General features: G+C 38.7%; 4 protein-coding genes across 5 annotated transcripts; 2 read left to right on the top strand and 2 right to left on the bottom strand.

The window, feature by feature from the left end:
• Positions 1 to 3,910: 3,910 nt before the first annotated feature.
• LOC308666551 (guanylyl cyclase-activating protein 1-like) lies at positions 3,911 to 9,273 on the bottom strand (the record flags this gene model as incomplete). Its single annotated transcript, XM_081325443.1, has 4 exons — positions 3,911 to 4,068; positions 5,090 to 5,180; positions 6,463 to 6,612; positions 9,076 to 9,273. 4 exons carry the CDS (start codon positions 9,271 to 9,273, stop codon positions 3,911 to 3,913), a joined length of 597 nt encoding a protein of 198 aa, XP_081181569.1.
• Positions 9,274 to 37,044: 27,771 nt separating this feature from the next.
• LOC308666323 (uncharacterized protein C6orf132 homolog) lies at positions 37,045 to 83,942 on the top strand. The gene is made up of 5 exons (XM_081325050.1): positions 37,045 to 37,381; positions 52,395 to 52,510; positions 71,134 to 71,209; positions 76,278 to 79,110; positions 79,878 to 83,942. The coding sequence occupies exons 1-5, from the start codon at positions 37,234 to 37,236 to the stop codon at positions 79,975 to 79,977; spliced, it is 3,273 nt and encodes a 1,090-aa protein (XP_081181176.1). The 5' UTR covers positions 37,045 to 37,233; the 3' UTR covers positions 79,978 to 83,942.
• WDR77 (WD repeat domain 77) lies at positions 71,755 to 98,506 on the bottom strand. Its single transcript, XM_081325051.1, has 11 exons — positions 98,297 to 98,506; positions 96,200 to 96,385; positions 95,900 to 96,041; positions 95,769 to 95,818; positions 93,635 to 93,705; positions 93,360 to 93,414; positions 92,078 to 92,149; positions 91,870 to 91,978; positions 90,655 to 90,723; positions 89,000 to 89,136; positions 71,755 to 72,775 (listed from the first exon to the last, which is right to left on the bottom strand). Exons 1-11 carry the CDS (start codon positions 98,418 to 98,420, stop codon positions 72,747 to 72,749), a joined length of 1,044 nt encoding a protein of 347 aa, XP_081181177.1. The 5' UTR covers positions 98,421 to 98,506; the 3' UTR covers positions 71,755 to 72,746.
• A 1,018-nt stretch (positions 98,507 to 99,524) lies between these two features.
• On the top strand, positions 99,525 to 113,399 carry ATP5PB (ATP synthase peripheral stalk-membrane subunit b). 2 transcript variants are annotated; one of them, XM_081324573.1, is made up of 7 exons: positions 99,525 to 99,631; positions 99,727 to 99,775; positions 100,545 to 100,690; positions 101,906 to 102,069; positions 108,414 to 108,539; positions 110,803 to 110,982; positions 113,260 to 113,399. In XM_081324573.1, the coding sequence occupies exons 1-7, from the start codon at positions 99,601 to 99,603 to the stop codon at positions 113,329 to 113,331; spliced, it is 768 nt and encodes a 255-aa protein (XP_081180699.1). In that variant the 5' UTR covers positions 99,525 to 99,600; the 3' UTR covers positions 113,332 to 113,399. The 2 variants fall into 2 exon arrangements, with proteins under 2 accessions (XP_081180699.1, XP_081180700.1); XM_081324574.1 differs by lacking the exons at positions 99,525 to 99,631; positions 99,727 to 99,775 and adding an exon at positions 100,149 to 100,339.
• The last annotated feature ends 30,780 nt before the right edge of the window (positions 113,400 to 144,179 follow it).

The raw sequence follows: 144,179 nt of genomic DNA, 5'->3' as shown, positions 1-144,179 counted from the left end.
TCAAAAAGATTCTAGCCCATTCTATTGCTTGGATGGGAGAAAGGCAGACATTTTTTAAATTTTATTTTACTATAAATATGGCTTCACACACAGCAGTCACTGGAATTCTTCTGTAATAGCTTTATAGATTTTCAACTAGAAATTCTACTTCTCCAAGCATTTGTGTTCCTGGAAATCTATCAAACCTTTGCTTTGCTACTCAAGGGAAACGTAAAAAGAGCCTTGCTGAGGAAAGCAGTATAGCATCATTTGTTTTACTGTGCAATTCACTATTATCATCTCTTAGATCAGACAATGCAACTCTTATATGTGGGAAGGATAGAATCTGTCTAGTAAGTCTCCCCTCTCCGGCCCATGGATTAGCTACAGTAGCTTAAGTACAGTTTTGACAAATGGTCTAGGTTTCCTCCTCCCATAAAAAGTGATTTGCAGTTTTTTCCTACCAACTGGTGACACCAATCATTTTGCTAATGCCCCACATTAAATCTTGGATAAACAGTGCCAGTCACTGGCCTCGCTGAAGCCAAATAAAGCAGTGCAAACCTGCCTGTAGACATTTGTTCTGTCTATCAACTCTATGAAAGTTCATCACAGTGGCAGGTAGAAAGAGATTTTGAAGAGCCAGTAAAAAAGTAGCATAGTGTCCACAATTCAGTATCAAAGTTTCTTTCTTTAATTTCATTGACTACAGTGATTTTGCAGCCATAAAGTTATCAGAACTGGATAACTGAACAGAGAATACTGTACATGATAACTCTAAATTCTGACAAAACTTGAGTATGAAAGATATGTTGGTATCAGAAATGCACATTTTTGTGACATATATGTAAGTTAAAGGAGTGTAATTATAGAAATGGCCAGTTGGTGGTATTCTAGGCTATGGAAGAAACCACAAAAGACGATTAAAAAATGGACAAAGATGTCATGAAAATCCTTGAAAGTTGAATTCTTCACAAACTTTAATTCCTTCCTTCTTTCCTTCCTTCCTTCCTCCCTTCTTCCCTCCCTCCCTCCCTCCCTCCCTCCCTCCCTTCCTTCCTTCCTCTGCAAATGCAGTATGGAAAAGCAGCTCAAATAGAATCTCAGTTACATAAATACATATAGAAGATATTTTGATGAATAAGTAATAAGATATATTAAGAAAGCTAAAAGAATGCAAACTATGAATAAGATCCTTTATCATGATGGCAGATGATAAAGGGATACAAGTGGGAATAGCATTCTGGCTGTAAAGGCTGGAGATAATACACATTTTAAGGAACATTTGTTTAAAACTAAAGATCTCTGTTGATGTTTTGTGGAGTAATCTAATGAGTAAACAGGCAAAAGGACTGAAATGTAGATGATGAAAGGTAGTGTGTTAGCAATACGTCCTGCAGGTGGTATAAATAATTCCAAGTAAATAAATTGATAGCCAAATAGTTTTCAGCATTTTATGATTTTAGACATGTTTTTATCTGTCAAGATTATGGAATAAATTGTTTAACCACCAACAAGTAAATAGCTTGGTGAGCAAATACAAATGAAATTGATATGAATATATTGTATGTCAATAAGACTTGTTCATTATTTCCTATCTCAGCCACTAATACCCAGGCTGACACTGTTTTACCCTCTCCTCTCTTCAAAAGAGGTGAGGCTTTGACTATGTTACCACCATGAGCACCTTAATTTTTTGGCCAGCCCCACAAACACCACTGACTCCCATGCTCAAATTTGTTGCAGTTTCCAGCAGCTATAATTCTTCTTTATACTAAGCATTTTAGAAAATTGAAAAAAATATACAGTATTGATTTCAGAATTTAAGTTCCAAACTGATTTTATAAAATGTAAATTTTAATGAGTCATTTCATTATACTATAAGTATAAAAAAATAAAATCAGAAATGTAAACTGAAATATATACAGAAAATCAGAGAGAGGTCTACATAACCAAATCTAATATAAAATAGCTAAAACTCAAGGAAATTATTAATTCCAGTATCAGCTGAATCATTCTCACACCTACCCTGTTGCGATATCAAGTACCTTAGAATATTGCAGTTTCCATAAAGTACTGTAGCACAGCACTTATGATGAAGCTAAAATATAACAAAAATAAAGCTTGCTTTCCTCTTGTTTGATTTTAATGCAAGCATTACTCCCCAAAAATTTAACTTATGGATTTAGACCTTGATTTTTTTTCTTCCCTTCAGGATAATCTGACTTAATCTGCTTATTCTCTCAGTTTTCTCAAGAAACGGCAACATAATTTTATTCATTTTGTGTGACAATTTTCAGCTCTACTGTTCATGTCAAAGATGACAATTGCAACTCAAACAGATCTTTATTCATGCCACCACTGATTGGTAAAAACAACACACCTTACAATAAAAAATTGATTGAGCCATTGAGAGTTCTTCATGTAGCGTTTGTAATTCATACTACAAAGTACTTTCTAGTACTTTCAGGTACTTTAGGATTCCTTAGCCTCTATTATAAATTTAATATTTATTTTATTTTATTTATTTTTTATTTATGTTATTTATATCCCACCTTTATTATTTTTAAAAATAATTCAAGGTGGCAAGCACATGCAACACATCCTCCTCCTATTTTCCACACAACAACCCTGAGAGGTGAGATGGGCTGAGACAAAATGACTGGCCCTGAGGTCACCCAGCTGGTTTTCATGGCTAAGGCAGGAGTAGAACTCACAATCTCTAGCTTTCAAGCCTGGGGTCTTAACCATTAGACGAGACCAAAGCTAGAAGAGAATTTTTTTTTCCTAGTCAAGGGTAATATTGGTGTTTTCACACCAATTATTCTTTGTTAAAAATGTAGTCAAAAATGTTCAGAATTGCTCTTACAAAAGCCAACTATTTTCCTTTTTTTTTAAGAATGAATTTTTTCATTGTAGTCATTGTAATGCTTAGGCTACAAAATCTCTAATAAATGAATACAATTAAAAGCTTAATCAATTTAGAAAATATTTTAGCATCTGGGGCTTTCCTCTATGTACCTGAATTTGAGTGTCAATCTGATACCAACTAAACCTAAACTATGCTTCATTTCCTGTAAAAATGTACTTAGAGAAATAATAAGTCTCATTTTTTAAAAAAATAAATAAATACAGAATTGTTTTAGGGAAACAAAATACTGTATGCACATATGAAGAACTCAGATCAAAGGACGGATTATTTTGTGAAAAAAAATATCATATTCTTATATGAGCAACATTTGCTACAGTAAAATATAGCACTTAATCTTTAAACGGCATGTGCTAAATCTATATAAAGCCAAAATATTGTTCTTTGGGCAATATTAAAAAGAACTTCTGAATATGCAAAAAGGCTTATATGAAAGGAATTGTAATAGACTTACAAACTTGAGATCAATTTGAGTAAATGTGATTTGCACCCCTGATTTTAAAGAACCATTTTTAGATATTCAAGAAGTTGAAGGTAATCTTGGATGCCATTTGGTCTCCCTATTGCTTAGGATGATCAAAAAATAGACATTCTGTCCAAAGCTGAATTTTTCAACTTTCCTTAATTTGATTATCTTCTAGCTTACTTGTATCCTCACCATAAGAAGCAACCACAAGAAGCAGTCAAAATGGTACAAGGCATCTTGTGGATCACAATATTCTCTTATACTTACTTTCCTCACTGACACTTTAAAGACCAAATAAACTAAGGATCTTCTTTCATTTTTATGTGTTCATCTGACCCAGAAGCATTGATAATTGCCTTAATTTTCTAGGCCAATCTGATGTCTTCATCAGTCATTGATAAGAGTTATTCAATGTGTTCATAACAGACAGTGCCTCTTTTACATACAACACAAATATTCTAAGTTGTCACAATTTTTAGTGTTGAGTTTTTGTTCTCATAATATTACATTTATTATTTAAAAGAACAATAATTTGCCTATTCATCTTTTGTGGATATTCCAGATGTTTCAGGGTTCTTTCCATCGTTCTGGATCATTAGAAAGATATGTTTGAGATCCAAGCTACGGGTGAGAATGTCAAGTAGAACTTCATCTTTCTGTACTCCATCTATGAATTCTTCAAGAGACAAATCACCTATAGAAACAAACAGGAGAATTTGGTTCGTGTATGGCCTGCAGAAATGAATGGGAGCTGATTCTGTAAACCATACAAAGCATGGATATTCAATTAGCACTAACTGCATCATCCCCTTATGCTTAAGTCTGGTCACCTTTTAACAACAAAAAAAGTTGTAGGCTTTTCCTAGGCTTTTGAAGAAGACAAAATTCTCATTTCTGTGAGGACATTAAAAAGTTTGATGGATTAATCAACCAAAATCAATTCCATCAACATTTGCATCTGTAAAGGAATTTAGAGTTGACCTTGGAGGTAAAAAAATACGAACAAACCATTAAGTTTATTCAGTCCTGAGAAAAAAGAGAACATGAGAAAGAAACTCACAGGAAACCTACCTTGATTTTATATGGCATAAGATGGGACAGGGAGAAACCTGGACAGCTTTCAAGATTCTGTTATCCTACCTTACTACAAAGCAAGCATTCCTGGAATCCCTGCCATACCCATTTCTTGATCTAGCCTGCATCAAAGGCTGACATCAAAGTCTGTCCAAGTTTCTCTCTCTGGATAGATGCAAGACTAAAAACTGAAGCAGATGGGTGAATGGATGAGATGGCCATATGGGTTTCATTCCACTTACCATTTTCTTACTTTTGCATAAGAAAATGCAGGCTTCAGCTTGCAAGTAACTTCTCTGCTTCTCATCTTAAGTAGCTGGAAGACTGATTTCTGGACCTCAATATTTAGCTGGTTTTAACTCTAACTTTCTTGATGTGCACTTTGGGCATTTCTCATTGATAATTATTCCTTCATTTTTGAGACTAATTTGAATTGGTGGTCGGTGGAATAAAATAGACTTCAAGGAGGTAGAATTGTTAACAGTTTAACTAGATTTTAGCCAAAAAGAAGTGGGATAGTATCCAGTCCATTCTGAACATTGCTAAATTGTCAATTTTAACTTTCCTACACAGATATCATGATATGCTGTTGGATTGCATCCAACCAGTAATATCTCAGCATAGGTAGAGAAGTTTCTTACCATCTCCGTTTATATCAATTTTATTGAACACCATATCTGTGAATTCCTCAGCTGACATGATTTCTTGACATGGATTAATGGTGCGAATTGCCTGAAAAGAAAAATAAATATATAATATCTGAAAAGGTCTACATTCAGTTTCCCTACCTGTGAACAGTTTGAATATGAATGGGTTTTTTTAAAAAAAGAAAACTAACAAATTCTCATATAGATGCACCATTTTCCAATGGAAATTACAAATTAATTTGTGATTTTAAAATGTGAAAATCAGATTATATTTTTATATATTTGTTATTCTAATCTACTCAGTTTTTTGTCTATATATCCATTCACCCAGTCTTCTTGCTCTGTACTTTTGTGTTGGTCTTGGAGAGGCTGTGTAATCTCTTTAAGTTCTTTGCCCACACCAAATGAGAAATAGGAGCTAGTCTGCCTGTTGCCATAGTCATTTGACCACTTGACCTATTGATTTAATGATTTAATGACTTTGAAGTGATTCATTTGTCCCCTGCTCCAGCAGAGAGTGGTTCTCCTCTAACAGACATTGATCTGGTGGTAAATTTATTTCTTTATTTTATGTAGCAAATGTACATAGCTGCCCTTCTCAAATGGCATGAGTCTGGGCAATGCATAACCACAGTGACAATTAAAACAGTATAACCATCATCAAAACCCTAAACTACAAGTAAAAGTAAAACATAGAAAAGCCAGGAGTGCAGGAGAATACTAATCAACTTACATAATACATTCTACCCAGTCGCTTTGGCAGCAAATATATTTAATAAATAATAATCACTTTGCAGGATTCCCATGGGTTCCCCAAGATTGCTGGAAAAAGTATGTTTTAAGGGAAGGCTAAGTGGTATGGGGCTAACCTCACCTCAGGGAGAATCTTCATTACCTTAGGAAATTCTAGCAGCTACTGTTTAGACTCTTGTTTTTTAGAGGGTGGGAATCTCTCAAGTCTTCCTGCTTCATTAGTGATCAAAGAAGATTGAAAGTTAGGTTTATCATTACAAGTTTCAAGTATTGTTGATGCTACTAATTTCTCTTGAAGTATCATAGTTATGACAATTATATGTTGTCAATCATCAGTGTTTAATAATGTTGCTAGACTAGCTAGCTTGACCAAGTGATATTATGCAGAGTTTAAACCCATCCCTATTATAAATACAATGTCCTCTACATTGAATATATTACAATTTCCCCCCTCATTTTCCCGTACATAAGTAATAGAGACATATGGCACATATAGTGTGATTGAAACTTAAAATTTTTAGCATCTTACTAGTCAAGGGCGATGTCTGGGTATATCAGCCATATATAGTCAAAAGAGCAATTGACTGAAGAAAAGATTGAAGAAAATAATTTACCTTAATGATGTTTAACAACTCATCTCTGTCAATACAGCCATTCCCATCGACATCATAAAGCTTGAAGTACCACTTCAACTTTTGTTCCACTTTCCCTTTCAGAACCAAGCTTAGAGCTGCCACATACTCCATAAAATCAATGTAGCCATCCTATTGAAGAGCAAAAAATGACGGCCTTTAATCCAGGTAAGCTAGAGTTATACTTATAACCACAGCTTTTATAAATATATTTTTGTAACTTAATACTTTATGATTATGATTATTGCTGATGTTGCAGTTATCATCTAATGTTATAGTTATCCTCTTGAGCTTGAAAGCTCTTATTCAGAAATTCTGTTTTCCTTTTCTACTGATTATTTTGCTTCAGGTCAAAAGGTTAAGATCCTACTCACATTCTTGTTTTAGAGTGAAAGTTAAAAGATCAAGCCAGTGTATTTTGTGAAAGGTAAAAATTGTGATTCTTCCTATGATAGCATAGCGAGAAAGGAACTTCTCTGCTAAAAATTGTCCCATGCAATTGGGTATTAAAATAAAAGCAAACAGTACTGCATGGGAAAATGTTCCAACTGAAAACGTTTTAGTATTAATTTCAGCTGATAAAATTCAGTCACGATGAGCACAGAAAATAAATATAGGCCTTTTTCAATCTTTCTTATTAGTCTTCAACTGTTTGCACATTGTTTCTTAAAATAATGGTATAATATTAACTAGGAATAATTTGACAGTCATTGATGTTCAATGGCTTTATGAGGTCAAACAAGGGTTTCAGGAAAGGGATAGGGCATTGTACTCACTGAATTTAGGACAAATTAAGACCACAAACTAAAAAGTCTTCATGGATATTCCCTAAATGGGCAGATACAAATTATTCAGCCCCATAAATTAATTTAAGAAAGAACAGTTTTGGAAAGGAGAAACAAAGTTACATTCATCTGTAATGGTGTCCAAAGAAGGTGAAAAAGCTATCACAATCTTGGCTTTTCTCTCTCTCCTCTCTCTCTCTCTCTCTCTCTCTCTCTCTCTCTCTCTCTCTCTCTCTCTCTCTCTCTCTCTCTCTCACACACACACACACACACACACACACACACAGAGAGAGAGAGAGAGAGAGACCATGGACAACTCTGTTTGTACAGATGAATTTATCTATACAATATCACAGTCTGTAATTAAGGCAGCTTTACTAAACAATTTATAAAAAATACATCTTGCTGAATTATATAGGACTCATTTTTACATGAATATTTCTATAGGATACATTTGCCCATTTGCTACTTGTGTCAAAGTAACATTGTGTTAAAAGGTAAAGGTAAAGGTTCCCCCGCACATGCGTGCTAGTCGTTTCCGACTCTAGGGGCCGGTGCTCATCTCTGTTTCAAAGCCGAAGAGCCTGTGCTTGTCCGAGGACATCTCCGTGGTCATGTGGCCGGCATGACTAGATGCCAAAGGCGCACGGAACGCTGTTACCTTCCCACTGTAGTGGTCCCTATTTTTCTACTTGCATTTTTACGTGCTTTCGAACTGCTAGGTTGGCAGAAGCTGGGACGAGGAACAGGCGCTCACTCTGTTACGCGGCACTCGGGATTCAACCCGCCAAACTGCTGACCTTCCGATCGACAAGCTCAGCGTCCTAACCCACTGAGCCACCGCGTCCCTTCTAACATTGTGTTACTCCATTGTAATTGTAATTTTCTCTATCCAGTATTACTATATTTTGGGATTATATCAGAGCATTGCTTGTATAATAGCATTTAATAAAAGCACCAACAAAAGCTGTGATTTAGGCTTGAAAGTCTTGTTCAGCACATAAACAAATACTTGAATATAGACACATAGTGAATGAATGATGATGATGTTACTTAGTTCAGTACTGTAATGAAACATCTGCAAGCAAACAACCAAGATCAGAAAGCAAAGGAAATTACATTAAGTCATTCTGTTCCATTTCTACTTATGAGCCTTTTAATGAGACAATTCTAGGCTTCTGAAGACTAGCTTATTCTTTTAAATTACCATTTAATCCTAAAATAATTAATGTAGCCATTGTAACAAATATTTTTTTAAAAAAAGATACCCCATGATTTATTTATATAACACAACATGAAACATGACATAGGAATTGTAGGCAGAATTAATGCCGACATAATGCTATTGTGCTTGAGTGAAAACTAGTTAATAGTTAATTTTCACAGAAACAAATGCTATCACCCAAAGTAGAAAATGAATCAACGCACATAAATTACTTCATTGATCATTGCATTATAAATCTGTATACGTGCCACTTGCTTTTGTCAGCACAATCAAAAATCTTGAAGCACATTAAAAATTAATAAATCATTCTGGTATCACCTTTCATATATTATACTTACCCACAAATATATCATGTAATAAAATTGTTGCTTTTTAAAGAACCACATTACTCCATATGGTTATCTTGATCAGATCAACGTGTCTAAATCTTCTGCAACTTAAATGTTTTCTCTCTCCTTGCACACACACACACACATATGTGCAAATACAGAATATTGTATGCAATAATAATAATTTATTAAACTTGTATGCCAACAAACTCTCAACAACACTGGGAAACTATAACTATTATATCAAATCACTTACCTTATTAAAATCAAATGTATCAAACATTTGTTCAATGTATTCATTTGATGGTGGACTCAGATTTTTCAATCCAAAAAACTGTTTAAACTCATGCAGAGTCAATTGTCCAGAGGGACACTCTGTCATAAATTTCTTGTACCACTGGTGGCACTCTGTGGCACTCAATTCTTCAACAGATTTGCCATCCATATTCCCCATATTTAAAGCAAAACAGAGATGCACGTCTTTCAGGAACAGTGCGGTATTCTACGTTTTTCCCCCTCTTTATTAAATATTCATATAGAACGAATAGCTCAGAGGAAAACTAATGAAGTAGAAAGAAGGACAGAAGCTGTTAAAAATAAACTTCTTTAATGAGGAAGGTGAAGAAGCTCTTGAGAGTTTTAAAATAGCTTCTTCAAAGCAGCTTTTGATGTTTAAGTAGGCACTAAAGACTTAACACTAAATAGCCAATGAAAGAAAAATCCTGTGATGGGTTACTAGTGTCATAAAAAATGGAGACCAAAAATAGAACAATGTAAAATGAGAGACTAGTTGATTATAAGGCCCAGAAAAAAGATTAAAATGGCCATAACCATAGCTCTGAAGATAGCTTAGTAAAATATAGTCCACTTTTGATTATGTCAGCCATGAGAAAACTAGAAAGTTTGTGAAAACAATTATGTTGTCTTTCACAGTTCCTATTACTTTCCTTGTGCAATCATAAAAATTTGAAAAGGCCATTCAATTGGAAAGCAGGCCCATTCAAATAATCTTAAGCAATGCTCTCAACTGAATTCTAAAGCTCATTGCACAATAGACACATTGCACGATAGACACAGTGCAAGAAACAATCCACTGGGTTTTATTGAATAACTATACAATGAAGATGAAATAAGTACAACAAACTAAGTAGCATGTTATACATAACCATCTCTTCTGCTGAGGTATGCAGATAGCATCACATAGTAATGATAAGGCTAAGAAAAGAAACTGTTAATGATTTTCCTCATGTACAAAGTACATAATAATAAGCATGCTGTATGTATCTGCCCTTGTGGTCGCTTTCCTCTTTTGTTATCTTTTACTAAAAGCCATAAAATTCTGTGCAAACATTGGCTGCTCAGGGATATAAGTAAATTGAACCAGGAGATGTGGGTATATGTTTAAGCTCCTTTCTACAGATTTTTTGGCATTGCCAAAGATTCTCTAGCACATTCAGCTAACTTTTGGGAGCTCTGATGATCCAGAAATTCAGAAGGGGTAGGCCTGCCCATCATAGGACTGTGAATAGAGCAAATATAGAGTTCTTAACAGAATTTCAAATGCTTACTAGACAAGCAGACAAGTGAAGACACAGATACGGTACATTTATATCTTTTGTGTGTGTCTTTGAGCCAGTTTTGACTCCTGGAAACCGCCTGGATTAGTGCCTGCAGTTTTCTTGGCAAGGTCTTTCACAAGTGGTTTGCCTTGCCTCTTTTCTAGGGCTGAGAGAGAGCAACTGGGCAAGTAATTCAACTTGTCTTCATGCCTAAAATGGGACTACAACTCATAGCCTCCCGGTTTCTAGACTGATGCCTTAATCCCTACCACATACTGGCATTCTACATCTGTGTCTACCAAGCCAATTTAGTTCTACTTATAGAGAGATCAGCTGCAGGTGTTTATGGTTTTTAGCATGTCTGCACACTCTTTGCTTCCTCAACAAATTATCAGTGTTGTTTGTTTTAGATTCCTTTTCCAATTTCTCTTCTTTGTTATATAGTAATTAACTTTGAATGTGAATTAACTGTATAAGCTATTATCAAGATATCATCCTGAGTAGGAAATTATATTTTTGTCAGACTATGTTTTATGCTTCTTGGTCTAAAAAGACACAAGAAAATTTCCAATACATATCTGTGAATGAAAATAAAATGAAAATAATCTGTGAAAGTATCCTGTTCTATCTTGCACACACGTTCGTCAGCCTTGCATATATTGCTTCACATTTCATTGTTTTCATTTATAACTCTCTCTCTCTTTCTCTGAGTGTGTGTGTGTGTGTGTTATGTGTGTACTCACAGACTAGAATGGGGAGTATTGGGGGGGAGGTTCTTTCATTGTAATATCTGGAACTATGCTTGGCTGGACAAAGCAAATCTTAAATTGCTTTAGCTTTAGTTTTCCCTGTTTCTCTGGGATTAATAAATATATGTAGTAAACAAAACAACAGAGAGAAAAGTATCTGCTCATTTGATCTTCATTTTGGTGCTTTTCTGACTGGTAGGAGATCTACAGCTGTAGATGTTTCAAAGCCAAAGTAAGGTGGCTCTGATACCTCTCTTGTAGGACTTGAATTATTCCATTGTTATTAGTTCCAGAAGGTCTTGCTATAAGGCAGAACTCTTTCTTTTGAAGCTCCCACAGTATTTCCTTTAGACATGCTTGGAGGATGACAAAGTTCAGATTTTGAATCAGAATGCTGTTAGTCTCATGAGAAATGCATGACTGTTTCAGACTTTTGAGCCTTCCGAAACCACACCTGGTTTTTTCCCCACAATAGTTCTCCATTTCGGAATATTTACTCTCTCAATATCCATGACCTTCCTTCGGTGGTCAGTGTCTCGACAATACCGGTAGCCACAGGTTGGTTTTTGTAAAGTGTAAAATGGATTGTATGAATTGGAGTAATTAGGGTTATAGAAGGCAAAGCTAAGATACTCAGGCTTAATTCCTCCTGGATGTAAGACCATAGGAACATATTCAGAAATTAAAGCCTGATCCATCTTGTAGCCCAGAGCTACAGGAAATTGCTTTTGGGGTTTGCATGCAGGAGCTGATGACTTGAGCAAAACTGCAGCCCCTTTCTTCTGTGCCATCTTGCAAGGGTTGACTTAAGACCTTGTTTTCACGTATAACTTGGTCTGTAAAGAGAAAAGCCGGGGTGGGGGAGTGGACAGATTTAGTCTCCCTTTTATACAACAAGCAACATGATTAGCATTTGGCTAGATAATTGTCCCCAAACTTAGGGCCACATTAAAAATGTGCAGCAGAATCCTGTGAATATTTGTGTTAGCCTGAATTCATAGCAAGGCGGATTTTAACAATAACAAGCCGCCACCCCTTTCCCCAAAGATTTTTAAAACCTATTTCTCCCCTAATGGAGGGGTATTTTAAATCTGAAACAAACTGATTAAAAGTAACCACTACTAGGGAGAAAAAAGAAATGGCATGGAGAAAAAAGCCACTTTGAGAGGTAAAATAAAGATGAAATTCCCATCCTCATCTTTACTCATGCTGTACTTTAACTTAGTGGTTCTTGGCTTTTCATGTTTTATGCCCCCATAAAGACACTATCCAGTAGCCTGTATTCTGCCAGGACAGAAATAAAAAAGCCCATATTTTTCTACAGATTATAAATCTACAAACACTATGGTTGTTGTTTTTTTAAAAAAAATAAAAATAAAAAATATTTCCTCCTCTCCTACCTTTCCAATTAATTTTGAAAATGGTTTTCCGTTTTAGAAGAGGCCATGCAGTCATGCTCCCCTACTGGAAAAATAACAACAGTGAATCAAACCCTTTCCACTACAACAATAAACCATCTATCCACCATCTATCCCCCAAGCTCGCCTCTAGCTTCTGACTTTTATTGCAAAGTAACAGGTAGGGGAAAAGATGCAGGGCAGCTCAGCAGTTCCAGGCAGAAAGTAAAAGATTGAAAGTATGAATCAATGTTCACAGTGTATGGTCAAAAAAAGTCAAGATGGCAGCCATGTGTCTGTCACTGAATTTCTGCTAGTTTTTATATGTGTTGCATATATAATGTCCACAAAACTGTGCAGAGCTTCAATCACACTGTCACAGCTGCATTTTGACATATTTTATTTGCCAACCTGTCCCTCTTTGTGATGTTTACATTCCTAGAGACTGTTGAATGAAAAATGATTTATTCAGTAGTTAATGAAACTGTTTATTTGTGCATTCTAAACATGGATGGTCCTTGATGTTATTATAAAATCTTATTAATGGTTTTTTTACATTCCATGATGCTCTGAGCTCGTTAGGCTGCACTAATTCAGCTCTCTAAATCTTGATCTGTCCACTAAGTTATAAAGCCATTAATCCTCTAACAAGGAAAATTACAGCAATAAAACCTAATAGAACAAGATAACCGGGTTTTGTTTGGGTGTTTTCGGTTTAGAGAAAAGACACCTTTCATCGGCTACCCTTCACAGGAAAAGGTTGTTATTGTTGGTGTTAAATAACAATTTTAAAGAATACAGATCTTCTTTTTAATGAAGCAGCTCAGTTTTAATAGCATTAACAAACTAAATGCAGATTACAGTGCCGGTCACTGCTCCTCAACCTCAGCAACTGTGAACTTCAACTTCCAGAATCTTCCCATTTCTGAGAGGTGAAGTCTACACATCATTAAGTTGCTGAGATTGAGAAACACTGGTCTACACTATATTGTAAGACCACTATACACTGGTCTATAGTACATTATACTGTAATACAGTACCTGATACATTTCCAAGTGAAATCAATCTGTGGAGTCAAGAAGTCGCCAAACCCTTCTCATAGCCTGCAGAATCTACTCCAAATGGGTACTAACTACAACACTTGGCAGTTGGTGGTCTGATTCCCCAACTTCTTGAGATGGGAAATAAAAAACTACAGACTATATCCTAAGAGAACTTGTCACTTCAGTTTGATAAAATATTTTTCTCTGATGAGCTGTTGAGTATTTCTTTGAAGAGGTTTTCAGAGCCAAGGTCATACTACTCTGCCTCAATTAGCCAACATGCCTTGCAAAGACTGGCCCAAAGTCATTGTTACTGAGCAATAAAGATGGGAGCTGCTTTGGTTCCCAGAGGAACATTGAAGACATGCTTCTCTCAAATTTTTAACACGTTGTTAAGTGTTAAAAAGTGTTGGCCACCTAATGAGAAGGAAGGATTCACTGGAGAAGAGCCTAATGCTGGGAAAGATTGAGGGCACTAGAAGAAGGGGACGACAGAGAATGAGGTGGCTGGATGGAGTCACTGAAGCAGTAGACGTGAGCTTAAATGGACTCCAGAAGATGGTAGAGGACAGGAAGGCCTGGAGGAACGTTGTCCATAGGGTCGCGATGGGTCAGACGCAACTTCGCAGCTAACAACAACAACAAAGTGAATCTGGCTTCCCCACTGAGTTTCTTTGTTAGAAGGTTGCAAAAGGTGATCGCATGGCCGTAGGACACTGTAACCATCATAAATATGAGTCAGTTGCCAAGCATCTGAATTTTGATCACATGGCCATGGGGATGCTACAATGATAATAAGTGTGAAAAACAGTCACAAGTCACTTTTTTAATGCCGTTGTAACTTTGAATGTTCATTAAACAAACTGTTGTAAATCAAGGACTATCTCTATGCTGTTTTTTTTAGGATCCTTTAGCATGAAGCAACCTGGTTCTAGTACTCTGCTATTATACTTTTGTGCTAGTTAGCCAACTTTCCACAATCTGATACCCTGGGTCCCAGCATATGGAGGACATTAGGAAAAGTGATTTTTAACTGGATAAGTGGATGAAGGAGATAGCTTTTGACACAGCCACCCTGTAAACTAGCTTTCAGGTTCTCTGCTTCTCATTTTGAATATCAGGCCGTTTTTTTATTATTATTATTCAGTCCAGACCAGGGGTCGGCAACCTCGGCTCTTTTATGACTCGTGGACTTCAACTCCCAGAATTCCTGAGCCAGCCAAGCTGGCTCAGGAATTCTGGGAGTTGAAGTCCACGAGTCATAAAAGAGCCGAGGTTGCCGACCCCTGGTCCAGACAGTTTGTTCTCCCAGTCACATCGCCAAAATCTGCAGTGGCTGCAATTTTGCAGCCTATTCAGGGGTTAGGCAGACTGGATCCCTTGGATCCTGAACAGATGGATTATGATGAAATGGGGGATTCCCTTCCTCGCGCCCCGCCCCGCCCTCTGAAGCCCAGCCGGCTCCTACCTCTGAGGGAATCCCTCCCGGCGGGTTCCCCTTTGGCGTTACGCTGCAATTCTTCTCCACGTGAGTACCGCGCCCCTCCTCCTCCTCCTCCTCCTCCTCCAGTCCTTCCTAAGCTCCTGGGAAAATGCAGCCGGCAGAGAGGAGGGAATAGGTGGGCGTTGCTGCCGGACACATGATGACCTGAACCGTCCAGTGCCACTTCTTGACTGCAGCTGCCGATGGCGCCGCTCCGCACCTCCCGGTCCATATCTGGATCATTGTGACTGGGGAAAGGCGTCAGCCGGCGAGGCAGAGCTGGATTGTTCCTGCAAAGGGAAGCTAGCGGCTGGACTTTGCTGGGCTCCCGCGGCAGTCGCGGGAAAGTCAAGAAGCGATTGAGACCTCAGCGGGGGGAAAAAACGCCTTTCCTGTTTAGGAGCAGCCCATTCTCTGCTGTCCCAGAAGCGAAGGCCGCGCCAGGCAGAATCAGAAAGCAGTTAACCAATTAACCCTCCCGCATTTGCTCAGCGGTATTGTTTAAATCCGAATTCTAAAGCCGAGCCCTGGTTTCAAGAGCCAAGGAATCGGGGGCTCGGGTGGCTGGGGGGGGGAGGGCCAGGCACGCTCCTTGTAGCTCCCCCGTGCCCTCCCTTCCCCGCTATTTTGGCCCTAAATGGTGTCGGGAAAGCGGTAGCAATGGTCTTGTACGACAAGCGAGGCCGTACTGACATTATAATATTAAGATTTACTATTTTGGAATACCATTTTGTAAATGATGCTGTCTTGTGTGCGTATGTGTGTGGGCGCCCTTCTAGAGTCTTTGTGGTGAGATGATTGGCAACAGAAATAGCTTACATAAAATAAACATGTCAATATTCTCCTCCAGCAAAAGGCAAGCGAAAGCTAACCTGGGGTCCGTCTTTGCATGCCTTGCAGTTATTCACACCTTTCTTCCCCTGTCTTATCGATCACTATTTCTTAGACTATATTTCAAAGAATCATTTTGAAGGAAATGGGCAGCAAATAAATCTTATAAATTTTAGAGAAGTCATGATGTCATGACTGAATTAACCACATTTATCTATTTGAAGCTTCCTGCACTGCTCTTCCAGTCATTATTTTTGGGGTGATTAAGCTAACTGAGAGACAGAGAACAGACCAGAACAACAATATACACTCTTCTAAGCACTTGTCGTGCTTAGTAAATTTTATCAGCAGATGAGGGGTGAGAGGTTTTGTTGCTCTGCAAGTTACTGAGTGCAGACCTTGACCCTAATTAGGACACAGAAGACATGGCTGGCCAAAGTCCCCCAGCTGGATTCCATGCCTAGAATCTAGGCCTCCCCATTCCTGGTCCAGCACCTTGAGACATTGTTTCTTAATCTTAGCAGCTTTTAAGATTTGTGGAGTTCAACTCAGAATTCCATGCTGGCTGGGGGGATTCTGGGAACTGAACTCCATGTGTCTTAAAGTTGCCAAAGTTGAGAATCCCTGCCTTTCTCAGAGCAACAGTCCATAAGCTTTGAGAAAGTTTCAGTTAAGAAACTGCTGGTGCCCTGGGAGATGAATTGATGGGCAATATAGCTTATGACAACTGTATTAAACTGCTGCAAATAGATATAGGGCAACCATATAAAACATGAACTTAGCCTGTGAAAACAAAGCATGAAAAAGAAACTCAAGATCACCCATCTTGCCTGTCTTTGTTACAGAAAGGAGAGAGAGAAGAGAAAATTGTCTCGGGCTTTCAAGATTCTGTTACTAAAGCCTGTATCAATAAAATATTTTCAGGTATTTCTTGTGATATCTCTTTCCTGACCTGGCCTACTTCAAAGGGCTGACACCTGAATTCTCCAGACACAGGAAGACTGCAGCTGTTAGCAGCCATATCGGCAAGAATCCTAGGAACTGATCTATTGGGCGAAAATATATTCTTATAGTTTGCATACCCTTATAATTATTTATCATAACTAATATGCAATTATTAATTAATCTGGCTGCCAAAAAGTTTGAATAAACTTAAGAAGGGTAGAACTACAAGCTTGCCTCTGAGTTTGTCTCCCCACAATTAAAAACCCCTGTGTATAATTGTGTGATTGTGGAAGGAATGCCATATCAATCAGTTTGTTCCTGCTTAGTTGTCTGTGACAGCTTATCATCCTTTAAAAATCTTTTCAAAGAGACTACACCCTTCTCAAACATGCATCAATTAATGTTTATGCATAGCTGAGTTTCATGTGAGTTAGCGGCATGAATAACTTGCGTCATGTCATAACAGATACTTACAGGAAAGGGAGTGCTGTGATTTTATTATATAAGTTTCCTGCTGTATTTTTTATCCAATAAGTACATAATTGTCATCACCGGGCATATTCATCGCTGAACATATTCAGATTTGTGAATATGTACAACTGTGTGTGCATAATTTGAAGTATTGTGTTTCATAAATCAATGGGCTCTCTGATTTCCACAGTAATTAGATCCCAATCCAGAGATAACATGTCATAATGACTTTGCTTTAATCTCCTTCCTACCCCACCCCTTTAAAAAATGTATTTTTCTCTAGCTGTGTTCCACTACTAAAACACTGAGCATGGTGCAGGACTACCTCCAAGCTCATCTTGTGTTCTTCCCTTCCCATAATGACATTACACTTAACATTTATCACATAATGTCATCACAATATCACTCTTTAATTTCTTTCCTACCAATTGTTACAGATGAAATGAGTTCTAATGTGGCAGCTAATAGGGAAAATTCTCAGACATTGCAGGCTGTTCAACCTTTTCTAGTGAAGTAATAATGATACTATTTATTTCAGGTGTTTTCATTTCAAGGAATCATGAAACGTACATATGAAGCTTCCTTTTTTCAACGTGTTAAAGCAGCTTTTTACATGCCATTCCTGCTGGTATCCACTGACATTTGCATGCAGATCAGCTTCACTTGGCTGAGAATGCAAAGCAAAGTGACTGGGTATACTCAAAGTGCCTCTACTATAGTATCTCCAATTGTATTGTGTTATGGCAAAACATTTCTAAAGATGTTATCTATTATTCAGGTTTTACGTGCCACTTCTAAAATGGTTGAAAGTTCACTAAGATGAACCTGATTCCCCCATATATTTACTTCTTAGATGGCATGGAATACACACAATTCAAATGGAGAGATCAGACAATATTAATGTTAAGCATCTCTCTTGGTTTTTACAGCACTGCCCTCTTGTGGAAAAATAAACTGTCACATTATTCAAAATTACTAATCAATTTTTTTATTTATTTTTTTACTTTTGACTGGGTAGTCATCATCATCAAAATCATCATTACCATGACAACTGCTAATTCTACTATGACATTTATGTCCTTCGCTATAATCCGACAAATATAACTTCTATTCTGGGAAAATCATCTAAGTTTCTGTTTCAAATGTTCTGATTTTTGATTTCCCATAAAGTTTTGTTGAAAATAAGGTAAAGGTAAAGGTTCCCCTGCACATGCGTGCTAGTCATTTCCGACTCTAGGGGCCGGTGCTCATCTCCGTTTCAAAGCCGAAGAGCCAGCGCTTGTCCGAGGACATCTCCGTGGTCATGTGGCCAGCATGACTAGACGCCAAAGGCGCACGGAACGCTGTTACCTTCCCACCGTAGTGGTCCCTATTTTTCTACTTGCATTTTGACGTGCTTTCGAACTGCTAGGTTGGCAGAAGCTGGGACGAGTAACAGGCGCTCACTCTGCTACGTGGCACTCGGGATTCAACCCGCCAAACTGCCGACCTTCTCATCGACAAGCTCAGCGTCCTAACCCACTGAGCCACCACGTCCCTTTGTTGAAAATACATAAGGAAAATAAGAAGCAGATTTCAAGAGTGCCCATGTGACTATAAAGCATATAGAAATTAGATGTGTTTGAATATAGAAATTATCCTGTCTTCATTCCTCTACAACAGCAAGAAATCCCTGCATTAGATTCTACCTTTATGCAGGTTGTTAATGTACTAGAAATTGGTTTACTGCAAAATGAAAATTGGGGAATAATCTCCCTTTCTTAATATAAAAAGCTGAGAAAAATATAAAAATACAGTGAAATTTTTTTTCTAACTTGGAAAACCAACTGAAATATTGTCTTCAAACAGCAACCAATCATTGACACAAACTGGATCACCCATGACTTGTTTAGCACCAAATGCTACTTGGCACAGATCAAATGCAAAATTTATTTCCTAGAGTTTCAGGGAAACATCCTGTAGCAAACTGTAGTTAAATATCAACAAAAAGCAACTCCTGCTATTGGGCAAAAGAGCTGTAAGTCAGCCAAATGTCATCAGAAAACACCTCTCTAGAATTACTGTGTCAGAGACAGCATTCCTATTACTGTTTGAGGGTGGCAAACATAAATGTCAGATTACTAACATTTGTTTATCATCAGTGTGTGAATCACTTGACTACATTTTTTTCTCACATTTTCTAGCTTAGGCTCCTTACCTTTCAGTGCTTTCCAGTTATTTGTTTTTGTCCTGTACTGCACCATTTTGAAACCGGCTGTTGGTATAAAACAAACATGTTTATTTTCACACTATGATGTTATATTTTTGTCTTGTGTTGTATTAAAGTTTTCAACAAAACAAGGCGGAAAGATGCAGGAACTGAATATTGCCGCATTAAAGAAATAATCAGGGCTTCTGATACAGCAGAACTCGATAGGTTGTTTCATTCCTGTTTGCTGCAAGTGCTTTTGGCAGAAAACTGATTTGTCAAGCAGAATAGAAACGTGGTTTGTATTTAGCTCTTACAAGATTTCTAACAAAAGTTAATGTACATTCTAAATTAGGTAGCAGGTTCCTAATCTGTGCTGGTAGAGTTTTCTGTAGGATAGTCATGAAACAAAATTCCCTCTCTCATTTTATTGGCATTTTATGGGCATTTTTATATCAGTTCTTTGTTTGATTTATTAATACTACATCTTTATTTTTCTGAGAGACTCAAGGCAATGAACGTGCTTCCTCCCCAACCACCATTTTACCTGCAAAACAATCCTATGAAATAGATTAGGCCTAAGACTAAGATGAGACAAATATGTCTCAAGCAAAATATTAAAGGGCAAAGATATCATACAGACATCAAAGATATATACCATCAAAGTTATTGTTTGCCCAATTCTAACATATGGTGTTAAAGAAGCAGTTACTGATCAACAGTCCTGGGAAAATGATGTCCAAAGTCAGAAATTGCCGAACAAATAGTTTGCTTCAGGCACAGGAAGAGGAAGGTTGGTTTTAGGGAAGAGTGTGCTGGCAGGAGAGGTCAGTTTCATCAAACGTCTATACCAGAATTTCTCAACCTTTAGCATATTAAGATTTCCAGAATTTCCAGAATTCCCCAGAGAGGATGCTGGCTAAGAGATTCTAGAAACTGAAATCCACACATCTTAACATAGCCAAGTTTAAGTTCTATTCACATAAAATGAGAACTGGAATTAGATAGAGAAATTTGGAAAGAAAAAAGTTTTATTATTTGTTTTGGACAGAACAAGCATTTGGTGCAGCCCCTTCCATGGAGAGCAAATCGGTCCAATTTCAGTCTTCTAAAGGCAAGACAGTTGTGCAAAGGTACAGAACTGTAAGACAAAGAAATCAACTGCCCTCTTTTTAGTGAACAGTACTGGGAAAATTGCAGATGTTTCATCTTAATAATAATAATAAAGTTGGAAGATAACTTAGAGGTCATCTAGTCCAACCCCTGCTCAGGCAGGAAACCCTATACTTTTTCAGAAAAATGGCTGTCCAATTTCTTCTTAAAAACTTCCAGTGTTGGAGCATTCACAGCTTCTGGAGGCAGGTTGTTCCACTGATTAATTGTTCTAACTGTCAGAAAGTTTCTCCTTAGTTCTAGGTTGCTTCTCTCTTTGGTCAGTTTCCATCCATTGCTTCTTGTCCTGCCTTCAGGTGCTTTGGAGAATAGCTTGACTCCCTCTTCTTTATGGCAACCCCTGAGATATTGGAACACTGCTATCATGCCACCCCTTGTCTTTCTCTTCATTAAACTAGACATACCCAATTCCAGCAACCGTTCCCTATATGTTTTATCCTCCAGTCCCCTAATCATCTTTGTTGCTCTTATCTGTACTCTTTCTAGAGTCTCGACATCTTTTTTACATCGTGATGACCAAACCTGGATGCAGTAATTACAAGTGTCTCTTCCAGGAAATATGAAAATTTATAGAAATAGGTACAGGGAATGGGAGTTGGGTTACTTTACATTTACATTTTTATATAAAAAGGAGGCACCTCTTTAGAGGTCATAATTATATTTGTGGATAAAGAGTCCAGAGCAGCCTGATTTTCCTCAAGGTTCCGTCAACACCAATGTAGATTAAAAGGTGAAGTTTTTGAGTTCAGCTTGACTCCCGGTAATTTTATAGACACATCATGACAGGGTTTTATTTTATTTTATTTTATTTTTGCAACAATATGGAAGAGGCTTGTTGGTGTCTTCTTTCAGGATATCTTTTCAACTTCCCAGTCTAGCCTTTTACCTTATAATTTCCTGAAAGTCTCTCACCTAAATGCTAACCAGGTATGACAAATCATCTATAATAATATTTTGGTGATTTCCATGAGATAATTGAAATCTTGTGATTTTCACACCAGGGGTTTGGAATCATGGGAACTCTTACAAATGGAATTGAAGCTTTGAAAAGGTTACTGTTCTCTAACATATGACTTGATGATTGAATGGAGATATACACCAATCCTAGTCCTAAAGGAGCCTGCAAATACAATATTATATGCAATTGTCAATGTCTAATACCTATCTGAAAAGGGCTTCCTCTGACAGGAAACCCTTTTATTCAGTTCTCAGAGAAAAATGCTTCCTGCATATGCTCAGATGTCTTAACATCACTGCTACATATATTCTGAGGCTCTGCTTTAGCATTACAAACACTTCCTGATGACAGGCAAGTCTTAACTTGTCCAACCACATCTTGACTGAAAGAGCTGACTATGGGTGTTTTTCTAACTTCTTGTCTCTGGGTTATTTATGATATGCCATGGTTTAAAGGTTTGTACCAGTAGGGCAAAGGAACGAACAATTTCTTTCCCACTAATGATTTATAATATCTAATACTGTCATTCTACAGTTGTGTGGAAAAGCAGCACTAGCGAATATAGGTTTTACTTTGCCACAGTGATGACTAGTTGACCTCATAAAACGTTATGAGTGTGGAAATGCAATGTGATTGCACAGACTTCTTAGATGGGGAGCAAAGAAAGCCTAAAACAGTTGGGTATTTTAAAATATCCAAAAGTTTCCTTCTAAATGGCTGCTTCTGCAAATTTCACCACCTATTCTCGAAATCAAGTCAAAATAAATAAGGAAGAGCATAGTAGAAGAGCAACTACATCAGACTTTTCTATTTTTAGAGTTAATCCAGTGCCTTACATAACTGAAGGCATGGGAATATAGGATTACCTTAAAGAACAAGTTACAAAACAGATGACCTTGTACTAAACTGAGTTTGTTAAATCAAGACGTGGAAATGTCCCTTTGTATATTCATGTTGCTTCCTTCCTACCTCCTGCATTGCACCACAAAGAGATGAAAGAATTGTACATTCTATATGACAATTGAAAACTGAAATGGGACTATAATGGGTGGAATGACTAATGTATCCATGTTTTCTAGCCTGAGATGAGGTTGGGGATAATTTCATAAATAAGTACCATCCCTTTTATCAGTACCTTAACAACATCCCAAACGTGGAAAAGGCTAGCTGGAGCATTATTGTTTATTTGCTTCCTTTATTTGGTTTATATGGGAACCAAGGACTCTGAATGATGAACCAAACATTAAAAACAACCAAAACTAAAACCAAAATTACAGTTGTCAAAGCCTTGTACAGTTTATGTACTAGTGTGTTCCATATGCCACAAACTAAAATAATGATAGATTGGAACCTGGATAAGCCATTTGAATATGAGCGGTGAAAACTAGCCTACAATTGTCTATTATTTCCACTTTCATTTTAACCATGCATAGATATGGTTAAGAGACTATATAGCTATTTTCTGAAAAGGAAATATATTCAGAGTATAGCAAAATTACTATATGATATCTTCATATAATAAAAGGTTTAGAAAAGTGCCCTATCTTTTACAGCCCATCTAGCTAAACAACATGCAATCAAAACAAATTTTGCAGCTATTTTTATATTTTTTTCTCTTTCACACTAAGGGAAATGGTAGCTTAAGCAATGAGAAAATGCCATATATGAATCAGAAGACTACATAAAAGAAACATCCTCATAGTATAAGAGTTCCTGGAGAGGTGTAGGAACACAATACAACTCGTTGCCAGCTTGAAAGTTCTTGATGGAGAGAGTATTAATAATGATAATAATACATAATAGCTTTCTTCTAAAATCATGAGTAGTAGACCTCCCTCTTGGTTCAATAGAAATAAATCCTCAAATAGCAGTATTATACCATTTTTGTGACAAAATAAAGTATCTTAGCAGTAAGCAAGCCCTAAAGCTCACCAGCAGTGTGAAAAATCAAAAGCTTTCTCAATTTTCTCTAAGCCATTCCTGCCCTAGTACATGTCTCTACCAACTCCTCAAGATAGTACTCTTTTAGAAGGCACCTCCCATTTCTGTTCCTTTCTTTCTCCTGTGTGTATAATATAGCTTGCTAAACAGGTTTGATGAAACAGTGCAAATACCAGGCAATATGTCTTGCATATTTTTCATAGCTATTTATCTTGCACATTGGCATGCACATATCTTCTCTACTATATAAGAAAATTACTGGGCCTGCTTTTCCCGCATTAAATTCTGTTTCCCCTTCTTCAGGTTAAACATATTCAATGCCTCCAATCAGTTCTCATAATGTTTTTCTCCCAGTCATCCTGTCATATTTGATTGCCATCCTCCGGATAGGCTCTACTTTGTTTGCCAAGGAAAAAAGCCAATGCCAAAACTGAAATGCGGTCTGACCAACATAGAGGAATGATAGCTTTCCTTGATCTTCGCATTAGATTACCTCTGCAATATCATAGCATTTTCTCAGTTGCATCACACTGTTGGTTCAAATTCAACCTGTAAACCATTAAGATGAGCCTTGGTGGAGCAGTGGGCTAATGCCTCCTTAAGTAACACCAGCTGTTTGCAATTAGTGCAGGTTCGAGTCCCACCAGGCTCAAGGTTGACTCAGCCTTCCATCCTTCCGAGGTAGGTAAAATGAGGATCCAGATTGTTGGGGGCAATAAGCTGACTTTGTAAAAAAAAAATGCAAAACCTCTTGGAGCCAGGTTTTTAGTCCAAAAGAAATCTTTACTATGACATGCTCGGTTGTAGGAAATGAGACAGGGCTTAATGGTTCCACGATGTAAATCCTTATAAAGAGTTCCCGGTTTAACCCCCCTTAATCCCCATTTGGTCAGTCCCCCCATCCTTCCTCTCATATCATCCATCTCGTGGGAAAAAGGAAGTTAGGACCCTTTTGTTTATTGCTGTCTACCGTGACAAAAGCCAGATGCTAGCCCCCCCTTTTGTTTCCCCAGTTCAAAAGGCTTCTCCTTTCCTTTGAAATGCCTATTGCCGGTTCAATACACATCTATCCTCTTCTCTTCGGGAGATGGCAGAATCCATGCGATATGTTTGAAACATTCCATTTATGAATATGATATAAATGGATTCTGACAGTCCGCTCTCCTTAGAAGAAAGATGTGTCCATCTGTAGGGGGAGAAAAGAAAAGAGAAGAAAAAAAAACATGTGTAAATGTTAACTCGGTTTGTTTGGATATTCTGTATGAAATCTCTTAAGCAGCTTTGGTGCTTTAACGTGGTGTTTGCTGACCCATTCATTTTCTGAGGAGGGGAGGTGTTTCCAAGCCACTAGATATTGAGTTGTTCCATGACGTCTCCTGGAATCCAGAATTTCCTTCACCTCGAAATGTTGTTCTCCTTCCACCATGATGGGAGGTGGTGGTGGTGGAATTTTTGTTCGTAGGGGAGATTGTTGTTCTCTCTTTATTAGACTGCAGTGAAAGATTGGGTGTATTCGTCTAAGATTTTTAGGTAGTTCTAATTCAACTGTTACTGGGTTTATGATTCTTTTAATTGGAAAAGGTCCAATGTATTTTGGTCCTAGTTTTTTACAGGGTTGGAGAGACTTAAGGTATTTTGTAGACAGATATACCATCTCTCCCACCTTGAACGGTGTGGGATCAGATCTTTTCTTGTCTGCCTGTGTCTTGTGTGCTAATCTAGCCTCTGTTAATGCTTTTCTGACAATAGGCCAGGTGTATTGTAACTGAGCAATCCATTCCTTTAGTTCTGGAATTACCGGTTCTTTTGGAGTTAGATCAGGTATGGGGTTGAAGCTCTGGCCTGTGGCTACTTGAAAAGGAGTGTAACCTGTGCTGGAGTGAATTGCGTTGTTATATGCCACTTCTGCGAAAGGCAGCAGGTCTGTCCAATTGTTCTGCTGAAAATGTACATAACATCTTAAATATTGTTCAAGTACAGAGTTAGCCCTTTCCGATTGCCCATTACCCTGAGGGTGATGACTAGATGTCAGTCCTTGGGTGGTTCCTAACAGAGATAAAAATTCCTTCCAGAATGCTGAGGTAAATTGCACCCCCCTGTCAGATATGATGCGTTGTGGTGCCCCATGCAATCTGTAAATATGTTGTACAAAAAGTTTTGCTAATGCTTTTGCAGTAGGAATTTTTGGGCAAGGTATGAAATGGACTTGCTTAGAGAACAGATCAGTAACAGTCCAGATAACGGTGTTTCCGTTGCTTTCTGGTAGTTCCACAATAAAATCCATGGCTATTTCTTTCCATGGGGCTGAGGGATTCGCCACCGGTTGTAACAGACCTGGCGGTTTCCCTTGCAATCTTTTGGCCATTGCGCAAATTTGACAGCTACCCACATAGCTTTCTATGTCCTTTTTCATAGATGGCCACCAAAATTGCCTTTTAGTTAAGTGTAAGGTTTTTACAAAGCCAAAGTGTCCTGCTGATTTTGTATCATGGCACAGTTGCATGAAATTGATTCTCTGAGTGGCCGGTATATATAGCTTCTCCCCCACCCACGGCAGTCCATCTTTAATTGTGCACACATGTTTATTTTTCTGGAACCATTCATCACTTTCCAAAGATTTCCTGAATTCTATTCCAGTTTGGCTATCTACCTTCGGCTTCATTTTTTCTTGTGCCCTGGTGGTGACTGGTGCTGCCAGTTGTTGTTCCGGTACAAGTGGTTTAAAGTCAGTAACTCTTGTGCTGTTATATTGGGGCATGCGGGATAATGCATCTGCCAGGAAGTTCTTTCCCCCCGGTAAGTGTTTGAGAGTGAAATTGAATCGGTGAAAGTGTTGGGACCAGCGGGCTTGCTTAGGAGTGAGCTTCCTGGGCGTTTTTAGTGCTTCTAAATTTTTGTGGTCAGTCCAGACTTGGAAAGGTATTTTATTTCCTTCCAAAAATTGACGCCAAGTTAATAATGACCACCTTAATGAGAATGCTTCCTTCTCCCATATTGGCCATCGTTGTTCAGTTTCTGTAAGTTTCCTGGATGTATATGCGCAAGGTTGCAACGCCCCCTCATCATTTTCTTGTAGTAATACGGCTCCGACTGCTACGTCGCTCGCATCTGCCTGTATTACAAAAGGTTTGTTGGGATCTGGGTGTTTAAGTACAGGTTCCGCAGAAAAGAGTCTCTTTAGCCTCTCAAATGCTGCTTGACATTCCACTGACCATTTCAGAGGCTGGCTGGGTTTCACGGGTGACCCCCCCCTTCGTTTTCAACAAATTTGTGAGGGGCATGGCTATTTGGCCAAATGCCGGGATGAATTGGCGGTAGAAATTTGCAAACCCCAGGAAACTTTGCAATTGCTTCCGTGTGCGGGGGGGTGCCCACTCTAGTACTGCCCTGACCTTCTCTGGGTCCATTTCAATGCCCTCTGGGGATATGCGATATCCCAGGTAGTCGATTTTTTCCTGATGAAATTCACACTTCGATAATTTAGCATATAAATGGGCAGCTCGCAATTTCTTCAGGACTGCTCTGACTAGTTTGATATGTTCCTCTTTGGTTTCTGTGAAGATAAGGATGTCATCGAGGTAAACCAGGACCCCCTTATATAGGTGCTTTCTCAGTACGTCATTAATTAATTGCATAAAGACTGCGGGGGCCCCTTGCAGTCCAAATGGCAATACTTTGAATTGATAGCACCCCATTGGGCAGTTGAATGCAGTTTTCCATTCGTCTCCTTCCTTAATCCTAATACGGTAGTATGCTTCCCTCAGGTCTAGTTTGGTAAAAATCTTTCCTTTCGATAGGTGGGATAGCATATCCTTCATTAGGGGAAGGGGGTATAGATTACATTCACTAATTGTATTTAGGTTCCGGTAATCCACAACCAAACGAAAGGAACCATCCTTCTTCTCCCTGAACAGAACCGGGGGCGGCTACTTTGGGTTTGGCGGGCTCAATAAATCCTCTTTCTAAGTTTTTCTTTATGAATCTTTCCATTTCTGCCATTTCCCTTGGGCTCATGGCATACATCCTGGGTTTTGGGAGTTTTGCCCCAGGTTTGAATTCTATGGTGCAGTCTGTGGGGCGGTGGGGGGGGGAGTTCATCTGCTCTTTCCTCACTAAAAACCTCAGCCAGGTCCCTGTATTCCTCCGGTATCTCTGTTAGCCCCTTCTCTTCCCCCACTGCTGCTTTTTCCTCCCTCTGGGTTGGGGGGGTGTTTGGGGGTTTTACATTTTCCTGTTCCCCTTTTGGGAAGTTGAGTTCTGCAGTCCTCCAGTTTATCCCGGGGTTCCATTTCTTCAGCCATTCCAGTCCTAAAATCATTGGGCATGCCATGCCTGGGGCCACTATAAATGTTATGTCTTCCTCATGGGACCCCAGGGACATGTGGAGTGGTAGAGTGGCTAGGGTGGCTGGTCCCCCCCCTGCTATAGACCCGTCTAATTGACTGAAGGAGATTGGTTGTTTTAGCCTCCTCACCGGGATGCTCAGTTCCTCCACCAGCATTGGGCTGATGAGGCAGCGGATGCAGCCAGAGTCTATCAAAGCTTTTATTTCATTGGCTTTTGGTGCAGAGGAAGCTAATATAGTTACTGTCTTAAGTATGGGTGGAAGAGGTCCACTTACCAAAGGTTCTCCCTCTGAGCTGTCTTCTGAGGTGTCCACTGCCCCTGCAGTGTAGGCCGGAGTCCAATCCCAGGTTTTGGCAGAAATTGTGGACTCTACAACCTCTGTCCCCTTCATGGAAGATTCTTTTGGGTTGCCTTGAGACTTCCCCAGCTTTTTGGAAGATGGTGCCTCTGTTTTGCGTGGAGGGGCTTTCGAACGACATTCTGCAGCACGGTGGCCCTCTCTCCCGCAATTGAAACATCCCTTTGATTTTTTAGCCGTGGCTGGTGGGTTTTCCCCCTCACGTGTTTGCTAGAGTGGCGGGCGGCCACATGGTTTTCCTCTGCGTTGTCTTTTCAATAGGTCTATTTCCACTTCCTCTGCCAGGACATACCAGTCATCGAGATGGTAGGGGTCTCCCCGAGGCAGGCAAGCGTCATACAGGTCGTAGTTTAGACCGTCTTTGAAATGGCTGAGGAGGATGTCTTCTGGCCAGTTCAGCTTGCTGGCGATGGCTCGGAATTCTTGGGTATATTCGGCCACTGTTCTCCTGCCCTGCCTCACCGTCTTGATTCTCTCCCGGGCCTTCTGGTCAGCCAAAGGGTCCTCGAATCGTCGCCTCAAGGATGACATGAATCGGTTGAAGTCGTTGAGTTCTGGGGCGTTGGAGTCATGCAGGTTCACCACCCAGTCTGCGGCCGTCCCGTCCAGGGCAGATTGCACAATTCGGATGCGTGTTTTGTCACTGGGGATGTCCCGTCCGTACTCTTCCATGTAGCTGAGGACTTGGGTTAGGAAAAATCCCAGTCGTGATGGCTCCCCCTTGAATTTTGCTTCCAGGGGTGGGAATCTTTGGCTGGATCGTTGTCTGCGCCGCAGAGTGTATCGCTCCTCATCTCGATCCCCATCTGTGGGTCTGGGGGGGGGTGGGTACCGCTGAGTCAGCGGCTCCTGTTCCATTAGACAGCCCTGGGGTTTCAGGTGTTGGATTCCTTCCGTTACCCCTCCAGTTGCGACCCCAGGTGTTGTGGTTTCCAGCTCTCTCCTCCCTTAGTGAGCTCAGGGTTGTTTTCATCAAGTCAATAGCTTTTTCCAGAATCCGCTCTTCCTCACTGGCGTGCAGGGAGTTCTCCATCTCTTGTTTCCATTCCGGTTGGTGGTCGCTCCGTCTCAGGGTCACTTCTCTCGAAGCCTTTTCCCACTCACTTTTCCTTCCAACGCCCATCGACCACCGGGGTTTTTGTTCGTGCTGCTCCGCCGTTTCCTCCCAGGAGGAATATGATGCTTCAGTTTCCCAATGTTTCTGGGAGTTCGGCTGGGAGGAAGGCTCCTTCTCCGTGGGGCTTCCTTCCCTTCTTGCTTCATCGTCAGACATCATATTTATTTGCAAAGTCCCCCGGTAAGGTTCTTCTTCCCGGGTTGACTTTCGTTGCAAGCCCTGTCTAATGTCAGGACCCACCCCAAACCACGTCTTAGGAAGACAAAACCTCTTGGAGCCAGGTTTTTAGTCCAAAAGAAATCTTTACTATGACATGCTCGGTTGTAGGAAATGAGACAGGGCTTAATGGTTCCACGATGTAAATCCTTATAAAGAGTTCCCGGTTTAACCCCCCTTAATCCCCATTTGGTCAGTCCCCCCATCCTTCCTCTCATATCATCCATCTCGTGGGAAAAAGGAAGTTAGGACCCTTTTGTTTATTGCTGTCTACCGTGACAAAAGCCAGATGCTAGCCCCCCCTTTTGTTTCCCCAGTTCAAAAGGCTTCTCCTTTCCTTTGAAATGCCTATTGCCGGTTCAATACACATCTATCCTCTTCTCTTCGGGAGATGGCAGAATCCATGCGATATGTTTGAAACATTCCATTTATGAATATGATATAAATGGATTCTGACAGCCGCTTGGGGGGGCCGAAAGCCCTAATAAGCAGGCATATACATAGAATGAAGGCTATTGCTAAGCACATTGTGTTTTAGATTGTAAGCCGCCCTGAGTCTTCGGAGAAGGGCGGGATATAAATGGGATTAAAAAAAAAGATGCTGAAATCCATCTTGCTAGTTTCTGCCCATTGTTTCAGCTTCTCAGGAACCTGTATTATAAATGTATTGGAAAGATAAATATTTAGAAGGAAGGGGCCAGAATGTTTGTACTCACAAAAACAATTCCATTCTTCACACCTCGGATGGGTTTTTATCATACTACAGAAGCAATGCATAACAAAAACATTGTGATTCCCTGCATTTCTGGAGAATTCAGGACAAGGAAGCTGATCCACAGAATGGCTGCAATATGGGTATGAGAAGGTTTGGTGCAATTCAAGTTGTGCACTGCAGCCTCACATGCATCTGCAGTAAATTTCCTGCATGGTTGCATCTTGTATCTAAATATATATGTGCCTGAAAAGTTTGCAATTAAACCTGAGCTGTGCAAATCAATCAGAATCCTCTTGATCTGCCATCTAATCATAATTAATCAAATAGGCAAACCAGTAACAGGGTAACACATAGCCATGATGCAAAAATCACTCCCCAAATATTGCCAACTCCTCAGATAAGTTCCTAATTCCTCTTTTACTTCCTATTTTGGTGTCACAGATCCAAATAAAGCCATAGTTTAATTTGCGAAGCCAATTTGTCAGAAAGCTGAGATTCATCCAGGAACAGTGCAGCTGCTGAGGAAAGGATAGTCACAAGAGTTTCTTCTCATTAGCTATGACTTGTAGAATACTACCACCTGGCACTTTGGCACCAGTGCTGGATCACCTGTGCTCCTGTCAACCAGAACTTTATCACAAATGAGCAACCAAATCAATTTACTTCCAGCTTGATTGCTGGATAATGTGATTGCAATAATATGATTGCAACTCCAGAGGAATTGCAAAATCCAGCTTTAAAACTCACAGTGGAATTGGATAGAGGTCTGTTTTCCCATTGGTAGCAGTGACTGCCTCATCCTGCTTTCCTGGCTTCCCTTTCTTGCAATTGCCAAATTGCTATCATACTAAGGTGAAGAAATAGTTCTGGCATTTTCTTTTCTCACTCACCATTTTGCTGCACTCCTTGAAAATAAGTGCATTGAGGCGGAAAAACTTTATATGTCACAAAATGCTGTAGATATAGTGGACATAGCAGATCTTAGCAAAGTCTTTGATAGAATTTTGGGTTATATTTCCTTCATAAAATGGCAACACACCAATAAGATGCTACTTCTTTTAGATGAAGTCAGTTGGCTGAATGATCACATCTCAAGAGGGGAGAGAAACACCAAGTGGAGTTATCAGGAACTTGGATGAAGGAGTTGGGGTAACAGTTATAAAATTTACAGATGACATAAAGCTGGATGACTTTAGAGAAAAAAATGAGAAGGTTCTACGCAGATCTAGATAGGTTTTAGCAGTGAGCTGACATCAATAGGATGCAATTTTGAAGAAAGAAATATAAAGCTCTGGACCTGGGAGGGAAAAAATGCAAGTATAATTCTGGGTGTCCTTGTTGTACCACAAATTAAACAAGAGCTTGCAGTGTGATGCAATTGTAAAAAAACAAAATTTATCTTGAGACATATTAACAGAAGCACAGAGTTCAGATCCAGTCAGAGACACCAGTTTAAAAAAGTGACTAATTGGAACAAGAAGGAACCAAGAGGGTAAACAAGTCTGCAAACCAAGTGCTATGAGAATTGATTAAAAATTTTTATTTCTGTTTAGCCTGCAGAAATAATAAAAATAATAATAATAATAGCCATCTTAAGGCTATAGCGAAAGAGAAATCTCTCTATGATATGATAGCTTATTCTATTGACTATCAACTTGTACAGGGAGTGCTTGACATCACCACAATTGAGCCCCAAATTTCCATTGCTAAGCAAGACAGTTATTAAGTGAAATTTGTCCCATTTTATGATCTTTCTTTCATGCTGAAGGGTTGTCACACAGAAGAGGATTTGAACCTATTACCTATTGCTTCAAAAAAGAAAAACAGAAATATCAGGTTAAAACTATAAGGAAGAAAGTTTGTGTTAAACATTAAGAGGTATTCCCTGACTATACAGGTAGTCCTTGATTTATAACCATTAGTTTAGTGACCATTTGAAATTACAATGGCACTTTAAAAAAATGACTTATGACCATTTTTCACATGACCATTGCAGCATCCTGATGGTCACATGGTCAAAATTCAGATGCTCGGCAACTGACACATATTTATGATGGTTGCAGCCTTCTGACAAGCAAAGTCAGATTCACCAAACAACCGTGCAATAAAAGAAAGATCATAAAATGGGACAAAACTCAATAACTGTCTTGCTTAGCAATGGAAATTTTGGGCTAAATTGTGGTGATGTCAAGCACTACCTGTACAAGTTGATAGCCAATAGAATAGACTATCACATCATATAGAGCAAGGGTGTCAAACTTGCCGTGTCACATGATGTGTCGTGATAAATTGTGATATTTTTTTTTGCATTGCCGGAGTTGTGGTGGGCATGGCCTCTGTATGATGCAACCGGCCCATGGGCCGGCAATCTGACACCCCTGATATAGAGTTCTCTTTTACCATAGAGAGGTCTTTAAACAACAGCCAAATGGTCATCTCTCAGAGATACTCAGTGCCTCCTGCTCTAGCAGGGACTGGACTAGATAATTTCTAAAGTCACTCTCAATTCTACAATTCTCTGATTCTAAAAAGAAAAGGGCAAATAAAAAGAGTGACTAAATGCTGATTTTTGTACTCCTATTGTGCTGCTTGGTCATCTGGAGTTCTTCTCAGTATCTACAGTGAGACAAGTCTAGGCTATCCTGAAATTGCTTCATAGAGCTTGGGAAGGATTTAATGAATGACAACCAGGCTGTGAAATATGTCCTTAGGGTTTTTAAATTGTTTGTTTTTACTTTGCTTTTTTAATTATAGTTATTCTGTAAACTGCCAGCAGTTGTAATAGATTGAGGCAGCCTGCAAATCCCTAAATAAACACATGTAAATTTGTTTGATCTTTAATCATAAAGCATTATTAAGTGAAATTTTCTGTTCCCTATACTACTTAGACGTTTCTGAAGATTGGCCCAGTTGCAGAAATAGCACCTTTCAAAGATGGACTATTGGTTTCTGAATTCACAAATCTGAACAATGCAGAAATCAATGTATAATGTTTAGTTCTCAGACTATTTTGCTGGAACATGTATAGATGATCTCTTTCCTTTCCCTGATTTCAGGATTGCTGCAGTGTGTTTGTGTTTGTCTAAATAATGTTCTTACACAGATTCTCTTGTGGGAGGTTAGGTTGTTATTTTGGTAATGGAGTACTTGATTAGTGTGGATGATTTTATGATAAACTTACGTTTCCAATTTGCCATCATTACCTCTGCTAATGTAAATATCCAAGAAGGATAATGTATTGTTGTTTTATTCTTCCCTTGTGAGTATTATTCCTCTGAAGATGTTGTTGGTTGATTCATGTGTCTTCCCTTGTTTCTTTTTTATTACAGTATGACAAAGATGTCACCCACATACCAGATCCATACTTTGGGTTGTATGCGTGGGAGTTATAGCTTCTAGACATTGCATTAGAATCTCTGCTATGAGTCCTGAAAGTGGTGATCCCATGGGTGTTCCCTCTGATTTGTTGATATATTTGTCCATCAAAGTTAAATATACTTGCAAGATACTTCTTGCAATTGGAACAATGCTTAAAATGAAATTTACACTCTGATTGACAGTTTAGTCAGGTTTATCAAGAAATAATGTCCATTTCAATTTAAATGGAGCTTCATTCCCCTAACTGTAAGTATTTCAAGTAGTTCTGGCAAATTATGGTTGTAAGAAAAAGCTGTAAGCATATGAAACATTTCTCAATATTACATTTTAAACAGCAGGTAATGTTTCATAAATATTTAATGTCTCAAGAATTTAATGCTTTAGCTTGCTAATTTTTTAAAATATGCAGTATGACAGCATATTTTGGTTAACAGATGTCTTTCATATTGATGTACTTTCTGCTGATGAAATGAAGTAGACGGGGATGGGCTTCATAGCTGCATAAATATACTTTGTTTTTTAAGAACTATAACTACTACAGTCTCATACATTTAATTTTTATAGACAAATACAAGATTTTAAGAGATAAAAATAACTAATCTATTTTAAATTATCATTCTTGCTTATATATTTTTAGGACTAGTCCACAGCATTTCTCATCCGTCTAGTTTCTATTTATTCCCTGGATTCCCAATTAGAAGGCCCTAGTCAGTGGTGGGATTCAGCCGGTTCGCACCACTTTGGCAGAACCGGTAGCTAATTTTTTGTTGCCCAGGCCCAGAATGGACTTACGGAAGTGGGATGGGGGTTGATCAAGCATTCTACAAAAGAGTCTCAAAAGCTGAAAGGTGAACAGAAACCTTTGGAAATAGATTGTGAATCATTACCTATTTCTGCTTACCCCTGTATTTAATAACTGAAAAATGCTAAAATAGTAAAATTCATAATCTCAAATAAAAGCAGCTTTTGTCCATTATATTTTTCTATAGATATATTCTTTTGTGAATTCAAGAATAATTATTTCCTCTGGACATACAGTATTTAACAGGCAATTTAAATGATGAGTAATGATTTTCAGTCCACATGGAAATGGGAATTGGAAACTAAAATCTCATCTCTCCAAGTCTTCTACTCAGCATAAGATATGATCAGGCCAAAATGCTCATTAAATTGTGTGTAGCAGACATGATGTGCCAGTGAATCCAACAGGTACTTTGCTTCCCCTTAACTTAAACACTGGTGGCCCTTTACTCTGGCACAATGTCTTGAAGGCCAATATAGGAAGGTTCCTTCCCTGTAGAAAAATATGCCCGTACCTCTGGACACAGAAAAAACAGAGATTATGCTTCTCCAGTGCCTGTATTACAGAGACATTTGTACAAGCCTCAAATCACCAGTACTGCACAAATACCCAGAGAGCAAGGACAATTCTATATTTCTCTGCTGCTTTCAGGTACCAACCCTGATACAAAATACAGTGTTGCCAGGTTCTGAGTAGTAGCACTTAAAATTTGTCAGATGATGCCTGTGCCATAGACATAATGAGCATCTCCTTTGTCATACCAGAATGCTCTCTAATTTGGTAGATATAGTTTTCCACATACTAATCTTTATGCTCTCCTACACGCATGTTCCAACCCCTCCTTTTAGATTATTTTATAGTCTTGCTTTTTTGTATGTATTTTCTGTTTTAATATATTTTTATGACTTCATTTTTCACAGTGCTTGTGTTTTTGACTCTGATGAATCTTCTATGCTTTTTAATTGACTGTACCCCACTCTCCTTATGCTGATCAATGTTCATAAGAAAGATTTGATTTAGTGCATTACATTTTCTCTCTAAATGGAAAGAAAATCTATATATTCTTTTGTGATTTCAGGAATGGTTATTTCATCCTAATGTGGTCATATGTAATAGGAAGCTTAAACTTTTTTAAAAATCTCTACTTTTTATTCTGAATAGACGTATTTAGCTGTCACCAAATGATCTCATCAGTACATTTGAGAAATTAACACTATTTGGCTCAGGAATTCTGGGAGTTGAAGTCCACGAGTCATAAAAGAGCCAAGGTTGCCTACTCCTGCTCTAGACCATAGATAGTCCTTGACTTACAACCATTTGTTTAAGGTCTATACAAAGTTACAATGGCCCTGAAAAAAAGTTACTTATGGCTGGTCCTTACACTTAACAACTGTTGCAGCATCCCCATGGTCATGTGATCAGAATTCAGGTGCTTGGCGACCAGCAAGTTGCAGCCTTCCAGGGTCATTTGCAACTTTCCCAGGCAGCTTCTGACAAACAAAGTTAATGGGGGAAGCCATATTTGCTCAGCAACTATGTGATTCATTAACTACAGTGATTCACTTAACAACCATGGCAACAAAATAATAAAATCAGATGTGACTTTATTCAGTTTAACAACTGAAATTCTAGTCCAAATTGTTGTAAGCCAAGGACTACTTGTATATAATTGCTTCTCTAAGTCCTTCATAAAAGATTCTTTCAGGATCATGTCTAGATGCCTCCACACATATAAAACTTCCTAGGGAAGCTGCCCTGCAAAATATGAATGGGATCAGGTGAACAAAATTTGATTTCACTTCATGTATAGCTACATGCAATGCCACGTAGTGCTTTGGAAGGTTTGGAGGTGCTCATGTAAGCACCTGTCTGCAGCTCTTTGAAGCAACTGTTCCTCTTCCCAGGACTGTGTGATTACTTTCTGCAGCTGCACTGTGCTCTCCCAAAAAGACACATTTGCTTTAGGGAGTTCCTACAAATAGTAATATGCTTGTGTACCCTGAAGCACCTGCTTCGGCAGCTCTAATATAAATTATATTCACCATTGTCCCTTTCAGTGATATTAAACGTGACAATTTGCTGATAATGTTTGGATGGCACAGGATGGCCACATTCCAGATTTTCAGTAGCCCTTGAAGATCTCCACTTCTGAGCTTCTGCCATGGCTGAGTTCTCTTGCATGCATGAAACTTACTTAAAAAGAAAATACAGCAATTTTTCTTTAAAAATGCACACTTACAAATGTTGCTTCTAAACCTTTAACAAACAGAGAAGGTTATAAAGTTAAATAAATATTGACCTGGCAGGCTGGAGAATCTGTATTGCTAACAAATACATACATGTTTACTTGGTTTTAATCTGAACATCTGGACAGTGTGCTTGGTTTTTTTTTTGCAGTTTTCCAGGGAAGCACTGTAAAGCTTATAGTCATACTTGGGACGTGGCACTGCCTTGGGGAAGACCTTCACCAGTTCAGAGGTAACAAACTGCTTTGGGCTTAACAATGACTTATTGTAGCAGCAAGGAAAGAATGTGACGGAAGGAGCTGCTGTGGGGTGTGGCCAGGCAACAGCAGCCAGCCCTCTCTACCTGCTCAGGTGGTTTAGCTTTAAAGCAGCTGAAAAGAGAGTTCCTCAGACTAACACCTGCCGGAGCTCTGTGTGCTGCGTGGTCACTGCGCAAACTGGAAATATGTTTTGCTAAGCGGAGGAGCTAAGAAACACTAAGGAAAGCAGAAATAAGGATGAAGAAGCATAATTCAGTCCAGGGAACTTTTAGCCGACTCTTTGGGAAAAAGCATGCCAGCAACAATTCCACCAGTTCTTTCTTTGCCACCAACCCTCCTTGGATCTTCACACAAGAGGTCAACTCTGAGAGCCTGAAAACCTCAGGTCAGTATGGCTTCTTTCAGTTTTCAAGGCAGAGTGGGAAGAAGAAGGAAAAGTGATTTATACTTTAGCTGTGGACTTTCACCTGAACAAGCTCTGTACTGTAGAACTGATCCAGCCATCAGAGCTTTTTTGGGGGTGGCATTGGTGGGCATTTTTAATTTGTACTCCAAGAGATCTATATTAAGCAACAATTCAGCTAGAAAACTATGCTACGTATTTGGTAAGAATGACTGGATGAAATGGAAACATGTTGTAACCTGTAAAACCAAGCTAGCAGCCTGGTTCTTTGCACCGTCTCAAATAATTAAACATAAGAAGAATGAGTACAGCAGATTCCAATTGTAGCTTCTTAAAAGCACTGTTTAAAGAGAAGTTGATTTCCTGAGACAATTTAATCAAATGTTTGTCATTTCGTACGGGATTAGAATTGTTCTGATTGCAGCCATCAGGAGGCCTTTAGATGGATATGGTGATGACAGCAAAACACTTGTTCTGTAGGTGGTAATTCTCTCTTGTAGCCTGTAATTGTGATATAATAGCCTTCAGGCTCAGATGGGTGGGTACTAACTCTGAATTCATTTGGAATGCAGAGTGTCCATGATAGAATTAATCCTGGCAAATTTAAAATCTCTTCCACCAAGGCAACCATGCAACACTTATTTACTTCAGCCAGGGATTGTCCAGAGGAATTGAATGCAAAGACCAATGCAATAGATGGAAACTGCATAACAAAATTCTTCATAAATGGGGTCTTTAAAGGCCACCAAATTACATAATTTGTGCCCATATGTTAGCTCCAGAGACAAAATGTTTTGCTTCAACAGCACATATACTAAAAGTGTTTCAGTATCCAGGAGTGTTGCTTCTGGTTTAGGGCTTTTCGTTCTGAGCTGCAAAAATTTGGACAATCACCAGCCGACAGCAAAGAATTGGAGGTTTCTTTGCCAGTTTCCTGATTTTTGCAGCCCAGGTCTGACAACCCTATTTTTTTTTTCCAAAAAGAGAAAGAAAGAGCAAACTTTATGAAATTAAGGAAATGGGAAGCTTTGACTTGTTCCTAATTAACTAAAACAGTTTTAAGTGTTTAATTAGCAAGCTCTATCACAGTTTGAGATAATATCTATTGACACTGGATCTATTCTAGGTATGACCGGTAGAGATATGTGTATTGAGATGTCCCGATTATATTCAGATATTCTTTCTTTGGTGGGGTGGGAAGCTGTCAAGATTGAGTAGGTGTGTATATTTTGACTGAAGAGCTAAGGAATTAAATCTACAAAAGATATCTTTGTTGCCATTCTTCACATTCCCTATACACTTTCAACCTTCAGCCGTAAGGTATAAATATGATAATATGTCTGTAAAAATGAAAACACAGTTGAATCATGAGAGGCTTTAGTATAACTTGTAACTTTGAACAGCCTAGGCCAGGGGTAGGCAACCTTGGCTCTTTTATGACTTGTGGACTTCAACTCCCAGAATTCCTGAGCCAGCATGGCTCAGTTGAAGTTGAAGTCCATGAGTCATAAAAGAGCCAAGGTTGCCTACCCCTGGCCTAGGCAATGCAATGTCCAAAAGGAAGGACTTCTTACTGCTTACCATGCCCCCTAATTATGGAATTAGTCTTCAAAAAATATTTCAGAGGGCTCTGCTTCCTTTTTATATTTAATTTTTAGCCCAGGATCCACTTTTCTGTGTCATTCCAAAATAAGCTCAAGAAGAAATTAGGAAGAGTGGATCAATGTTTGTTTTTATTCTTTGTTGCACAAATATCTAAAACTGGTTCCATGCTCTATTGGTATATACTGTATACAAAACTGAGCAATCTGTCCCGTACACAACATGTTTCCTTCTTATCTTGTGTCAGGGTAATTCAGCCTATGCTATATCAAATCCTCCCTGAGCAGGGAAAACAAGCAGAGTGAAGTGGAATATAAATATATCAATGCACTTTTTTCACAAAAGATCTGCTGCCTTAGCAATATTAATCCAATACCAGTATTGAAATAAAATTCAGTAAGCTGTTTTCTTGTATTTCCAATAATTGCCTCTGTATTCTTCTACTGCTAACATTGGACTGCACATCCTTTGAAAGTGAACATTTTATTGCTGTATTTCTGTGACCCCATTTCCCAAACTGCATACTTTATTTGCCAGATTTCCTTAGTCAGCTCATGTACCGCTGAAAAGTTGGAATTTGCATACCAAGACTGAAGACATTTGCTCTATAGGATATAATATTGCTCTTGTCCATCCATACTTGTAATTAGTACAGAGTACTTGGGAAAGTTACATCTGAAGCATGGGTGCCCTCTTTGAGAAAGCTAACTATCTGAGATAGCCTCCATGCCTATATATTAAACAGCTCCTTGAAAGTAATGTTTACAACTTTTTTATGCTGCATGGACTAAAAAAATAGTTGAATTCAGCTTGAACCTCACCTTAGTTTTGCATAAATGAATTGCAAAGTAAACACAAGTTACTCAACTTGCAATGGGTGTGGACTTGTGGGTGTCACTGACTCAAAGATTTCTGGATCTAGTCTCTGGTTCTTCCCTCTCTCCTATACTTCCCTTAAAGCTATGGACGTACTCAGCATAAAATACAGCTACACCTCTCATGTGTAATGCAGAAAAATGACACAACATTGTTCTACAAATCTGAAAAATATCCCTTACCTACTGAATTAATTATATACTGATTTGGAAGTTGTTGTAATTTTTACCAATACAAGCCAATCATCAGGAATGTCCAATTTTGTAAAAGGTTCCCTGCAAGTTCTCAACAGATTTAGCTTTTCTTCCATCTTATCTCTGAGTAACGAGTTGAAATATGATCAAGTTTATCACCAATGAATTCTTTCACAGAGTTCCTGGGATATGAACCATTTTGTTGGCTGGTGCAATGTCTCAAACTTGTCAACTTTGATATGTTTGGACTTCAATTCCCAGAATTCTGCCAGCATGCTTACTGGGGAATTTTGGAAGTTGACAAACTTCTTAAAGATGCCAAGTTTGAGAAACACTAATTTAGTGTTTGATTTTTAACCTTGACAGCACACTGACGGGGAAATTTAGAGTTTAACTACAATAGTAAAATAATCCTGAATGTTTTGAACTGACTTGAATAAATATTGTAAGAATATCTGAGAAAACCTCTTAACTATTAGTCCTTTTGCATTCCAAGTCAAATGAGCCCTCACGTTAGCCATTTAGGTAGCTCTGAATTTATATACAGAGTATATCTATCTCCTAATACTCACCTTCACTTACGGGAGTTGTTCTCATTGATTCCTTATTTACTGCTTTCATTCTGTATAATCCTCAGAGTTAGAGGTTACAATTTGAGAGTTCTTTGGAAGATATTGATAAAGTATGGGATGCAAACATTAGAATTCAAGATTGTTTCCCAACTAAATACTGCTACCAATGAATCTAGAGCACTAGGTATATTCATTTATTTATTTTTATTTTGTAAAAATTCTGAGAGCTGTCCACATTTGTTTCCAACATACCTCGCTCCCTTTTAACAAAAACTGGTATAAGGTATATCATACCAAGAATTAGTAGAGGCACAAGCCCATTCTGATACATTTGTAAGAAACCAGATGATGCAGTTCAACTTTGTTGACAAGATCAGCAAATCACATCTTAAATTAGTCTTTTGCTTTTAAAAAAAAATTCTGAGTCTGGTGCAAGAATTATTTTTAATAATGATAAGAGGAAGAACAGCTATCAAAATGATGGACATAGATACAGATTGTCCCACCTTCACAAAGAGGCCATTCTCCACCTCTCAACTTAAAAAAACATGTATAAAGAAAGGGACAAAAGTTTTTATTGCCTATAAATGGGCATCTCCTTGGAATTTATTGGAATTCTTTTGCTATATATTAAATAAATTATCTTTTGCAGTTCTTATAATAAATCAGGGGGGTGGGTGAGTATGGCCTGGGTGGGCGTGGCCTACTGGGTAGGCATGGCTAGAGTGCGTATGGCCTACTGGATGGGCATGGCCAGCTCTACATCGTTCACATCAAGGGTGCCTATGGGGGCTTGGGCAGGAGTGGGACAGATCTGAGGGTCTCTGGAAGAAGGAGGGTCTCTGGGCCAGGGCCAAGGCAGTGGGGGCCGTTCCCTCACTGTTTCCAGAATGGCTTTGCGGGCTGCATGAAACCACTTCGAGGGCCAGATCTGGCCCTCGGGCCTTGTGTTTGACATGTCTGAATTAGAGCTTTGGTGGTGTTGTTCCTTGGGTTAAATGTTTCCTGGCTAAATTGTAGAGAAAACTCTAACATCTGACTAAGATCATATGAAAGAGGTATACTGTATCTTTGTCATTCCAATATTTCATCTCAACCTCAAGAAGCTGGCTTAAAAAAATCTCTCAAGAAGGCTGTTTGTGAAGCCTTGCTTTAAATAAAGATCAATTGACTTGAATTAATTGTGTTGCCACATTCCTGGTGCATTATTCTCTTAACAGCTTGATGTACCTATTAATGTTAAAGATACCACTGTTTACTGCTCTAAAAATGAAGAAAGGATCAAAAATTCTATTTCTGAAATAAGATCATCACATCACCATCCTAACGTCTACATCTTCTTGATCATTGAAAGAAATTTATTAAATGCTGTACTTTCTGGATGCAAAAATATTCTCTATCACCCCCTACTTTATACTAAGTAGACTAAACTGTTGCAGTCAACTGATGTTTGAGGAAATGAAGTTGCCTTATAAACGATAGGGCTGACAGGGATTCTTGCTTCTTTTCAGTGTAACAACATGTCATAATTTTGGCAGTCTTTGGGTGAGAGATTTGCAGATTGTCTACAACTGTCTACATAGTGTCCAAAACCCAAGAATAAGCCAGCTGACTTATCTCATGTTCTTCCATTTGAATAACCAGCTAACTAACAATATGGAACTTGACCATGCCCATATTACTGTCAAATTCTGTACACATCATAGCCTTTGGTTTACTGGAGCATTTTAGCTCAGTCTCTTAGATTTTCGGCTTTCTTATTCTTTGCTTCCTGATAAGGAAGATGTCTCCCAGATATTCTTATTTTGCATTATTATAAGAAGGGGATATGTTTAGTTTAGCAAATAATAGGGGCAGATCAGCCTTTCTCAACCAGGTGCCTTGCAAATGTGTTTTGTAATCAACATGCACATCAACATTGTTCAATAGAAATTGTTGTCCAACTCACCTTCAAGACACCAGACTGAGAATGACTAAAGCCTTTATGTGTGGGAAATTTCATTCCTTTTATATTTCTTTTTTCAACTTCTAATTCCAAATATCCTTTACTGCCATTTCAAATTCATCTTTATCTTTGCAAGTTTTCATTTTGCAAAGAATGAAAAAGCCACTGAAAATAATAGGTAGAAAAAGTATTAGAGTTTCTCTCTTTCTGAAAGTTTTTCTATTCTGAATTCCTCCTCTCAGAGAAAGGTTGCTTCAGTAAAACCAGGTATTGGGCATCATTAAACATATCCTTATATATTTAGCAACCTTGTTTATGAATATATTATATTCCACAGTTTTGTTTAAGTGCCTATTCATTAAATACAATCATATTACATTCTTTATATTGGTGATCCTGTGGCTTCCCCAACTGCCCCCTCACTTGTGGATGCATTGTGATTCCCAAGATGCTATGTATTCTGACAACTCAGAGTTAATCTTTAAAAATACTTGCACAACTTGCATAGATGCTGTGTTCCAGTTAATGAACAAAACTGTATTCAATGGCTGGCTACTTTAAACAGAGACAGGACAGATTGGTAAATATCATTTCTGCCTGGCTTTCCTGGAGCAATATGAAGCTAGCTGTGGTTAGTAAGCTGTAATACAGAAGCAATATAGAAGTTACCTGAATAAAATATACGTGGGCAGAGATTGCAGGATAGGTGAGGGGAAAAAACCAGCTCTTGTGGGGTGGGGATTATTACATCTGGGAAACCTTTGGATTATGCAAGGAAGAGATAAGGAATGCATTGTAGAGTATGACACATACAAATCTCCATGTACAATTAGTGAATTTAGTAAACTAAGTGTGAATCTAGTCTTAGATGTAGGCTGGATAATGCATGTATTACATTGCTACAGGCACGTCTGTTTTCTTCACAATTAGTTCTCCCTTCTTCAAATGTAATGGCTATTGACAATGGTCCTGCCTACAGGGCAATCCTATGCATGTTTGCAAAGAAATCCCATCATATTCACTGCTAAAAGCCTTTATGGTAGGATGCAGGTATTATATGAGGAATACAAAGGATAGATCCAGGTAGTCCTCAACTTACATCCATAACTGAGCCCAAATTTTCCGTTGATAAGTGAGAGAGTTGTTAAGTAAGTTTTGCCACATTTTACAACCTTTCTTGCTACAGTTGTTAAGTGAATTACTACAGTTGTTAGCAACACAGTTGGTAAGTGAATCTGGCTTTGTTCGTCAGAAGGTTGCAAAAAGTGATCACATGACCCCAGGACACTGCAACCATCATAAATATGAGTCAGTTGCCAAGCAGCTGAATTTTGATCACCTGACCAGGGGAATGCTGCAAAGGTCATCAGTGTGAAAAATGGTCATAAGTCACTTGTAACTTCAAACGGCCATTAAACAAACTGTTGTAAGTCGAGGACTACCTGTATTGCGTTCAGTGCAATTTCCCTCTTATACTATCTTATTGCTGTGGTGTTGGACTTTTTCGCATTGCCGGAGCTGGGGTGGGTGTAGCCTCCGCATGATGCTGGCAGTTTGACACCCCTGCCCTAATTCACTGGGATTAGCCATTGTGTGGCAAGATAACAAACTACATATGATTTATTAGGCACCCCTTGGTTGTGAGCTGTGAGAAATGGACATCCAAATAAAAACTTGCCAAGGTTTTAGAAAATTTCCAAAAATAAAGGATGTGATGAACTGCAATTTTGGGATGTGTTGAAAGTACCATACAACCTCTCGTTCCATGTCAGTTTGGGTTGACCAAATTCTCAGATGAGTTAATTTGGACAACTGTTTTGAAAATGTAAATGTTGGATGTTTATTCTTTCCCAAATCTCTTGTGTTATTTTTCATGTCACTGAAGCCTTCTTAATTTTTCCTCCCATACCTAGCATTGATTGTCCTATTCATATTAATAACTACTTAAATCCTAATATTTTCTGATATTAGATGCACTTTTTGGAATAGCCACCCTGAGAATTCACCTTTAGAAAATATTAGACAATCTGTGACCCTTTGGATCATTGTTTCAGAGATATTTTCTGACCAGTTTCCTTAGTACCTTCAACAACAGCAGAACTTCTTATGGACTTGAAAAGCTCTTAAAAATTCAGGAAAATATTCAGAGATGTATCTGCCTTGAAAGTAGCCCATATTGAACTGTGTAGCACAGTCAAACATCAGTAGTTAACCACAGGATGTGTTTTTATGACATTTTGTATGATGTCATAAAATGCTTCATGATAATTTTATGTCATAAAATGTTTAATGATAATTTTATGCCATAAAATGTTTAATACAATTTTCCAAGTTTCAGTTCCATGGGAATTGCCCTATAACACACCATTTCATTCAGTTAAAGTTTACAGACACAAGATTTTTTACTAGTATATAGCCCATTAGGATGACTGGTATGTAACTCTCTTTATCTTACCTGTTATCTACAGTATATTCCCTACCATTTACCTACTATTTCATCATTCCTTATGATTCCCAGCAATTAGTATTTATTTTGAATTGAAAGGATCTTTTAAATGCTTTGCATTTCTGCTTTTTGTGAGTCTACCCTGTTAGCTTGTCCTTGCTATGAAATACTAAACTTAGTTTTGAACTGTAAGATAACACTGGAACAGTGCCAGTTATTAGTTAAAGGAGATTAAAATATATATTACTCATGAGAAAAGAATAATATTTTATGTAAGCAATATGCTGTCAATTGTGCTACAAATTGCTTGTTGGTTTTTAAAGTTTATTTTGGCTATCTAGATGGAAAATTGGTCCAAGAATGCATAAGTTAAAAGGAGAGATGAATTTAGCGTGTATGATCTTTATTGACATGACAATCCTGAAGAACAAGTATTTGAAGAATTTCAGGTGCATGATCATTGTTATAAAAGAATACTCAAATATGCATTTCTATAAGAAATACATTTCTTCCTAATTAGAAAGGGAATTAATGGGCTACATTTGCAAAACAGAAAAAAACACAGAGGGTAGAGACAAGTACTTTGCAGATGTTTGGGCCTCTTTTGTAAGTTTGTACAAGTGTGTGCAAATCGTAACTTTTCCTATTTGCATCATGACCCAGATGCCTAAAATGGGCAGAGCTTAAAATGATGCAGTGGTGATTTAACTGACAAAAATAACAAGAGCATACAGATTTGCTGGTGGGTGGAGAGGGAGGGAAAGCACACACATGCCCTTTATGTAATGAAATTATATTTAATTTCTTGTCTATTTCCAACTTTGAATCAGTAATGTAATGGTACTGATTGCAATGGGCAAGGATTTTTCTGCTTCTTTTATTACTGATCATGCATACTCTATATATCTCCCTTCTTTTGATGTGTTTTAATGTTTACTTTCTTTGCAGCAACTTCCTACAGAGCTTTTCAACAGAAGATGGGGCTTATACATTTTTAGTGTGTCTGCTGATGATACGTTAATTCATGTTGTTCACCTGAGAAGCTTGTTAAAGTAAATTATGGGCTCCATTAACTACTAGAAAACACAACTCAGAGATGTGTGATTATGTGGCAAGAATGTGAGGCTGGAAGCTAAGATGTCCACAGGTCCTGGTTCAATAATGTTCCAACATCCACTGTCTCTCACACATCTAACAGCATGTAATATGTAGCAAATAGGAGCTGAGTTTCCCCTTACTCCTCTAGAATATGTCACCTCCCTCCAGGAAGTCCACCTTCTTACTACATTCCATCACGTTACCCTAATGCCTATTCCCACTATTTTGTTGCTCTGTTTAATTTTATTTTCCCCATGCATATTTTGGGCCCTGTTGTTTTGGCTACAGAAAAATAGCAGATATACCTGAGTGTTGAAAAAAGGAAAGACCAATGGAGTTTCTGGTTCCTGCACTCTTTCTTCCATTCTGCTTATCTCTCCCTTGTGATTTCCTTCCCTTGTCCCTCAAGAATCATGAGCTTGCCTCATTCCCAGAGCATGTCAGTCCCTGCTGGGCTATTTTGGGATCCCCTCCCAAGGGCAGTTTTTCTGAATATTTATCAGGTGATAGAGATTTAGACAAATCTTAGATTCTTGTCATTTTTTCAAAGTAGGCTGGGCCAAAACACAGATACCACAGACTTTCCAGGAATGCTATTTTATTGTTGTAGTGCATAAATAACAGAGTCGTGTCCAAGTTTCTCTCTGTCTCATCTTATACTAAATATGAGTAAGGCAGGGTTATTTTGAGTTTCACACTTCCCTCTGTGTCTGGTCTTTCCAAAACCTTTTTTAATGGCTTACTTAAACTTTTCCTGAGGTCAGATTTAAATTCCTTTATATTGCCAAAGATTATTCTAGGATGGTATAGAGCAGGGGTAGGCAACCTCGGCTCTTTTATGACTCATGGACTTCAACTCCCTCTGTTCCTGGAGGAAGCTGATTATCTGGACCCGTACCAATCGGGTTTCAGGCATGGATACAGCACGGAGACGGCATTGGTCGCGCTGGTGAATGATCTCTGGCGGGCTCGGGACAGGGGTTGCTCCTCTGTCCTGGTCCTATTAGATCTCTCAGCGGCTTTTGATACCATCGACCATGGTATCCTACTGCGGCATCTCAGGGGGTTGGGAGTGGGAGGCACCGTTTTACGGTGGTTCTCCTACCTCCTGGGCCGTTCGCAGTCGGTGTTGACGGGAGGGCAGAGATCCGCCCCGAGGCCTCTCATTTGTGGAGTTCCTCAGGGGTCGGTTCTCTCGCCCCTCCTGTTCAACATCTATATGAAGCCGCTGGGTGAGATCATTCGTGGTTTCGGGGTGGGGTATCATCAGTACGCGGATGATACCCAACTTTTTCTTTCCACCCCGAACCAACCCAGCGATGCCCTCGCCGTGATGTCCCGTTGCCTGGAGGCGGTCCAGGTCTGGATGGGGAGAAACAGGCTTCGTCTCAATCCCGCCAAGACTGAGTGGCTGTGCATATCGGCATCTCGGGTCAACCAGAATATTCCATCTTTAACGATGGGGGGTGAGGTGTTACCCCCCGTTGATAGGGCTCGCAACTTGGGCATCCTCCTGGATTCACGACTCAGTTTTGAAGACCATATAGGAGCCGTGACCAGGGGGGCTTTTGCCCAGGTTCGCCTGGTGCGCCAGTTGCGACCCTATCTGGACCGAGATGCCCTACGCACAGTCACTCATGCGCTCGTGACCTCCCGTTTAGATTACTGCAACGCTCTCTACATGGGGCTGCCCTTGAAGACCACTCGGAGGCTTCAACTGGTGCAGAATGCGGCCGCGCAGGTTGTGATGGGGGTTTCCCGATACTCCCATGTAACACCTCTACTCCGCGAGCTGCATTGGCTTCCAGTTGCCCTCCGGGTGAGATTCAAGGTGTTGGTGATGACCTATAAAGCCCTAAATGGCTTGGGTCCGGGATATCTGAGAGAACACCTGCTGCCGACATCGAGTTCCCTTCGTCCAGTGCGCTCCCACAGGGAGGGTCTTCTCAGGGTCCCTCTGGTAAGAGATTGTCGGCGGGTAACACCCAAAGATAGAGCCTTCTCAGTGGGGGCGCCTGCCCTTTGGAACCAGCTGCCAGTGGAGTTGAGGACTGCCCCCGACCTCCGTTCATTCCGCCGGGGCCTGAAGACCTGGCTCTTCGAGCTCTTTGGCCCAGGCTGAGGAAATTTGATTTTAATGGGGGTTTTATTTGACAGGGGCACATACAATTTTTTCTTTTTAAACTTGTTTTAACTTTTGTATTCGGTTTTTTTTAATTTACCCTGTAAACCGCCCTGAGTCCTTCGGGAAAGGGCGGTATAGAAATGTAATAAAATAAAATAAATAAAATAAACTCCCAGAATTCCTGAGTCAGCATAGCTGGCTCAGGAATTCTGGGAGTTGAAGTCTGGGAGTTGAGTCATAAAAGAGCCGAGGTTGCCCACCCCTGGTATAGAGAAAGATAATTATCAAGGTGGCTTCTCCAAACCTCCAAGATACATATATTATCCATTTAGCACTGTTAGTTTGGATACGTAACCAGATGTGAAACAAAGGATACATACTAAAATTTAGGTTGCTAATGTTTGAAAGGTTAAAGTTAACAATCTGGACCAAGCAACAGATATACCAAATCTCTACCATCTACACTAGTTTTATTAACCTCAGCAAATGTTGAGGTTAGATGCTGCTAGGGAATTCTGGGAAACAGAAGTCACTGTCTTTAAATTGCTGAAGTTTAGAAACTCTAATCTAGAATACCAACCCAATATAATCAAAGATTATGCTAGCATTCTAGAAGCTGTAATTCCAACCCACTTCACCTTCAGAGGTACCAGATTGTAAAATGTTGATTTAAATCAACATTTAGTTTAATATTTTAATTTAAATGTTAAAATATATTATTTATATTTCTGATTAACCATGTATATGTTTTCAATGTCGTTTTATGGGGCAGTTAGAATAAACAAGTTATATTAATTCATTATAAACTATGCAATCTAATACATATTAATTTGAAAGTATTCTTTATTTTAATGAAAGTCTTAAATATGCACATATAAAACTGTAGCCAAACAAATACACACACACACACACACACACACACACACACACAGACATATATATATATATATATATATATATATATATATATATATATATATATATATATATATATACGCAGACATACATATTCAGAAATAGGCTTGGCTTACCCATTTGCAAATATAGAAACATGTAACTGAATTAATCTATTAAAAGGCTAAATCATATGTATTAAGTCTGTAATTTTTTATAGATTTTCTTGGAAATAAAGTCCTGAAGTCTACTTGTAGAGATGCACAGGATTATAGTTAAAGTTCCTTGAAAAATTTAACAGATTTAATTCTGTATTTCTTTTGTCAAACTTTCAGCCAATTTTGAGCTCCAGTTGAGAATCTAAGATGAGATACTACAAAGTAAAAATAGATCTTATTATTGTTTTAAAAAGATACCAATTCAGGAAGAGAATTCTCAAAATCCTTTAAGGTGAAAACCAAGGAACTAAGGGCTAACTCCATGCTTGATCCCTCCTCTCTCCCAGGCTGGGTGCTTCCCAACAAGTTGCTTCCTATTCTCATGAAATAGGAACCATTTCAGCTATATGCCCAGTTCATCTTGAGATTGGTCTTCATGGGATAATGCATTTATTTTATCCAGCAAAAGAACCAGGGTGAGCATTTCCAGGAATTTATACGCATTGTGTTGTGACTGCGAAAGATGGCCTTCTAATTCTTACTGTTCCCCAATGCCCTACTTAGTCAAAAATGAAACATCCAGATAAAGAGCAAGTCTCTTTCAGTGAAATCTCATCTGGGTCTTCCACTGAAGATCCTTTGAATGCACTGAACCCATATCTATGGCCCTGCTTGATGTTTCTTTCAAAAACACCACACAAAAAGCACTGTGGTGGATGCAGGCTGTAAACTTGCAAAACTGAAGAACATTGAGGATGCTTTGTCCTTCAGTGCCCTGAGCATAATTAAATGACCAAGATCTTTTGAGGTGATAAAAACAGCTAAAGTACTTGCGTATAAGAGTAGAGTCCCTGTCTTTGGGATTGTGCACCGTCAATGGAAGGACATAAAGGAAAAGTTGAGAGTTTGGGATTAAGGAATGTGGTCAATGGCAGGTTGTTGTTTGTTCTTTGATACCACAGTTTGATTGGTTGATCTGTCAAAACCTGTCAGGTAAGACCCTGGGTAAAAAGAGGCTGAGTTATCAGCAGAATTATCTACTCCACTTTAGATGGAAGGCTGATAACAATGTTTTCACCAAACCTGAACAAGCTTTCTTGATTTCTTTTTTCTGTTGCCACCAGGGATTCATCTGTACTCCATATTGCAAATGACATTAAACAGAAAGTCTTATAGCTTAAAACATCTACTCTCACTTTTCAATTTTCTTGCTTCTTCTGTATCCCTTATTTTTAAATCATCTTTCCTCTTACAACATTCTGAAAAACTCAAATTTACAACATTCTGAAAAACTCAAATGTTCTTGCTATTTCAGTTAATCATATTAGAAATATCACCCAGCAACACTTGGACTTTTTTCTCATAGACTAACAAGGCTACCATGATTTTTCAGAAACATGAGATACTTTAAAACTGCAATGCAGTGTCTGATACTTCAGAATGGGATGTAATTGCAAATGCCCACATTCTTGGCAAGCCAGCTAGGTAGAATCGTATATAAGGGTGTGTTATTTTGATAGGGATATATTGATTTGCGTATCTATTGACTCACAAATTTTATTGGTGCTTATAAGGAAGTAATCAACTTTGATTTTATTTTCTCTCACAAGGATTAGTTTGTAAATAATATGGCTTAATTTTTAAGCAAGGGCTGAATATCAGAATAAGTCAGAAGTACAACATGTAGATGTTACAGAAACTGTTCATAAGCAAATGTAAAAATTGTGCTGTTGTGAATAATAGTTCCAAGAGTGGGTGTCCATTAGAATATCCATATACTACTAAAACTCTCATATTTGTACTGGGCAAAATGGTGCCTCAAAGGACAACAATTTTTAAACCAATGAGCTAATTTATGATATGTCTGAAATCTTGAATTTATGATACCCATGGGAATGAAAATTGGAAAAGTTGTAGCCTCTTCAGCACTGCTATGCTACTGTTGCTTCAGTTCTGCTGCCTTGGTCAGCCACAGTCATGTGATCTTCATTTCCAATGTTCCCTGACAGCTTCCTGATAGCAAAGTCTTTGCTTATGGGAAGCTCGCAAGGTGAATGTCAATGAGGAGTCTGGCAGGTAAGGTCGCAAACTGCTTGAGTAAGTTTATCCCACTAGTGAACTATCTCCCAGTTCCTCTGCACTTGTGCTACACTGGCTACTCATGCACCCCTTTGCTTCCTTCCCTACCTGCCTGGTGGCCTTGGATGTGCAACTTCCTATGGGCTTCGTGATCCTGAAATCAACGAGGAAGCCGGCAGGAACTGTAAAATCAGTTGTGACTGCTGACACTCCCTGCCACCTGCCTACTAGCAAGGGAAATTTGTTGCCAAAAGAAAGCATGAAAATTAATAATCCAATTAGTCCATTCTCTCCTACTTGTTTTCCTCCTACTTTTCTTCGAGTAATGGCAAGCGGAAACACCATCAATAAGTTCTGGGAGCAGAAAGACTCCCTGTCCAGTTGCTTATGCAGAACAAAGGTTGGTTTATGGTGACCAGATACATGGCAATAAGGTGCTTTTGCTAATGGAAATAGTTCCACACCAGAGCCTAATAGGAAGTCTTTACAGTCTTTTCTTTGGATCAGGAGTTGAGCTCTTAGTTAATAGACTCAGCTTTTAATTCCCACACAGGTTTTACAATGGTTGCAAGGATGCAAGGCTGAGAGTGAAAGGATTTACATATTTGCTAGCTCAACTTGCATCATATTGATCTAATCATGGAGAAGCTTCCAAATACATGTTGAGGTTGCATTTAATGGCAAGTTTAGGTTGCATCTTTAAATGATTCTAATGATTTTTAGATTCTATGCATAAAGTAATTTGAAGTGGCTCCTAAGTGTTTGTGAAAGCATGGTGACCTTTTATCTGCTTCTGTTTTTAATTCCCATTAGTTAATGCCCTCTGTCAAATGAATCTGATATATCTCATGGAGAAATATTACTACAAACTATTTAGGTGGTAGGGTTGGTCTGCTAAATGAAAAAATACAGGCTGAAATAATTTATGAAGTTTACAGCTCATCTCAAAAACAACATTTGCTCTTCATTCCTTTGCTTATCTATTATCTCCTTTGTTTTGTTTTAGGTGAAGTGGATGGCATTTTTTATGGCGGTAATCGTTTTGGGTCAGTGACAGATTCTGGAACAGCCACACTTAAACCACGCCCAAGAGTCCGCCCTCTGCTCACTTTCTTGCCTCTAGTGAGTATTTGCTACACATTACATACTGTTAGATGGTATCCATCAATTCATTTCAGTTTAAAGATTTCAGCTTAATGTAGCTGCTTTGAAAATAAGATGGGGAGGTGGGTTGGAGGAGAAGGGGGAAGTGAGAAAATTCCAAAGCTTTCATATATCAAACAGATGTTTACATGCTGAAAATCACAACCTGACATGGAAATATATTTTGCATACAGCATGGAAATACATTGATTTAGAACCAGACCAGGTGTATCATTAAGGAGAGTTAGGAAGTTCTTTCTTTTTGTAACAGTATGAGAGACACTTTTCATCAAGACTAAAAGGGACACAAATGTTACTATCTCCAGCCCACTTCTGCTCAGGGTAGTACTATTGCAGTTTCATGCTTATTCACTGCATTCATGCAATTAAAGTCTCACTTGGCTTGTCCTTAAAGTATTAGAAAGATTGTTGTGCATGGCTTGAGTAGATGTTGCAACTCATTGAATTGCAACAAGATTTTTCAAATAGGAATGTCTGAAGAACTATTTTGAGCATCAGTTATTATAGCTATCATCTTGCGTGACTGGACTAGCATCCTTTCTGCAAACACAGTGAAAATTATTGCAGAACATATGGTCCATAGGAATGTTAAAGGGATTATTATTAGATGCAGTAGATCACCACTTGATAATCTAGTTTTCAAAATGAAGCAGATAAATGATGAAAATTGTGGCAAGAAAAAACAAAAAGTAGGAAAATGTGGTTAGGAATGATAGAAGTAAGAGTTTTCAAATATATTTTCAGAAGAACAGCTTCATCCAGTTATAGAAAAAAACATTTATATTCACTAAAATAAGGTTTAGGGAGCATATTTCTTTACAGCGCAGAAGTGAGGATCTGTGCTTTTAACCTCTCCCCTCCCATTCTATTTATTTATATACGCAAACACAGAAACCTATAATAAAATGTTTCACTTTTTTCCCCTGTCTCTTCTTTATAACAATTTTAGGAAGATAATCAAGTGATTTTGAGTTGTATTGTCTTCAGTGTATTTAGTTTTGCTAGAAAACCATTAAGGTAAAGGTAAAGGTTCCCCCACACATGCATGCTAGTCGTTTCCGACTCTAGGGGCCGGTGCTCATCTCCGTTTCAAAGCCGAAGAGCCAGCGCTTGTCCGAGGACGTCTCCGTGGTCATGTGGCCAGCATGACTAGATGCCAAAGGCGCATGGAACCTTCCCACCGTAGTGGTCCCTATTTTTCTACTTGCATTTTTACGTGCTTTCGAACTGCTAGGTTGGCAGAAGCTGGGACGAGTAACAGGCACTCACTCTGCTACACGGCACTCGGGATTCGACCCGCCAAACTGCCGACCTTCCGATCGACAAGCTCAGCGTCCTAGATAAATAAGCGTTTGAACAACTTGGACCAATACCTTTAAATTTGGAAACAAGCAGAGATGAAGCAGAGATGTTCTGATATCGTGAATGTTAAGGGTGAATGTACAGAATAAAAATAAAAAAAATGAGAGATTTTACAGTCAGATTTTCCTTTTCAAACCGGACTGGCACAGTTATCTGACTTTTATTTTGTGACAGAGCTATCTATATAACTGATACTCACATCTTGTTAACCTTGTCACAAAGATGCCTCACTAACCATTCTTAAAGGACATAACTTTCTGGGGTTATCATCGTTTCACTCCACACTAACCATGGAGGCGGCTTATGTTCATCACAGTACTTTGGATGTTAAGATAGTGTTCTTCGTTTCCTGATATAAGTCTGATAGTATGAGTGAACTTGGAGGATTGGCTAAAGGAGCTTGGGATGTTCATTATGGAGACAAAAAAGACTGAAGAAAGACAAGAAAGCTATGTTCAGAGCCATAAAGAAAAACTACAGTGGAAATGATCAAGAGGTGCTTTCAATGGCCATATAAAATAATGTCAGAAATAATACCTATTATAATAACTATAAACTGCATCCATCTAGATTTCATTTAAATATAAGGAAAAGCTTACTAGGAAATTTGCAATAGCAGAAAAATCTACCTATGAAGGTTGTAGATTTTAAAGAAAGGCTGGACAGTTTCCTTTCATGGTTGGTTTATTTGATTTTCCCGCACATTATGGAGGTTGATCCTTTGGTCCCTTCACTGATGAGGTGGTCAGTAATACAGTCAGTGACTCAGATTTGCCTAGCTTTCATTGGCTGTTTTAGGCTGTTGAATGTACTGTATGCCTGCTGCCCTCCATTCCCTGGGCAGTTTTTTGCAGGACCATTTTGGTTGTAGCAGCAGGAGGGTCTGGTCCTTTTTTTCTGGACCCCAAAGGTATCCCTCCTCTCTCCTCCTAGTATTCTTACAGATGGTAGTAGCATGGTAAGGTGGGAAGAGAACTGGGATGGGAAGGAGGAGAGAAGGGGAACTGATTTCTTCTGTCATTGGACATCTGATGGCATGGCAATCTGATGATGAAAGAGTTTCCTCCCTGCAGCCAGCACCTGTGAGCCAGCTTGAGAAGCAGCTGACTAGCACTGTTGGGATACCATGAAATGGGAGATCCTGCTTCATTTCATGGTTCCCATTGCAGCCATCAGACAAATGACTCTGGACAACCATTCTAGTAATATCTCTCTCTCTCTCTCTCTCTCTCTCTCTCTCTCTCTCTCTCTCTCTCTCTCTCTCTCTCTCTCTCTCTCTCTCTCTCTCTCCCTCCCTCCCTCCCTCCCTCCCTCCCTCTCTCTCTCCCCCTCTCTCTCTCCCTCTCTCTCTCTCTCTCTCTCTCTCAATCTCTCTCTCTCAATCTTTCTTTCTCTCTCTCTCTCTCTCAATCTCTCTCTCTAATATATCCCTCTCAATATATATCTCTCTCCCACTTGCTCTCATAACTGCCACCTCTCTCCCCATCAAGCTTGGGGTTATCCTTTTGGAGAAAGATTTAGTGCTATTCCAAAACAGCTTGATCCTTGTACAAAAGGAGCCAGAGTATCAATTCCACACCTGTACAAAAACACTTATGTAAAACCAGAGCAAGCCTTAACAAGTCTAAACACCTGTCAAAGCTCACCTCCTATCCATGTACAATCCATGTCAAAGAAAATGATTGGAGGATGTTTCCCCCCTACCCCCAGTGGCTGGTCAGATTTGGTGGAAAACCACCAACTGCTTTCTTTAACTTTTCCCAACTTAAAACTCTAAAGACCACAACCCTCCCTAGCCTCATTACTGAAGCAAAATAGGACTCAGAATTGAAGCTAGTGGCAAAGTCTGCAACCATACTTTATTGCCAGCTGAAGGATTAGAGACATGTACATTAACATCATTGCTGACAGATGTAAATATCAGAATATCTGTATTCTAGAAATCAGGCTAACTAGAAAGAAAATCTCATGTAACGTATTGATAGAAATTTAGTAAGTTGTACATTAAGTTAAGGCGTTTGAACTATGGTGCTGGAGAAGACTCCTGCAAGTCCCTTGGACTGCAAGGTGTTCAAACCGGTCGGTCCTAGACGAGATCAACTCTGACTGCTCTTTAGAAGGCCAGATCCTGAAGCTGAAACTCAAATACTTTGGCCACCTATTGAGAAGGAAGGACTCTCTGGAGAAGTGCCTAATGCTGGGAAAGATTGAGGGCAATAGAAGAACGGGATGACAGAGAATGAGTTGGCTGGATGGAGTCACCGAAGCAGTAGGCATGAGCTTAAATGGACTCCAGAAGATGGTAGAGGACAGGAAGGCCTGGAGAAACATTGTCCACGGGGTTGCGATGGGTCGGACATGACTTCACAACTAACAACAACAACACATTAATTTAAAGGAAATGACATGGTTCATGTAAATAAATGATTTAATCCCCAATCATTCCCTGTTCGTACATAATATCAGTTTTTCTACTATGACTGCACAATATTGCCTTTTTGCATTCCTTGTCAATTATAGACTTGAGTCATCCTTTACCTAAAGCAATGTTTTTCTCTTTATTCATCATCCAAGAGAAGCCTCAAACACTATAAATCTGTTGGGCTTTGTCAGTTATTATGTGAGAGAAAATGAGATGACTGTTGTTGATCAGGAAGAGAGGAATCAGCAATATGGACAATGAATTACATGTCAAAATCATTTTATGCCAGCAGAGAAAACACTTAATTGCAGGTTTCAGTCTTTTTCTGACTTTCATAGACAGACTGTACTTTTGTGCCTAGCCCTAAGTCCAGAGCAGCATGTAAATTTTGCAATGTTCACATAACATACTGTGTCCAAACAAATAAATTATGTTATGGCTTAGCATGATGGCCTGATTCGCAAAATATAGGTACACAGATTGAGAGTGACTGATATTCATTAACCTTGAGGGTAGGGGCACTATAAGGGAATGAGAGATATCTGCATAAAAGATGCAATTTATGTAATTGAAGCAAATTACAAAATTCGCATTTGTATGATGAAGTTACAATATTTATGTGACATTATAGTCTCCACTGGCCCAGGCACAAATGACCAGGCTCCAATTATCATACTTCAGAGACTTAGCTCTCTGGAGAATTCCATAATGCTGGAAAGGTGGAAGGAAAAAAGAATATAATAACCAACAGCAAAGTGGATGGACTCAATTAGAGTAACAAAGGGAGAACCACTGAAAGACCTGAAGGACCATATTGGGGACAAATCTTCCTGTAGAATATTTATTTATATGGTTACTAGGAACTGACACCTTGCTGTAACTTTTGACACCAATAATCTCCTGAATTTGCCTACTCTCAGATTTTGATAGGCTCTGAACTTTAGCCTCAGTCACATACCTTTTTCCCTATCTTCCCACATATTTACTGGACAATATTAGGCATTAAATAAGACAGGACACATTTGCCTGCCTTACTTGTTGCCTGTGAATCCTGGTGTTTATTCTTTTCTACTCCAACCTGTGTGACCCTCACGCGGTGAAACTTACAATCAAATGTTTCTAACAAAGAAAGAGCATTTGGAAAATTTGGAGGACCTTCTCTTGAGGGACAGGAATGGCAGAAAAAAAAATCTGTTTCCTTTTTTTTAAACTACATTTCCCCCCCCCCAGAGAATTGCTTTTCCCCCTGAAAATGTGCACATGCTTCAGAAATATCCATGGATATGTGTAGAGTGAATCAAAAAAGCCAAAATAGTAGCTGTGAATCAATGATCAAAGTCCTGCCAACTTTTTGTGTGTTGCAATCTTTCAGTTATAGGGTCACTGCAACCATCTTGACTGTTTTATGCACACACACACACACCCAACAAATTCTCCCTGACTTGGTGTCTTGCAATAAATACAACTAGGAGCAGCATTCTGAAGAGGAAATGGCTCATAATAAATAATTTTGCATTCCTTTCTTCTACTCAAAAGTATTTGGTTACTTTAATTTTTTTAAAAAATGGCACTTCACTATATGTTTATCTCTCAGTTCATGTAATTCTACAAAAGGAAGCATAGTGTTTTCTTTTTGATGTTGCTTAGCAAATATGAAAATATCCGTATCTTTTTCCTCATGCATTGGCTTTGTATGTAATATTCATAGCAGACAAGCAGCTTTCTAGACTGAGGTGTGGATATATTTGATATTACCCTCTTATTTTAAACAGGTCTGACTGGCCATTAGTTTGCCTTTACCTTTATTATTGGTCAATGGGCATTTAAAAAATACAGGTTTGAATGAGTCAGCAACAAATTAGTTATTTTCCCTTGTCAGTATTTAGTTCTTCTTTACATATACTGTAGGTTATACTAATTCAGTGTCAATATCATGGGATATTCTTTGAAGTCTGCTGCAAGATTTTATTTAGAACTCGTGGAACCTTCCAACTCTACTATTACTACTACTACTACTACTAATAATAACAACAACAACAACAACAACAACAATAACAATAACAATAACAATAACAATAACAATAATAATATATAACAGGAACAATGTTAAACTATTTTAAAAAAATAAACCTGCACCAGCTGCCAATTCTTTTCTAGCCATACTTCAGAATTACAACTTATCTTTTAAAACTCTGAATAGTATTGTCATTTCCCATAAAAAAAATTGAAGGTTTGAACTCCTTTTCCTGGGCTTTATTCCTTGTGCCTCATCTCTAGTATTAAGGATATGTACAAAGGAGGAAAGTTTTCTCCATTGTGGCTCCATCTGTAACGTCTCTTCCCAAAGTATGTTTATGTGCTCCCAATTCTTTTCTCTAGAGCAGTGTTTCTCTATCTTGGCAGCTTCAAGACACATGGACTTCAACTCCCAGAATTCCCCAACCAGATGTTTTTTGTATATTTTCAATTTTATGGCAAGATATATATCACTTAACTAAGAAAAGAAACTGCAAAGGAAACTATGAAAGGCTCACTGAAACAAGGAATTATCTGATTCTAAGGGAAGTTAGTATCTCTCAGCAGATAGGAGATGCCTTTGAAATGTTCTTTGGTAAGAAAACCCAAAAATCACAGCTCTACCCAATGTGACATCATCACAGAGAAAAGAAGTTACATTGGGTAGAGGTGTAATTTCTGGGCTTACTTGGCATGTTTACATGTGCTAAGGCTTTCACATTTGTTTTCCATTTTCTATTTAAAAAGTAGCAGGCAACCAGAAGACTGAGATCTAATCTCCCCTTAAGTATGAAAGCTGGCTGAAGGACTTTGGCCCAGTCATTTTCTCTCAGACCAATCTACCTCACAACATTGTTGATGTGAGGAAATAGGAGGCAGGAGCATTAGCTATGTCTGCTATGTTGAGGTGTCCAAAAAAATAAGGCTGGGATAAAAGTCTAATAAATAAATAAATTCTGGGGCAATTCACTTTCAAATTATGGCAGTTTTTAAACCCCCAGAAAGCATCAGTGACTACATATATATAAATCATATGCATATAACTGCATACATACACATGACCATATTCAGACTTAGATTTTCAGACTGACATATCTCCAAGTAAGTAAATAGGCTGACATATCTCCAACAATTGCTTTGTAATTAAAAAAAATAGTATATGTGTATAATGTGTGTGTGTGTGTGTGTGTGTGTGTGTGTGTGTGTGTGTGTGTGTATCTCCGTGTACTGTATGTATCTCTTTCTCTGTGTGCATATGTGTGTGTTTAAAACAAAAATCCCCAAGGATTAATCTAAGACATGCTTCATCTATTTCCTTTGGGCTTGCATGGGCAATTACTTTTTCATTAGGAGTACACTAAGAACAATTATATAATCAGGAAAGGGGAAAAGAGCTGGTAAGTAAAGACTTGACATTCCCTGCATCCTGTACAATGCACTTTTCTCCCCCCCCCCCACACACACAAAAAATTAATCAGAACCTGCTCCCTCCCCCCTGCCAAAAAAAACCCAAAACAAAACAAAATCCAAAGAGAAGAGGTCAGTATGGCTTCATGTCATGCATTCTTACAAAATACATAGGTGAGTTCTTAAATAATAAGTAAATTTAATAAATGAGTTTAAACTATGAAGTACGTGAGTCTCAGCCCATGCATTCTTGGAAATGGCTGACCTTGAGACTTTTCCTTATGCAGGCCTTAACCTCTGCACAGTTCTACCCCAGAAAGGAATGAAGGTTTTATCATCCACCTTGAATGTAGAAATGAGTCAATATTTGAAATTGCATAGGAACTGTGTACACCCAACATTGGACAGAAGCCCATTCATTTTATTATACGAAAATATTCTATAAGAACGAAGCTGCTTGGCCCTATCCTGGGCCAAACTTGGCATCTGCCTTTCTGGCTCACAGTTTAGAAACTAGGAAGCCTATTTTAAATTTGTTTTGGAAGCGCTTATTAGGATTTAGCCTTATGTGTGAATCAGACCATTACAATTTATTAAAACCTGGTTTAAAGACATGGTTTTGTGTTATACCAGAAAAGAAGTATTTTTACTTCCTTTTTTTCCTTTTAAAAAAGAGAAAAGTTCAAAGCAATTATGAAAAGAATGTACTATTGATATAATGAACTTTTTCCAACTTGTGCTATTATAGCATCCCCAGTTAACAATCTAGCAGCTAAAATGACAGCTTCAAAACCCATTAGTACAAATCAAATTTTATAACTATCAATTATTCCATGAACAGCAATGGAGCCAGAGGGATCTCCTTTAGGATAGACAGGATGAAACCATGATCTTGGAGCTCAGCAGAAAAGGCCCTCTCTCTCATATCCTTTCAGAGCCTCATCAAATGCAGTGATGAATGTCTTATGTTATCAGGGACACAAATCCAATCTCCAGCACTAGCATAATGAAAATCTGACTGAAAAAATGACTGATAAATTCAAATGGCTGGTTTAGATTCCACAAACCTGAAATACTGGTTTTCCTGACCTTTTTTATTCTTTACAACCTGACAGAATGTTGGAAATAAATTATGTTCTGTCTGCCTGCCTGCCCATCTTTTATCATCAGTAGAATGATAGAACAAAAAAGAATGAAATCTAATGTAGCAGGAGAAGCCAGCTAAAGAAAGATACAGTTCCAAACTAGGATGAAATCAAGGCAGAGGTAGAGAATTTTTTCCCCCTAAATCACCCTCTGGGAGAGGCAATTGGGCAGCAGCTTCTAACACTTTTAGAATTAAACAATATGTTTCTTTGACCTATGACCCAAAAAGGACCATATGGAGCCCATTTTGTGCGGTATTATGTAGAGATATAGACAGCACATATGAACCCATCTTTATTAGACCCACACATATTCAAAATATTAACACATATAGCCACTCCAAAGACACTGTCTCTGTCTCTCTCTCTCTCTCTCTCACACACACAGATAGACACAGACACACACACACACACACACACACACACATCAAATTGTAAGCAAAGATTTAAATACCTCTGGTAAATGTATATGTTTCAATGAATCTCTAAATGAATAGAAGCTAATATAATGTCTACATGATACTGTATTAACACAATACATGTTTTAAGATTTTAATGCATATTATACTTAGTTATAGCTGTTTACAGATTCAAAATTAAGAAGATAGTGAATGTGGCAGATGCAGAAATTAGGACTGCATTTTTCAAGATCCATCCCCTCATAGATTTTCAATAAAGTTCAAATCTGGGGGGCATGCGGGCCATTCCAAAATGTTTCCTTCCTGTAAGAGCTTCATGACTGATTTTGACGTATATTTCAGATAGTTGTGTTATTGAAATATCAACCCATTTTTCTGTATAAATTTCTTCACTGATATCAAACACATATATCACATATATATAAACTGAGATACATCACAAGGGAAAAACAGAATATACAAACAGAGATAATGTATATGCATCTCTCTCTCTCTCTCTCTCTCTCTCTCTCTCTCTCTCTGTCTCTCTCTCTCTCTCTCTCTCTCTCTCTCTCTCTCTCACACACACACACACACACACACACACACACACACTGGTTAAGCCCTGGGGGAGAAGAGCACAAACACTTCCCCCCAAGCATACAATATTACTGAATTACTTCTCCCCCCACAAAAAAAACCCCAACAACACAGACACCTTGCAAGGCTACAGCTAGTTTGAAAGAATTCCAGAAGCCATTATCTACCTACATGTCCTACCCTGTTTTACTTTAAAAAAAAACAGATCTGAAATTCCTCAGGTGTCACATAAAAATTGCATCAAATTTTAGGACCATGACAGAGGAAGGTTGCAGTCCAGATCAATTCTAGTTTGAGGCTCAAAAAAAGTTGCAGATTTTGCTGAAATTGCTCCTGTTGCTCCTGTTCCCTGCAACTCTAAGCAGGGAACAGATGGCATCTCAGCATATGGTGTTTTGAATTCCACCATGTAGAAAGGCACCCTATTCAAACATTAAAAGAAGAATATGGCACAATTTGCAGTATTACAAGCTAATTAACTATTTCTGCAAACTGTTCTAAATCTTGAAATACAGACTTGACCCTCAGGCAGTTAATTGGAGAAATTTAAATATCCTAAATTATGGAATGTCTGAAGATTTGTACATTTGGAATTTCATAGCAGAATTTCATAGCAGGGCATTTTAGACACATATGCATTATTTTTAGCAACCTTGCGATATATATTTACTTTATATATTTATTTATCAAATTTAGAGACCACCCATTTCACTTACAAAGTAACTCTGGGCAGTGTACAATTAATGGTTTGGAGTACTGGAAAACATATAATTATGTAAGAAAATTTCCACCTTAATCCAAGCATGATATTTTTGTTTATTTTCTTGTCAGGCCAGAAATGAACTGTACTTAGAAAATGACTTCCTTTGTAATAAAAGCTCTTTGGGGATAAGCAGATGTAACAAATGTACGTACTATGGCTCAAGTATTTATGAAGTAGAGTCCATCTTAGGTCTTAACATTTTTTGCACAGAAAAATGGTAAAGTTTTAGAGTAAAGCTTAGCCTTTAACATACATATTTCACTCAAATGACTATGTAATAGTTGCATCACATTTGTGCTGAAAATAGGAACATAACTATCTGTCAAAGACAAAATACAATTTGCAAAAAAGTGGGGCTGAACTTGCCAAGTACAATTAGCACAATAGAAAAGATTGAGGGACAAGAGGATATTGGTTTGTTGTTTTCCAAGGCTGCATCTGGATGGCAGATTATTATTCAGCTTTTTAAACTAATCCTCAAAGTCCTTCAGTGGATAAAATGTTGAGCAATTCTATATAGATTAGAAGCAGTTAAAAGCTAGAGCTAGCTCCCACTGACTCACAAGAGCTGATTATTAAAGTTTCTGAAAATGTGTGAAAAGCTGTTCAGTGGCTAAATGGCACAGTGCTGGCAATGGAGCCAGCATTATCAATAAATGTTGGGTGGGTTTTTTTTTCTTGTTTTTTTTGAAATAGGCATTTCTTAAAGATTTGTTGTTGTTGTTAGCTGCGAAGTCGTGTCCGACCCATCGCGACCCTATGGACAACATTCCTCCAGGCCTTCCTGTCCTCTACCATCTTCTGGAGTCCATCCAAGCTCACGCCTACTGCTTCAGTGACTCCATCCAGCCACCTCATTCTCTGTCGTCCCCTTCTTCTATTGCCCTCGATCTTTCCCAGCATTAGGCTCTTCTCCAGTGAGTCCTTCCTTCTCATTAGGTGGCCAAAGTACTTGAGTTTTAGCCTCAGGATCTGGCCTTCTAAAGAGCAGTCAGGATTGATCTCCTCTAGGACTGACCGGTTTGATCGCCTTGCGGTCCAAGGGACTCGCAGGAGTCTTCTCCAGCACCACAGTTCAAAGGCCTCAATTCTTTGGCGCTCAGCCTTTCTTATGGTCCAACTTTCACTGCCATACGTTGCAACTGGGAAGACCATAGCCTTGACTATACGCACTTTTGTTGACAGGGTGATGTCTCTGCTTTTTAGTGTGCTGTCTAGATTTGCCATGGCTTTCCTCCCCAGGAGCAAGCGTCTTTTAATTTCTTGGCTACAGTCCCCATCTGCAGTGATCTTGGAGCCCAGGAAAATAAAATCTGTCACTACCTCCATTTCTTCCCCATCTATTTGCCAGGAATTGAGAGGGCCAGATGCCATGATCTTGGTTTTCTTAATGTTAAGTTTCAACCCAAGTTTTGCACTCTCCTTCTTCACCTGCAACAAGAGGCTCTTTAGTTCTTCTTCACTTTCTGCCATTAGAGTGGTATCATCTGCGTATCTTAGGTTGTTGATATTTCTTCCGGCAATCTTAATTCCAACTTTTGATTCATCTAGCCCTGCCTTTCTCATGATGTGCTCTGCATATAAGTTAAATAGGCAGGGTGACAGTATACAGCCTTGCCGGACTCCTTTCCCAATTTTGAACCAATCAGTGGTTCCGTGTCCAGTTCTCACTGTTGCTTCTTGACCCGCATATAGGTTTCTCAAGAGACAAATAAGATGGTCTGGTACTCCCATCTCTTTAAGAACTTGCCACAGTTTGTTATGATCCACACAATCAAAGGCTTTAGCATAGTCAATGAAGCAGAAGTAGATGTTTTTCTGGAACTCCCTAGCTTTCTCCATGATCCAGCGTATGTTGGCAATTTGATCTCTAGTTCCTCTGCCTCTTCGAAATCCTGCCTGCACTTCTGGTAGTTCTCGATCCACATACTGCTGAAGTCTAGCTTGTAGGATTTTAAGCATGACTTTACTAGCATGAGAAATGAGTGCAATGGTGCGATAGTTTGAACATTCTTTGGCACTGCCTTTCTTTGGAATTGGAATGTAAACTGATCTTTTCCAATCCTGTGGCCATTGTTGAGTTTTCCAAATTTGCTGGCAAATTGAGTGTAGCACTTTTACTGCATTGTCTTTTAAGATTTTGAATAGCTCAGCTGGAATACTGTCACTTCCACTAGCTTTGTTGTTGCTCAGCTTTTCTAAGGCCCACTTCACTTCACATTCTAGGATGTCTGGCTCGAGGTCAGTGACCACCTCATTGTGATTATCAGGGACGTTAAGCTCATTCTTGTATAGTTCTTCTGTGTAATTTTGCCACCTCTTCTTAATCTCTCCTGCCTCTGTTAGGTCCCTGCCATTTTGGTCCTTTATCATGCCCATTTTTGCATTAAACGTTCCCTTCATTTCTCCAATTTTCTTGAAAAGATCTCTGGTCCTCCCTATTCTATTATTTTCTTCTATTTCTTTGCACTGTTCATTTAAGAAGGCATTCTTATCTCTTCTAGCTATTCTCTGGAATTCTGCATTCAATTGGGTGTATCTTTCTTTTTCTCCCTTGCCTTTCGCTTCCCTCCTTTCCTCAGCTATTTGCAAAGCTTCCTCAGACAGCCATTTTGCTTTCTTGCATTTCTTTTTCTTTGGGATGGTTTTGGTTGCTACCTGTTGTACAATGTCGCGAACCTCTGTCCATAGTTCTTCAGGCACTCTGTCTATCAGATCTAATTCCTTAAATCTATTTGTCACCTCTACTGTATATTCAACAGGGATATGATTTAATTCATACCTGAGTGGCCTAGTGCTTTTCCCTACTTTCTTCAGTTTAAGCCTAAACTTTGCAAGGAGAAGCTCATGGTCTGAGCCACAGTCAGCTCCTGGTCTTGTTTTTACTGACTGTATAGAGCTTCTCCATCTTTGGCTGCAGAGCATATAGTCAATCTGATTTCTGTGTTGACCATCTGGTGATGTCCATGTGTAGAGCCGTCTCTTGGGTTGTTGGAAAAGAGTGTTTGCTATGACCATTGTATTCTCTTGACAGAATTCTATCAGCCTGTGCCCTGCTTCATTTTGCACTCCAAGGCCAAACTTGCCTGTTATTCCAGTTATCTTTTGGCTTCCTACTTTAGCATTCCAATCCCCCATGATGATAAGAACATCATTTTTTGGTGTTAGTTCTATAAGGTGCTGTAGTGCTTCATAGAACTGGTCAATTTCATCCTCTTCAGCACTGGTGGTTGGGGCATAGACCTGGACTACTGTGATATTGAATGGTTTGCCTTGGATTCGAACTGAGATCATTCTGTCATTTTGAGGATTGTATCCCAGTATTGCTTTTCCTACTCTTTTATTGACTATGAAGGCTACTCCATTTCTTCTGAAGGATTCTTGCCCACAGTAGTATACCTGATGGTCATCTGAATTAAATTCACCCATTCCTGTCCATTTTAGTTCGCTGATACCTAAGATGCCAATGTTCAGTCTTGTCATCTCTTGTTTGACCACGTCCAGTTTTCCTTGATTCATGGATCTTACATTCCAGGTTCCTATGGAGAAAAAATCTTTACAGCATCGGACTTTCCTTTCACCACCAGACACATCCACAGCTGAGCGTCCTTTCGGCTTTGGCCCAGTCGCTTCATTCTTTCTGGCGCTACTAGTACTAGCCCTCTGCTCTTCCCCAGTAGCATATTGGACACCTTCCGACCTGAGGGGCTCATCTTCCAGCGTCATATCGTTTTGCCTTTTGGTACTGTCCATAGGGTTTTCATGGCAAAGATACTGGAGTGGTTTGCCATTTCCTTCTCCAGTGGATCACGTTTTGTCAGAACTCTCTGCTATGACCTGTCCGTCTTGGGTGGCCCTGCACGGCATAGCTCATAGCTTCATTGAATTACGCAAGCCCCTTCGCCACGACAAGGCAGTAATCCATGAAGGGGTCTTAAAGATTTACCAGCACACAACTAGCTATAAAGAGTTGGGGGCAGTGGTGAGATTTAAATATGTGAACAACCGGTTTGTTGTGTGGATGCCGCTTCCAGAAGTCCATTCTGGGCCTGGGCAACAAAAAATTAGCTACTGGTTCTGATGAACTGGTGTGAACTGGCTGAATCCCACCACTGGTTGGGGGTCACAAAGCTTTGCTTAAGTCATTTATACAGAGAGATGAAATTTCATCTGGGCCAAATGCTTTTGAGCAAGCTGCTTGGGACCATGTTTAGCAAAAATAGTGTTTGAAGCCGGAACTAAAATTAGAATTGATTTATTTTGTTTGCTTTTACATTTCAAATTAATTAAAATGAAAGATGTGTCAGCCCTACAAGGTAGACCATATCACAGAATAGACACCATATAGGCCTAACACTACTTTTATTATAGTAGCTGTATTAATGCAATCTTGCAAGTCTAAATGTGCTTACCTTCCTCCCTCTTTTATGTTCATGTTAAGTGGGAGAAAGTGCCTATTTGAGATATTTTCATAAATTTGTCTCTTTGTGTGGGTTTAAGCCACATTTATCTGATCATTGCCTTTGTAGCAGATCTTCCCTCTGTCTGTCAAGATCATCTTCTAAACTCTCTGCAATATGGTTGTCTCAGGATACCTGAGGGTGATAGGTATAAAAAACATCAAAATAGCAACCATGACTGTTACCATCTTAAATGTTTAGACTGCCTCTCCCTCCACTGAAGGCCAATACATGTGTCATATTAAAAATATAATTTGGTAACAACCTTTGGAATCTCTCAAGCCTCCATTCAAGTCTTTTGGAGCATTCACAAAGTTTTTGTGCTTCAGGCTTCAGGCCTCTTTTTTTGTACTCAGTTCTGACATAGACTAGAGCAGAAGAGATTCCTAAACTTTCTGCCATTAGTTCTCCCTTTAATGTGCATACCTCCCCTAAAAAAATACAAACAACAAAATGAACACAAATAAACACTGAAAACAATACAATGGAACTTTGAGAAAGCTGGATTTTTTTGGGGTAATAATGCAACTACAGTACTGTAAAAGGTTCTTCACACTTCCCCTGGATGTTTTATTGGTTTACTGTGATTACTTGATTGGTTTACCCCTCCCCCCAGTTTTTAACTCTTTATTTGTCCTTTATCATTTTGATCTGAGTTTTCATGTTCTGCTAAATTCAAAAGACTTTGGCCTTTTGCTTCAGATAGCAAATACTCATTAGAAAGCCCAGGCTTTGTTTAATCATTATCCAACCTTCTATTCAGAACAGCTGGTAAATAATCAGACAGAAAAAAAACACCAAAAGATGTTTTATTTCCTAGTTACTCCTTAAAGCAATTGTTAACCCTTTCAGTCTCAGCATATCTGTGGCTTATTGGTCCCTTTCCGACACCTGTAGCTGACAGTAGAATGTTGTACAATACACTTCACCAATTTTCCAAATCACTTCAAAAGAACATAAGCCAAGATATGAACAAAGCAGGAGATTGCTTCCCTATGAACTATGGTTAAAGTTGAAGGTTCCTAGTGAATTATATTGTTTCACTTTGAAAGAAGGAATCTAGAATACTAAGGAATCTAGTACTAGAATAACACTAGGATAATGATACCGATTTAGCAGAGATCCCATTTAGTCTAATAGTATAATAGTATTACTGTACAATAATAGTTAGAATGCTGGCCTAGGAAGCAGGAGACCATGAATTCTAGGCCTTCCTTGGACATGAAAGACGGCTGGATGACTTTGGGCCAGGTTGTCCTCTTTCACTCCCAGCCTCAGAAGATTATTATTGTGAGGAAAATAGGAGGCAGGAATATTCAGAATGTTTGCTGCCTTAAGTTATATACATTAACAAGTTAGGATAAAAATCAACATCATCATCATAGTCTTCTAATCATGGTTAGTTTACAACGTGTCTGTCATATTAAAGGCCTTTCCATACTTATGCCTACAAAGGGGGGACATTACTTCTTTATATTTCTTTTCTTTTTCTTTGCTATAGTCTTATGTTTACATACAGTTATAAGACATTTTCACTTCTAGCAGAGAATAACAATAGACAACATCTAGCCACAATAATTAATAGATAGCAGGAATGAGGAAGCGTAAAACTAATTGTAGTGTGAGTGCTCTATTTCTAGACATCTGTTACTGTAAGGTGCAAGATCATATTCTTTATTTTCCTAGTGAAGTTTTAAAAGAAATAGGAAAAAGTGAAGACTCTCTTCAACCAGTTTTGACTCCTGATGAATACATGCAAGTGAGTTTCACAGCCGCCTCCTCTATTTATTTATTTTTTACACTTTGAAACAAATCTGGGACCGTAATTATGGTCTTTTATTTTAGTATTAATCATGCCCAACCAAACATAACTTTGGGGAATTAACCAAAGTTCAATTGGTGCTGCCATTTGGTATAAGTTTGCTAAATATTAGGTGAATACTCATGTTGATCATTTGGATTTACCAAAACTTATGGGCCATTTTGCTTCATAGTTAGGAGGGGATTGAGGAATAATTTATGCAGTAAGAGTCTGAGAGGGTTGATCTTTGATATGGGTCAGTTGAATTTGGGTGAAGCTGAAATTTAATGTACTAAGCAACTCTGAGTTTACTTAGGGACATAAGAAATACAAGGTTGACTCATCTTAATTTAGATGTATTAACATATGTTGAAAGAACAACAGAAGCATTAACTGCTATTTTGTGGGATAATTTCAAGAGTAAGTTTCAAGTTGGGTAGGGACAAATAAACTTTTGCTCTGAGGCTAGATTGTGGCAGAAGCCTGTTTCACCATTCTAAGCTTTTAAGAGACATTTCAACTGTCACTGATATTAGCTGAAGTTTAAAACATGTAGCAGGAATGGTGAGTATCTAAAATGGTCCCAAACTACCTTTTCATAACCACTGAATCTATTATACCTCAGGCTTAGAGTGCCAAGATGAACTATAAACACACTGCTAATGTTGACTATAAACTAGAAGTAACCTTTAAAATGGTAATTCAGCCCTAAGCCAATTTGCCCATCATCTCTGTAATCTGTCTGGCTCGCCTATTTCCTCTTTGTTGTTTCTTATCCAAACAAAACACCCTCAACTCATTTCAATCTTTCTTCATACTATTATTAATGCATTTGTTTTAACAGCATATGCTATTATTATAGTTGGTTGCACAGTCAGCCAAATGTTTAGATTGGATTTAGCATTTTTATCCACCTAGGAATCCTTCTCAAGGACCCGGGATGGGAAGATGGTTGTTTAATGGTGTTAAAAGTATTATCACAGGATGTAAGCCATTCCAAATAAAGCTGCCTTTTGCAACTGACTGGTGGTATTTTTTGTTAATGTAGATAGCGCTCAAATGGTATTCTACATATTTTGGGATTGCATACAAGGTGCCTGTTATTAGTAGTACTATCTTTTCTTTCTTTTCCCAGAGTTATTCTACTTCTGTCTCCAGGTCTTTATAGTTTGTGATTTTCTCCAGTTCTTTCTCTTTCATTCTGGTCTCTTCAGGTACTACTGCATTCTCTATCCAGATTTTGTCTTTCTTATCAACAATTGTTAAGTCTGGAGTGTTATGTGGCAGATGCTTATTATTATTGCTGTGATATTAATAAATAAAAATTATAAACTTAGTTTGCTGGGTTTAAAAGATGAGGGAAATTAAATCCCAACTATCTGCAAGATGCTTTGGGTTTTGCAATAAACAAAATGTTGTCAGTGGTGCTTGTCTTATTATGCAAAATGTTTTATAACTGCATTGAAAGCCAGGACTGTCAATGACACAGTCTACACAGCTTTTGAAAGCCAATGCTCAGATTTCAAAAACTTTTAAATATATAGCATTAGGGAATGGTAACTTGAGAAATACTAGTCTAGAGTCTCTTGAACCCATAAAAATAATTGCATAATTTTTTGGATTCTGTCCAAAACATTGTTGTACATCATCCAGTGTCACTTTCTGAGATGGGTGATAATTTGATTAATGAATGGGTGAATAAATATCCTTAACATTTTTTATTTGAAGGGCTATAGATACAGCATTATCAGGCAGACTTTATCCTCGAGGATTCCAAATCAAGATGAAATGCAAAACTATTATTTCTACATTTTCTAGAGTGACTTAATAATTATGTGTGTTGATGCATCCTAAAGTCTCCTTAGTTATAAAACTTGGGGGAAGTTTAAAAGATTGCACTGTGTGGATTCCACTAATGCGAGTTAGCAATATAGAAGAATGGATTTATGAACTGAATTTGCACTCTCACTACAGTTTAAATATTTGTCTTGGTCTTGAACAGTGATACAAACCATAAGCAATTTGTAAATATTGCAGGAAAAAATATTTTAGCATATTTAGAAAAATATTTTAAAAGTGGAATAAATTATAATAAATAATATATCTCTGTGTGTGTGTATGTCCATGTATGTGTGTGTATGTGTATGCTTTTGTGCACGTGTGTATTAGATTTGTCTAATGAGGCATTTATGTTTACTCCTTTTCAGCATGCTCAAGAAGCACATGGGGTAGCTGTACCAACCCCATCTGTTCCAGAAAGCTTTGAGGACAAGCTACCTGCAGGTAAGATGATAACTGGAATTGCACGCTCACCGTATCTATTATCTGCATAGATAATAGTTTAGCTATAGTTCATTATCTCATTTGACAGTCATAAATGTTGCTTCAGTATATCATCTTGCAGTCTTAGCACAATGTTGTTTTTTGTGGTGTTCCTGAACTTGTGTGAAACTGAATAATCTATCATTCACATTTGAAAACTTAGGACTGAAAGAAAAGGCAACGTTTAGATGTTGACCACATTTTATGGAATAGTTCTTTTATAGTTTATACAGTGGCGTACTGGAAAATATTGAACACTTGGCTCCATTGCCACCTCTGTCCACGTAGCTACAGAATAGTGTGCTAGTTTCCAAGTGACTTGCAAAATTCCAGAAAATTTAAGTTTTTGTTAGCTTGCTCCAGAACGTTACTGAGTCTGTAAGCCACCAAGAGTGAGAGCGAGAGCTGCAGCTTTGCAGAATTTTGCCACTAGGTCTTACCTGGGTATTTTAAATTGTTCTTTTATAGGCTATATAGTAGTATGCTGGTAAATGTTCTTTGTATTATTTTTTTTATTTTTTTATTTTTTTTTTAATTTTCTTTTTGACTGTTTACACTTTTTTATTATTTATAATATAAAATACAAAAATACAAAAGCAAATAGTAGGAAAAATAAGGGAGAAAAGAAAAAAAGATGTTGACTTCCATCTCCCTCTGGTGCAGAAGAATAAAACAGTAACATCAAACCTCAACTTTTTACTTTTATATAATAGTACAAATTAGCCATTTCTATAACAACACATCTGTCTAATCAGTAAAACCCCAAACCAACGTTTCATTTTCCCCCACCTCAAGCACAAAGTCCAGAAGCGGTTTCCAAGTAGAAACAAAAGTACTTGTGTTTTTTTTTCTTTGATCAAAGCAGACAGTTTAGCCATCTCTGCTAAACCCTTCAACTTTTGCAGCCATTTGTCCATTGTGGGGATTGAAACGTCCTTCCATTTTTGTGAATAGTCTTGCGCTGGTAAATGTTGAAGTGGCTCCATTGTTGCCTCTGCCCTGGAGTGGAACCTGGGCTGGAAGTGGGATGTCTGATGTGCAGGAGCAGATGGAAGGATCTTCAGCTAGGAGAGCTGGGAGCTGGAGCTGGGGGTGGGGGGGAATGGACACTTGGGGGGGGCGTAGAGAAGGTCAATAAATTGGTGTATTGATGGTGGTGGTGACAGGCATGGGATGTTTTGATGGAAGACAGAGTGAGGTCTATTTGTGGAGAAGGCCTTTCTTGTGTTTAGTACTGATGATGGGCTCTAGCCGTCTGTGCTCCAGCCCAGGCCTTGTCAGCAGACTTCCAGAAGCCTGGATTTTTTTTTACTGTTGCTGCTTAATACCAGATTGGTTAATAATAAAGCTCCCTTACTTGTGATCTTATCAGGGAGAAGGACGCCTGGCTTCCCCTTTCTGAAAAGTGTCCAGTTGGGTTCAGGGTATGGCACCAGCTGAGACCTCAAGGCAGGGGAAGTAGTAGTCATCAAGGAATTTCTGTTTGCATTCGGAGTTGCTATCCCCCAAGTTGCCAGCTGTTAGATCCTTTTTTTAAAAAAAGATACGCTTGTGGGATCGTTGGGATTGTTTTTGCTGTGACAACCTCCCTGTTGCAGAGCAATCTCCCTACATAAATAAATAATCTGTATATTTAATTACTATATGACATCTGCTTAAAAAAAGAATTGATTGGGTTTGAACCAAGAAGGATCTGCATATCAGTGTGTCAACTCATATCCCAGCCTTTGGCAGTTTTAATCAATCAAGAATCTTATTACCTATATTCCATAATTGATAATAGCTAACAATCTTCTAGATTTTTTTTAAACTCTGAATTTAAATTTAGTGAAAATATGCAGCACTACAATGCTGTTAAACTTGGCGTACCTATTGCCCAGAATGCCAGTAAAGAAATGTCTTTAACCATGAAGCTTACAAAACTGCTTCTCTATTATATGTAATATGTGTTTTTCTGTTTGTTTGATTGATTGATTGATTGATTACATGCCATTAAGTCAGTGTCAGCTCTTAATTATCACAAAGTTTCTTGGTCACATTTTCTTTAACTGGGGTCTTTAGTGCAGAGCCATTATCCATGCATTTAGGAAATTAGTTTGGTTCAACAAATCTATAGGGCATAAGGGAGGTCACTTAGAAGACAATCAATGTTTTAATGTGCTATCTAATAACTTTTCAATGCCCCTACATTCTGTCATCATGTTTTCTTTTTTAAATAAACTCTCACTATTTATTTTTAAAATTATGAACTCAGTTCTAGTTTTCTGGTCTTCCTATGCTAAGGCCTTTCAAAACATTCATCACAAATGGAAAATATTTAGCATTGCTAACAGAAAGGCTTGGCACAGAATTGAGGGAGCTATCATTAACTTAAATCAGCCTCTTAAAAGCAAGTTCAGCTAGTTTCTGTAGACAGGTAGCCATGGCAATTAGCAAACTTTTTAAAATATCTATAGTTACTTCCTTGTTAATGACCAGATGTACTTTGCCACAGTCCCCATTTGCTGTGAATCAGAAAAAAATGTATTTTGTTTACTGTTCTTTATAGCAACTCCTTATAGGCTTACCAACCTCTAAAGCTCCAGTATCTGTGCCATCTCTGGAAGGAATATATCCTGGATACCAAATAAGTGGGGTGCTGTATGTAGTTTCATATAAGAGCTACTACAAATAATTATGGTATTCCTTTTAAAGATTTTTTGTAGATCATTCAAGCAGCGCTAAATGTGCCATTTACAATGGTAGACTAATATATCAGACTTGGTTTGCCATTGAACTGAACTGATCTGGGTTGATTTGGGCCTATGGTGTACACCCTTCCTGTTGCCAGGATCCTTTTCTTATTTTACTTTCTCTCCTCAAAACTAATGCTAACTTATTAACTCAGGAAGATCTCTAGAACAGGGGTCCCCAAATGCCGGTCCGTGGACCGGCACCAGGCCGCAGCATGCAGACAGTACATGAAACCACGCCCCCTCCGGTCTGCGGAAAAACCTCTCTCCAGAGAACCAAATGTCCAAAAGGTTGGGGACCTCTGCTCTAGAAGGAAACAAATCCTTTCATCATTGGCAAATTAGTCTCTCTCTCTCTCTCTCTCTCTCCCCCCCCATCTGTACAGGACTTGGAATGTGTAGAAGATATAGAAGAGCACACATTGTTAACATTTGTTATTATTTAGAATTTAATATTACAGCAAAGAATTAATTTTAATTAAATGGTTTAAACCAGCTTCTCTTAACAGCATAACATCTATAGGCTGTTATTGTTTTTTTCCCAGCACTACAGATATAGACTGTCACTCTGACAGATTCAAATATTAATAATAAAAAACATACAGTCCCATAGAGAAAATCCTGTTTGTATTGGGGGGGATGCTGTTCCAGAGAACAGGGACCAGTTCAGAGAAGGTACACTTCCTCAGCCCCATAAGAGGACAATGTTTAATAGAAGGAACCAGGAGCATACCCATTTTGCTAGAACGTACCGGATAGGCAGAAACAGTTAGAGATAGATGATTCTTCAGTTATCCAGATCCTATGCCATAAATGGCTTTATAAGTAATAATACCTTGAATTGTACTCAGAAGTCAACTGGTGACACATCGGCATACTGAAAGGCTGATATTACTGGTTGTGCTGCTGTAATTTGTACTAGTAGCTTCCAGATGGTCTCAAGGTCAGCTCCATATAGAACACATTGCAATAATTCAGATATGGAGACCCCATGTTCTCCTTAGACCCATCCTACTAACTCCCCACATCAATGTCCCTTCTTTTAGTACTGTTCTTCTATTAAAATATAAATTGGGTAGATATCTTCCATTACCACACTTTGAGTAATTCTTCTAATACTTAATCACGATAGGCTATTAAAGCACAGTTTAGGCAGATGGGAGAACTGAACATTTCTCTCACCTATACTATTATTCCTGTCATTAAGAAACCCCCACCAATGAAATTATCCTCCTGTCCCATACAAAAATATATGGGAAGAAGTGGTTTTGAGAGGGGAAAATGTGTTTCCATGTCATCTCTCTGCTTTATATGAATTCTACATTGAGTTGCATTAATATCTGTGGTGTATCCTTTAAAGCCAAGTTGAGCATGATGTTAAATTTCCCGTACATGTACAGTATATAATTAATGTATATACATTTTGGGGTATTTAATAAAAATAATCTGGTAGAGAAAAGTGTGGCTATTGTAAACCCATCAGAAGCAGGGGAGAAACTTAAACTTTCCTTCCTGCTGCTATCCAGAATAAATTGTGTCATCTGTTGGGCTTCTTATCTGTAACCAAGAACTAATGCTTCCCATGGGAGCAGAAGCACTTTGCTTTTAGCTTGGCTCTTATGCAATGGCAGGTTTCGCAACATAAGGTGCTACAGATGTTTTGGGATGCAGCTCAAAGTTCACCACCCAGAATGTCCCCTAGTCATGTTGGGATGTTGCCTTCTACATTTTGCAATCCTGATTGATTTGGGGGAGGGCAGGTTGCAGAAGTCTACTCTCTACCATCAAAAGAAACAGATTCAATTGCAAATTACAGATATGCCTCCTATTACAGGAATAGACCTTCTTATTTTTCAATAGAGATTCCAGTCACCATATGAGCACACACTGCTCTCTTAAGCGTGATAGAAAAATTTGACGTAGTTGCTGCAGTTGTGATTATGTCCTTTCATAATTTGCTTCTTCTGTTTATCTTAGGGCCCAAGAGCTTCTCACTTGTTAAATTAGAAAAAGCATCAGTGACTGAAGCTTCCATTTCCATTATAAAAACATCAGTTAACTTGTTGTAGCAGCTTAAAGAAAATAACTTGAAAACCAAAAATTGAAGGCATTATAAATGTATTTGTACATGTCTGAGTTTTTTCTGAGTTTTCCTGACCAGGGGCGGGGGAGAAGAGGGGAGGCTATTTAGTTTTCAATATGGTCCTAGAGAAAATATTCATTTAGGTAAGTTTATTCTTTCCAGTGTAAAATGAGAGCAATATAATTTATATATGTATGTATTGTTTTCTTCCTAGGTTCACAAATTAATGGCAGTTATAGAAAGTACAATTCAGTAATTGACCTGAGGACAAAGGCATTTGGGGAGGATTATTTGGATGATGATTACATTCCACCACCACCTTCAATTCCTCCTCCTTCACCACCACCACTTTCAGTTGACTTACCATCAGTTTCATCTTCTATGGTAATTCCACCTCCACCTTCTATGGTAGCTCCACCTCCACCACCAATGACTCCTCCACCTCCACCACCAATGACTCCTCCACCTCCACCTCCACCAGCATTGCCAGCTCCATGGCTTTCATCAATGGCTGCACCTTCATTTCCATATTCTGATGTCTCTTCTCCCAGTACTCCAACCCCACCAGACTTCATTCCTCCTCCCCCTCCTCCCCCTCCTCCTGATTTTATGGATACTGAAATTTCTTCTATTCCAATTTCACTACCAGTTCATACACAACTCTTCTCAAATGGTGTGTCCAAATGGAAATCAGAGACTGTTCTAAATATTCATAATCCTTCTCTCAATTCTCCAGCAACACCTATTCACAAGGAGTTACCACAGTTACCACAGTCCAGCCCAGAACCTCATCTCACTTTTTCCAAATCATTAAAAGTACCCCCTCCTACTCCTATGAGAACATCATCTATTTCCTCAGGAGAAAAAGAACATTTTCCTAGAATGATACCTGACAGTCACAGTCCTCTGTTACCTACTGTACAATCTGCTACCATAGTTCATTCAGAGGCAGAAGCTAGAGCCAAAACTACTATGGAAAAGCATTCTGCTTTGGTCACAGAATCTGAAACATCAGATTTCAAAATCTGCCCAATGAAGAAAAAACAGAATTTATCCTGGTCTAGTGAAGAAAGAACAGAATTTTCATCTCCAGGTCATGCATCATCTGATGATGATATGTGGAACGAACGTTGCAATTTAGACAAGTTGAAGAATGAACTGTCAACCTTGCTGTTCTCAACTTGCAGAAAGGAAGACCGACCAACTGGAAAAATTACATTTTCCAAATCTAAAGGTACAGACACTGATAGCAGTGTTACTACAGATGAATTAAAACTAGTTAAGCATGATGTGAAAAAATCACGCTTACAACAAAGAGCAGAGAATGAAAAGAAAGAAAAGATATGTGCCAATAATTCTCCAGCCAAATCTTTCACCAAAGATGCTTTCTCAACTACAGACAAATTTCCGACCACTCAAGCAAATTGTGCTATGAAACTGAAAGAGGAGTTGGAAGCTTTATTGTCTCCAGTCAAGGAAGGAGGCCCACCTTTGGCAATTGCAAATCTGAAACATAATCCAGAAACAAGGAAACAAGTTACTCTTCAGTTTTCTGGCAATAAGGACAATAATGGTGAGTTGAAATTTCCAACAGCAAAACTGGAAGGTGCAGAGAAAGAACCAACGATGCCTAGTGCTTCTGTCCACACAGTTTCATCTTTAAAATCTAAAAGTGAACATTTGGCTCCAGCTACATCTTCCTCTTCTAATTCTGAGAGTACATTACCCACACAAACTGCTTCTCCCAGCAAGGATCTCTCTGTGCAATATAAGACTCATAGGTCAAAATCGGACTCTGTTAACAGCCTTGTCTCTGCAACTTCTTCCCAAGCTACACATGATGGACTCAGCAGTTCAAGTATTAATGAAAATCAAAGAGATTTTACTGGGAGCATGCCCTCAACAACAGCCAAGCTATCTAGGAATGCAGAGCAACAGAGCAGTGATGTTCTGTTTCATCCTGTTACAGGAGAAAAAGTAGAAAAAGGCTCTCCAATGGCTCTTCTTCTGGCTGCACAACTGCGGGCTAATAGAGGCAAGTGTTCTGCTTCTGCCTCTCAGAATAATAGTTCTTTATTGGAGAAATCTCAGCTCAAGTTGAACAATAGCAGCCAATCGGAGAATGGGTTATCCACCATTTATTACAGCAATTCAAAGCCCAATACTATTAAGGTTGTCCCAAAGTCCCCACAAAAGGACTTATTGGCAGAATCTGAAAGTAAGCAGTGTAATGGATCAAGTGCATCCAACAACAATATCAGGAGTTTGTCAGGACAAAGTGAAAATATGCCACAAATATTCTCCAATGCTACCGAACAATGCAGGAGTACACTGAAATTCAGGGAGACAAATGAGTCTCAAAGTCTTTCATCAAATAAGTGTGATTCTTCTATTTTGCTTCAAGACTCAACCTCCAGTCACTTGAAGCAGCAAGATCCACTGAGCAGATCCGAAATTCCTTTTCATTTTTTTCCTCCACCCCAAAACCATACAGTTAAGAATGATGAGGTGGGAGAAGGATTCAATTATGAAATAATTCCTCCACCACCAGAGTTCAGCAATGATACCCCTGAAATCCCAAAGTTGTCTTCAGATACTCAGATCTCAGATCTGCAACTTAACTTCAACAACTCAAGCTATAACTATGGCAACAGTTATTCTCTGACATCAGCAGTCCAAAGGCCAAGTGACTATAGTCACTGTTATCCAGGTGGCAGCTATACCTCCAATTACCTTAGTAGCTGTTCCAATAGCCGCCCCCTAATTAAAAAACGCCTTTATCTATCAGAGACTGATGACTTATATAGTAGGACAGCTATGTCTGCTCGCAGTATGAGCACACCTAACTCCTATGGCTACAACTCTTCAGCTGTGGAAGGGATTCATCGAGCAAATTATTCTCACAGAAATGTTCCCAATGGTACACAGGGCCGAAGGGTATCCTTGGAAATACCTGGAAAAATTATAACTTACAATACTTCTGTCAATGATGTCCAGTATAAAAGCCAAAATGGAGACTATTCCACCAATGCAATCACGTCTGGCAGGTATGTTTCATTTGTCATAAATATAAGAGTTGAAATGTGAGTAAGGGACTGTATGGAAATATTTTTGCCAGAAGTCAGCATGCAGGTTGACATTCTGCATTTCTTTTGTCCAATATAACATAAGTGATCTGTTTCCCCCCCCCCATTTTTTTTAGAGTTACAGTGCTCTAGGTAGAATACTCTCTATTTAAAATCAAGTTATTATTCAGTCAGGTGACCAGATGGCTACCGCTTCAGCCAAATGCCTGCTTCTTCCACACTTGTTCCTACAGCTAAGATCACTGTCAAAATCACCAAGATCTCAGTTGAGAAGGAAATACTGTATTGCTAGTGGACGACTGTTTGACCTGTGCAGCTGTTCATTTTAAATTATATTTAGAGAAAAGACATGGGTACTAAGAAACTTATGTAATTCAACAGAATTATTGTTTCCAGGTAAACTAGCATTTTATTTATTTTTGAAACAGTAGTAAGAATATTCAAACCATCCACATTATTATTTATATTGGTAAGATAACTCTATTAGTATTTAGTTGAGAAAGCCATTATGCCAAAAAATCTGTATTAAATATTTCATATTCGCTGTTTGTGTTTCTGATAATCAAACGCTATCTCACTAACAAAATCTCAGATATTGATTTGAAAAGGTTTTTTTTTCTTCCTTGTACTTAGAATGAAATATACCTCTTAATTGAATCACTGGTCTTTATTTATTGCTAAGAATTTCTACTGGACTAATGATATTTTTTTATATTTCTTCTATTTAGGTCTTGCCACGTTAGTCCACAATATGGAACTCTAAATACATTTACTGTTAGGCCTGGAACAAGACAACCCATTTCTTACTCCTACCAAGGCCTTCATTAAGACCTTTTTGTCAGAAGCTCTGCATCTGCACACAACTTGGGCCAAGATTGTTATTACTCAATCTGGACCTCATTCTTTTTTCTGTATTATAACTCGCCTTTGTATAGCTCTGTAGGACCTGTATCTTTTTGTAAACTTTAGTTTTAAGTTATTCAGACAGTGTTATGAATGACTCTTATGAAGCTCTCTTGCTAACAAGCTTCTTTTGCATTATGTAAGAGTAGCTATGCATGTGTCTTCATTCTAGGGCACATTTGACTAATAGCTGTCTGCTTTGAATAGAAGGGCACGGAGTAAATTTTACCTTACTAGCACCATTTTTATGAACATGCATTGGTCATTCAGGAAAAGCAAGCAAAGAAGGAAGGCTGCAACAGAAAGGCGAAGCAGAGAATCCAAGATCCAAGATGAAGAAAGCAGTTCAACAACCCATTTATGGCTATTCTAGATCAGCCATGCATGGCTCTTAGCTAGAAGAAAATGGCAGAGTTATGGAAAAGGAAAGGAAGAGTTCAGAGGAAAAAACGATGAGCAAGACAGAAGGATTAGAAGTTTGTGATACTTGCAGTTTCAATAGTACTACTGCCAAAGAAAATTGACAGGAGCTTTTTTTTAGCAGGGCATCTCTAACTTGCACCCCATTAATTTTTTGTTTATCACATCATTGTTAGAATCCTTAATAGAAAAAAAACATGAGAAATCCAGGGTGCCTTGTCAAATATTCTTATATCTTGCAAAATATTTGAGACTGAACTTCTTCAAAATCTTTTTTTAGACAATCATTTAGGTTTTGCATCTACATCTATGGATAAAAATGATAGCCATTCTAAAGACACAAATATAATTCTTGCAGTCCTCTTTAAAAACCCACAGCTGAATTTAATTTAGGAAGCATTTTTAGTTAAAAACTGTATAAGATTTGAATGAACCAAACAACATATCTCTGCCAGGCTAACCTGGCAATTCGTCATCATTGTTGTATTGTTATAATTTTCAAGAATGCAATCATTCTGTCTACAGCTTTGTTTTTCTTCTGGTTTCTTATTTTGGTTTAGGAGTTTAAAAATATTTAATGGATATGAGAGGTGTTTAGTAGAACAGGTGCTGGCATCTATACAAATTAAACCCAATTATATCTCTGTACTTGAAGGAAAAGCAGTGTGTGCTTAAAGGTCACCTCTGAAAATGTCAGCTATATCTGTTTGGAGGTAAATCTTATTCAATGGGATTTACTTTTAAATGCCTAGAGGAAAACAGTTCTAATCCATTTTGGCTTGTACTGGTTATACATGATAGTTACAAGTAGTCTTTGAAGTACAACCATTTGTTTAGCAATTGTTCAAAATTATAGCACTGGAAAAGTGATTTACGAATGGTCTTCACACTTATGACTGTTGCAGCATCCCAGTGGTCATGCAATCAAACTTCACATGCTTGACCTCTGGCATGCATTTGCAATGTTTGCAGCATCCCAAGGTCATGTGATTGACATTTACAACCTCCCCAGCTGGATTCTGACAAGCAAATCAAGGGGGAAAGCCGATTTGCTTGATGGTCACGTGGTTTAACTTAACAACTTCAACGATTCACTTAACAGCCATGGCAAAAAGGTCATAAAATTGGGCACAGCTCACTTAACAGCCACTTGTGATTAACCATAGAAATGCTGGTTCCAGTTGTGGTTGCAATTAATGGATTACCTGGAATCCAATGATATATGGATATAGTTCTAGTTTTTAGAACTGTGAGGGGAAATGGCTGCCTCAATTTATTTCTGTAGATTTTGCAAAGAAGCAAGAATATAGCCATTATTTTTATATACCTAATAGATAACTTAAATTATAAAGCATGTATGTTCATGTTGATTTTGTCTGGCAATAGATTCAATTTTAGAGAAATATTTTGGCAGAATTATGTTGTAGTTCAAGTTCAGTTTAAGTCACTTATTTAGGGAGATGGCTATCTGTCCCCTATGGATGCTTCCCATGTAAAACTGTCAAATGTTTCCAAACATTTAAGTAAAAAATGGTTTAAACAGGTGTAGTTTGCAAGCCATCTTCTATATTGTATTTATTCACTCTATTCACACATAATTTCTTCCACGAATATATACCTGTGAACCTAGAGTAAAGCCACCTCTATCAGTAGGCAGAGTGAATCTATTTTAAACAGAAGATGGGTGGGATGAAAGGAAGTAAATTATTAGTTATTTATGGGGTTTTTTTCCTTTGTTTTTTTCTGTTCTGTATTTTTACTGCCATGATGGAAAGATTACTTCTGTGATTTTTCTGCCTCATGTACCAGAGGAACTACCCTGCCGATTAAGTATCCATTTGTTGTTCTGCTTCAGGCAAGGAACAACTTGGACTAGCCCTGATTTTAACCTTTGATACTAAGATAAACTGATTTTAAAAAGAATGTACTAAGCCTCTTGTCCATAAGATCTATTCTAGGAGGCTCCTCACCTGCAGTAGAAGCAGGAGTCTTCCTACATGTCCAATAGTGAGAGATTCAGTTTAGGAACCTCCCCGTGGGTGCATTACGTTTCAAAATAGATACATTGGATATTTTCAATATCCAATTAATATAGTATTTTCAATAATACAGCATAAATGTTACATAAAATTGTCTTAGCTTTTACTTATATTGATCACTCATATAATTAGCTTTGACCAAACTCTGGTTTCAAAGAAATAATTTTAACTGATTTTGGTAGGAGACATGAAAGCCATTTAGAAAAACAATAAACAACTTTGTATTCTCAGCATCTATTCAAAGTTGTGAAACTCATTTCAGACTGCATGTTTGTAAACAATCATTGAAATATGCCACAACAGCCACTCCAATTGCTAAACTTTCACTGTGTATTTTAAAGCCTATCATTATTTCTGCACTGTTTTTTAAAGTCATCTGGTCTTCTCAAATGCTTTCTACATGACCTTTTATACGCTGGTGAGTCTGGAGTCAGAGTGGTCATTCAGTCAAAATTATTCATTCTAAGCTAGTAAATATCTGTCTGTACAGAATGTCAGTCAAAGATTCTTCTGTCTCAAATTGCTTATCTGCTAAGTCTACTGATTCAGGGCTTCCAGTGTTTAATTAACAGTATTTCCCCTTTCCTTTCTAGAAGAAGCAAAAGTTTCTAATTTTTCTTGCTCCACAATAAAAGCAGTCTGTGTGTTTGTCCTCACAAATTCGTATAAATTTATCTCCTTGTTTTTGTCTGGTTTTGTTTTTCTTTATTTTAAATGATTTAAAGTATCCTACGAGATGGTTTGAAGGCAAGTTCAAATTCTAATACAATAATATTGCTGTAATTTTTAAATACATTTTATTGCTTTTAAAATGACAAAAAGAAAAAGCAAACAAAGCACAAAAAATACATTATCAAAAATGCACAAATGCTTGTAAAATAAGTAAAAAAAATACAACAGAAAAAATAATGTATAGACTAGAGTATGCTATTAGAACAATAAAGTTACAATTCTATATAGAATTATCAAATACAAACATGAAGTGTGCGTGTCTATATGATTATTTTTCAAACTATGGTACTTTATATAAATTGTTCCCATATTTCCTTACATGTATCCATACAAGAGGCACGGTGGCTCAGTGGCTTAAAAGACACTGGAGAAGGTCTAAACTCCTTTGGTTTGAGTCCCACCACTGCACAATAGAATGAGCTCCCATCACTTGCCTCAGCTCCTGCTAACCTAGCAGTCTGAAAGCATGTAAATGCAAGTAGATAAATAGGTACCACCTTGGTAGGAAGGTAATGGCATTCCTTGTTTCACCATGTGCTTTGTGCTGTGGCGTGATGTCAGGATGGCCACATGACCACAGAAAAATCTTCTGACAGCACTGGCTCAAGAAATGCACATAAGCACCACCTGCTAAAGTCAGCTACGACTAGCAAAGTAAAACACCCAGGGCCGCCTTTTTTTTAATCCACACATTTATTGCATTTATGGCAATCGACTCACAGATGGTGTAAACCGGTCTTCAATCCATTGAGTAAGTGGAGCCTTACATTCATCTTTCCATACTGCAATATTGAGTCTTTTAGCTATAATGACACAGATAATTGTTGTCCAACTCCATGTACAGGTATGTTATTCAAGAGAACATTATCCTCTGAAAATTTTAGCCATCGTGATATAGTCACGTTTATATAGTCCTTTCTCTCAAAACTTGGTTAAGTATAGGACATTGTAAAAAATGTATTTTAGAGAAGAATTTTCCTTATTACATCTTCAACAAAATGCTGTTCTAGCATTTTTTTTCTATATAAACATAATGGAGTCCAATAAATTCTAAATATTTTTTTGTTGTATAAGTTGTAGGTTAAGGTCAATTGGCAGTTTAGATATAGAAGTTAATACACTCTCCCATTGTTCAGGGAATGCAGAAACTTCTAATTCTTTATTCCACTCATCTCTTAAAATCTGCATGTCAAAGTGATTTATTGATACCAAATAACTAAAAAACCTAATACATCAATTTTAGTTTTAGAAATTTAACTAGTTGTTCTAGTATACCAGGTGTCTTAGAAATTGAAAATGCTGGTCCAAACAATGTTGTTAACAGAAGTTGTACTTCTGTAAATATTGCCACTGAGCTATATCTGATAGATACTTGTCTACTATTAGAACTTATGTTTAATTTCATCCTAAGCATCTATCAATTGATCAAGTCAATATTGCTGCTTTCATTCAATTTTTCCATATCAGAATCTTTTCCCCAATTTTTAATTTCTCCATAAAGTCAATTTTATATAGAAAAAAAATCTTTTTATTCCATTCCATAACTCTCTAACTGATAAATTTCCAGACATATTAGAGCTTGATTGTATTTAGATTCTAATATTGCCAAGCAGTCAAAGGTGCTATATGTGTGTATACAAAGTTGTTGAAATATTAACACCAATTGTTGGCTTTCAGTTTTGAATATTTGATAGTAGTTAAGCTTTATGATAAGAGTTCCAGATTTGGAAAACCAAATCCTCTTATTAATTGGTAACTGCATTTTCTGTAAAGATATTTTCAGAATTGAAAAACCAAATCAACATTTTCTAGAGTTTATTTTCTGCAGTGTTTTCCAGATGTTTGAACAGGAATTCCTCTCAGAATACTAATTAATCTGGAAATTAATTTGCAAGCATTCACCTTTCCCAAAGAGTGAAGTTTAATGATTTCCATCTATCCATGTCTGAAGAAACCTCTTTATATATTTTATTTACATTACATTACAAATACAGAACTGATATTCCTTAAATAGATGGGTAACCAAATTTCCACATATTGGCATCAACTCCAATTTGAACCAGTTAATAGAATGTCCTGGTATTTTATTAAAGGTATCTATCATTTGCATCAACAGTGGAATAGTAGCATGAGGTTTAGAAATAGAATACTAGCTGCAAATAAAACCACAATGATGCACTACTCCGTAAACCTCCTTATGTTGTCTAATATCTAAAGCCAAGTATTCCATACAAACAACAAAAAACAAGGGAGAAAGTGGGTTTGGGGGGGCTGGTTCCTCTAAAAAGGAAAGTAGCAGAAAACATATACCAATTTTAAATGAAATGCAAATCAATTCAATACAGCAAACTTATACTGCTTATATATTTTGTCAAAAGAGTTCAGCAGATTGCTCTTCATTTTTATTCGCATCACATATGCATGACCAAGCTTTAGGGTTTTCAAGGAAATGCTCCATTTTAATTAGTCTTGCCTCCCTTGTTGACTTTCCTATCAATACTAAAGGAATCATCTGAAATGGAGAGGCATAGCAGATGGAGCAACAGGGGCAGGGAATCTTGCTCTACCACTTTTATTGAGTCATGCCATAAGCAGAATACATGTTTTCCAAGCTACCTGTGCAACTCCTTTCAGCAAGCCCTAACCAGACTCCCTTTTGAAATAGCAAATACAATTAGTCTCCCGTGCAATCAAAGCAAAACTTTGGGAAGCTTGAAACAAGCCAGTTATGTTTGATCCCATAAAAATAATAATCTTCTGCATACAGCTCATACTTTTGCAATGCTTCTGTTAAAATAGCGGCAAAAGCATCAGAAACACAAGAGAAGTAACAAAAAGAAGGCAAAATACAATCAAATCTACTGAAATAACTACTTCGAAGTCTTCAAGCTCTGATATGAGTCTCTATACATTGATCTTTATTAGATGCCATGGTTTTTAGAAAAATATTTTTCTTTAAACCTCAGCAAAGAAAGTTAGTCTTCTGTTTGGCAGTCTGCATCTTTTGGGCTGTAGTCCACATCACCCTGCCAACAAAAGTGCATATAGTCAAGGCTATGGTCTTCCCAGTTGCAATGTATGGCTGTGAAAGTTGGACCATAAGAAAGGCTGAGCGCCAAAGAACTGAAGCCTTTGAACTATGGTGCTGGAGAAGACTCCTGCGAGTCCCTTGGACTGCAAGGCGATCAAACCGGTCAGTCCTAGAGGAGATCAACCCTGACTGTTCTTTAGAAGTTGAAGTTGAAACTCAAATACTTTGGCCACCTAATGAGGACTCACTGGAAAAAAGCCTAATGCTGGGAAAGGTTGAGGGCAAGAGAAGAAGGGGATGACAGAGAATGAGGTGGCTGAATGGAGTCACTGAAGCAGTAGGCGTGAGCCTAAATGAACTCCAGAAGATGGTAGAGGACAGGAAGGCCTGGAGGAACGTTGTCCATGGGGTCGCGATGGGTTGGACGCGACTTCGCAACTAACAACAAGAACCACACAATTTCCTTACCTTGGCTGCGCAAGCTGATGTATTTGAAGCCCTAAATATATTTCATGTCTTTCCTTTTTTGGTTCTTGGAAATTACTGCATCTCATATGAAATTGCAGAAGTCCTCTTGAAATAAAGAATCAATATCCGTGACACAGAGAGCAAATTGCAGTAAAGTACTATATTCAGCAAAGCTAAATAGTAACAATCTGCCTCCTTGTGGTACAACAGTGGAAATATGCACTGCTAGTAATGGAGAAAAGCTTCAATTATTGTCTAAGGTTGTAGACATATTTGTGTAGCAGAATGAATATTACCACCCCACCAAACATTTTTGGTGTTTTGTTGCTTGATCTTATATTTCATGGGGGAAAGTAGCATTTTGATCTTGATCATTTCCAATGCAAAGTTAATCACTGTTTTAACCATGGACTGTGGTTAAGTGATAAAATTTATCAATGTAATTTTAAAAGTAATAGTGCCTAATTTCATTAAAACCAGTGGACATAAAAAGACAAGATTCAAACAAACTCAAAACAAGCTAAACAAAAATCATAAATTTAAAAATGAAGAAGTTTATTTTAAAAATTGCCTTCCATTTGAGTATGGTTGTTATGCATTTCAGATTTCACAAGTCACAGAATTAGTACTCAATAGTTAAGAACATAAAATAACTATGTTTCTTGACCTTCTACAGAGGTTCTCCTAGCATTACAAAACCATAATGTGCCATATCAATATGTCTATAATTTTTATTCCATTATGAAATTTGGGCTTTAATATAGTGAATAAAATATGCTGTATTTACAAAAGCCTACATGTTTAGAAATCAATGGTGGACAATCCCAACAGCTAACAACACATTTTACACCATACTTGCCTGTTTCTATGCCTTTCCCAAAAATGTGGAAGCTCATAGTTAAGACTGGAGTTTGCAAAATTTCAGACTTGATTTATACCCAAGGAATCCTGGAGTGTTCTATAACTTCAAAATAGCCAATTCCCTTTTCCATTCACATACATATCTATCTGGATCTGTTATACAATCTAAATTAAAGCAATCAGATTCAAAGTGTCTCCCTCCTCCATTTCCAAATGCTGAACCAAAACAGAAATCATAATGTAAACATATCCAAAGTGTTCTTGCCAACTAGCGAAGTGGAACAGTGTCTAGGGCAGCTTTCTCTAACCTGATGCCCCCCTTTAATTCCCAGTATTCTTAGCTAGCATATCCTAGAACTATGGTAAGAGCAATCCCAATATATTTGGAGAAAGCCCATTTGGGAAGGCTTTTCTAATGAGGATTGTTAAGACAACTTAAAGGCAAACTGCACTTTACTTCAAGATAAATAGAACTTACAAGAATACCATTTTTGTTATATTACTTGTAAAAAAGCAAGGGGGTGGAGTAGAATGAAATATTAAGTATGTGCTGGAAAAAACTATGGAAGTTCTAAATACAGTGGCTTTCTGAAGTGGCTTCTCTTTAGGGAAGGACATAGACTTTAAAAAGGAAACTTGGAAGGCTGGGTCAGGCCCAACAAGATATGCTATGCAGAACTTTTTTTTAAACCAACTTTTTTTCCAACTCTTCTCCACCCTTTTTTAAACAGCACATCCTGAAGTTAAGACAAAAATTATTCTGCATGCATCTTGCTATTGTTAGAGGTGAGGGTTTTGTCTGCAATGTATGCTAGACAACCATGGAAAGAATTGCTGTTCATGAAACATAAATCCAAGAAAACTATTGGATTCTATTATACAGTTGAATGTATAAGAAATTGTAGCAGGAAATTGGAGGGGTTTTTTGCTTCACACTAGAAGATTCCCCAATTAGAATATGCCAAATTGAAGCAGTCTCACAACTGAACTGATGTATATACTATGTGAACTGAGTATATTAAATTATAAATTCAGTCAAAATCTGGCAGGCAAGTCCAGAAAGCTCTGTAAGTTTTATTCCACAGTAAAAAATACACACAAAAAATATGCATCTGCAACACTCTTGAGGTTGTATAAAGTATTGCCCACAAAAATTAAATGAAACCAATTCTTTTAGGATTTGTATTATTGTCCAAACCACTATAAAACTTCCGTTTCTTGCAGAATTTGACTGGCTGTAACACGCAGCTGGAAGGCATCTCCCGTGAAATTGTTATAGGACCACATTCTTTGCTGCATGGAACATTATTTAGCCCCATTATTTCTCCCCACAAAAAGGGCCATCCCAGAGGAAAGGACCAAGGAAGTACAAACTATGCAGTGATATCATTTTTACCAGAACGGTGGTTATTCTGCATTGGGACTGTGTGATGTAGAACTTGATGGTCCCATCCAACTGTTGTCAATGAGTTTTTATTCAAGGGAGACCATGATAAACCTGTTACAAAATCTCGATGAGACCGATTCCTAAAACTGGGAAAGATAGGAAACATTTCTACTGTTAGTTTAGAAATCCACAGATGAGTTCATAAAGAAGTAATTATTAACACAAGACTACCTTCAAGTTACTAGCAATGGGGAACCAGGAGAAAGATGTGAATTGCTAAAATGAGGAAGAACTAATGTTTGTAAGCACTCCACATGGGGTATCTGTAAACATTGACTATGTTCCTTCAAAAATAAGGCAATGAGCAAAAACTACTTTGCTCTGTTCATGAAGGGCCATTCTCCATGTAGCAAAAGGTAGGATGACATCATTATTTGCTTCATATGCAGGAACGACAAAACAATGAAAGGGCTTCTACAAGGAAACAAGGCTCCTCCTCACTAAAGTCCCATCCATTTTCCCCCAGATATTCAGCCACTAGACAGACATCAATCCAGCTTTCAGTCTGCATTTAATTTCCCAATTCTAGATTAAGTTTTATTAGTGAAAACTAAAGGAATATGCTCTTGATTTATTTAAACATTTATAGCCCGCATATCATCTATTGCAGACATGTCAAACACAAGGCCCGGGGGCCAGATACGGCCCGCGAAGTGGTTTCATGTGGCCCGCGAAGCCATCCTGGAAACAGTGAGGGAACGGCCCCCAGTGCCTTGGCCCTGGCCCAGAGACCCTCCTTCTGCCAGAGACCCTCAGATCTGTCCCACTCCTGCCCAGGCCCCCATAGGCAGCCTTGATGCGAACAATGTAGAGCTGGCCATGCCCACCAAGTAGGCCATATGCACTTTAGCCACGCCCACCCAGTAGGCCACACCCACCCAGTAGGCCACACCCACCCGCCCCCCTGAGGGCAACCACAATGCTGATGCGGCCCTCAATGAAATTGAGTTTGACACCCCTGAATTGGAATCCTCAGATACTGGAGCACCAACATTAAAGATAATGTTGGTGTTCCACCATCTGAAGATCCTGGTGAATAGTTAGCAGGCTATAAATATTTTAAATAATATGATTCCAGAGAAGGGAATCCTCAAATATTTCTGAAGCATCAGTGTAAGCACCAGTTTCTAATTTCCTCTTCTTGTTGTCTAGAACAGAGATGGTAGCTAATCTGAACACAGTCCACAGTCATACTACCTCCCTGAAATGCAGCCTCCAATTCCATGCTGTATAGAATTCTTCATTTTACTGTATTATTATCCTACATGCAAGCTGCTTTCATTGTGCAAGTATGAGTCTGGATAAATAGACCTAACTCTGTTCTACTCTTGCATGGATCCATTAACCTATTAGACCAAGTATGAGGCTCAGGTGATTTGCCCCACCAGGATAAAAATGGGCATGCTTTATTAAGTTTGGTCCTGATCATCACTTTAACCAGAGGTGGCAGTTTGAATATGAACTGCAGTGCACAATTATTTTTACATAAATATATGCAACCTTTAACCAAGATGGCAATCAAATCACTGAGAGCCTAAATGATTATATGATACAAAAACTGAGAATTGCAAGAGGCAAGTGGATTGAACACTTTTGTAACTCACACTTCTGAAAAACTGGAGTCAAGGACAACAACAGAACAATCTTCACTGATAGAAGCCAGCAGAGGTGAACTAGAGGTAGAAAAAATTAGCACATATAATCTTTTTTCTGTTTAAATGTCACAAACAAATATGAGAGCTTATTAGTGACATATAAATTAAAAAACATATCATAGCAAAGAAAACCTTATAATCTGTATGTTGAAACTGGGGAAGAAACAGAAATAATTATTAGATCAGTGAGCAGACAGAGATGGACTAAGGTATAAAGCAAACAATGAAATCTAAGAGGAGAGGTATAAAAGAGATTGCCTGAAATGAAAAAAAAATACACTATATATTTAATGAGTTCCAGAGAAAAAGAACTGATTAGCTTTACACACAAGAATCTTTTTTGTAACAACACAAGATGAACAACGATAAAGTAGCCTTTGTAGTTTAAAACTGAAATTAAAAGATTAACAATGTTAGTAAAAGCCAAACATGGTTAGGTAAAATCATAATTGTACTTTAATTTTAGCCAAGCGTTCCAATCAAGTCCTTTTTTTTGTTACAAAATATTATCAACTGAAAATAAAGATACCAGTAAAAATGTATAGTAAAAGAAATGATAATATAGTTCTAGAAGAATTAGTAACATTTTAGCCTTCGTTTCAAAGGAAAATATAAAGTTAAACGACATATTTCTAAAGGATAATCTTCCAGGTCCAAGTGACAACATATAGCCAGAGCCATATAATTCTGAATTATATAGATCTTTGTAAATTTAAACGGCCATGGGAAAGTTCTTCTGGATTTAGCAATTTTATAAAACATCAGGGAAGGGAAGACGCTTTCATCACCTTTGACAGATTAACCATTTTTACATCCACTTGGAAGGGGAAAAGCTGTAATGCTTTTACAGTGTTTGTAATTGCAAGGCAGGATTAGTAGGCCTTTTAGGTTTCATGCTGCTGTTTGTACAGTTTTTAGAAACCTTTTCTTTGTCTGGTGAGCGTATATGTAATTATTATGAGACTGAAACATTCCATTACGGCAGGGGTCCCCAACCCCCAGTCCGTGGACAGGCTGCACAAACAGGCAAAGCCCCATCTGCGGGATGCAGGCAGCATAAATATAAATGAGTTGATATCAATGAGTGAACGGCACATACATTTGTAAATAAAAATAACTGACAAATTAAATACAGTTTCTTTTTTTCTGATACTACAGTCCTACCTGTGTGCAGAAAAAGCAAATCCTGTGATACTACGGGAATGCACGGTTGAACTGATGATGGTATCTGGATTCTTTGTGTCTATAAGTACAATCATCCCACTTTCGTCACCTTTGAAATAAAAATGGAGAACAAGCAGCTGGAGTTAAATAGGTATTTAATATGCAAAATATGTAATATGTAAAAAGGATTTTTAAAAATATCCCTTACCCAAAACAAAAGTGTCATTTTGATGTGGATGCCAGGCCAGTGAGGTAGAAAGATTACAAGAGGCATTGCAGGCTGAATATATATATATAATGGCAGAAAAAAAATATAAGTTAGGTTCACAAGGTTCTGTTTCAGAGAAAACAACTGACTGCTAATATTCAAAAGAAAACAAACACAAATAGACATTCCCTCCTTTAAACATATGTAGCTAGCTTATTTCTAAAAAAAAAAAGTTTAAGACTACTCATTCCTATAAAGCACCTGATTTTTTCCTAAAACAAAAATACATTGAGAGAAGTTTTAGTCATTTATTTCTTGCATTAATATTCTGCTTTTTTCTTTGGGATCTAAGGGCAGAATTGGAATTAGGAATTCCCCCAATTTTATTCCCAAAGCCACCATGGAAAGTTAGTTAGGTTAAGAATACATTATTGACCATAAGTGACCTCTCAAATTTAAGAGGAAATGTGAACCAGAGTAAGTGTTTAATGTCTTATATTTTATGCTACACTATTTCAACATTATATCTTTTGATTTTCCCTTTAGAAGGCCAAAATCTAAGAAAAAAAGACAGGGATACAAAAGGGGGGGGGGAATATTTAAAGCTGCTGTCCAGAAACAACTTGAGCACTTAATTAGACTTGTTTCAATACTTCTGGATGCTGCATCCATTTCTACAATAAGGACAATTTAACATAATGATTTTTACAATTCATAATTGTATTTCCTTCTTGAATTACATGATTCAAGTGATGCCATCTGCTGCAAATAATTTTGATAAGCACTGGGGTGTGAGTTGGCTTTTAGGCATACTGGTAAACCCCAACAGTCTTGGGCAGATGAATATACACTATCTGTCTACATCATTTGGCAAGCCCCTCTTTCCCAATCCCACCTCAAATCTATTCTTCTCATTTTATTTACTTGGAATGTTATATTTCTGCATTCCACAACCAACAATTAAAGACAAGTGAGCATGTCCCAAGCTTTGACTTGAAGTGAGTCAAAGACTTAATTTTTTTTCAACTTTTTGCTACCTCCAACTGTCCCCCCCCAAAATTAATATTTCTTTAGGCCTTCTTTTGATAGCAATGAATGAAATACTCCATCCATCTGCACCAAGAAGTGGGTGCACAGGAATATATGAGAGTATGAGTATTTTAAAAATGGTATTCTTAGGACCTTCCAACTGGCTACTTGAATAGCCCACTCAAAGGTTATGTCAGAGGCGAAAGACATAAAGCAGAAACATTTCCACAAAACTATTGAGCACGAGACATACCAATTCGAGATGCTGGTTTTGGAGATCTGGTATCCCAGAGTAAAACCCTGCTGTCCTAAAGGAGTGCAAAATTAATAAAACAGAATTAAAAGTGAAACTGTCAACCAAAATACACACTCCCGCATTCCAGTTTTGCCAGATTTCTCCATTGCTTTGCAATATTGTACTATTATCCCTTTGATAATTTCTAAGATTCCATTCACTTTTCTCATGAGAACACAGAGATTGTCTGAATCTTTATCTACAGTAATTCAGAAATAAAAAGTGTACTTTACCTCAGCACAGGACAGGAACACTGTGTCCTTTCCAGGGCAGGAGGCCACACAAGCCACTTGACCAGAATGAGCTAGCCAAAATCAAAACAAAAAGTATCTTATATCCCATTAATATGGATTTGCTTAAGATTTAAACTAAAGATACTCCAAAAAAAATCACTGGATTCACACGAGACAAGTCTTTCTACACAAATGCACTTCAGAAGCATTAATGCTGCTCAGAAGGTAGAAATAACAACACTAGAAGCGTGTATATGTGTTACAAATACAAAGTTCAAGCTCCATTAGTTATGAAGTTCAACAGATAACCATTACTCAGCCCAACCTACATACACATTGAATGTATGAAGCAACAATGGAATAAATGTGTATGTACAAGTGTGTGTATGTGTATAATAAATACATAATGGGAATGAATAGCCATAAACAGAAATATTTAAGGAATGAGACTACTTCCAATTCAGACACAAAATCAACTTGAACCCACATATCCTAGACATGAGAAAATACATTTGATCCACATTTCCTAAAACATTGCATTCAGCTTAAAGGCATACTTAAAAAATTTTAGAAGGCATATAAAAAGTTTTCAATGTCTACACAATTTTAAACATTGAGTTGTTTTTAAAGCTTTAAAAGTCTATGCAATTATACAAATACATTTTTGCCAATAAATATGGAAATAGGGCAAAGTAGATATATTAATAAGCATAGGACAGAAACATAGTGCTTCTTTATGCTTTTTCCTAATTAGTACAATTTTTCTTCTTAAATATCTTTCCAAGTAATCTCAAAAAGCAGACAAGACGCGGTGGCTCAGTGGGTTAGGACGCTGAGCTTGTCAATCAGAAGGTCGGAGCCGCGTAACAGAGTGAGCGCGTTACTCATCCCAGCTTCTGCCAACCTAGCAGTTCGAAAGCACGTAAAAATGCAAGTAGAAAAATAGGGACCACTATGGTGGGAAGGTAACAGCGTTCCGTGCGCCTTTGGCATCTAGTCATGCCGGCCACATGACCACGGAGACGTCCTCGGACAAGCGCTGGCTCTTCGGCTTTGAAACGGAGATGAGCACCGGCCCCTAGAGTCGGAAACGACTAGCACGCATGTGTGGAGGAACCTTTACCTTTTAACTTAAAGCTGGACAACAGACCTCGTGCAAAGGGAGTAGAAAAACACAAAAGTTTTCTTTTGGGGGGGGAGGTTACTTTATAATTATTGTTAACTGTTTGGTGGCTTTGTTGATTTGGATAAGTACAATTATCTATAATTGTAGAAATATAATTAGCAGAATTCTACCCAGATAACAATCTTAATATCTTGCAGTAAAAAGAAATGTTTGAAATCTGTCTTGTGGGTATGAGAATGCTTTTAGTCAATTTCAGCCACCACAATTAACTTAAAAATTAAGAGGTAAAAAAAAATTCTCGTTGTTCACCTCCTAAATAACAGTTATGGCTCATAACGTTGAGTCATCTCAGCTTAGTAGAGTAATAACCCTTGCTAAAAACTGAAATTGGGGTGCCTCTTGATTTTAATATCCCATTCTTTTCAGATCTAGTTGTCTTGCAGTAAATTTTACATACCCAAGCAATTCAAAAAATTTATATAACTTTCTGTCTCTAATCCATGGTGGACAGAACTTGAAATATGGCTCAGAAAAGGAAAAGCAGTAGCCAAATGGCTATTCCTTCCAAACTCCCTATAAAATGGAGCAAATCAGCCAGGTCCAGCATGGATGGCATAGTCTTCATCCTGCTGAGATGATTTCAGTTAAAAAAAATGGATTGATAAGACCACTTGAGAAATAGTAAACCTATCACAACAAAAATTGAAACCAACCGGGTGTCTAAAAGCACACCAATCTTCTGTTGAAGTTGCCAATCACAGAGCACAAATTATAACAAAACTCAGATGCACTGACTGTAAATAGAGAAAAGCAAGTAACTGGAAACCAGTGTGTTGAAGGAAGACATTTTGATTCATTTCTGTTCATTCATGAAGTTCAAATAAACTTGAGGTAATTGTCATTAATCTTCCCATATGATGATATACAAAGGTGAATCACTTGCAATTTATTTGGGAAGGCAGGATGAAATAAGTGAATAAGGAAACATTTGACAAGTTTGGCTCTTACCTTTATACGTGCTGAGTACTGTTTGTTGAGGAATATCCCAGATCTTCACACTAAACATAAAAGTCAGATGAGATTTATAAAAAATATAATGTTTTATATAAAGCAGGAAAACAACTGCACAAAAGACTCACCTGAAATCTTTGCTGCCACTGATGGCCTGTGTGTTGTTGGAAACAACACTCACAGTTGTCACAATGTCATCATGCTCATATTTACAGAATTTGTTCACTATCAGACTCTCATTCTCATCCAGCTCCCAAAATTCCAGAGCACCTGAGGAATATGAGAGAAGAAAGTCAAATTCATATTCTGCAACTTGCATTATCTGATTGTCTTAGGGGGGAAAAGCCCTACAAGGGGCTGTGACTAGTCCAGAAACTTCAGTTTGTATACATCTTGCAGCTAGGAGACAAATATCTTTTGATACTCACCTGAATCTGACCCTACCAAGATTCCTTTGTCTGCTACCCACTTCAGATCTGCTATTCCTGCTTCAGTTTGAACACCCGCAGAGCAAAATCCTTCATTAGGAGCTCTTGATGTATCTTTGAATACCCATATGGAACCAACCCAGCAACGTCCACTCAAACTGGATGCTCCCAGGAGCAGAGAACCATCTGAAAGCAGAATTAAAACAGAGATTCGTGTAATAAATATATTTAATGTATAATGAATGAGGCATACAAAGACTTGAGTTTTGCATTTTACCCAGCACCTTTGTTTTTCAGCAGAAAACTGCTCCAATAAGGAAATTGTATTTTTGTCTTGAAATATGTTCCTAAATTCTTAGTCCAGTTTTGGATTCTACTCAAAGTGAGGGAGGAAGATAAAGGTTTTTTTTGCCTATACTCTCAATTTACCAAAAAGTGTATAATGAGTTTAAGTATGAAGTATTATAAAAATATGAAGCAGCTAATGGAATGCTGAGGACAAAAGTATATTTCAAGACAATAGGAAAAAAATCTGTAACAGAAGTGAGTTTATGCAAAGATGATCTAGCTGTTTGTCAAGGTGGAAATTTAGACTCAGAGTTTGCCAAACTGTTACTCTGAATCTGATTTTTAATGACAAAAGTTTATCCATCTTTTAATGATAAAAAATGCCTCCTGAGCATAAGAGGTGCCCTTCAATCAACATTCACATGGGGGGGGAACCTTCACCTATGGAAAAAGCTGCTTTTCCTGAGTGTTGTCCAGGTTTAAGCATAATACACTAAACACAAATACTTTAATACAACTATGGAAGCAGACCAAAGCACAGTGGTTGCTACTAGCAGTTTACATTCTTACAAGTATTGAGGACCTCAAAGAGCTTTCATATCAGGTGATATCTATTGATATTTACTGTATTCAAAATTGAAACAAGACACTTTAAAATATTATTTGAGATCACACGTTGAGATCAACTGACCTAGAGCAGAGGTCCCCAACTTTTGGGGCACCAGGACCCGTTCTGTGGAAAGAGGTTTTTCCAGGGACAGGAGGGTGCGTGGTTTTGTATGCTGCCTGTATTTCGCGGATGGGTCTTTGCTTGTTTGTGCGGACTCGTTGCTGGTATCAGTCCACGGACTGGGGGTTGGGGACCCCTGATATAGAGTACCCTTGTCTATATCAGATTAGGATTTCTGCAACTATTACGGTCAATCCTCATCAGCTGCTATGAAGGTTGGGAATTGTAGGTAAGGACAGCTGAAGTCTGAAGTGTGGGAAGACTGATCTTACAGCAAGAGTTTTACAGTATACTCTGTAATGATTCGCGGTGGCTCAGTGGGTTAGGACGCTGAGCTTGTCGATCAGATGGTAGGCAGTTTGGCGGGTCGAATCCCTAGTGCCGCGTAACAGAGTGAGCGCCTGTTACTCGTCCCAGCTTCTGCCAACCTAGCAGTTCGAAAGCACGTAAAAATGCAAGTGGAAAAATAGGGACCACCACGGTGGGAAGGTAACAGCGTTCCGTGCGCCTTTGGCGTCTAGTCATGCCGGCCACATGACCACGGAGATGTCCTTGGACAAGCGCTGGCTCTTCGGCTTTGAAACGGAGATGAGCACCGGCCCCTAGAGTCGGAAACGACTAGCACGCATGTGCGGGGGAACCTTTACCTTTACCTAATGATTCAGAACCTCGCAAGATAATTCTTGTTAGGTTTCTGCCATTTTTTTTAAAAAAAGCCGAATAATAGAAATTATAAATAAACACATCAAAGAAGACAGATTTAAATTGCGTATAATGAATACTGCATAAAACATATCAACAGAATGAAACTCGGCTCACATGGCAGAAATCGCCAATTTAAGAGAGGCTCCAGTTGAGAGCGAAGTTCACGAGAAAGATAACATGGGCACCCGACATCTCGGTTCCCAAGCCACGATCTCTGAAATGCAACATCTCTGAAATGCAGGCTACAGGCTTCCGTAGCTTGTCGCCTTCCAGACGTTCGGGGCTACACCTGCCATTATTCCCAGGCGGTGATAGTGATGAGTTGTAACAAAGAGCGTTTGGGGACACCAACTTGGTAAACACTCATGGGGTACCTGATCGGTAATGGGCCCCGTCCAGGTGGCGCTCCATGCAGGCGGGAGCGTTGGGCGGAATATTCCACTCGGGTCCGGTTTCTGCCTCCACTCCATGCCCGGGACTCGGTTTGGCTTCTTCCATAGGTGCAGCAGTGAAATGCGATCCAGCAAACTCCAAGCACGCCCACGTGTTCCAAAAAGACACCCGCAACCGCCCTGATAGTACTCTTCCTTATCTCGCGAGAACTTCCAAAATACTCCCAGGCGGAATTCAAGCCTTTGCATGCTTTTCTCGCGATATTTTCCTAGACCATATAATCAAATTCTATAGAGCTGGAACTAAGTGATTCTCAATCCCCCATTCCAAAGTCTAAGTGAAAATGTTAAATTGCATTCTGTCTGTAGTATTCCTCTCCAATCTACCAATGTAATTTGAACTGACATTTATCAGATGTGATTGTTGTGAGACTTGGGTAGATGTATTAGATGGCTGTAATCACGCTGAATTCTGAAAGTTGGCTATCCTACTATACTATTCCAAATAGCTGTACCTTGGGACTTCCTGGTATATTATCAAGTTTTCATAAATAAAATTTCACCGTCAGCTTTGCAATTCAAGCACAACAGCAGGGGAATGTATTGCTCGTTTATTTTTATTTTGATGTAACAACTTTGGTTTTGATTGTAACAACATCTTTTGGAGTTGAAAGAGGATACAGACATGTTTTATAGATAAATAAAATACTGTATTGCCTTGCCTTGAGCTGATCTGACCCACAGCCTGGAAAATGAGAACAATGGTATATTTAAGTTGTGGGGTGATATGAACCACTGTGTTCCATAGTATCAATTGTTTAAAATGTTCTCATCAAGATTTTCCCTCAAACTCGAGAGAGCATAATATTTCAGCATCAACGAAATACAGTCCCGCAATCACCAAAAGATGTCCCTGTCGCACTTTTTTTTAGCTCTAGGGTTTGGTTTGGTTTTTACCTTTTTTTAACTACTCTCAGTTGCATTAGCGTAGCTCTATGGCAGGGGTAGGCAACCTCGGCTCTTTAATGACTCATGGACTTCAACTCCTAGAATTCCTGAGCCAGCCAAGCTGGCTCAGGAATTCTGGGAGTTGAAGTCCATGAGTCATTAAAGAGCCGAGGTCGCCTACCCCTGCTTCTATGGTGATAGCCGCTGAGTCGGAGGCGGTGCTTAGGAGGACACAGCGCGAGTCCGGTTATCTCGCGAGACTCTCGTGACCTGGGCGGCCATTTTAGAGTTGTGGCCGGGGGGTCATAGGGACGTCGGGCAGTGCTGGGGAAGGCACGATGCTCTCTCGGTTGGCGTTGCGTGTCCTGGGTGAGTGAATGAGAAAGGGGAGGCCCGGGGGGGGCGTGAGCCCGGGAAGGGGGGGCCTTGCACTGTGACCTGATCTGCTCTTTTGCTTTCTGCAGCCCCGGCCGGCCTGAAGGGCTCGGTGGCTCTACCCTCCCTGTCACCGGGGTGAGTATAGCTGGGTCAGTGGGAAAGGGAATGGGACGTGCTGATGGCCTTGAAAGGCAGTCGGCATCTGGGTCTTCTTCTCCAGGTGAATATCCTCATTTGGATGCCAAAGGCCTTTTGGTTGAAAGTCTTAGATCAGGGGTCTTCAAACTTGGCCCTTTTGTGACTTGTGGACTTCAACTCCCAGAATTCCTCAGCCAGCCATGCTGGCTGAGGAATTCTGGGAGTTGAAGTCCACAAGTCACAAAAGGGCCAAGTTTGAAGACCCCTGTCTTAGATGAAATAGGGGTTTTGCAATGAACCCTGCAGTTCATCAGCGGCTCTTGACCGCGTTTACTGTGATTTATACATTGATGCAGATTTATGATCACAAAATATGGGAAACAAAATAAAACCCTGCTTTTGGTAGTTCGGTGGAATTGAAAAATGTAATGAATTGCCCTGGCTTGTACAAGCAATCCAATTTTGGAAAATGTACTGTGGAGGAGGATACATTTATTCAACTCTGGTCCCCATATTACCTATCTGAAAGATGGTCTTTGTAATACATTTTCTTGTGCAAAGGTAATTTTGCATAGTGATGATTGATTAGAATATTTGTATTTCTACTTAAGATCACATACGTATTCATGGTATTCATAATGCAAGTTTTTAATCTTTTTGTTTGCATTTATTTATGTCCCTTAAAAGTTATTGCCTGATTATTTTTAGCAAAATTATGGAGCCCAATATTTAGCAAAGATGTTAAATGGCTTTTTTTTAATTATAGCATAATTCATGCATCAAGATCACTTCACACAAGTCAACAACACTTGGCTCCGGTGCCATCTGTTCCAGAGAAAGGAGGAAAAGTTCGCCATGGAATAATCCCTGAAGAATTTTTCCAGTTTTTATATCCTAAAACAGGAGTCACAGGTATACCTTTGGAACTATTCTAGCATTTATTTAGTACACTTAATCCCTGATTTTTTCAAAGTATTTTATGTATACATTATGGAATATTGAGATGCTGTCATTATTAATGGTTTACTGCGAGGATATTTTATTATACTAATCACTGGCAGTGAAATGATAAATACTATGAATATATATGTGATTTGATTTTTAAATTATGCATTTAAACTTATTTGTGGCAAATGCAGGCTTGTGCAATTAATTTTTGAATGTATTTATTGTTAGCAGATAGCCACAATTAAAACTGACAGTCTGGGGTGACACACTCCCACATATTAGCATTCTACCTTTCTGGACTTTAGCTTTGTTCTACCCCAATATTTGCAGAAGTGCCAAGGCTTTACGGGTTTCTGAGTGAATGGTGTTCCACAGGGCAGGAGCAGGAGTGGAGAAGATATCCTTTCTGAGTCTCACTATATGACAACAATTAAAGGATGAGACCTGGGGCACACCCATCCTATCTGACTTGGTGAGATGGTTAGATATCTTGAGGGAGAAACAGTTCTGCAATTTTTCTTTTAAAAAAGGACAAATATTTTTATAGTTATCTGTGTATTGATCGACTCATTTCAAAGTTAGCAGAGCCCTTCTTGTTCTTTTTATCATGTGGAAAAGCCCTATTACAAGTTGACTCTATTATGATTACAGAGGCAATTTAGTGTAGTGATTAAGCACCAAGCTAAGGAACGGGGAGTCTGTAAAGTCTAAACCTACCCTAGGCAAAAGCAACCTTGAACTAGGCACTCTGTGTCAGTCCTAGGACGCAGGCAATAACAAACACCTTCTGAAATCTTGCCAAGAAAACTACAGAGGCTTGACCAGGCAGTCACCAGGAGTCAATACTGATTCGTATAAACCAGTAGCATTTTAGAGAAAGTGGTAAAATGATAAAGTCCCTTAAATATTACTTTAATATTAAAATTATTAATTGCTTATTAAAATTGCTTAATTGCTATATCTTGATGAAATTTTGAAAGAAGAAACTGCAAATTAAGGTTTGCACTTCTTGTTTCAGGCTTATGTGAGCCTGCCTCAAGAGCAATACCTTTTGCCTCTTGCAGTTTACATACGGGGGAAAGATAATGTGCACGATAATCTTGAGGATCATTTTAGCTCCTTTCCATTATATTGAGTGTTTCTGCCCTCTGTATAATATTACATTTTGCTTATTGCTAGGTCCATATATGCTTGCAACTGGACTGACACTCTACTTCCTCTCTAAGGAAATTTATGTAATAAATCATGAAACGGTATCTGGTATTATTGTTGTGGGTTTAATAGTCTATGGAGTTAAGAAATATGGTCCTGTTGTAGCAGCTTTTCTTGACAAAACAATGGACGTAAGTATAGTGCTTCAATTTTATTATACTTTGTTGAATAGCTTATTTTGTTGTTGGTATATTCCCAGGAATATTACAATTTAATATATTCTGTATAATGTGAGGCATTTTGAAAGGATTTTTTAGAATACAGAATACTTTTTGGTATCTGCAAGCACTATTTTGGTAATAAATTGCTCCCAATCTAAGTTTGGTCTTTCTAACTCCTATTTTAATTATTTACTACTGAGATTTCTAGTTGCTGTAGGCTAGTTGTGAATCATTTGCAGGAAAATACAATGCATTAAAAGCAACAAAAAAGAAAGACAAAAATAATATAATAAAAATTATATCCATCAGGGGCACACCCAAACTAGCATCCTCCCAAAGCCTTATCAAATATCTAGGTTTGTACAGCCCTGCAAAACCCAGATTTGTAAGGGCAAGCAGTTTGACAAAAATATCATACATGTATTTACACAGGCTAATTCCATGATTTTCATCCAAGCTCCATCCTAAATAAACATGTATAGAATTGTAACACAATTGTAATCTTTTATGTTATTCAAAATTATCTTGCAGATAGTTCTTGAATTACAGCTCTAATTGGAATTGGAATTTGCATCACTAAAAGCAGTAGTTGTTAAGCAAAGCATCATATGACTACACTGCTTAGTGATAGCAATGCTTGCAATCCAGATTGCAGTCATTAGGCCACGACTGTGGTTGTTAGACAAGGACTTCATTCTCTGTTCTGCTCGAACCTCCTCTGCTTCACCTCTCCCCACTTGCTTCTTTTGACTGCCTTGTATTTTGCTGCCACCATCGCTGTTCCAACTGACTTTCATCATTCTTTTCCTCCCAGTGCTGGCCTGGAATCCAGGTGCTGGGAAAGGCCACAGCCCTGGGAGTGTATCAGAGACTTGTCTGCTGAAGGAAGCTTGCCAGGTTAGGCTGGAGATGTACAGAACAAAGCGGGCAGATGAGCAGTGGGGTAGGGTGAGTGGAGGAGCCCCATTTTGCAATGCAAGGAACAAGCCCTCAGCTTGTGAACAGTGCAGTGAATCAGGCCAGCAAACCACACTATACTCTGTGGCTGGGTGGGGCAGGAGAGGCAGAAGTGGTTCCCTGGGCAAAGATGGCAACTCTGCAGGAAGTACTATTCGAGGTGGTAGAAGAGTAGGAAATGAGTAGGCTCTTTTGGTGCTGGGCTCGCCTCTCCCCCTTGCTGAAGCCCACATGCTAGTTCTCCAGGAGTGTTTCCAATATATATTCCACAGCATGCGTTGGAAGCTGCTGGCCCTTTACACGGCTTTGCAAGAGTAAGGCTGGACAGAGTGAGCAGAGGGTGTGTGGGCAGGCTCTTTGGGCTCATGTCCATCCTTCATTGAAACTCACAGGCTGGTTCTTTAGGAGCATTCCCAAAATGTCCTGGAGAGCATGTGCTGTGCCTCTGGGAAGCCCTCAACCTTCTGCTTCCTCCAGTTCCACTGCCATCCTGAACAGCACCTCCTGCACAATAACCACCTTTGCCCAGGGATCTGCTGCTGCCTCTCCTGTTTTGCTCAGCAAATGAGGGTGCTGCGCTTCACCAGCCTGTCCTGCTGTACTCTCCATGGTCTGCAGGATCTTGCTGCTCACAGTGGCAGCAGAAGATGGGGATCCCCTGCCCACAAATGCCACCTTGCCTGTTCTCTGCTGGGTCTGGCAAGCTTTCTTTGGCATATAACATTCTGCTGATCTGCCATGCTCACAGTACACATCATTGGGCTGCATCTTCATTCAGTGCCTAGATCCCAGACAAGCAGGAGGAGAAAGAAGGGGAGAAGGCCAGCTGGGAATGGGGGTGGCAGAGTCTATAGTGGCTGAAAGGGCAGAGGTATGTGGAGAGAGAAAAGAGGCTGGCCTTTTGGAAGACAAGGCTCTGTCACCTTGCCACACATGTCCAGAGATGCATCTTTGCAAAGCACATAGATCCCAGGCCAGTAGTTGGAGGAAGAAAATGGTTAAGGTCAGCTGGGATGGCAATGGCATGGTAGGTGGTGAATGCAAGGTGCCCAAATGGGCAGAATTGGGGGAGATAGGTGGGTGTTGGATGGTTCTCACATGGCGGGAGAAAATGACCGTGGGATGCTATGATGTAAATATAGACTGGTCGCCTGGCCCTAGTGCTCATTTTGATCAAGTGTCACTAATAGCACTTCAAAGACTACCGTATTTCCTTGAAAATAAGACCCGGTCTTACATTTCTTTTTTACACACACAAAATGCATTGGTTCTTATTTTGGGGGGAATGTCTTATTTTGGGGGAGTAGAGATTCCCCCACATGCCTGTACCTGCTTACCTCACGGTCCCTGCACCCAGGCCACTCCTTGCTCAGTGACCCCCCCCCCACTGGTTCAATGACTCAGCTCCCCACTTGCCTCTTCCCTTTCGCTCCCCTCCTGAGCTGGACTGTCATGCTGTGGAGGATTTATTTGTTTATTTTATTTTGTTGGATTTATATACTGCCCCTCTCCCAAGGGACTCGGGGCGGTGTACAGGGCAATTAAAACACTATGAACAACACATAATATACAAAAATTAAAATGAAATTAAACCAAATGGCCCTAAACAATAAAACACATTCTAAAATTTAAAATTTTAAAATTTAAGATCTAAAATCCCAGTCCCTCAGTCCAGGCCAGCAAGTTCAAATAGCCAAGTCTTCAGGTCGCGGCGAAAAGAGCGAAGGTCGGGAGTCATCCGGAGCTCAACAGGAAGCTGATTCCAGAGGGCAGGCGCGCCCACACAGAATGCTCTCCCCCTGGGGGCCGCCAGTCGACAATCCCTGACCGACGGCACCCTGAGGAGGCCCTCTCTGTGGGAGCGCACAGGACGATGGGAAGTTAACGCCGGCAAAAGGTACTCCCGTAAATAACCCGGACCCATGCCATTTAGGGCTTTATAGGTCATCACCAGCACCTTGAATCTCACCCGGAAGACAACTGGAAGCCAGTGCAGCTCGCGGAGCAGAGGTGTTACATGGGAGTATCGGGAGACCCCCATCACAACTCGCACGGCCGCATTCTGCACCAGCTGGAGCCTCCAAGTGGTATTCAAGGGCAGCCCCATGTAGAGAGCGTTGCAGTAGTCTATCCGAGAGGTCACGAACGCATGAGTGACTGTGCGTAGAGCATCTTGGTCCAAGTAGGGCCGCACTGGCACACCAGGCGAACCTGGGCAAAAGCCCCCCTGGTCACAGCTCCTATATGATCTTCAAAACTGAGCTGTGAATCAAGGAGGACACCCAAGTTGCGAGCCCTATCTACGGGGGGGGGGGTAACACCTCACTCCCTATAGATAAAGATGGAATAGAATGGACAACCTGAGATGCTGGTATGCACAGCCACTTGGTCTTGTTGGGATTTAGACGAAGCCTGTTCTTCCCCATCCAAACCCGGACCGCCTCCAGGCAACGGGACATCACGGAGAAGGCATCACTGGGTTGATCTGGGGTGCAAATAAAAAGCTGGCTATCATCAGTATACTGATGATACCCCACCCCAAAACCACGAATGATCTCACCCAGCGGTTTCATATAGATGTTGAACAGGAGGGGCGAGAGGACCAACCCCTGAGGGACTCCACAAACGAGAGGCCTCAAGGCCGACCTCTGTCCCCCTGCCAACACCGACTGCGAACGACCCAGGAGGTAGGAGGAGAACCACTGTAAGACAGTGCCTCCCACTCCCAATCCCCTGAGACGCCGCAGCAGGATACCATGGTCGATGGTATCGAAAGCCGCTGAGAGGTCTAATAGGACTAGAACAGAGGAATGACCCCTGTCCCGAGCCCGCCATTGATCATTCACCAGTGCGACCAATGCCGTCTCCGTGCTGTACCCCGGCCTAAAGCCCGATTGGTAGGGGTCCAGATAATCTGCTTCCTCCAGGAACAGAGGAAGCTGATGAGCCACCACACTCTCAACAACCTTCGCAAGAAAGCGAAGGTTGGAGACCGAACGGTAGTTGTTCAAAATAGCCGGGTCCAGGGCAGGCTTCTTGAGGAGGGGCCTCACCATCCACCGTTTTGGAGCCAGGGGTGAGTGTCAGCAAAAGGATCTGACCCGGCTGTACATTAGCCATGTCTGCCACTGGAGGTGCTTTCTTTGGTCCCCACCACCCGCTTCACCCTGCAAATCACCTGCCCGGTGGCAGCCACCTCCACCAATTCTGTGGCTTGCGCCATGACCGGGACGGGCGCAGGCCTCCCCTGCTGCCAGCCCTCTGTCTCTGCCATCACAGTTTCTTGCCACACTTTCTTGCTGCTCTGCATCGGCCCTCATCTCCCTTCTCTGTTCTGGAAATGGCAGCCCCATTTTCTGCTACTTTCCTCCCAGCAGAAGGGAGGAAAGGAAGGATGCTAAGGTCCGGGAAAACTATGCAAGCTGGAGCTGGGCGAGGAAGGCCAGGTTTCCCTTCCCCGATGGTTCTGTAAAGCTCTTGAGAAGCGGATCCACTTCCCACAGGGCCGGCCCATGCTGAGGGGGCTGGACTCACACATCTTGGTACACTCAATTTCTTACAAAAATCATAGCTACCGTATCCTCAGCTGATAAGGAGGAAAATGTGTCTGCTCTAGATTTTAAGGCAGAAAAGTGAAGGGTGGGGGAACAATTTCAAAGGGCCTCCTGGAGCAAAGCTCTTCTGTTTGTCGTCCGAAGCGGGTGCTGAGGCCAACCCTGCAGGAAGCGGATCTGCTCCTCATTTTTTGCAGAACCATCGGTGAAGGGGAGCCTGGCCTTCCTTGCCCAGCTCCAGCTGTCATAGTTATCCCAAAACTTAGCGTCCCACCATACAAAGCATCCTCCTTTCTGCCAGGAGGAAAGCAGCAGAAAACAGGGCTGCCATTTCCAGAACAGAGAAGGAAGACACAGGTCGATGTAGGGTGGCAACAAAGTGCAGCGGCAATGACAGAAGGCTGGCGGAGGGAGGAAGCAGGGGAGGCTTGTGCCTGTCGGTCACAGCACAAGCCACAGGAGAGTTGGCAGAGGAGAAGAAGGTGGTGGCTGCCGTCGGGCAGGTGATCTGCAGGGCAAAGTGGGAGTGGCAGAAACCGAAGAAAGCCCCTCCAGCGGCAGAAATCACTCCCCCCTGGCTCCGAAATGGTGGAGGGGGCCGGGGAAGGCCCATCCTCTGTAGCATGGCAGTCCGGCTCGGGAGGGAAGTGAAAAGGAAGAGGCAGGTGGGCAGCCAGGTCGTTGAACTGGTGGGGGAGGTCACCGAGTGGGGAGTGCCCTGGGTGCGAGGACCCTGAGGTAAGCGGGTACGGAGCACGGGGCAGCTCCACCACCCCATCCCCACCGTAGCTTTATTTTTACGCATGCGCCTTGTCCCACCTCTTACAGCCAGAGGTCTTAACTAGGGCTTATTTATTGGGTAGGACTTATACTAGGCGCAAGTAAAAATCAAGCTAGGGCTTATTTTGGGGAAAACACGGTAGTTGTAACTAGCTTTTGTTCAGCACCATCATAACTTCAGTAAGTCGCTAAACGAATGGTTCTAACCTGAGGACTAACTGTATTTCCTTCTTAGCCTGTGCTGTTATTTGTGAAATGTCAAGGCTTTCAAGGAGGTAATAAAACTGCCCAATAAAACTTACAGAATTTAATGTATCTGAATATTCCAGCTGTGTGTGTGTGTGTGTGTGTGTGTGAGAGAGAGAGAGAGAGAGAGAGAAAGAGAGAGAGAGATTACTAGAATGGTTGTCCAGAGTTAGGAGATGCCATGTCATGCAATTGGAATGTTATTATCTGAGTCAGGACGATACACCCATATATTATTTATCTATTCAAGTAGAGAAAAATGTAAACTGATATATTTATTTATTTATTTATTTGCTTGTTTCAGCTGTTTAATTTTAAACAGCTAGTATTCTTGCTTGCTACTTAACTAAAGGGAGAGACAACACTGTCTCCTGTATTCAACATTATATGAACTGGGAAGTCTGCCACATTTGTCTCATAAAATGAGAAAATAGGTCTTAGTTATTCTAGTTTCTTCTAACAAACCACAGTTCTGTGTATCATAAATAAAACAAGTAAACATCTTTATGTGCTTGGCCATTCTTGCTAGTAGAAGGAATCAAATGAGAGCAGTGACCACCTGTATTCTTGTTAGCAGTTAAACCAGAATTCAATCTGAATGCAGCCTATGATGTTAAATTGCTTGTGTTTGTCATCTTTTATCTAATTTCATTTTTTAAAAAGTAAATATACTGTTTTTGATAGTATTGAATCAAGGTAAAATTGGTATATGGCAAAAAACTTTGAACAATATGATTTCTTTTAGGATTAAACTGGCTTATACTTCTCTCATTTTAGGAGGAACTTGCTGCTTACGAGGACTTAAAAAGTTTTTATATAAATAGATGCCAGGACGGAATTGAGGAGGAGAAAAAAGTACAATGGAGACTTGAGGGTCGCCACTATCTCTTTGATGCCAAGCGGGTACAGTAGGAAATGGAATAGTTCTAAAAATTACTTGCAAACAACTGTCACAAACACTTTTCTTGTCCAAATCAGCTAGGGCTGACAGGAGTTAAATCCAAACTTCTGGGTGTTATAAAGTTGTCTTACCAAGTCCCTCTGGTAACTTATTATAATAATGAATACATAGTTTTATTTTTATTATAGTACATGATTTGTGAGAGCAGTACTCAGTTCATGCCTTAGTTATATTATAGCTGGACTGTTCTGAAATACTCTATATGGATCTGTCCCTGAAAAGCACTAAAAACTACAACTGGTACAGAATGGTTCATTCAGGTACCCTGTGCTCTGTGAATTGCACTTCATCATCTAATACTTTTTTATACAAGATTCATATGTCTTTTCTGTTCTGTTTTCATACTCATTTCTTCCATTGTCTTCTTTTCCTTGTGCACATGTGCACTTTTTTATGCTCTTGACATCACCAAAACATGAACTATCATCATTTGTGTTTTTTTCACTAGTCCTATCATTTTCATCATAAATAATTGAAACAATCATGCTTTTTGATTTATATTTACTCCTTTGCCATCTCTATGTATGAAAATAGATAATAACAATAATAGATAATAACAATAATAATAGATGAAACAGTGAATTACCTTATCAGTGGCTGCAGCAAAATCTCAGACTGATTATCTACTATGTCATGATTGAGTTGCCTGACATCGCTGTTGTGGAAAAGAAAAAAGTCTGGTTCACTGATATTGCAATACCAGGTGATGCACGCATTGAAGAGAAACAGCTACAAAAAAAATAACAAAATGTAGTGATTTGTAAATTGAAGCTGAGTGACTATGGAGAAAGAAATCAATGGTTGTACCAGTAGTAATAAGAGCCCTTGGAGCAATACCCAAAGGGCGGCCTAGATACATGGAATTTTTGAACTTATTAGACCTGAATATTCTGACTTTGCAAAACAAAAACAAAAAAACCCTACTCGGAACTGCCAGTACACTCAGACGCTACCTTAACTGCTTTTTGGTCCTTGATTAGGATGAACTGCTAAGTTTTTACCAGTCCCAGATTATGAATCTAATTGAAAATTAAATTTTAAATAATAAGATATGGGAAGAATATCTGAAGGATAATGAGTAAGATGTACTGAAGCTACCAGGAAGGCTTATTAAGTACTGGAGAGATCAAACTGGCCAGCAGGAAGACCAAATGAACATAAAAAAGACATGGGAAGACTAAGAATTGTATGGCCAGTACATTAAAACCCTGCTATATAACACCCCAGAATTGACCATTGTTGATAAGAAAGACAAAAAAGGCTGGATGGTAGATATGGCAGCACCTGGAGATAGCAGAATAGAAGAAAAAGAACTAGAGAAGATAACAAAATACAAAGACCACAAATAGAAATAGAAGGAGTGGGGCAAAAGAACAAAAATAGTATCAATAGTAGGCTTCTTGGCTTCAGTCCCAAAACCACTGCAACACCACTTGAATAGCTTTGGCATTGACAAAATCAATTTGCAAAAGGCAGCTTTACTTGGAACAGCTTACATCCTGCAACAATACCTTTAGCACCATCAAACGTTAGCATCTGCCTATCCCAGGTCCTTGGGAAGGATTCAGTAGGTGGATAAAAATGCCAAATCCAGTTTTTTGACTTAAAACAGTTTGTTTTGTGAAATTACAATGGTATTGGAAAAAGTGACATGACTGTTTCTCACGCTTATGACCATTCCAGCATCTCCGTGGTCACATGATCAAAATTTGGACTCTTGGCAACTGGCATGTATTTATGATGATTGCAGTGTCCCAGAGTCCTGTGACCATCTTTTGCAACCTTCTGATAGGTGAAGTCAGTGGGGGAGCCAGATGCACTTTACAACCATGTTAACAACTGCAGTGATTCACTGTGACAAGAAAGGTCATAAAATGGAGGCAAAACTAATTTGGCAACTGTCTCTTCCCAACAGAAAACTTGGGCTCAATTGTGGTCATGAGTCAAGGATTACCTGTATATTACATGGATTACGTATTACTGGAAGAAAGGAAATGTCAGAAATAAAAATCTGCAAAAGAGAATTGCAAATATTTAAACTTGTCATTTATATCTTGCTTTGGGAATACGGATTATTTTCATATTGGTTGAATTTGTGGCTTTTCGTGCATATCTATATATTCTGCTTATTTATGAATACTGAATATATCACATAAGCATGGTAATCAAAACAATAAGGAATCTCATGTTTTCTTGTCACTTTAGAACAATGTTGCTATGGTCCTGGAGGCCAACTATAGAGAAAGGCTTCTCCATGTATCCAAGGAAGTGAAGAAGAGGCTAGATTATCAAATTGCATTACAGCAGCTCAAGCGGCGTATTGAACGAGATCATATGATCAATTGGGTAGAACAAAGTGTTTGGCAGAGTGTTACCGCCCAACAGGTACTTAGCAAACATTCCTTTGCAGGTAGCTTGTGGCCATTTTACTACTGAAAAAGCCACTAGCTTTCCCTTCCTTTACTTCCATAGTGAAAAATTATTATATCTATCCAGTTGGGTAATAGATGTATCTTCTTGATCTAGAACTAATATTTCATTTTAATGATTTTACTCTTCTGTATTTTGTTGATGAACCATATTAATCATAGAAGAGGTTTTCAGAATATATGCTGGACTTGCAGATTTTTCAGCTTATCAACCTCTTCATAAAGTTTCAGATTGTTCATTGATCTCCAAATATATATTATATGAAAATAATTTAATAAATATTGTTTTAATTAATAATGCTCCTACAGTAATAACAACAGCAACATTAACCGTTGGGGGTTAGTGTTGACCACTTTGGGGAACCCAGCTTTAAAGCATCCATGTCTTTTTGTCAAGTTTCCACACAGACTGGAAAGAGACACTGCTGTGTTCATGGCCACACAGAAGTCTAAAAAAATGTGGCTTGGCTGCTCTAAAGATCCTACAGTTCTGAGTCCTAGTGTAGTTTTGAATTAATTTCAAAGCATGCAGATCGATCTTTTTTGACTAAACAAGACATACAAACAAAAGCAACTCTTAGATATTATCCTTTAATACTTATTGAGGGATAAGCAATATTTTGGGGCCAGTGGAAATAAGGGAAAATTATGAACAGTGTCACAAATGGTTGTCATAGGCTACAAATGTTAGCCTATAAATAAATACTATTTTATTTTCAAAGTGGCGATGTGATGTTCTTACAAATAAGAATTATATCAACTTTCCATTTTGGGCAGGTAGGAAAGCAATTAGATGTCCAAGTCTTTTCTCAATCTTGGCTATTTTATTTTATTTACTTTAAATATAGTAAGCTGTAAAACAAAGTACAAACTTCGTTCCTCAATTCCACATAGCAGATGGGCTCTTCAAAATCCTTATTACAAAGTAATGGATGACAGCCCAGTACTTTATTTGGAAAGGAATACAGACAAATATAAACTGAGATTCTCATTCTTTAAAAGTTAAAGGAAGCATGAGAAAAAGCTTCCTTTCTAATAATGTGTGTGTCGTGGTGACTATGCCCACCATAGTAGCTATTTTCTCAAAGCCCCCAATAATACACCTCAAAATTCCACACTCTGTAGAGATTGGGAACTTCACTGTTATTCATTGTTAGAATAATAGCTATTACTTTTTAACTTATTTGTTAAATCACTCAGTTGGGGCTAAGAGCCATGTTGGTCTCTAAGCAAAACTGCTTTGATTTCTTTATTTTACAAGCTTGGCAAAACATGGCTTGTAGACTCAGCCAAGTATGAGTTATTCAACAAATCATGGCTAAGCATATATAAAAGTATGTGGTGCTCCGTTGGAATTTGGAATGGGAAATTTTTCTAAATATTTCTGTATAAAATTAATAGAATGCAATTGATTCTCTAGAGGCCCAAAACCTATTTTACTTTAAATGCATAGTTATCAACCATAACTTCTGTTTTTCTGAACTTTAATAACAAACTATTGGTCTTAGTTTTTCTTTTTTTAAAAAATTGAGGTTAGTCACTGTGTTTGGACATAATTTTCCATTGTAATTGTGGTAGAAAGGCTTTTTAATTATTTTTTCCTTAAAATGGAGAAAATGTTAAAATAAGATGGCACACTTTTCCCCCATAAAATTGTCTTATATTTTTTCATATCATTCCATGCTGAAAAGATTACTTTATATAGCAACAATATGCTTTAACAACATACTTTTATTCTAAATATAGGGCAATTGGTCTAGGGCAGTCTTCATAAATCTTCTATCTACATTTTAAGATAGCAGACTTAGTGGATTGGGTAAAGAGTCAAATGTTTCATGATATCAATTAGATTCTCTAGGAACGGATTTTTTTATATTACATTTTTTCTTCATTGACCTGAAGACTTATTTAAGAACCAAGTGTGTTCTTATTTTTGTGTTTGTGTGTGTAGTTTTATATCTAATCAGTAGATGTTTTTTTCTTTTAATACTGAGTTTTGGAAAGGTCATATGCAATTTAAGTAACTTCATTCTCAATTTTAAATTCTTAATTTCAATCAAGAGTAAGTGTTTTAAAGTTTCTGTGCATTTAATAGCATGTAATTTGTATTTGTACAGAAGTCAACTGTAGAATCATAAAGCTGCAGTGAACTCCAAAACTAACCTTCTCCAGATTTTGAATATTTTCTGTAGGTTCTTTCAACTAAAATGTTAATTTCTTTTCTATATTATAGGAGAAGGAGAGCATCGCTAAATGCCTCTTGGACCTAAAAGCACTGTCAAAGTCTGCTCAAGCATCTCTCTAAGTCAAACATTAAGTTGTAACTTCCAGAATTGTACAATTTCTATCCTTAATTAAAACATATGTATCCTGGTTTTGTTTACTCTGAAAGCTCCTTGAATGTGTTCCTCTCCTTATATTTTCACATCACAATATTCAGAAAAGGAGTTATCTTTGCAAATTCAACCATAAAATGATGTACGGTAAATGAAATTTATATTTGTCTTCTCTAAATATGGCTAATACTGTTTCACACACTTATAAACAATTCAGAAGAGGTGTTTTGTCAGGCCTCTTCACAAATGTGGAAACAGGTTGTAAGAAATCAACTTAATTATAGTTAATACAACATTTAAAATAGTGGCATACTGGTGGCATAGGATCAGAGTTTGGGATTTTTTGAAATTTCAGTAACAGTTCAATATTCAGTAGATCAGCAAATAGCACTTTTTAAAGATTTAATATTGGGCTAGTAAGATCTGTTAACTGTTACTCTTCAAATGCAGTAAATACCTAGTAGCAACCCTCTGATGGAATGTAGTAAGGAGGTGGATTCCCAGAAGCGGGGTGGTGCATTCCAAAGAAGTAAGAGGCAACTCAGCCCAGATATTATGTGTGACAGAAAGAGGGTGAAAATAATTTCTAATGCTTCACAGAGTATATTGTAAATGAAGATAGTAGAATGCTCAATTTGGCAAGATTTTGTCTATTGGTTTAAAACAATAACGAACATCTTAAAAGAATCGCCCTGTGTCAGTCTTGGTATGGGACTGACCTTACTACTTGGCAGCATATGTTCACAGTAATCTAACATCATTTATACCTTGTGTATTTAATAAGATCAAAATGTAAAATAGAGGATTCATTTCTGTATATGTTTATTTCACCATATACCAGTTACCCAGTAATATCAAACTGAAAAGGTAGTTGAAAGTAATTGCAACCACCTATTAGATATTCACCAGGCTTTCATACATATTTCTCAATCCTTTACTTAACATTAAATAGTAAATTATGTTCATATATATAAGGAATTTCTCTAATAGCCTGAGTGTGAATAAATAGCTACAATATTAAATGTGGAAGGTTCATTAGATGTGCAGCTCCATGGACATTTTTATTCTGGAGATATAGATGATGGAATTTATGACTGAACTGGAATGCAAGAATACATAATTTAAAGAGGATAGGATGTTTCAGGGGGAAAACATGTTTCTTTTTTACTATTAACCTCCGTTTGTATCTTACTTGATGAAAACAATATAAACTATTTTAGGAAATGGAGAGGAAAATGGGGTTGCTTTTGAACCTATGATCATTCCTTATATATTTTTCATATAAGAACTTTATTTGTATTAATTTTATTAAAAGAAATAGGGAGTGGTAACATTTTAAAATTGAATTGGCTACAAAATATTGGTAATTAAAAGGCTGGTATAAGAGTACTATAAAGTTGTTATTGGCTTACTTTAGATAAAAATTAGCTCTAAATATTAATAGAAAGAAAGGTGAGACCAGTAAAGACATAAACTTGTGGAGGAATGTATTTCTAAATATAAGTAAAACCTCTGAATCAAGCTTGACTGTAGGCATCAAAGACAATTTTAAATGTTATGTTATATAGTTTTCCACATAGCAGTTATGATTGAACATGAGGGGAGCTCCTATTGGAAATGTACCTATCTGATTTTGGGAGCAACATCAGTTGCAATCCTGGAATTAGGAAGTGGCTATTGTTATCTGGGAGACTTGTGGTTTTCAGGGATGGTGTTGTTCAAATATCCAAATGTAAAATAATGTTCTTGAAATTGAGCTTTAGGAATTAGATGGCTTGCTGATACTGTACCAAGTTTCCTGCTGTGTAATACTTCAGAGGTCCCCAATCTTGGCAACTTTTAAGATTTGTGGACTTCAACTCCCAGATCTTCGACTCTCCAGACCTTTGAAGACTTCAATCTGCCTTCCTTCATCATGGAGTCAGAAGCAGATTAGGAACAGATTTGTGGCCACCAAGAACTTTGCCCTGGTTATCACTCCAGATACGAATTTTGTTTCATAGCAGTAGTGGTATGATCTGGAAATTTTCTTTTGCATTGGACAGGTCATTTCTAGTTTGGTCTTGTTTTGTGTGGGATCCCTTTGCAACAAGCAAGAATATGTTAGATTGACCCAACCAGATACCTGATAGATCCCATTGGTTTTGGGAGGATATTTGGGGTTGTCCAAGAGTCCTCCTGCATGGTTTGACTGAGGCATTAGCTGTTACTGAAAATAGGTTGACAACTGCAGTATCCATGGATTTCAGGGAGCCCCTTAGTTTTTCAAAGGCACTCCAGGAGATGAAATTACGAGAGATATCTAGAGCAAGGGTCCCTAACCCCAAGTCCGTGGACCAGTACCAGTCTGTGGCATGCCAGAAACTGGGCTGCACAAACAAGGAAAGCCCCATCTGCGGAATGCAGGCAGCACATGAAACCATGCCCCCTCCAGTCCATGGAAAAACTTCTCTCCATAGAACCAGTCCCTGGTGCCCAAAAGGTTGGGGGCCATTGGCCTAGAGCACTCTTAGTAGAAGACAAGCAAATCTATGCAAGGTAAAACGTTACTTTGGCAACGAGCAGTGAATATGCAATTTAGTTAAGGTGACCCAGTTATTTCTGGATGGTGAAAGAGCAAGTGAAGCACGTAAAAGAAATGGTCTGGGCATCTGTTGGATCAAGTTACTAGGATCTTTGCATTGGGTGCCAGTTATACAAATAGTATGGAGTTCATTGTCTAACTTAACCCATCAGGGAAACACTTGGTCCTGAGGAATTGGACATCCTTGAAGCTGTAAATTGGTCACCAGTGTTTTAAAATCCATGTACCTCTGGTTGGTGAAGGCCTGTGTGAAGATGGCATGTGGTTAAATCCATGTGGAATGGAGGGAAGCATGTTGCCCAAATCTATATGAGATGCTAAACTCAAATTTATTTTTGTATAGAAATATTCTGCTTTCTGCTCTGATGAGTACTGAAGGTAGCTAACAAAATGTTAAAACAAAGCACAAGTTTTTTTTAATGTAGATGCTAAACTCTTTAACATTTCAAAGCCCAGTGAAAGGATTCTCTGTGGGCTGCAAAATGTACATAGAACACCACAGTATTTTCAGATTTAATAAATGTTTGACAAACATCAGTGCAGATATTGTGTACAGGCAAAGAAATTTACTTTCATGTGATATTTTCTTGGCTGTCTATAATATTTTCAGGACTGTTCCCCAATTTCGAATTTCAAAATTATCAATATTCTTTCCTCTTCTTCAAAGTCCAATTTCCATTTCCATAAAGTCTCACAGGGATACTTGCATGATTCTCATTTTTGAATGTAGAGACATCATGGCATCAAAATATCTTTTTCCAAGGCCTTCATGGCTACTCCACCAAATGCTAATCTATGGCATATTTTTTGACTGCTTGTTCCTTTATTGTTGATGTTTGACAATAAAAGGCAGAAATCCACCACTTCATTGTCAATTCTAAGGCACCTCAAAAATCACACCATGCCACAGTGAAAAGTAGACATAAATGACCACAGGATGGCAACTGTGTCCCATAGGAACATTCTCCTGTATACTGTACTTGACGTGTTAAGGAAATCCAATGTGCTGATTTCTCACCCAAATGGTGACAAGGATGTGCCCAACCTATATCTTCCCACACACTTTCTAGTAGTAGAAAAAATATATTGTCCTGAGTTGTTTCTACATGTTCTAAAAATCTGTACCACAATTGATTGCTTGTTCAGTTACTCTTTAAATTGCCTCACTTTTGGATATCAAATAATAGAATGACTTTGTTCTTATTTGTGTACAGAATCACTGAACTAAATAATGGTGGATTTGGAAGGGATCATAAGTATAATCTTTCCCAACCTTCTGCAATATGCAGGAATACCCAATAAATCATCCTTGAGAGCTGGCCATGTAGCGTCTTAAAATTTCCCAAGATGGAGAACCCACAGCTTCTAAAATAGACTATTCTAGTGTTTAACGGATCTCATTCTCAGGAAATTTTTCTTTATATATAAGCAAAATATAGAAAGCTGCAATCTCATCCATTATTTCTGGACGTGTGCTGGTGGGAAATAATTCTTGATCATTTTCTCTACAAGCATCTCTGTACCTGTCTCAGGTCTTCCCATGTTCTCTTTGTAAGTACAGTATATGTCTGATAATCACTTTACATTAACCCAACAGACCCCATAAATGACCTCAACTACATCAGAGTATCAAAGTATTAAATATTTTAGCTACGTGAATTGTTTCACTCCAGGTTATGGCTTTTAGATGCTAGATCAGTCACACCTAATTTAGAACTTTAGTCCTAATTTGTGTCTCATAAATCTCAGCATAGTCAACAGCTGTGCTTGGAATTATGGAAGCTGAAGTTCCATATCTGAAAGATACCGGATTGGGAAGGTTGAATTGCATATTAGTTTTGATGGGGGACTTGTGTATGTGTGTCTGTCTCTCTCTCTGTGTGAGTGTGTTTTAATGCTACCTTTTGGGGGAAAAACTAGTTCACTTGACTACATTTTTTTCCAATGCTTAAATCTAAAGGGGCCACTAAGAACTGATTTCATTGCCTGATATTGATAAGAAGAAACAATCAAAGACAAACCCTTTAGATTCTGGATCTATTGGAAGTTATTCTAATCCAGCCTTTCCAAGGTTTTTCATTACATACAGGGATTTCAGTTCTCTTAGTTCCTAGCTAGCATAGCCAATTTGTCTGGGAATTAAGGAAACCTAGAGACCATCACATTGGGAAAAGTCTTATCTAACCAGTGTTAAACAAGTGGTGTGTTCTATTATGTGAATTGTTTTTGCTTCATAATATCACTTACCTTAGTCAGAAGTCAATCTTTCTGTTATTTCCATGTCTGTTGAAACCCTCTCTGGCCCTTCCTCTCTTTTTCTTTGCGTTGCATAGAAAACATCTTGAAAACTCTCCCTGAGAGTTGAATGGCCCCCACCCTGCTGGTGTTTGGAAGGGCCTTTAGGACCTGGCTCTTCACCCCAGCCGTTGGAGAGGATCACTAAAACCTCCTATTATTCCCACTCAATTTATCATCCTGCCATCCTTACCCTTATTTCCTGATGTTTCTAATGCCTCATTTTAATATTTTAAATAATTTGCAAACCACTCACGAGTTTCTGGGAGTTGGGTGGTGTGTGAATTTTAATGATAAAAATGCCAAATCGAGTCTGAAGATCTGGCTGATTGTGCGATGAACCATAATAAGGCCAAATTGTGGTATATGAGCAAGGAATAGGCACTGTATTAAATAAAAGTGAAGCAAGTTCAGTACATATTGACTGCTTGGTAATTCAAACTGTAAGGGGAAAAATGTATCTATTGTATTTTCCATGCAATGTAAAGACTTCCAACCAGACAATGATATACTTAATATCTTCATCCAGGTGAAACAATTCCACTGGCTCCTTGCCAAATGACCCAAGCAGTCTGTGGTACAGATGTTTTCCCTTAGGCAACATCTGTTTCTTGTTCAAAGCCAAACAATCTATAACTGGAGATGTTACTCTTAGGTTGTGCAGAAAGGAAGAGAAGTTATTTTTCTTAAAAATTCAGGTGGGCATCTCCATTACTTGAACTTGAGCATTACAAAATACTCTCTGTAGCTCTCTGTGAGAAAGTCTCTCTGTGTGAAAATGTCAATACATCCCTTTCTGCCCAACAAGCCACACATTTCCTGTTTCAATCAGCACCCTTCCTTCTGGTTTCTAAGATGGTACATTTGCAGAAAGATTATAAAATAACCCTTTTTGTATTGAAGTCAGAGCAGACTTAATCCTTTAGTTTGTCTTTTTTATTTATTCCATTGAAACAATTTGCCTCTAAAACATTCGGACATCTGAGAGTAGACTTTTTTTCCATTACCAGCTTTCAGTTTAATTAATTCTGGAACTCCTTAGCATCCAACCTAATTATAGATACCTCTCATTATCTGCTCATAAGTGAGCAGGCACAGGAGAGAGGCCAAGTGGTGCTGGCTACTGAAATTCATTGCACTGTCATTGAAAATCTGTAGTTCACATTCATTCTTCCAACAAGGGAATCACATGTAGGATAATGCTTTATATGAAGGTGCCAGGAGGTTTTCAGAGAGACAGCTCAGACACACACACACAGACACACACACACACACACACACACACACACACAAACCCTCTGCACAGTTATGTCTCAAAGATGCTTTTTCAAAAGGCAATTGGGTTTGGTTTTTTCCTTGAGGAAGATATTTCACTTCTCATCCAAGAATCTTCTTCAGTTATGACTGAATGATGGGGGGGGAGAGAAGAAAGAATGAAATTTATATTCCTTTGCAGGCATCTGGTCGTTTGCACTCTTTGAGAGCTGTTGAGGCCACTTGGGGGTTTATCTGTGCCCTCAGGCTCACCAGAATCAGAGTGCAAATGGGTGTGGAATCTTCTTGGAACTGCTGAAAGGACTGGGTTGTAAACAGGAGATACTGTAGGTGGGATCATATTCTTCCTTTGTTGAGAGAGGGCTGTTCAATTTTAACATAAATGGCCCCTTTTACCCCTCTTTCAAACCAGTGGTCCTCACTGTCCAGACAACTGCAAAGGAATATAAATGCTTCCATTCCCCCCCCCCCAACACACACACCATTCAATCAGAACTGAAGAAGCTTTTTGGATGAGAAGCGAAATGTCTGGAGGAAAAAAATCAAAGGTGCCTTTTCAAAAAGCACCTTTGAGACACCATGGCTAGAATGACTGAGAATCTCCATACACAACTGCACAGCTACTTTATTTTTCACTGTTTATGTTGTTTTTTAAAAAAGTGATTGACAAATGGGGAAGATTATAATCTGGATTACTTGCAAACTTTTGTTTGAAGCATGGTAAATAAACAGCAAAAGTTTTATCTGGGAGTAGCCCATCAAACGTTGACTGGAATAACTAAATAAAAACTATTTGAAGACAAATTCAATTTTGTAAAACAATTACAAAAAGATTGGACAGAAAGAATGTTTGAGATGTTATGAAAAACAAATTGTTTAACTTTATGTTGACTTTAAGCTTAACTGGAATTATGGCAGCACAATATTTTGTAGTGGGTTGCTTTTAATAGAATTCTATGCAGCTTCATTACTAAAAAAATTAGCTTGTTTTGAATTTCAGAAATTAAAACTGTATATTTCATATGCCCTTGACACATATTTTACTGATTAGTTACTATCTTATAGAATAGAATAGAGCTGGAAGGGATCTTGGAGGTCTTCTAGTCCAGCCCCCTGCTCAAGCAGGAGAACCTATACCATCTCAGAGAGCTGATTGTCTAGTCTCTTCTTAAAAACCTCCAGTGATGGAGCGCCCACAATTTTTGAAGGCAAACGGTTCCACTGGTTGATTGTCCTCACTTGTCAGGACGTTTTTCCTTAATTCCAAGTTGCTTCTCTCTTTGATAAGTTTCCAACCATTGTTTCTTGTCCTTCCCTCTGGTGCTCCGGTGAACAATGTGACCCCCTTTTCCTTGTGGCATACTGCTATTGTGTCTCCCCTATTTCTGTTTTATATGCCGTACAGTAACTTGGTTCATTTTGGGCAAAGTATCTTGACTTGGCAAGATTTGGCAAGGGAATAAGAGTTGTACATACATGACATAGTAATTGAGTACCCTCATGGAGCTGTCTCCCATATTGCTGGGATTCTGCCTCTTTAAAAGTTATCACTTCCTTCATTAACTTCTGCCACTTTTTTATCAGCTCCTTCATATCTCAGGATAAGACTGATATTCCTCAATTCTTAAAAAAAGCATTTTTCTATAGCTTACCCAGTAGACCTTCCTAGCATCACACAAATTATTACTGACAGGGAGTCTGACTGGAAACTAGATTGTGCATTTCCTTCCTTCTTATTATGTAACATATCAAAGTTAATTGAGAATTGAGTCTCTTGTTAGTTTGTAACTTTTAGTTATTTCAGGTAGCATGTTTCGTTGTTTGCATTTCCGTTCATCCAATCAGCATCATCTAACTTAATACATCCTTTACATATTACATGTCATTTGTTTCAATGAAGCTAGTCATGTTAAGAAAAAAAAAGCTAAAGGAGTCCCTGCGGATTTTACTCCTTTAGTTGTTGCATCTATAAAGGGCAGTGCTCATCTCTGTTTCAAGACCATAGAGCCAGTGCTATCTAAAGACATTTCTGCCGTCATGTGGCCAAGATGATATTACAGAATGCTGTTACTTTCCCATTGAAGTAATACCTACTTAAAGGTAAAGGTTAGTCGTTTCCAACTCTAGGGGCCGGTGCTCATCTCCGCTTCAAAGCCGAAGAGCCAGCGCTTGTCCGAGGACGTCTCCGTGGTCATGTGGCCGGCATGACTAGACGCCAAAGGCGCACGGAACACTGTTACCTTCCCACCGTAGTGGTCCCTATTTTTCTACTTGCATTTTTATGTGCTTTCGAACTGCTAGGTTGGCAGAAGCTGGGACGAGTAACAGGCGCTCACTCTGTTACGCGGCACTAGGGATTCGACCCGCCAAACTGCCAACCTTCTGATCGACAAGCTACCTACTTATCTACTTATCTACTTATCGACAAGATACCTACTTATCTGCTCACAATTTTCATGCTTTAGAACTGCTAGATGGGCAGGAGCTGGAGCGAAGATGGGAGCTCAACTCATCACGTGTTGCTTAGGTCTTAAATTTGGGCTGCTGGCTTCCCAGCCAACAAACTCAGCATCTTAACCACTGAACCACCACACCACCCCTATGTTAAGAAAAGGGTTACCCAAAATAAATTATTCTGAAGGGAAAGGGATACTCAGAGCTGATTCTTTGGAAAGACTGATTGATAGCAACAGTCATGACATACATCATAATTGATTACAGCTCTATTTCAATCGCATTTAAACATGACTAATTCTGGCCTTGAGCCAGTTCTGCTTTCCAGAAATGTTTATATAATTCCTTCCAAGACTGATAAAATGTATTGGGACTGAAAGTTTCTGTTTATTGTAGATTCCTCAAGTGTAGATTAACATACTCTCCACTCATTGATGGGCAGGTAGTATTACAGCTGTGTTTAACAACAATAAAGTTTGAAATTCATTCTCAATCTTTGCCTATAATACTGAACTCAGTTTGAGAAACTGGCAGACATAGATTCAGTCGTGTGTAATAACTTTTGCAGTCTAATTTTAACTCACTGCCTAGCTGATATTCAAAGATACTTTTTTTTTACCCTGGAAAATCACCAAACGTACATATGATTCAGATCTTAGGTAGAAGAAAACAGATCTATTGATATAGTTCACATTGTTGGGTATCAGAGGAAGTTTTAAGTATGTAAATGGTCAAAGGGACAGGTAGATGCAAGTCCACCAAAGCTGAGCTAGCAAACTCACTAAGCACTTTGGGGCAGTTTTACCTCACACTACTTCACAGGGTTGCTGTTGGTAAAAACAGAAAGAGGGAGGATTATACTATAGGTCAGGGGTTTTCAAACAGTGGTATGCGTATCGCCTGTGGTACTTTGGCACCTGGCAGGTGGTATGCGACTGTCCTAAACAAATGTAGCAGGGGAGGGGAATGAGCTGAAGCGGCGGCAGCATCGCACAAGCCTGAGGGAGAGACAGCTGGAGCTGCAGGGCTCTGAGGGCTCAGCAGAAACCTTACGATCAGTGTGTGGAGCTATAGATGATCGGCATTTCTGCAGGGCTATGGGGGCTGGGCAGAAGCCCAGGGTCAGCACAAACGTCTGCAGGGCTACGGGGGCTGGGCAGAAACCCCAGTATCAGCACACGCAGCTACAACTGATCGGGGCTTCTGCAGGGCTATGATGGCTGGGCAGAAGCCCCAGGATTGGCACGCGTAGCTACAGCTGATCGGTGCTTTTGCAGGTCTACGGGGGCTGGGCAGGAGCCCAGGATCAGCGCACGCTACTGCAGGGCTGTAGGGGTGAGACAGAGGCCCCAGGATCGGCACTTCTGGTGCACATGGAAGAGAAAGGGTGGGGGGAGAGAAGAGGCTATAAAAGGAGAAGGTTTTGAAGGGAGAGGGAGAGGGGGGAAAAGACAATGGGGGGGGAAGAGAAGGGGACTGCAAAAGAGAGATGGAGAAGCGCAGCCTTGAGAGGAATCAGCTAGAGGTGGATGGAAGAGAAAAGAAGGGGGAGAGAAGAGAGGATATAAAAGGGAAGAGAAAAGAGGATATAAGAAGGGAAGCAAAGAGAGGATAAAAAAGGACGGGAGAGAAAGGCTATAAAAGAAGGGAGAGGAGGATATAAAGGAAGAGAAAAGAGGATATAAAAGGGAGAGGGGATATAAAAGAAGGAAGAGAAGAGAGGATATAAGAAGAAGGGGAGAGGATATAAAATGGGGAGAGAAGATGATATAAAAAGAAAGGGGGGAGAGAAGAGAGGATATAAAAGAGGGAGGAGAAAAGGGATATAAAAGGAGGGCTGAATCTGGTTTCTCCATTGACTGTTTGTCAGAAGGTTGCAAAAGGGGATCACATTATCCTGGGACACTGACCATCATAAATATGAATCAGTTGCCAAGCATCCAAATGTAGATTGACCCTGGGGATGCTGCAACAGTCAAAAATGTGAAAAATGGTCCTACTTTTTTCAGTGCCTTAGTAACTTTGAACAGTCACTAAGCAAACTGTTGTAAGTTGAGGACTACCTGTACTGTATCACTTTTTTCCCCTTTTTTGGTCATCAAGTTTTTGACACCTTGCTAGGCGACTGGAGGTACTTGAATATTGCCATATCCTAAAAGTGGTACAATCTGTGAAAAGGTTGAAAAGCCCTGCTATAGGGCAATGTTTCTCAACCTTGGCAACTTTAAGCTGTGTGGACTACAATTCCCCAAATTTCCCAGAAAGCTTCCAGAATTCTGGGAGTTGAAGTCCACACAGCTTAAATTTGCCAAGGTTGAGAAACACTGCTATAGATGTAGAGCAGGGCTTTTCAACCTTTTCACCCATTGTACCACTTTTGGGATATGGCAATATCCGAGTACCACCAGTCGCCTAGCAAGGTGTCAAAAACTTGATAACCGAAAAAAGGGGGGGAAAGTAATAAAGTACATGTAATCCTCGACTTACAATAGTTCACTTAGTGACTGTTCAAAGTTACAATGGCACTGAAAAAAGTGCCCCCAAGCCACAGCCGAGCAAGACACCTGTCTGCCCGGCGGCATTCTTCCTCCTGTCCAAGGTTTTCATTGTTGTGAACATTTCTGTTGAGGATTGGCAGTGGGAGTGGGGTGGGGGGGTGTTTGGTTTTTATTCTCCCCATCTGCTGGGTGGTTACAGTAGGTTTTGGTCACTTCACATGATCCTGGGACACTGTGATTGTGATAAATATGAATCAGTTGCCAAGCATCTGAATATAAATCACAAGACCCTGGAGATGCTGCAACATTCCAGCTGATTGGTGCTTTTTCAGGGCTCAGCAGAAGTGCCAGGATCAGTGCCGAGCTCCAGCTGGAGCCTGACGCTGAACCTGATGTTTCCACTGAGCCCTGACAGTCCCGAAGAAGCGCCGATCAGCTGGAGCCTGGTGCTGATCCTGGCACTTCTGCTGAGCCCTGACAGCCCTGCAGCTCCAGCCGTCTCTCGCTCAGGTTGTGCAGTGCTGCCATCAGTTCAGCTCATTCCCTTCCCCTGCTACTCCTTTTCTAGGATGGTCGCGTACCACCTGCCAGGTGCCCATGTACCACAGGTGGTACCCGTACCACTGGTTGAAAAAGCCCTGATGTAGAGTACTAAGAAGTACTGTAGGAAATGGTGACAATTGATGCCAGGGTTACTCCTCTGGCAAAAAGTTAGGATTAGGGAATGTAGTTTAGCAATGCAGCTCTGATCTTAGCATCAGTTGGTCTGTGTTTGCTCTTGAGTGTTCCCCAGTTACAACAATTTTTTCTTAATTCCACTCCAGAACAATTCATTCATTCTAACAAGCACAAAAGATGATCACGTAGGAAGAGTTGCCACATTAACCATTTGGTCATTAGTAATAATGATTCATTCAGACCTGTTGGAATGGACTGCCATGATTCATAGCCACTATATTTAGAAGGCACCATCTTGGGAAAGACTGCTTCAGCAAAATGTTGGTTGTATCTGTGAGAATGGAGCTCCTTTAAATGAAATCAAAGCAACAGATAAAAAAATGGGGTTTTAATTGTCACACATTGCCGTCCTGACTTTTTTTTTATTCTTGAATTTCTGGTGCTGACAGCATCAATTCAAGCCTTTATAAGATTCTGTGAAGCCTGGCAAAAAAAAATGCTGTTTGAGCCTCCTCTTTTGTTCTAAGTCAATGCAATTTTTCCATCCTTTTTTTCTCTCTACAGAAGTCAGAGAAAAGGATTTTACTACCATGAAAGAAAAGCATTGACCAACTGATCATTTCAAAAATGAGCCATGGGCTGATGCACTCCCCTACATGTGTTGGGCTAGAACAATTGTTTCTGTCATTTCTCTCTTAAAAAGAAAAAAAAAAGGCTTCAACTCAAGATACAGTAAATGAAAGTCAAGACTGATTATATAGCAATAACACTTATCTATAGCTTCATAGTGCTTTATAGCCCTCTCTAAGTGATTTACAAAGTCAGCATATTGCCCCAAACAATCACATTCCTCCTTAACAACTTCTATAAATTAATTCCATAATTCCTCTGGTTCTCTATCAGTGAGGTTCATGACTTCCAATTGATTCCTGATGTTCTTGAAAATAGTGCATATATGTTAAGATCATATCATGGAAGAAAGTCAGAAAGTTATACATATATTACTCTAATGTGGTGGTTTTACTGGAACATTGGCAAGGAGGATCTGGATACCTCTTTCCTCTTCATATTACAGAATTAATTCGTATTACAGAATTAAACAAGCATTTATTTTAGTCCCTGTAGGATTATATTGCAGTCCGACTTTGTTTTACCCTGTCCTTGGAGGGGGGTACCTGTGTTGAATGGAATGATCTTTCTCATTGTTAATTCAAAAGACTTGAGAAACAGATGCTTCTTAATTTTGAAATCGTTTCATTGCCTACTGCTATAAACTAATACTCCTTAACCTTGATGGTCTCATCTTTGGCAGATATCCATAACCTTGAAACAATTGGTCTCATTCCTGGCAGGACAAGGCAATGCATTCCAAGATAAGATAAATTCATCCTCCTTGTCCTTAATGAGTTCCAGTGAGATGTGGCCATCAAAAAACAGATGTCAATCATGCTATTTAAGAGCTATTTAAGCTGTCAGAAACACCATGAGATGGAGCTTCAGTGTAGATCTAACTAGAAGAGTGCTGCATGTTTGCTGGCTTTAAAGAAGTCCATTCTGCTATAACATCTTGAGATGATTGTCAGAAAGGGAATAACATCTTTTTTTCTTTGTCTGATTGTATTCTTAAATACTTTTTTTATTGCTGCCTCATGTTCTGTTACTTTATGTTCTATCTTATTTTGGAATAAAACCTTACATACTCATAGTATGTGGCCATTGCTTCCAAAACCCAAAGAACCAATGACATCATCCTCCTGGGTTGAGGACAGAAGACCTGACTAAAACAAGTTATGGCCGGGATGTGCAGTAACTACATAAATAAACTCCAGCGATCAACAGTAAAAGGTAGGTCAGTCACACTGAGCAAACACAAAATGTTGTCATTTTTTTCTGAATCCTGAATTGGTATTTGATCAAAATGCTTGAGCAGCAGGAGAGACTAAACCTCTACCTCTGAGTAAAAAAATCCTCTCTTGATAAACTAGGTCTTGATGTGTACATATGTGTTATGTATAAAGATAGCTTCCTCCTGGCTTAACTCCAATCCTAGCAATATGTCAAGATAAGCTACTTTGATGCAATAATAGTGAGAGCATACCCTTCCCTTTTTGGAAAGTATAACTTTGCAGACTCGGCAAATATCATCCCACCCTGGAAAGATTTGATATTGTAAACAATAGCTATACGTTTTGCAATACATTGCTTTTCAGGAATTTTGCAGGCTTGGGAAAGATGACTAGCATGAAAACTTGACAGCTTTGAAAAACATAGAAGTTACCTTTCACATTGTCAGGGGCACAAAAAGGGAATGAGAGAAACTCAAACGTTATGGGAGTTTTTGGGCAGACAGCCTGCAGGAGAACTGCTGCCAGGTCAATGTATTGCCTCCACTGTTAAATGAGTTAGCTCCTTGTATGTCCAGAGTAATTGTGTATTCATTGCTGCTTCCATTTAGGGATATGGTATTCTGTCACAGGGAAGAATTATCTCACTCCTAACCAAGGGAAGGCAGCTAGAAATCTTTCTCAGAAAGCACTAACAGATTACAGATAGCCCCTTTTTCTCACTGACAAATGCAAAAGTCAACATTAATAAAGCCTATTGAACTGTTAGCAGCAATAACACACTGAAGCACAATGAAAAACACCACCCACAGTTGGTTGTTCGTTTGTTTTTCAATGTCGTTTTGTGGTATGCAATTTACACATTCAACCACTAGCAAATCTAACATCCTGGTGGAAAAAAATAGATTAACACCATGCACATATAAAAATGCATGGGCCAGAATCAACTAATGTAGACCTATTTACAGAGAAGTTACTCTTCTTAGTAATGATTGCAACCGCTTTTGCCTATTCAAAGGTGGTCTGAATAACTATCAAGTTGGAATGTTGATTACACTAGCCTGATAATCACAGCCGGAGAGAAAGCAAATTAAATCCAGTGTCTTTCACAATGCCTCCTAGAAATATAGCTCCATTGGCAAATAACCATAACACACATTTTTTATAATTTAATTTTCAACATAACCAAGGATAGGCATTGATTGCTAAAAGTCATATACCTCTTGGGTGTTTCTGCTTCCTGAGATTAGAATGGTTGCTTTAGAAATCATCAAAATTGGTTGGACAGTTAAATGAGAAAGAAAGATTAAAAAAAGCTTACTTAAGAGACTATTGATATGTGTTATATTTTCTATTAAAGAATGGCATTACTATCTATTTTGAGAAAAGCGTCAGCATGAATTTAGCCAGAAATGCAAAGCTTGGAAATGAATAAATGAATGAATGACTTGGAATTGCCCCTGTGAAATCCCTATTTAATATTCTTAATTCTCAAGTCCAGCAACATTATCCAGAAGATGCCTTTAAATATGCTAACCTAAAACATGGGTTAAAATTATGGTTCAGTCTTAAAGTGCTCTTACTCCAAGATAATTTTTGTATAATAGAAAAGAGAACATTAAATAGAAGGGAGAAAAATCATATTCATTATATTGTAATATTAATTAACTCACATATCAATTTTGCTTTCACTTAGTCTCATTCTCAGGTATGCAGCTGTAAGCATAACACTTAAAGGTCAAGTGACATTCTTGCCTCCCCTGAACACAAATTGCATAATTGAAGTCTAAGGACAGTTTTTGTTATAGATGTTATACAGTCCTCTGAACACGGTTCTGCCTCTAATCAAAGTTTGTAGACTACAAGCATTATATGCAAGTTTCTAATTATCAGAGATCAGTTAGAAAATCAGATCCTTTATGTTACTCTAGAAAAAGATAAACATATCACTTTATAGTATTTTATTTCCTTTTTCTTCTGAAAATTTTTTGAGAACAGTATTTTCTCTATTGGAGAAACAACTCCAAAACTAGATCAGAATCTAATGACATTGCCTGATTATCAGAGCTGAACTGGTGGATTTCTGGAGCATGTATCTTTGCTATTCCAATTTTCCTATGGCTTACCCTGCAGCAAAAATTCAGGCTCTACATGCATCCCTTACCAAATTTTGCCTCATCATTTCTTAGTATTTTCTGGCAAATTTTAACAGGGATGTCCAGCTTTCTCTGGTCCATGAGGTAGAGGATTTGTATGCTGTATAAATAACTTTTTCTCTTGCAAATTGACTTTAGGCTGGTTTCTCTCTCTCTCTCTCTCTCTTTTGTTGAAGAAGCTCTTTGCCTGCTTGTTTGCATTATAGTGCAAAATCTGCTGTGTGTGCTTCACATCTTCCTTCATTTCTGTAATCATTATGATAGGCAAACAAATGCAAATTGAAGTGCATGTGTGAGTGAAAATATGCATAAAGAGAATAAATATGCTATGCAGTAAGCGTTTTAAAACACAGATGCTTCTTGGGGCAAATAGCAAGATGTTTTAAATTATAAACTTTCAAATTAAATGGTTATTAATGTTAATAATAATTACTTGAAAATAATTAAGAAACAGAAACATGGACTTGTGTCTTTTTTATCATCTTAAATTTATAGCTTAATAAAATGACTAATTCTGCAGTTCTCTACAGCCACCACTGTGAATAAGATTCTTCATAGAATTGCCAACATGTACAGGGCTCCAGTTTGTGATTAGTGTCATCTGGGTTTCTTTAGGGAAAAGAAATCCTTCAAATTGGACACCTTGAACTTGATTCAAGCTGGGGGCTTGTGTTGGAGAGGAGAGGCTTTCCTCCCAGTTCCATAATGTTGGTGAAATATATAGGTAGTCCTCAAGTTATAAATGTAAGGGAGCTCCGTTTTCGCCCACACACTTGCTAATCAAATGCCTGGGCGAATGCAGAGTTTGTTAAGTGCACATGAGGCATTTCAGGGAGGGGAAGGCCATGGGGGGCCTAGTGATGGAATAGGCCCCCAAGGCCTCGCTGACCCACTAAGATACCTCATGCTTCTTCCTCCCTTCCTGCCGTGCTGGACTCACTTACCTTGAAAAGATCTGTTTCCTCTCTGCCGCAATTTCTTTGCCTTTGAGGGAGAAGAGAGTTGATGGAAGCTCCTGGGTGCCGTAATATCATGTGAGTTCAGGCACCCATCCTCTTTTGCAGAGAATGGATTCTCTGTTGTTTGAATTCTCGTGTTGTTTGTGGTGCCTGTCTCCTGCTCCCCACCCCACAAACTCCTTTCCACCACCACTGGAACACTTTTCACCAGGTCCGTCTGTGAGCAAATAGGGTGATTGTAAATGCAGTGGATCTCATTTGCTCAAAGATGGAGCTTCCAGTCTCCCCAAGGTCTCTGTCTGGGTGAAAAGTGTTACGGTAGTATGGAAAGGAGTTTGGTGGGGGTGGGGGGAGTAGGAGACTTGGATTGCAAACACTTTTTGCACCGAAAATGAAAGTTTCTGGGGTCCATGATCTTGTGAGAGTTCAGGCACCCATTCTCTGCAAAAGAGGATGGCTGCCTGAACTCACTCGATAGGCATCCAAGAGCTTCCATTGACTCTCCTCTCCCTCAAAGGCAAAGAAATCATGGCAGAGAGGAGACAAATCTTGGCATGGTGAGTCCAGCGTGGCAGGATGGAACGGGAAAACACTTGTGGGTAGCTGGGGGGGGGGAATAGGTTGAATGTTGCAGAGCCTCTGCAGTTGTTCGTAAGGGCAAACAACTGCTGTGGTGCTGCAACATTCATAATTTTGGGATTCCCTCGTAATTTCGAACTAGCGTTTAGTGACTCGGAGATTACCTGTATTTCTATATATAAATATATAAATTAGGATTATTGCTACATCATTAAAATGGAAATAACACTTCCATTATTAACAGAGTATTTGCTTTGATATCAAAAAGGGTTCCCAGAGAAAACTAATAGGAAGAAAAGGATAGCCCAGTCTGTAATGGATATTGGGTGTCTCATCAAGTATCTTAATCAGCCAAAAAGAAGTAGAGATTTAAAAGACATACTGACTAAAGAAAATAAATCTGCAAAATTCTTTTCTCCCTTCTTACATTAACAAAACAAGCTGCTACTAATGGACTACTTGCAATTTTTGCTAGTAAATAGGTAACTTTAATCAACTTTGATTTTGCCCCGGCTAAGTTTGGGAGATCAACTGGCAGATCAGTGAATTATTTTTGTTGTTGATGATGGGTTGTGAATTAGACCCCAATTATTCAGTTTTTCTTGGGTTTCTTTTATTTGGTGTTATTAAAATAAGGTATGACCTACCTTTCTAGATCTAAAGAAATTCCTTTCTTTATATTTCTTCTTCAGCAATAAGAATTACCTTCTGTTTGTTGAACTCAAAGCTATGTCACCCCTCAGTATGATTTGGGGAATATGCAAATGTAATTGAACAATTAAATATCTATTAAGGGCAATCAATAAAAATAAAAATAAAAAACTTTTTTTAAGTCTACCAACAGACCAACTAGTAATCTTGTAAGAATTCAAATCATCTCTGTATCAAATTATTTAAAAAAAAATTCAGATCAAATTATCTTGTAAAGCTTGAGTCAAGGCATATTTTCTCTAAAGATTCCACATCTTATTCATTTGTGCCTGAACAACATATAACATTCAACAAGCAAGAATATCACTTCACTAGCATAATCCCCTTCTCCCAGCGCATCTGCTCTGACCTGAAAAGCAGAACAGAACTGGTTCAGGAAGGCTCTCTGCACTGGCGTCCCTTCGCCTTCCTTTCCTGCAGCTGTAATAGATTTAACTGAAGGGCATGTCCATGATCAAGGATGCAGGTATTAACACCAATGCAGAAACAGCATGAGTGAATTCAGCTTATAATTTATGATGGAATTGTTTATCTTCTGTCTTGTCAGCCATATTTTGGGTGTTGTTTCCTACTACCTTCATAACTGTGAGACAGGTTGAATGTTCTGGCTATCAGTTATGGGAGCAGTAATCCTAACACAAGCAGGATAATCTGGATTTGCTGTTGTTTTAATGGCAAAGAGTTCCAATTCTAACCCTATTTAATGAGTGTTTTGCTTTGAAAATAAAGCACTTCTCTGTAACTGTGGTAATTTATGTGGTACATTACCAAGGAAGCATACAAAAATCATCATCTATCATTCATTTCTTTTCTACTGCATCAATAAAAACTCCAAGATTGCCATGCAAAATATTTCTAGGACAAATATAATAGTGTTGTGTAAATTTCAATTAAAATATGTCATAGTGCCAAGGATATTAGATGTTACCAAAAAGGCTGACAACCTGGATTCTGGAGAAAATTATGTTAAGAGATTTTCCTCCTTATTGATATTTCTATCAAATCACCTATCCCGATGTGCTATTGTTTCATTTATCATTTCCTTAATCTTTCATTCCTTAAGGGTTTTTATTCTCTTCTCTACTTTGTGGGTGAAGACTTATCCCTGAACTCTCAAATGGTGGCTAGAAGCTCCTTCTACCTCATAAATTTCAAGACTATCATTACTGTGTTACAGTGATGATAAACAGTATTAGAGTCCACACCTCAAAGTAACCATCAGGACCAACAGAAGACCTTTGTGTATCTCTGTTGCTGCAATCTCTATTATGTCCACATGGAAAATCCAAAGAATTATCTCTTTTACTGTATGTGTCCTCTTTTTAAATGTTTGTTTCCCCATAGAAAAACTATGTAATTATGTGTAGGGAGTGGAGAGTAAATTGAAATTTAGAAATTTCTTTTAAAAAAAATTTCTAATACTTTTGGATCAGGATACTTTGTACTGAAAGGTAACTCCCATGATTGTTGTTTGCAGATGTATAACGTATAATGTTGTACCTGTTATAACAAACTTTTTTCATTTCCCCCATATCTTTCCACTGATTTACTATAATGTATCTGACAATACTCCATGAGGGACCTCACAGCTACCATTCACAATACAAAAGCCATTAAATATATTACTTTAGAGGCAGAAAAGGTTGCTCCTTCTGTTTATATGAAATCAAAGGCAGAGAAAAGTGTCAGTGGGAATCTCACAGGATGTTTTCCTTCGTTACATTAGTCCATGAGAACAGTATCCCAGTTCTACAAGCTATCAAAGTGAAATTCTTATCACAGTACCAAGTGTTTGTACTAATAGATATGTTCTGTTCTCTCACATAAAGAATGGTAGGCCTGAAACTCTGCAAGAGAACTATTTAACCACCAAGTGCTGATATGAACATCTGGTATTTGTTGATTCTGTCAATATTTTGGAAATTGAGCCTTCATAATATTCTCCTTCTTTTAACATGCTAAGCAACCCCGGGTGTATAGGGTTAGAGCTAGGCGATCTTTCTTACAATGCTTCCAAATAAAATCTTACAGCAACATTTCTTAAACCGATGTCCTCTAGAAGATTTGGATTAAAAAAAATACATAATTCCCTCAGCTAGAATAGCCAACGATTGAAATAAACTAATGAATATTGTGTAGAAATGTGGACTTCAGCTCTCCCAAGTTTCAGTGTTACAACTGAGGCCCACAATTCTTGATGGCATCAGATAGCTAATCTCAGCATGGTACAAATAGTTACAAGGAATTGCAATTAGTTAGTAAACTCACCATGGCCCAGAATAGTCAGCTTATTTTTACTTATTTGGCTAACGTTTCCTGAAGGGAAACCTATAATGAAAGAGCCCTTATTTGTAGATGTGTGTGCACATGGATGTAGTCATACAGCCTTTAAACAAAGAGGAATCATCTTTCCAAATGTCAATATCCCTAATTTAAAGAGAAGAAAAATTGTCAGTTTAACAGAAGCACCTTTGGTGTCAGGCTTCACATTAGGTATGGCTATTAATGTTGGCTCTTCAGATGGTTGCTGATTTAGACTGAAATAATAGTAGAAGATGCTTCAGAAACAAGAAGTCCAGGAGATCACGAGGCTTCCTGCACTTATAGAAAACAAACTATTTTGTTCTTTGTTACTAATTGACCTTTTCTACATCAAAAGCTAGGCAAGGGTGAAACCTTTGAAAACATGCTTGTACAAAACTGTTCCTTTAACGTCAGCCAGATACCATGGTGACAGATATGGGGGCTGAGATCACCTTGATACAGGTGATGCCATGACTTTGTTCCTTTCTTTTTCTAAGTAGAAAACAGATTGAGATCTGTTTAATGCCTGTTGTGCTTCTTTAGAAATAGTTTTCTGGAGAATTAAAAAAAACTGATTAACAAACAAATGGAAATAAGTGTGCCCTATATATAAGCACAAAAGAGAATGAATACAAACAGCAGAATATATCAAGTTTGGAGCACACAAATTAACTTCAAGTAGAATTCTGTATCCAGAACAGCTAGTTCAAAATCATTGGACATTGAGTAACTCCAGACTGGCTATTTCAGGAATTGAATTAGTATGATGGTCCGTCTTCTTTCAGAATGATAAGTTTACAGTGGGAAAATCATTGGAAAGGAAATGTATTATCTTATTTGCTCTTGTGTATTTTGGATCTTGCCTATACTACAGTGGAAGATGAAGTATTGTTTAGTACTTAATTAATTAGTTAGTTTTTACATTCCTTTAACCAGCAAATGGTTCAGTACCCATTGTTTTTCTTTAAGCAGGAGTGTGCAATTTGTTAAGGCTGAGAATAACACTTAAAGAACTGTGAAGCATAAATACAGCTTCTATTTGCTGGTCTCTAATATCTGTTTCTAGGATCACATAGCTATAATAGAAACTTCTCCACAGCAGTTGCAGAAGCCTAGAAAAAGATTTGACTGATTTAAGGAGTTTCAGAAAGATGATTCTCTCTCTCTCTCTCTCTCTCTCTCTCTCTCTCTCTCTCTCTCTCTCTCTCTCTCTCTCTCTCTCTCTCTCTCTCTCTCTCTCTCTCTCTCTCTCTCTCTCTCTCTCTCTCTCTCACACACACACACACACACACACACACACACACACACACACACGAATTCTGAACCTTCTCTTTCTAACTAAATCCCATTACTGCACAACAATCATCTTTATTATTGCCATACTCTAGTCATATGTTTAATATTTTCTCATTTTATGTCATTTTTAAAGTTGGAAACAATTTTTGGAAGCCACTGGGGGACACTCCTAAAGCTTTCAGAGCATGTTGGAGCTTTGGGTTTTGCTTTTTGACTTTAAGGAAGGACTGTACTCTGGCTCAATGCAAAGCCTGAAAAAAATGAAATGAGATCATTTTGGGACATTGCTTAAGTAACTCAGAGCAGAAAGGAGGTATATAACACGCCCTCTATCCAAATCAAAATCTCACATGGATTTTCATCTCTAGTATATAGTTTGGAATATAGTTTGCACTTTGCAATGTGTTAGGCAACTCTGGGTACCAAAACCACCTCTGAGGTTTGCTCAAGAAAAAAAGGTGGGATGTATGGTGGGAAAAGTAGATGCAACAAACAACATGGAGGCTGCACCTCCTTCCTCCCTGCCTTTTGAACATGATTATAGTCAAACGTATTTCCTCTCTTGTCTTAGCCTATCAGATCCAAACTGCCCCTCCTTACCCCTGGACAAAGCCGCCTGCAATCCCATCTGAACCAAACAATAAAAGCCTCGCTCATACACTCACTGTAGTCAGAAAAATGGAATTGCAACACACAGCAACAAGGTGAGAAACCTCAGTGTTTCACCCTTAATCGGGGACACTCCCCTGATTATCTCAATATTTCCTCTACTTGACTATGAACTTCCCCAGTTCTGCTGTTGCTGCTGACCTATTGCCTAACTGTAAGTTAAATATTATTTAAATAGTATTAAATAGTAATTTATAATCTTATGGCCACAGACAAGGATCTTCCTCAAAAGTTGCAAACAAATCAGATCCCTCAGACTGCTCACCCTGTACAGTAGCCCTCAATTTTCATAAACATCTTTACTTTCCATTTGTTTAGAGTTTTCTTTCTTGTAAAGTTGGAACCTAATGATAATTGAATAAATAGTTGGTTACTTCTCCTCAGTGTTCTCCTCTATTCTTCTGAAGTTTGTATGTATGTGATGGAAATGAGAGGGAAAGAGATGGATTCATCTCCTTAATGGCCCATTCCTTCTTTTCTCCCTTGATGATTGGTTGATGAGGGAGGAGATGGGAAGTGAGAGAATCTGCTAATATTATTCTGAAATTGTTCTATATTAAATTTTTCAGGGTAGCATCACTCCTCAGTCATTGTTAAGACACAGTAAAGTTCATCTGAGGGAACAGTGCAAATTATATTGACATACTTTCCTGCTAACTCAAGGATGAGAGGAATGAATGTTCACAGAATTGTAAGAAAAAGTCTTGTGTAACTTGAAACTGGTGGTACAGTGGTTAAAGTGCAGTATTGCAGGCTAACTGCCCACAGCCAGAAGTTCAATCCAAATGGGATTCAAGGTTGACTCAGCCTTCCATCCTTCCAAGGTTGGTAAAATGAGAACCCAGTTTGTTGGGCACAATATACTGATATCGCAAAGTACTCAGAGTGCTGTAAAGCACTATACAAGTATATAGGTCTACCATAAGGCTACTGCTACAGTGATTAATGACGTTTGGCAGGATTTACTTTCAAAATGATCTAACTTCTTATAACAGATGCCATAGAATATCGAAATACAAAAAACAGGATTAAAAGTAATAATTGAAATAACAGGGACCATGGAGGTCTTCTAGTCCAACACAGTGCTTGAGGAGGAGTTCTTATACCATTCTGGACAAGTGGTTTTCCAAATGCTTCTTGAAATCCTCCAGTGATGTAGGACCCATAACTTCACTGATTAATTGTTCTCTCTCTCAGGAAATTTCTCCTTAATTCTAGGATGGATCTCTCTTTAATAATCTTTCACCCTTTACTTCTTGTCCTGGCCTCAGGTGCTGTGGAGAATAAGTTGACCCCCCACTTCTCTGTGACAGCCCTTCAAATCCTTCTTGTCAATAGTCTAGACAACTAGAACATACATAGTTCCTTTAACACATTCATCACATAGTTTTGTCTCAAGACTTATATCATCCTTGTTGCTCTTCTCTGCCCACTTTCTAGGACCTCAACACATTTTTTGAATTGTGGCAACCAGAACTAAACACAGTATTTCAAGTATGGCCTTACTAGGTAAGTATATTAGAGCAGTACTATCACTTCTCATGATCTTGATGGTATCCCTCTGTTGATGCATCCTAGAATTACAGTTGTACCTTTTTTTAACTACTGTGAGCCAGATACCACCTATTCTATACCTGTGGATTTGATTTTTCCTGCTCAAGTGCAGGACCTTATTATTCTGGGGACTGAATTGCAGTTTGTTGGATAGTGCTCAGTGTTCAAATCTGTCAACATCCTTCTGTAACTTGAGTCTACCTTTTAAACTATTGGCAATTCCTCTCCCCCCAACTTGGTGTTGTATGCAATTTTGATGCGTCCTCTTCTATGTCCTCATCTAGATCATTTATGAAGATATTGAAGAGTACTGGGTCTATGACAAAGCCTTGAGATACCCCACTGCATGCTTCCCTCCATGTAGAAATACAGTAGTTCCATTAAAGACTGCATGTTAAAAGCAGCTGATCAGCCAGTTATGAATCCATCTGGTGGTGATGTTGTCTTTCCCACATTTTTCTAGCTTACCAAGAAATAGGCCATGATTTACTTTGCCAAATACCTTGCTGAAATCTAAGTAAACTAAGTCCACAATATTTCTCTGATCCACTAATTTAGTCACTTTATCAAAGAAAGCAGTAAGGTTTGTCTGGCATGATCTGTTTTTAACAAACCCATGTTTGCTTTTTGTAATAGCTTTGTTCATTTCTAGGTGCTTGCAAATCTGCTGCTTGATTATCTTTTCCAGGGTTTTCCTATGTATTGATGTCAGGCTGATTGTCCTATCTTGTCTATATGCAGTAATAACAGATGAGACTCCTTTGGCTTAATATAAGCTAAGAAGGGACAATACAGCATATGCACTTGGAAGCACATCTCACCATATTTGATAAGGATTTGGTTGTTTTAGTTACCTAATGGTTATTTTAGCAGTCTATTTTATTGTATTTAGGAATGATCTGCTGATTTCAACTAATCTATAAATAATTTAATTGGGCATGAGCATCCCATAACATGTTGTTGTTAGTTGCGAAGTCATATCCAACCCATCACGACCCCATGGACAACGTTCCTCCAGGCCTTCCTGTCCTCTACCATCTTCTGGAGTCCACTTAGGCTCATGCCTATTGCTTCAGTGACTCCATCCAGCCACCTCATTCTCTGTCGTCCCCTTCTTCTCTTGCCCTCAACCTTTCCCTGCATGAGGCTCTTCTCCAGTGAGTCCTTCCTTCTCATTAGGTGGCCAAATTATTTGAGTTTCAACTTCAGGATCTGGCCTTCTAAAGAGCAGTCAGGGTTGATCTCCTCTAGGACTGACCGGTTTGATCGCCTTGCAGTCCAAGGGACTTGCAGGAGTCTTCTCCAGCACCAATAGTTCAAAGGACTCAATTGTTTGGCACTCAGCCTTTTTTATGGTCCAACCTTCACAGCCATACATTGCAACTGGGAAGACCATAGCCTTGACTATATGCACTTTTGTTGGCAGGGTCATGTCTCTGCTTTTTAGTGTGCTGTCTAGATTGCCACGGCTTTCCTCCCAAGGAGCAAGCATCTTTTAATTTCTTGGCTGCAGTCCCCATCTGCGGTGATCTTGGAGCCCAGGAAAACAAAATCTGTCACTACCTCCATTTCTTCCCCATCTATTTGCCAGGAATTGAGAGGGCCGGATGCCATGATCTTGGTTTTCTTAATGTTAAGTTTCGAATCCTGTAACATATCTGACTCTAAATCACCAGATGACAATCTTTGTAATGCTTGAAATAGCCCTAGAATCCTCATGAGTATACCCATTCCGTAGATATAAATTTAAAGCAGCCTTTTCCAAGCTTGTGCCCTTCAGTTTAAGTTTCCAGCTAGTAGCAGTTGGAAGAAGAAGTTTGCTCTGAAGTCTTAAGATGACAATAATCACAAAGGAAGTAGCAAGAGTGATTCTACTCAATGAATGTGTGTGCTTTTTCTGTGGTGTCTTATATGTCATGCTGTTACTATAGACTAAACTGTCTGATGTAGGCAGCCTTTAGATAAAATAGCAAAGAAAGGGGAGTAAAAATAATTCTGTAAGAAGGAGACTACAACCAATTCAGCGAAGAATAAAAATAACTGAAAAGGGTCAGGGAATTTGGCTGCCTGAGATATTTCTATCCCTAATAATAAAAAACCACAATAAATTAAATAACTATTTTCTGCTTATTTACAATATCCCAAATCTAGTATTTGAGGTGGCCACCTCACTTTCATTTGTAATACACCAGTCCTGAAAAGCTGAAAGGTAGCATCGAGGATCAACAACTGAATATAGGCCTCCATGCATATTTGATGGGAGTCAGTTTTATGAATGAGTAGCTTGCTCTGTCAAAAAGTATCCAGTTTTTTTCTTGTTGCCTTATTGCTCTGAAACCAGAGTCATACCTTACTTTATACTTTAGGGTGTTTTTTAAAAAATTTACTTAGTTTGCACCTAGGTAGAATAAAAGGTTATAATGACATTTACCATACTTTATCTCTCTGCCTTTTACATGACTGTTTGCTGAATGCTGTCTAATGTTTGGCTTCCTTATCACATTGAAATCCAATTTATGGAATAAAGTCCCCTTCTTTTTCCTTGACTGGCATTAGTGTGACTTCATAGATTGCATGCCTGTTTTATGAAAGGATGCTGAATTGATTTTTATTATAGCACAGGAGTAACTCCCAGCATTTCAGGTTACTAAGTGACCTAATGCAAACGTTTAAAAATAGCATAGATATATCAAATGGATATTTAAAGAAAATGGAAAGTAGTCCTTAGTATTACCATCTGGTAACCATGATGAGGTAAGTGACATGAAGTGGTAATGTCTGCAATCCTGTTTCAACAATGTGTGTCAACACAGAAAGATAGTACAGTGCAGTTAAATTGTACAGTAACTTCAAATAGCAGCCAAACTGGGTCAGTCAGGTGCTTTATTGTAGTTTCACCTATACTCAGTCCTCAAGTAAGACACAATTATTACTTCTGTGGAAAACAGCTTTACATATTGGACCAAAGGTAGGCTGATGGATCCTGCATGTAACCTAGGAGAAACTCAGCTAACATATCCCAGTTCTTCTTGTGCAACAGTGGGAATAATGGAGAGGGGAGAGTTGCATTGTTTAACATTTCTGAAATGGAAATAAAAGAACAGCCTTCAATTGAATTTAATTCCTGCAGATTATATTTATTTTATTTTAATTCCATTTATATCCCGCCCTTCTCCGAAGACTCAGGGCGGCTTACAAGCTTAGCAGTAGCCTTCATTCTATGTATATGCCTGCTTATTAGGGCTTTCATACACCCCCCAAGCGGCATTATTACAAAGTCAGCTTAATTGCCCCCAACAATCTGGGTCCTCATTTTACCTACCTCGGAAGGATGGAAGGCTGAGTCAACCTTGAGCCTGGTGGGATGCGAACCTGCACTAATTGCAGGCAGCTGGTGTTACTTAAGGAGGCATTAGCCCACTGCTCCACCAAGGCTCTATATGGACATAACCACCCATGATTTTGGCAATAAGCAGTAGTAGTTTTACCACAGACTTTTTCCAGGATGTTTTTCAGCTTCCCGGTCTAGTCTATATTATCTGGTAAATGTATGTGTTTGTAAAGTTTTGTTTACTGTTTCAACAGTTTCAATAAAGGATGACCCTGTTTCATTTTAATTCTTCATACATGATCTATTCTAAGTGTTTAAGTGGTTGATTCATGACCAGTTCCCGTTTATTTATATGACACTGAAAGCAAAATCATATCTTGCTTCTACGGACTTTTTTTTTTAAAAAAAAGCCAAAGAACTGTTTTTATTCTGGGCCTTTTTAAATAAGTAATGTTATTTTTATCAGGTGTTTCTTGCATTTTTCCATTTCTTTTTAATATTTGTGGTATAATTTAATGACACATCAATGGAAGAAGAAGAAATGATCAAGTCCAATCCAAAAATATCCTCTCTCAGAGACACTTCTATACCATCCCATTACCACCACTGTTTCCACTATTCTTTCTCTCACAAACACCGGGAAAGTGTCTGTGACTAATTCTACTTCTGCCAATCTTAATAAGGACAATGAGAGAAAGAAAGGACTTGGAGGCAGAACAAGCCAGAGTTTCCATTAATGAGAAAGCAAACTCTTTACCAGCTTGGTCAGATTGCAGTGATTGAAGAGAAAAAAAAGCAATCTTTGTTTTAATTTTACATACACTGTGAAACTGAATCCACTCTCAGACTGCAGATATGGAGGGATAAGGCATGTCTGGAGCTGATTCTGAAATGCTATAAATCTCCCCTATAGAAGCATCTTCAGCTTCTGGCTTCATCTTATGGAATAGCTACGTTAACAGATACCGTATATGCTTTGGAGGGGAAAGAGGATAGCAAAAAAGCACTATGTGGCTAAGCCCCTCTACCCTGATAATTAGATGGTGTACTTTTGCCTTTCTTTCCATTTTGAAAATTTACTTATCTCACCTATCTTTGCCTCATGCTAAATTTCCTCTTCTCTTTCTGTAAGTATAAGTTTAGCTCCAGTGCTTTATTTCCTTTGTTGTAGTGGGAAATAATCCCAGTTGAGTTTTGTTTTCCTTTGGCTTGAGCATACACTTTGCAAAGGGAAAATTAACTACAGATTCTTTCATGAGCGACCTGGGTTGCAGAACTGGCCAGGAGCATGCCTAGATTGCAAATATCTCCTGACTAAGATTTGGAAAGAACTGAAATGAACACGACTCCTAAACAACATCAACAACAAACAAAACCTAATGCCTCTCAGTAGAATATGGAGAAGTTTTTCCAAAATCACTTAAAATGAAAAGATTTGTAATGGAATGCTACTCTAAATGGGAGAAAGCCTGGGGAGTTTAATGGGATTTACTTCCAAGTGAACAATCAAAGGATTGAGCTTCTCTTTTCTAACAGTAGTGAGCTCCCCATATTTGTTTCAGTAATGTGCAGCATTTAAAAATGTTTGCAGAGCCACAACTATGGATATAAAAGAACTACCGCTTTGGGGTTTGCTCTGCTCTGACTAAAAAATAAAATAAAATAAATCCATATTCTCCAGTCGGGAATAAAACAGTCCAAAGGGTCCTGTCTTTTTGGAACAGGCAACCCACTCAAATAGTTTGTTGCTTGGGGAAGGAAGTTGTTCTACTTTGCTCCCGAGCCATCTGTGTTATCTCTCCCAGGCATCCTAAGGGAAACAGCAGTATATTTCTGGTGAATCTTCTTGAAGTAATTTAACAACTACTACAGATCTCATGTGAGCTGTGTAGGCGAAAGGGATTCCCACTGAGAATGTCAGCATAAATTCCCCATTGTAAACTAGTAGCGCAAGCAACTCCTGATACACGTAGCATATGCAACTACTAAGCTCTTCAGTTGGGAACATGCTTGTAATACTCATAAAAATGTTGGGAGTAGGGGGGTAGGATAACAGTTGCTAAAGGTTAACGGGAGGAATGGTATTGGGACATTGGAGGGGAGGTGCAATAGTATGTATTGATCTAATTCGCAACCCAAATCAATCACAAATTTGACCATATCTATGCTTCACAATTAATTGATCAGAATAGAGCTGGAAGGGAACTTGGAGGTCTTCTAATCCAAGCACCTGCTCAAGCAGGAGACCCTGACAAGTGACTGTCTAATCTTTTGTTAAAAACCTCAAGTGACGAAGCACCCACACCTTCTGAAGGCAAGCTGTTCCACTGGGTTAATTGTTCTCACTGTTAGGAAGTTTTTCCTTAATTCAAGGTTGCTTCTCTCTTTTCCACCCATTGTTTCTTGTCCTGCCTTCTGTGCTTTGGAAAATAATTTGACCCCCTCCTCTTTGTGGCAACCTCTCAATACTGGAATACTGCTATCATGTCCCCCCTAGTCCTTCTTTTCTCTAGACTAGCCAAACCCAAGTCCTGCAACCATTCTTCATATGTTTTAGTCTCCAGGCCCTTAATCGTCTTAGTTGCTCTTCTTTGCACTTTTTCCAAAGTTTCAAAATCTATTTTGTAATGTGGTGACCAAAACTGGATGCAGTATTGTGCACCTATACTCATGGTGCTCATACTGGATTGAATCTTTTTAAAAAATCCTGTTTGACTAAAAGTCTTTGGCAATAGCTTTCAAGTTATTCAGAGCTGGATATCATGTCCTCCCATCTGACAAATTCCCTGGTGCTCAGCCTTCCTATTTCCAAGAATGCAACAACAATCATTTTCCTTCCTAGGCAATTATGATGGTATAGGATAGGTAGTCCTCAAGATATAATCATAATTGAGCCTAAAATTTCTGTGGCTAAGTGAAACATTTGTTTTGCCCCATTTTATGACCTTTCTTGCCACAGTTGTTAAGTAAATCATTGTGGTTGTTAAGTTAGTAACATGGTTGTTAAGTGAAATTGGGTTTCCCCATTGACTTTGCTTGTCAGAATGTTGCAAAAGATGATGACATGACCTTGGGACACTGCAACGGTCATACATATGAGTCAGTTGAAGTGTTAATACCACTTTACAATGCCTTGGTAAGGCCACACTTGGAATACTGCATCCAGTTTTGGTCACCACAAGGTAAAAAAGATGGGACTCTAGAAAGAGTACAGAGAAGAAGAAAGATGATTAGGGGACTGGAGGCTAAAACATACATGGAACGGTTGCTGGAATTGGGTATGTCTAGTCTAATGAAGAGAAAAACTAGGTATAACATGATAACAGTGTTCCAATATCTCAGGGGCTCCCACAAAGAAGAGGGTGTCAAGCTATTCTCCAAAGTGCCTGAAGGCAGACAAGAAGCAATGGATGGAAACTAATCAAGGAGAGAAGCAACCTAGAACTAAGGAGAAACTTCCTGACAGTTAGAACAATTAACCAGTGGAACCACCTGCCTCCAGAAACTGTGAATGCTCCAACACTGGAAGTTTTTAAGAAGAGACTGGACAGTCATTTGTCTGAAATGGTATAGGGTTTCCTGCCTGAGCAGGGGGTTGGACTAGATGACCTCCAGGATCCCCTCCAACTT

Source organism: Vipera berus (assembly GCF_964194415.1).
Source record: "Vipera berus genome assembly, chromosome: 3".
Lineage (NCBI taxonomy): Eukaryota > Metazoa > Chordata > Lepidosauria > Squamata > Viperidae > Vipera > Vipera berus.
The sequence above is the reverse complement of the archived record's forward strand: the minus strand, read 5'-3'. Positions and strand labels throughout refer to the sequence as shown.

What these genes read in the sequence shown, in the direction of transcription:
- LOC308666323 (XM_081325050.1), top strand. Translation starts at nt 37,234, where the DNA reads ATGAAGAAGCATAATTCAGTCCAGGGAACTTTTAGCCGACTCTTTGGG. An exon ending in TGAGGACAAGCTACCTGCAG is followed by an intron (nt 71,210 to 76,277) that starts GTAAGATGATAA and finishes TTTTCTTCCTAG; the next exon opens with GTTCACAAATTAATGGCAGT. An exon ending in AATGCAATCACGTCTGGCAG is followed by an intron (nt 79,111 to 79,877) that starts GTATGTTTCATT and finishes TCTTCTATTTAG; the next exon opens with GTCTTGCCACGTTAGTCCAC.
- WDR77 (XM_081325051.1), bottom strand. Translation starts at nt 98,420, where the DNA reads ATGGAAGAAGCCAAACCGAGTCCCGGGCATGGAGTGGAGGCAGAAACC. An exon ending in AAAACCAGCATCTCGAATTG is followed by an intron (nt 92,150 to 93,359) that starts GTATGTCTCGTG and finishes ATATATATTCAG; the next exon opens with CCTGCAATGCCTCTTGTAAT. An exon ending in TTTGCTTTTTCTGCACACAG is followed by an intron (nt 90,724 to 91,869) that starts GTAGGACTGTAG and finishes TTCTACCTCTAG; the next exon opens with TTCACCTCTGCTGGCTTCTA.
- ATP5PB (XM_081324573.1), top strand. Translation starts at nt 99,601, where the DNA reads ATGCTCTCTCGGTTGGCGTTGCGTGTCCTGG. An exon ending in ATCTCTTTGATGCCAAGCGG is followed by an intron (nt 108,540 to 110,802) that starts GTACAGTAGGAA and finishes TTGTCACTTTAG; the next exon opens with AACAATGTTGCTATGGTCCT. An exon ending in AGAGTGTTACCGCCCAACAG is followed by an intron (nt 110,983 to 113,259) that starts GTACTTAGCAAA and finishes TCTATATTATAG; the next exon opens with GAGAAGGAGAGCATCGCTAA.